Source organism: Triturus cristatus, chromosome 8 (assembly GCF_964204655.1).
Source record: "Triturus cristatus chromosome 8, aTriCri1.1, whole genome shotgun sequence".
Classification (NCBI taxonomy): domain Eukaryota; kingdom Metazoa; phylum Chordata; class Amphibia; order Caudata; family Salamandridae; genus Triturus; species Triturus cristatus.
The window spans coordinates 571,455,293-571,599,471 of NC_140591.1; the positions used below are offsets into that span (position 1 = coordinate 571,455,293).

The 144,179-nt window shown below is 45.7% G+C and overlaps 1 protein-coding gene across 2 annotated transcripts; it reads left to right on the forward strand.

The window, feature by feature from the left end:
• Positions 1–14,439: 14,439 nt before the first annotated feature.
• On the forward strand, positions 14,440–104,872 carry LOC146802432 (uncharacterized). 2 transcript variants are annotated; one of them, XM_085620428.1, is made up of 3 exons: positions 14,440–14,779; positions 102,103–102,162; positions 104,252–104,872. In XM_085620428.1, the coding sequence occupies exons 1-3, from the start codon at positions 14,659–14,661 to the stop codon at positions 104,743–104,745; spliced, it is 675 nt and encodes a 224-aa protein (XP_085476554.1). In that variant the 5' UTR covers positions 14,440–14,658; the 3' UTR covers positions 104,746–104,872. The 2 variants fall into 2 exon arrangements, with proteins under 2 accessions (XP_085476554.1, XP_085476555.1); XM_085620429.1 differs by lacking the exon at positions 14,440–14,779 and adding an exon at positions 15,111–15,337.
• The last annotated feature ends 39,307 nt before the right edge of the window (positions 104,873–144,179 follow it).

Genomic DNA, 144,179 nt, shown 5'->3' on the forward strand with positions numbered 1-144,179 from the left:
GGCTTTTATAGTGCATAAACTGAATGTAGGAAACGTCTCTCCTGCTATAGTAGTGCCTTTTTAGGTCTTGCGTAGCGTTGCAGCGCAATGCTCTGCGAGACCTCTTGTGCGCAAGAAGATTTCAGAAGGGGACTTGAAGCCCCATCCCTCAATTGCATTGGCTGGCGTCACCGTTTATGTAAAACGGTGGCCGCCGATTTAAAGTGAGGCTTTTTGGTTGCATCCCTTTGGCCTTTTCGTCCGGCCCATCGGACTGGATTGTCTGCTTCACGGCTGCCGTGAAGCAATTCCTTATCTTTATTGGGGCCATCTGTGGTTGTAATAGAGGCTTGTTTACTCCGGGCAGGCAACATGGAAGGGCGGAAACGCTGTATCTGTAAGGCGGCCTGGAGTGAGGAGCGCCGAGGAAATCGATGGCAGCCAGGAGGAGAAGTGGTTTTTAAAGATCTGGGCAGCATCTGGCATTCTGCAGATGAAAACATATGACTCACAAGCAGAAGAGATGACAAGACATTACCAAATTCGCGCCAAAACTCCCCGGGCACAGTGGCGTTTCCAGTCGCTCTGGAGATGTTTGCAGGAACCAGCTGCAGGTTCGGGTCTCATATTTCTTTACTATAAACCTAGAGCCAGCAACACCACGTCGATCCTTAAAGCATGGCCCCCGCACTTCACTGACTCTGCGTAAACACCAGCGAGAAATGTCTGTGATTGTCGAGCAGTTTTGAGTGTTGTACAACAGCACACGTTTAACACGACAGTTTGTTTAGATTATGGAATTGCAGAGAGTGTTATCTCACTGTTTCTGTTAGACAAAATGAATGCTTCTCCTTTAGAAATCTGCATGCCCGCAGCGCTTAGAAACTTCAGAGATGGGGTATGAAGAGCTATATAAAACTCATCTGATGTTTTTCGGCATGTGGTGCCGAGGCAGGAAGGTGGGACCTCTTCTACAAGGGAGCCTGGGTGTTTCGAACTGAAGACCTTGAGAATGACTGCATGGGCTTGCATTGGATAGGAACTGATCGAGGCAGTCAGTGGAGCTGCCCTGCGCTTGGTGTGATGTCATCACTTTCTGTCGGTTGGGGGCAGCTGCTCGGTTCAGAGGTTGTACAGCCGCATAGATGCTGTGATGGGTATGTGCCCTCTCGGTGACAATGGTACGTCTTCGATGCGATTCAATTAGTTGGTGAGATGCATGACAAGCTGTGGTGCATGGTGCCGACACGGATGCATGCCAAGAACCGTGATGACAATATGAAAAGTGGGCACCGAGAATCTAAGAGATGCTTCACCAGGGGTAGCAGGTTTACAATTGTGTGCACACCTTTCAGCCAAGTGTGCAAGGCCTGGTGTGCTCTCCTTGTGCCCCGAGAGCGGGCCATCGATAATAGAGTATAAACATGCACCAAAGGAAGCGGAAGTGACGAAGATGCTCGCACGAGACGCTGAATCACTCTATATAGTATAGAAGAAAAGTAAAAAAATGCTCACATGTGGGACTGCCCTGCAGGGTGTAACAGCCAATGTTTACTCCCACTCCTAGAGTATGGGGCAGTGTGACATAAGTGGGGACTTCCCTTACCCAGACAAAAGAGTGTAAGGTCTCTTTTATTTAAATATACAACAGCTGCTGAATTAATACAGATGAACTAGTCACAGTCACAGAGAAATCTAAAACTGCAATAATCAAAAAACAAAAATGTGACACATATTGGAAGAGAAATGAAGATATTTGTGACCGGTCTGAGGCATGCAGCATGTCCAGAAGCACCACGTGTGCTTTCACACTCACTAACATATATTAGTGATTATGAAAGAACACGTCGTCCTTTTAGGCTTGCTACATACCTTTTGGTAATCGAGTGCAGCAGACTGCGTGCCTTTTGAAAGTTTTCTGTTAATTGCAGCGCCGGACAGGCTAATACACGGGCTGCGATTAACATGAAAACTTGCAAAAAGGCACGCTATCTGCCACGCTAGATTAACAAAAGGTATGCAGCAAGCCCAAAAGCATGATGTTTGCTTTCACAATCACTAGTATCTCATAGTGATTATGAAAGCACTCGTATCACAATCACTAATATATATTAGTTACTAATATATATTAGTGATTGTAAAAGCACAGGTCGTGCTTTTAGGCTTGCTGTATGCCTTTTGTTAACAGCCAGCATGCCCTTTCTTAATACAGCGCAGCTGGGGGCAGATTGTCTGCTTTTGTTAAAGTATTCCTGATGATCGCAGCGCCCGTCTACAGGGCGCAGCGATCAACAGGATACTTGCCTCTAGGGGGATGGGTGTGCTGTGTGTGCGCACTTCAAAGCCACTGCGCGCTGGGAGTGAAAGACGTGCGCGCCCGCGCGCGCGCGCACGTTGCTGGGAACAGTGCTTACAACAATGGGGTAAGAAGCAGTCGAATTGAATATTTTCTCATTAATTTGGAGCTGTGGTCCCGACTAATCGATATGTCGATCCAACAGAGAACCGAGAGTGATCATAACCCTTTATTATTAACCCTACAGACAAAGGGGCTGGATATGCAGTCCGAGTTGATTGAGATAGTGACTGCAGATGTAATTCTGACAAATGATTTGCGAAGGGTAAAATGGGTAACATTAATGGAAAATGATAATACCCTAGAGCAGATGAAGTTAGCGGTGGAAAATACACTAACAGCCATCTCAAATCAAGATACCCAGGATGACATTGACACTGCGATTTCAAAGGCACACGAAGAGCTGTTTGCGAGGCTTAAATGTTTTTTTGTCAAGATTGAAAAAACAAGCAGTCGAGAAGCCCAAAATTCAGCTAGTTGGTACAAAAAGGACTGTAGAGTTGCGTATAAGCATCTGTCACAAGCCATAAGGGAAAAAACACTAGAGGCGGTTAAAATCGCACGGACCGCGTATAAAAAAGCCCAACATGTTGCCAAAAAGGAGTTTGATGAACAAAGATGGAACAATTTTTTTCAAGCAAGTTACAGGGAGAACATGCAGAAATGTTGGCAGATAATAAATTGGTGCAGTGGTGAAATTAGGCAAGCCCCGGTTAATAATGTAGCACCAGAACAGTGGGTTTCATATTTCCAGGCACAATTTGCTGCCACGCCTGATAGTCTTAATAATCATTTTGAAATAGTTCCTGACACCATGCTGACCTTTGGGATTGGGGAGGTCGAAACTGCCCTGGACGCAATCCCAAAGGGAAGGGCCCTCGGCCCGGACTGTATTCCGGCCGATCTAGTTAGACATGACAGAGCCAACTGGCTTAAATATATTCATACAATAGCTAATGCTATAGCCAGAGGGGCTCCTATTCCTGAATCCTGGTGTGGTGCTGAAATCATACCAATATACAAAAAAGAGGACCGCACTTGCCCAAGCAATTATAGGCCAATAAGTGTAATAAACACGATGCAAATGATCATGGCCAGGCTAGTGCTGAGCAGAATTAACACATAGATAGGTGAATATGATATTTTATCAACATTACAAGCTGGTTGTTGCACCCATGTTAGTACTATTGATCACGTTTTCAGGTTTATGCTGATTTACTAGAATATCGTAGTTATAGCAGGGGGAACAATATAAGCAGCTTTAATAGATTTAAAGTATGCGTTCAATTTAGTCCCCCGCAACAACCTATGGGAATCATTAAAGGAATCAGGAATGCCGTTAGAACTTCTCTCCTTAATTGTAAAATTGCATGAGTCAAACTATGCTCAGGTCCGCTGGGGATCACAGGGAACGGATCAGTTCCCAGTAAGTAAAGGGGTTTGACAAGGGTGCATCCTGGCTCCCACCCTTTTCTCTTTGTTTATTAATAGGGTTGTAAGTTATTTTTCTACATATTCAACAGATGCACCCACACTTGCCGGCTTGAAGGTACCTTTATTAATGTTCGCAGATGATACCCTATTTCTATCCAAGACACAAATAGGTCTGCAACGAGCCTTGGATGGATTTATAGACTTCTGCAATGACCATGAGTTAGTAGTTAATGTAGACAAAACGAAATTCATGGTCTTTCATAGACATAAAATAGTGAGAGGGAGAGTAGCCATGGGCAATGCTCTCCTGGAACAAACTGACACTTTTACATATCTGGGGTCACCCTGGGAAAGAGGATAAATTGGAAACCCCAGATAGAGATATTGGCCCTTAGCCATGCCCAACTTGCAGGTGTCCTAATAAAAGAGCACCGACTTTCACAAACAAAGCCGGTATGCCCTGGAATAACGATTTATAATGCTAAGATCAGGGCCTCAATATTATAGGGTGCTGAGCTCTGGGGCTTTGAAAATTTAACATCCTTAGCCAAAGCCCAGAATAAGTTCATGAGATCCCTAACAGGTCTCCCACAATCCACTCCTCTTAAACCCCTTTTTTTAAACTTCTGCTGCATTGCATTAGAGGAGGTAGCCCGATTTAGGCCTATAGCATATTGGATAAGGCTCTGGACTACACCGGAGCAGTTACCCTACGCTAATGCGGTAAAACATGTAAGAGATATCGATTAGTCATGTAAAATTAAATGGTTACAAAAGATCAAGTGTACGTTGGTCGATATGGGGCTTCGCCATCTGTGGGAGGATCCTGTAGGTAGTTTGTTTCCAACAAAAATGATTGTAAGGAAGCATACTGGAATATGGTTAACATCAAGTCTATGTCATCTATACAAAACACTTCCCTTACTGGTATCTTTCTGAAGCACAAGTTTGAAACAAGGTTTGAAGCATACTGGAACTTTATTACTAGATCATATGACAGGAAATTGTATCATCAATTTAGAGTAGGCTCATGCCCCATAAAATCTTTGACCTCAAAATGGCAAAATGTAATAGATATTAAATGTCCCTCTTGCCAAATGACAGATGAGTCTATTATGCACATATTGTTTGTATGCCCAGCATACAAGTGCCCCAGAGTTAAATGGCTAAAGCCAATTTGTTCTAGTCTTGGTACAAGATCAAGCAAAACCGCACTTCATATATTGAAAACAAATCTGCATGAAGATATAGTAATAGCAACGGATAAGTTTCTAAGCTGGATGTGGGATATTCGAAGGAAACGAATGTCAACCCTGCTTTTAATGATTTTTAAGTGTTTATATAGATTGTCATTTGGGGAGCTTTGTATCTGCACTAAATTTGCGTCTTTCTTGTACACTAGATCGGTGCCTATCAGTAGACAAGAATATGAAAAAATGTACACCTAAGGCTTGCAAAATCTATATTAGGGATTATAAGTGCAATATCATTAAATGCCAAACGTTTTTTAATTTTTTAACATTTTAAGAATTTTTAACTCAACTTTTTATTATTTGTAATATTACAGTATGTATTAGTGAAAATCAATGTGTTGTATTCGACTGTTTTATTCTGTCTTTATTGATTGTAAATTTCGAAATAAAGACTAATTTGATATATGTTACCTCCCTGTAGGAAATAAAAAGTAATGGAAGTAGGACATCCGACTTCCAACAGAGTTTCTCAAATAAACCCATAATCATACAATTTAGGGTTGTTCTACCCCATGAAACTCATACAGCTCTGGACAGTTACTCAGTAGAGACCATTCTTCCCCTTTAGGCTCCAGCTCGGCCCCCCTAACCATCAGATTCCCTCTGGCCTGTAGGGAGTTTTGAAGCTGATCTCCTATACTTCTTGCCCTTCCTCTTTGTAGGTTGTACCTGGGCCGCAAATTTCTACTTTGCGTCACAACAGAAACTCCACTGAAATGGAAAGGCTCACAGCTACCTTCTTAGGGCCAGAAACCCTCCTCACTCACGGGTCACTATTGGTATGGGTTACATTTCATCTCATTGCCATGACTGACTACCCTATGGAGGACATCTGTCATATACTGCTCTGAGGAAAACAGCCAGTCAGCCACTGTGGTCATGTTGGCTCCTGTATCCCTCAGAGCCTCTACCTTGGTCCTGTTGATGATTGGCCATCACCTATACTTCACCATGCTGGAAGGTAAGGCAGCCAGGGTATCAACATCCACCCCAGCAACAGAGACCAAGGTGGCTTAAGTCTAACAACTGGTTTCCACTGGGCAAACCTCCACCCACATTTCTATACTTCCAGTACTTTCGGACTCCCCACTATGGGAGTATAGGGTAGCCTTGCAACAGACTTAGTCTCCCTTTTTATGTCCTGGATTTTGACAGTCCAGGCACACCACATCCTTCACAGGATCAAAGGGATTACTCATATTGTACCCTCCCCACTCAGGTTTAGGAGAGGCACATGACTTTCCTTCCTAAGCAGGCTTTTGAGGCTGTTGTGAGAACTCTTTTTTTTTATCCTAGTAATTGCCTTTTTCCCTGGAGGGTGGTTAAATCTCCTTTCTTGGGATTAGCTCTTTGGGACTTTTAAGAAATCCTTGGGCACACCCATACGTCAGTTGCCTTACCAGGCTGCTTGGAGTCAGACAACTTGGAATCTATTAGATTTAGGTGTAACTCTGAATAACAATTACTCAAGATATGATTAGATTAGAAAGTCCATCATAAATAGTGACTGCATTGCCTTTCAGCCAGCCCTCAAGTGATTTAATTGAGACATCGACAAAGTCAACCTTAGATTATTGAGTGTTTGTGTGTATGTCCTGAACTTCTTCCAGTACTCTTCAGGTCTGAGACCAAACTTCTGCACCGGTCATCCTTCATGTGAGTGTAATAGCCAACGTGACCCTCTTCTGAAGCCCGTAGTGTAGCAGTTAGAGACCTGGCATTTTAGCGGGTCTATCCCCAGACTTCGTGCTGTTTGGCCTCCCATTTGTGACCCATTTTTCATTGGTTTTAGGACTCTGGGCACTTTACCACTGCCAATCAGTGCTAAAGTGCATATGCTCTCGAATGTAAATTGTGTTACGATTGGTTTTCCATGATTGATATATTTGATTTACAAGTAAGTCCCTAGTGCACTGCACTGTGTGTGCCCAGGGCCTGTAAATTAAATGCTACTAGTAGGCCTGCAGCACTGGTTGTGCCACCCACACAACTAGCCTTTTAACCCGTTTACCACGGGCGAAAATCTGCAGCGGTGCGGCGCCTTTGAAGAGTGGGCGGGGCCACGTCGGCCAACGGACGTGCGCAGCACTACGGGAGGTAGTGCTCGCGACGGCCGTTGGCCGACAGAAGCAGCAAACGGGTTAAAGGTGTCTCAGACCTGCCACTGCAGTGTCTGCATGTAGCTTTCACTGCCATGTCAACCTGGCAAGTGCACCCACTTGCCAGGCCCTAACCTTCCCTTTTCTTTCATATGTCACCGCTAAGGTGCGCCCAAGGTAGACCCATGAGCATAGTGCAGTGTATGTGTAAGGTAGGACATGTAGTAGTGTTTTACATGTCCGGATAGTGAAATACAGCATGTCGTTTTTTACTATTAAAAGTTTGTCTGTCCCATAGGTTAACATAGGAACTACCTTGTAACATCTTACAAGTCTATCTTTCCATTGGGACAAGCTAGAGAAATTGGTGTTTAGGCTCTCTGAACTCTGAATTTAATACCACATCTTTAGTAAAGGTAGTTTTTAAATTGTGTGCTTGAAAATGCAACTTTTAGAAAGAGTGCATTTTCTTACTTCACCATCATTTGTGCCTCTGCCTATTTGTGTATTTACTAGGGGTGGGTGGAATTTGCGAAATTAACTTTCGCAAATGATCGCGAAAATGTTTAAAATTATCGCAAACAAGCGGAAATATCGCAAAGATGCGGAAGTTTTTTTCCCGCATGTTCGCGAGATTTTCTGCATGGTTGCGGGTCGCCAACTTACCCATGGGGTTGCTTGCGGGCACGGCCATCTTGTTTTGAGTTGTCTCGCGGTGCATGATCGCGAGAAGAAAGACCTGATCGCGCGACGCATGATGTCACTGCGGGCGCGAACTGTCGCGAGACAGCGCAAATGGCTAAAAACAATACAACATCCCATGGAGAACGCGACCGGATCAAGAAAACTTGTCGGCGAACGCAGGGATTCAGTTAAGGCGATCGCGCACGAGAATGTATTATTTTACAGCGCGAGCAAGAAACAAATTATCGCCAAGCTGCGGAAACCGGAAATTTTGACATTTTCGCGCTCTCCGCGGAACGCGAAAATGTCAAATTATCGCAATTTCCGCGAACGGAACGAAATTTTCGCCCAGGCCTAGTATTTACTGTCTGGTTTTAGAGTGACAGGCTCTGGGGATGTGCTTACACAATACATAGTAACAAGGTGGGTTGAGGTGTGTCCTGCATTTTCTGGGTGACTCATAGCCTGGCTGAATAGACCTTTTCTGCATTTAGAGTCCCTTCAAAGTTCAACACTTTCCATAGTGTGCCTATGTCTGGAGTGGGAATATTAAAATATGACCCCTCCCCCAAAGTCCAAAACTTTCCCCAATGTGGTTAAGTTAAAGTAAGAGGCTTCGGCAAGGCACTTCTTGCAGCAGGAGAAGTAATTGCACTGCTGAGTGCCAAGGCAATCGGAGCAGAGTAGGTTCTCACAGTCACTGAGGCTAGTTAAGTAGTGCTCCAAGATGGCCCCTGGTGATCTGTGAGTCAGAACCACTCTGGAACAGTGGGGAACAATTGAAGTGGCTCAGGCTCTGGACAACAATTGGTGTGTGAGGCATCCCAGTGTGGGAGAGAAATAGGCTTGGATTGGCAGAGTGAGTAGCAGCTGAATACTTGATGAGCAGATTAGGCTTCAGAGTAGTGGTGATCTTTGAATGCAGCTTAGACCCTACACATGACTGGCAGGGAGGTGCGGATGAGGTGCTGGTTAACCTGCCTAACTGCCTTAAATTGAGCAGAGCAGTGGGAAAGAGAAAGAGGCTTGGCGCAGTGGAGCAGCAAAAGATGACCTACACACTGCCGGTGGAAATCGCTGGACCACTTGATTTGTGATACAACGAACAAATGATGGACGGAATGCTGACAATGCATACATTCTCCCCCAGTCAAGAGATCTGGGTTAAATCCATTGTTCTTTTGCCCACTACACCACCCCAGTTTAGACATGGCCATATGCAAATCAGTCTTGATCCTGTGCCTCATTGGAACAGTCCAGCCCGAACTGCCAAGCCATGTCTTCGCTGGACCAGAATCAAGCATCCTAGGACCGGTTTCTGGCTATCAGCCGTCATCAGCCAAGATAGCTTGACTCCAGTGGCGTAGTGAGCACGGGTCCCACGTCTGGGAATACCCATCCCACTTAGGGCGAAAAGCGTTACAACAAACAAATGATGGACGGAATGCTGACAATGCATACATTCTCCCCCAGTCAAGAGATCTGGGTTAAATCCATCGTTCTTTTGCCCACTACACCACCCCAGTTTAGACATGGCCATATGCAAATCAGTCTTGACCCTGTGCCTCATGGGAACACTCCAGCCCGAACTGCCAAGCCATGTCTTCCCTGGACCAGAATCAAGCATCCTAGGACCGGTTTCTGGCTATCAGCCGTCATCAGCCAGGATAGCTTGACTCCAGTGGCGTAGTGAGCACGGGTCCCACGTCTGGGAATACCCATCCCACTTAGGGCTAAAAGCGTTACAACAAACAAATGATGGACGGAATGCTGACAATGCATACATTCTCCCCCAGTCAAGAGATCTGGATTAAATCCATCGTTCTTTTGCCCACTACACCACCCCAGTTTAGACATGGCCATATGCAAATCAGTCTTGACCCTGTGCCTCATGGGAACAGTCCAGCCCGAACTGCCAAGCCATGTCTTCCCTGGACCAGAATCAAGCATCCTAGGACCGGTTTCTGGCTATCAGCCGTCATCAGCCAGGATAGCTTGACTCCAGTGGCGTAGTGAGCACGGGTCCCACGTCTGGGAATACCCATCCCACTTAGGGCGAAAAGCAATACAACAAACAAATGATGGACGGAATGCTGACAATGCATACATTCTCCCCCAGTCAAGAGATCTGGGTTAAATCCATCGTTCTTTTGCCCACTACACCACCCCAGTTTAGACATGGCCATATGCAAATCAGTCATGACCCTGTGCCTCATGGGAACAGTCCAGCCCGAACTGCCAAGCCATGTCTTCCCTGGACCAGAATCAAGCATCCTAGGACCGGTTTCTGGCTATCAGCCGTCATCAGCCAGGATAGCTTGACTCCAGTGGCGTAGTGAGCACGGGTCCCACGTCTGGGAATACCCATCCCACTTAGGGCGAAAAGCGTTACAACAAACAAATGATGGACGGAATGCTGACAATGCATACATTCTCCCCCAGTCAAGAGATCTGGGTTAAATCCATTGTTCTTTTGCCCACTACACCACCCCAGTTTAGACATGGCCATATGCAAATCAGTCTTGACCCTGTGCCTCATGGGAACAGTCCAGCCCGAACTGCCAAGCCATGTCTTCCCTGGACCAGAATCAAGCATCCTAGGACCGGTTTCTGGCTATCAGCCGTCATCAGCCAGGATAGCTTGACTCCAGTGGCATAGTGAGCACGGGTCCCACGTCTGGGAATACCCATCCCACTTAGGGCGAAAAGCGTTACAACAAACAAATGATGGACGGAATGCTGACAATGCATACATTCTCCCCCAGTCAAGAGATCTGGGATAAATCCATGGTTCTTTTGCCCACTACACCACCCCAGTTTAGACATGGCCATATGCAAATCAGTCTTGACCCTGTGCCTCATGGGAACAGTCCAGCCTGAACTGCTAAGCCATGGACCTCAGGTCTGTCGGGGGTTACAATGGTGTCATACCCCTTGAGGAACCTTCTGTAATAACCTATCAGACCCCGGAAAGCTCTGACCTCAGTCTGGGTTTTGGGAGGTTCCCAAGCCATGATTGTCGGGATCTTGAGCTGGAGAAGCAGCACATACCCTCCTCCAAATAGGTAGCCCACGTACACTACAGACACGAGATTGAAAGGACAGAGCGACGCCTATACCTGGAGCCATTTTCCCACAAAAGATCCTCTCTGGGGGGCACGCCACCCCACACAAACCCTGACTGGCGATTGAGCCCAGATAAAGTTTATGAACTAGTACCAGACACAGTTCCCAAATCATCTACAGGATTGACACCTTGTGAGCCTGAGCCAATTCGTTCCACACAAAGAGCTTCCACCAGGGCAACAGCACTGAAAAAATCTCCGGGATCGGGATTGACCCCGCTGTGAAGAGAAAGAGGGGGGCCCACAGAGCCCTAAACCTGCAAAATCGGCAACGATGAACAAAGGGGGGAACAACATTGACATAGATTCAAAAGTCCTAAGTAATGAGGAAATGCCGAATCCTGCCACTCCTCATTCCCCTTGTCCGGTCACGAATGAGGCTATGTGGTAGAGACTGGAAACCTTGGTCTCCACTATGTTAAATCCCATCACACTGAGATTGAGCAGGGTTGAAGAAAAAATAAATGGTCTGAATCTCAGGGTAAGTCTAATTTTTGTGCAATGGAGGCACTATTAGTTGGAACCAGGCCAAGGACACTGCCAAATGGAAAACCCCCGATCTCTCAAGAGATAAGCACATTAGCCCAAATCGCATAACAAACAAAACCAACAAGGATGAAGTCTGTACTCCAAAGTCTGGCACTCCCCATAGACATTAATTTGGCTATGAGCACGGATGAGCATAACATCATGATAGCCTATACATCCAGTGAGTTCGCCCAAACCTACACAAGCCCATTCTGTGCCAAAGATTAGAATAAAGCGGCTTATTAAATTAATCCATTAATAGATAACACCAATTGTGCAACAACCAGGCAGAGTAGAATAACATCAGGGAATGGTGGCATAGGAGTCAATAGAAAGTACGAAAGACCGGACCGTGGATTAACAAAGGCTGGAACTCAGACTTTACAATTGCCTCCTGTGGTTGCTCCCCTGGTGGTGGTACTGGGAAATGTGCCCATAGTGCGGGAGGGATAGGCAGATTCCACAGGCAAATTGATGACTAAAGCTATGCATTGGGAGGACCAAAAACTGAAGGGGGGATTCTGGACGGGGGCATACAAAGCCAATTGATTATGGCGAGAAGAGTTACCTGGATAGGGCCCACAAGGAAAGAAATTTGGGGAGATTGTGTGGTTTTAAATTTTAACAATGGCTTCATCGTCAGATCCCTTTTGGATAATTTGCGCAACGTCCTAGTTAGAAATCCCACGAATATTATCGTGTTACCACTGGGCTTTTTTATAGACCACCTTTCCAACAATTAACAGGGAGCTGCCCCCACCGTGTGGAGAGACAGACATGGGTGGCCCAAAGAGGTTTAACTAGGTTCACTGACTTAGGACTTGAAAACAGATTTGCCCCTCTCTCTTATTTAGAAGCTTGTGACTGACTGCAGATAGTACAACCAAATCATATAGAGAGCAGTGAAAGTCAGCCCACCCCAGCCCCTGATATTGTGATAGACCACAGTCAGTGCAACTAAATCATACAGAGAGTAGAGAGAGCCAGCCCATTCCGGCCTCTGCCGTTGAGGACAGCCCACGGTCATTAATAAGACAACAGGGGATGCAAAAAGTGTCTCCCCTCGGATGCTGCCAGAGAAGGCTGAAGTAAAGGGCTTGGAAATAAACTACTCATCTACCATTTAGGGAATTAGCAATCAGGTGGGCATCGACCCCCCGAATGGTGAGCCGGTAAGCTTGCTAATAGCTATTGCATCAGGGTACATTGCTGGTCTACAATCTAAGATTGCGTCTGCAGACTGGTCATTATTTATAGAGGGGCAAGATATTTGGACCTTTCAGGAAACATGGACACAGAATTCCATTTTTCGCCAAGGCTACCTGAATTTTGCAAAACCTGCCATTGCTAGACAAAAAGGGAGACCCTTTGGGGGGCCCACTATCTGGGCAAGGCAACATCCAGGTTACTGGGTTGAAGAGATAACAATGGATACCCCTGACATCTTGGCTATCAAACCACGCTCAAAACACGATCTAGATATATTAGTGATCAATGTATATGTGAGAGGGATGGCGGGCGGGAAACTCTCAAATACTTTCTCCCAATTAGACACCTTTATTGAGAATCATAGGGGGAAAACTATATGGTAATCGCAGATGATTTTAATTGTACTTTTGAGCCCCTACGTTACGAAGACGGTGGCCTCAGTAGCGTTGAGGACTCCTCCTGGGGCATCCCATTGTTAACATTACCCCCGATAAAAAAATTGACAGAGTCTGCACTCCAGCTAAAAAGCTTGTGTCTGGAGCGTGGTATTAGGGCTGTATATGAGAGGACACTATCGGACAGCGAGGGCCAGCATACTTACAACCAATGTTCCCTCTAATTTTTTTCCTCTGTGTGCTGCAGTGTAAGGTCTCTGTGTGCTGAAGCCAAAGCAATGTGCGTAAAGAACCGGACCGCATGTGGGGGTGCAGCGACCGGGCTATGACATGGGGATTCCTGCTTGATTGTGAGTAGTACGCTACTCCCGAACCCAAACAGGATTAGGAGGGAATTAGTATAGGGAAATATGAAATTAATTTGAGTGGTGGACAAAGCGCAAAGAGTCCGACACCTAAAAACACTGCCCCTGAGAATAATCTGGGCCAATCTCAGACTGGGAGAGTAAAATGCAAGCCAGGGAGAGGGGCTGAGAGCCCCCCTTGTTGTGGAGACATAACGTTGGTACAGACCTGGAGGAGGAATGGCCCAGTTCACACCTGGGAAGGTGGAGGCTCAGGTGCGCAACACCCATTGGACTCAAAGGGCTTCCGCCCCCCGTCATGTGTGGCATCCCGGGATGAGACAGCTTCCCGGGCACACACACAGCCGCACCTGAGCCCTTCACAGGTCTTTAAAAGACCATTTGCATGTTAATGAGGCCTCGCTGTTGTTTCACCCCTTCTAAGAGCCCCGGCAGCTCCACTCTGCCTATTGCTTAAAGATTCAGCCCCACCTGAAATTTTTTCTTAGCCCCCCCCCCCCCGAAATTTGGCTCTAGTTGCGCCTCTGCGGAGGCTTGAGCATACCTTCCACAATTCCCAGCTACTTGTGCCACGAGTAGTGCTGATAGATGTATCCCCTGCATTCTGGGATTTGTGGTCCTGGTTTTACAATACTACTAGTCCCAGAAAACTAAGTAAGCCCTGTACTGGATAAAAGTGGCAATAATTATTTACGATGTTTGTCTGCGCACAGTACTTTTGACATAATCAAAAGGAACACTATATATCAATAAAGAACGGGCTTTTATAGTGCATAAACTGAATGTAGGAAACGTCTCTCCTGCTATAGTAGTGCCTTTTTAGGTCTTGCGTAGCGTTGCAGCGCAATGCTCTGCGAGACCTCTTGTGCGCAAGAAGATTTCAGAAGGGGACTTGAAGCCCCATCCCTCAATTGCATTGGCTGGCGTCACCGTTTATGTAAAACGGTGGCCGCCGATTTAAAGTGAGGCTTTTTGGTTGCATCCCTTTGGCCTTTTCGTCCGGCCCATCGGACTTGATTGTCTGCTTCACGGCTGCCGTGAAGCAATTCCTTATCTTTATTGGGGCCATCTGTGGTTGTAATAGAGGCTTGTTTACTCCGGGCAGGCAACATGGAAGGGCGGAAACGCTGTATCTGTAAGGCGGCCTGGAGTGAGGAGCGCCGAGGAAATCGATGGCAGCCAGGAGGAGAAGTGGTTTTTAAAGATCTGGGCAGCATCTGGCATTCTGCAGATGAAAACATATGACTCACAAGCAGAAGAGATGACAAGACATTACCAAATTCGCGCCAAAACTCCCCGGGCACAGTGGCGTTTCCAGTCGCTCTGGAGATGTTTGCAGGAACCAGCTGCAGGTTCGGGTCTCATATTTCTTTACTATAAACCTAGAGCCAGCAACACCACGTCGATCCTTAAAGCATGGCCCCCGCACTTCACTGACTCTGCGTAAACACCAGCGAGAAATGTCTGTGATTGTCGAGCAGTTTTGAGTGTTGTACAACAGCACACGTTTAACACGACAGTTTGTTTAGATTATGGAATTGCAGAGAGTGTTATCTCACTGTTTCTGTTAGACAAAATGAATGCTTCTCCTTTAGAAATCTGCATGCCCGCAGCGCTTAGAAACTTCAGAGATGGAGCTATATAAAGCTCATCTGATGTTTTTCGGCATGTGGTGCCGAGGCAGGAAGGTGGGACCTCTTCTACAAGGGAGCCTGGGTGTTTCGAACTGAAGACCTTAAGAATGACTGCATGGGCTTGCATTGGATAGGAACTGATCGAGGCAGTCAGTGGAGCTGCCCTGCGCTTGGTGTGATGTCATCACTTTCTGTCGGTTGGGGGCAGCTGCTCGGTTCAGAGGTTGTACAGCCGCATAGATGCTGTGATGGGTATGTGCCCTCTCGGTGACAATGGTACGTCTTCGATGCGATTCAATTAGTTGGTGAGATGCATGACAAGCTGTGGTGCATGGTGCCGACACGGATGCATGCCAAGAACCGTGATGACAATATGAAAAGTGGGCACCGAGAATCTAAGAGATGCTTCACCAGGGGTAGCAGGTTTACAATTGTGTGCACACCTTTCAGCCAAGTGTGCAAGGCCTGGTGTGCTCTCCTTGTGCCCCGAGAGCGGGCCATCGATAATAGAGTATAAACATGCACCAAAGGAAGCGGAAGTGACGAAGATGCTCGCACGAGACGCTGAATCACTCTATATAGTATAGAAGAAAAGTAAAAAAATGCTCACATGTGGGACTGCCCTGAAGGGTGTAACAGCCAATGTTTACTCCCACTCCTAGAGTATGGGGCAGTGTGACATAAGTGGGGACTTCCCTTACCCAGACAAAAGAGTGTAAGGTCTCTTTTATTTAAATATACAACAGCTGCTGAATTAATACAGATGAACTAGTCACAGTCACAGAGAAATCTAAAACTGCAATAATCAAAAAACAAAAATGTGACACATATTGGAAGAGAAATGAAGATATTTGTGACCGGTCTGAGGCATGCAGCATGTCCAGAAGCACCACGTGTGCTTTCACACTCACTAACATATATTAGTGATTATGAAAGAACACGTCGTCCTTTTAGGCTTGCTACATACCTTTTGGTAATCGAGTGCAGCAGACTGCGTGCCTTTTGAAAGTTTTCTGTTAATTGCAGCGCCGGACAGGCTAATACAAGGGCTGCGATTAACATGAAAACTTGCAAAAAGGCACGCTATCTGCCACGCTAGATTAACAAAAGGTATGCAGCAAGCCCAAAAGCATGATGTTTGCTTTCACAATCACTAGTATCTCATAGTGATTATGAAAGCACTCGTATCACAATCACTAATATATATTAGTTACTAATATATATTAGTGATTGTAAAAGCACAGGTCGTGCTTTTAGGCTTGCTGTATGCCTTTTGTTAACAGCCAGCATGCCCTTTCTTAATACAGCGCAGCTGGGGGCAGATTGTCTGCTTTTGTTAAAGTATTCCTGATGATCGCAGAGCCCGTCTACAGGGCGCGGCGATCAACAGGATACTTGCCTCTAGGGGGATGGGTGTGCTGTGTGTGCGCACTTCAAAGCCACTGCGCGCTGGGAGTGAAAGACGTGCGCGCCCGCGCGCGCGCGCACGTTGCTGGGAACAGTGCTTACAACAATGGGGTAAGAAGCAGTCGAATTGAATATTTTCTCATTAATTTGGAGCTGTGGTCCCGACTAATCGATATGTCGATCCAACAGAGAACCGAGAGTGATCATAACCCTTTATTATTAACCCTACAGACAAAGGGGCTGGATATGCAGTCCGAGTTGATTGAGATAGTGACTGCAGATGTAATTCTGACAAATGATTTGCGAAGGGTAAAATGGGTAACATTAATGGAAAATGATAATACCCTAGAGCAGATGAAGTTAGCGGTGGAAAATACACTAACAGCCATCTCAAATCAAGATACCCAGGATGACATTGACACTGCGATTTCAAAGGCACACGAAGAGCTGTTTGCGAGGCTTAAATGTTTTTTTGTCAAGATTGAAAAAACAAGCAGTCGAGAAGCCCAAAATTCAGCTAGTTGGTACAAAAAGGACTGTAGAGTTGCGTATAAGCATCTGTCACAAGCCATAAGGGAAAAAACACTAGAGGCGGTTAAAATCGCACGGACCGCGTATAAAAAAGCCCAACATGTTGCCAAAAAGGAGTTTGATGAACAAAGATGGAACAATTTTTTTCAAGCAAGTTACAGGGAGAACATGCAGAAATTTTGGCAGATAATAAATTGGTGCAGTGGTGAAATTAGGCAAGCCCCGGTTAATAATGTAGCACCAGAACAGTTGGTTTCATATTTCCAGGCACAATTTGCTGCCACGCCTGATAGTCTTAATAATCATTTTGAAATAGTTCCTGACACCATGCTGACCTTTGGGATTGGGGAGGTCGAAACTGCCCTGGACGCAATCCCAAAGGGAAGGGCCCTCGGCCCGGACTGTATTCCGGCCGATCTAGTTAGACATGACAGAGCCAACTGGCTTAAATATATTCATACAATAGCTAATGCTATAGCCAGAGGGGCTCCTATTCCTGAATCCTGGTGTGGTGCTGAAATCATACCAATATACAAAAAAGAGGACCGCACTTGCCCAAGCAATTATAGGCCAATAAGTGTAATAAACACGATGCAAATGATCATGGCCAGGCTAGTGCTGAGCAGAATTAACACATAGATAGGTGAATATGATATTTTATCAACATTACAAGCTGGTTGTTGCACCCATGTTAGTACTATTGATCAAGTTTTCAGGTTTATGCTGATTTACTAGAATATCGTAGTTATAGCAGGGGGAACAATATAAGCAGCTTTAATAGATTTAAAGTATGCGTTCAATTTAGTCCCCCGCAACAACCTATGGGAATCATTAAAGGAATCAGGAATGCTGTTAGAACTTCTCTCCTTAATTGTAAAATTGCATGAGTCAAACTATGCTCAGGTCCGCTGGGGATCACAGGGAACGGATCAGTTCCCAGTAAGTAAAGGGGTTTGACAAGGGTGCATCCTGGCTCCCACCCTTTTCTCTTTGTTTATTAATAGGGTTGTAAGTTATTTTTCTACATATTCAACAGATGCACCCACACTTGCCGGCTTGAAGGTACCTTTATTAATGTTCGCAGATGATACCCTATTTCTATCCAAGACACAAATAGGTCTGCAACGAGCCTTGGATGGATTTATAGACTTCTGCAATGACTATGAGTTAGTAGTTAATGTAGACAAAACGAAATTCATGGTCTTACATAGACATAAAATAGTGAGAGGGAGAGTAGCCATGGGCAATGCTCTCCTGGAACAAACTGACACTTTTACATATCTGGGGTCACCCTGGGAAAGAGGATAAATTGGAAACCCCAGATAGAGATATTGGCCCTTAGCCATGCCCAACTTGCAGGTGTCCTAATAAAAGAGCACCGACTTTCACAAACAAAGCCGGTATGCCCTGGAATAACGATTTATAATGCTAAGATCAGGGCCTCAATATTATAGGGTGCTGAGCTCTGGGGCTTTGAAAATTTAACATCCTTAGCCAAAGCCCAGAATAAGTTCATGAGATCCCTAACAGGTCTCCCACAATCCACTCCTCTTAAACCCCTTTTTTTAAACTTCTGCTGCATTGCATTAGAGGAGGTAGCCCGATTTAGGCCTATAGCATATTGGATAAGGCTCTGGACTACACCGGAGCAGTTACCCTACGCTAATGCGGTAAAACATGTAAGAGATATCGATTAGTCATGTAAAATTAAATGGTTACAAAAGATCAAGTGTACGTTGGTCGATATGGGGCTTCGCCATCTGTGGGAGGATCCTGTAGGTAGTTTGTTTCCAACAAAAAAGATTGTAAGGAAGCATACTGGAATATGGTTAACATCAAGTCTATGTCATCTATACAAAACACTTCCCTTACTGGTATCTTTCTGAAGCACAAGTTTGAAACAAGGTTTGAAGCATACTGGAACTTTATTACTAGATCATATGACAGGAAATTGTATCATCAATTTAGAGTAGGCTCACGCCCCATAAAATCTTTGACCTCAAAATGGCAAAATGTAATAGATATTAAATGTCCCTCTTGCCAAACGACAGATGAGTCTATTATGCACATATTGTTTGTATGCCCAGCATACAAGTGCCCCAGAGTTAAATGGCTAAAGCCAATTTGTTCTAGTCTTGGTACAAGATCAAGCAAAACCGCACTTCATATATTGAAAACAAATCTGCATGAAGATATAGTAATAGCAACGGATAAGTTTCTAAGCTGGATGTGGGATATTCGAAGGAAACAAATGTCAACCCTGCTTTTAATGATTTTTAAGTGTTTATATAGATTGTCATTTGGGGAGCTTTGTATCTGCACTAAATTTGCGTCTTTCTTGTACACTAGATCGGTGCCTATCAGTAGACAAGAATATGAAAAAATGTACACCTAAGGCTTGCAAAATCTATATTAGGGATTATAAGTGCAATATCATTAAATGCCAAACGTTTTTTAATTTTTTAACATTTTAAGAATTTTTAACTCAACTTTTTATTATTTGTAATATTACAGTATGTATTAGTGAAAATCAATGTGTTGTATTCGACTGTTTTATTCTGTCTTTATTGATTGTAAATTTCGAAATAAAGACTAATTTGATATATGGTACCTCCCTGTAGGAAATAAAAAGTAATGGAAGTAGGACATCCGACTTCCAACAGAGTTTCTCAAATAAACCCATAATCATACAATTTAGGGTTGTTCTACCCCATGAAACTCATACAGCTCTGGACAGTTACTCAGTAGAGACCATTCTTCCCCTTTAGGCTCCAGCTCGGCCCCCCTAACCATCAGATTCCCTCTGGCCTGTAGGGAGTTTTGAAGCTGATCTCCTATACTTCTTGCCCTTCCTCTTTGTAGGTTGTACCTGGGCCGCAAATTTCTACTTTGCTTCACAACAGAAACTCCACTGAAATGGAAAGGCTCACAGCTACCTTCTTAGGGCCAGAAACCCTCCTCACTCACGGGTCACTATTGGTATGGGTTACATTTCATCTCATTGCCATGACTGACTACCCTATGGAGGACATCTGTCATATACTGCTCTGAGGAAAACAGCCAGTCAGCCACTGTGGTCATGTTGGCTCCTGTATCCCTCAGAGCCTCTACCTTGGTCCTGTTGATGATTGGCCATCACCTATACTTCACCATGCTGGAAGGTAAGGCAGCCAGGGTATCAACATCCACCCCAGCAACGGAGACCAAGGTGGCTTAAGTCTAACAACTGGTTTCCACTGGGCAAACCTCCACCCACATTTCTATACTTCCAGTACTTTCGGACTCCCCACTATGGGAGTATAGGGTAGCCTTGCAACAGACTTAGTCTCCCTTTTTATGTCCTGGATTTTGACAGTCCAGGCACACCACATCCTTCACAGGATCAAAGGGATTACTCATATTGTACCCTCCCCACTCAGGTTTAGGAGAGGCACATGACTTTCCTTCCTAAGCAGGCTTTTGAGGCTGTTGTGAGAACTCTTTTTTTTTATCCTAGTAATTGCCTTTTTCCCTGGAGGGTGGTTAAATCTCCTTTCTTGGGATTAGCTCTTTGGGACTTTTAAGAAATCCTTGGGCACACCCATACGTCAGTTGCCTTACCAGGCTGCTTGGAGTCAGACAACTTGGAATCTATTAGATTTAGGTGTAACTCTGAATAACAATTACTCAAGATATGATTAGATTAGAAAGTCCATCATAAATAGTGACTGCATTGCCTTTCAGCCAGCCCTCAAGTGATTTAATTGAGACATCGACAAAGTCAACCTTAGATTATTGAGTGTTTGTGTGTATGTCCTGAACTTCTTCCAGTACTCTTCAGGTCTGAGACCAAACTTCTGCACCGGTCATCCTTCATGTGAGTGTAATAGCCAACGTGACCCTCTTCTTCAGCCCGTAGTGTAGCAGTTAGAGACCTGGCATTTTAGCGGGTCTATCCCCAGACTTCGTGCTGTTTGGCCTCCCATTTGTGACCCATTTTTCATTGGTTTTAGGACTCTGGGCACTTTACCACTGCCAATCAGTGCTAAAGTGCATATGCTCTCGAATGTAAATTGTGTTACGATTGGTTTTCCATGATTGATATATTTGATTTACAAGTAAGTCCCTAGTGCACTGCACTGTGTGTGCCCAGGGCCTGTAAATTAAATGCTACTAGTAGGCCTGCAGCACTGGTTGTGCCACCCACACAACTAGCCTTTTAACCCGTTTACCACGGGCGAAAATCTGCAGCGGTGCGGCGCCTTTGAAGAGTGGGCGGGGCCACGTCGGCCAACGGACGTGCGCAGCACTACGGGAGGTAGTGCTCGCGACGGCCGTTGGCCGACAGAAGCAGCAAACGGGTTAAAGGTGTCTCAGACCTGCCACTGCAGTGTCTGCATGTAGCTTTCACTGCCATGTCAACCTGGCAAGTGCACCCACTTGCCAGGCCCTAACCTTCCCTTTTCTTTCATATGTCACCGCTAAGGTGCGCCCAAGGTAGACCCATGAGCATAGTGCAGTGTATGTGTAAGGTAGGACATGTAGTAGTGTTTTACATGTCCGGATAGTGAAATACAGCATGTCGTTTTTTACTATTAAAAGTTTGTCTGTCCCATAGGTTAACATAGGAACTACCTTGTAACATCTTACAAGTCTATCTTTCCATTGGGACAAGCTAGAGAAATTGGTGTTTAGGCTCTCTGAACTCTGAATTTAATACCACATCTTTAGTAAAGGTAGTTTTTAAAATGTGTGCTTGAAAATGCAACTTTTAGAAAGAGTGCATTTTCTTACTTCACCATCATTTGTGCCTCTGCCTATTTGTGTATTTACTAGGGGTGGGTGGAATTTGCGAAATTAACTTTCGCAAATGATCGCGAAAATGTTTAAAATTATCGCAAACAAGCGGAAATATCGCAAAGATGCGGAAGTTTTTTTCCCGCATGTTCGCGAGATTTTCTGCATGGTTGCGGGTCGCCAACTTACCCATGGGGTTGCTTGCGGGCACGGCCATCTTGTTTTGAGTTGTCTCGCGGTGCATGATCGCGAGAAGAAAGACCTGATCGCGCGACGCATGATGTCACTGCGGGCGCGAACTGTCGCGAGACAGCGCAAATGGCTAAAAACAATACAACATCCCATGGAGAACGCGACCGGATCAAGAAAACTTGTCGGCGAACGCAGGGATTCAGTTAAGGCGACCGCGCACGAGAATGTATTATTTTACAGCGCGAGCAAGAAACAAATTATCGCCAAGCTGCGGAAACCGGAAATTTTGACATTTTCGCGCTCTCCGCGGAACGCGAAAATGTCAAATTATCGCAATTTCCGCGAACGGAACGAAATTTTCGCCCAGACCTAGTATTTACTGTCTGGTTTTAGAGTGACAGGCTCTGGGGATGTGCTTACACAATACATAGTAACAAGGTGGGTTGAGGTGTGTCCTGCATTTTCTGGGTGACTCATAGCCTGGCTGAATAGACCTTTTCTGCATTTAGAGTCCCTTCAAAGTTCAACACTTTCCATAGTGTGCCTATGTCTGGAGTGGGAATATTAAAATATGACCCCTCCCCCAAAGTCCAAAACTTTCCCCAATGTGGTTAAGTTAAAGTAAGAGGCTTCGGCAAGGCACTTCTTGCAGCAGGAGAAGTAATTGCACTGCTGAGTGCCAAGGCAATCGGAGCAGAGTAGGTTCTCACAGTCACTGAGGCTAGTTAAGTAGTGCTCCAAGATGGCCCCTGGGGATCTGTGAGTCAGAACCACTCTGGAACAGTGGGGAACAATTGAAGTGGCTCAGGCTCTGGACAACAATTGGTGTGTGAGGCATCCCAGTGTGGGAGAGAAATAGGCTTGGATTGGCAGAGTGAGTAGCAGCTGAATACTTGATGAGCAGATTAGGCTTCAGAGTAGTGGTGATCTTTGAATGCAGCTTAGACCCTACACATGACTGGCAGGGAGGTGCGGATGAGGTGCTGGTTAACCTGCCTAACTGCCTTAAATTGAGCAGAGCAGTGGGAAAGAGAAAGAGGCTTGGCGCAGTGGAGCAGCAAAAGATGACCTACACACTGCCGGTGGAAATCGCTGGACCACTTGATTTGTGATACAACAAACAAATGATGGACGGAATGCTGACAATGCATACATTCTCCCCCAGTCAAGAGATCTGGGTTAAATCCATTGTTCTTTTGCCCACTACACCACCCCAGTTTAGACATGGCCATATGCAAATCAGTCTTGATCCTGTGCCTCATTGGAACAGTCCAGCCCGAACTGCCAAGCCATGTCTTCGCTGGACCAGAATCAAGCATCCTAGGACCGGTTTCTGGCTATCAGCCGTCATCAGCCAAGATAGCTTGACTCCAGTGGCGTAGTGAGCACGGGTCCCACGTCTGGGAATACCCATCCCACTTAGGGCGAAAAGCGTTACAACAAACAAATGATGGACGGAATGCTGACAATGCATACATTCTCCCCCAGTCAAGAGATCTGGGTTAAATCCATCGTTCTTTTGCCCACTACACCACCCCAGTTTAGACATGGCCATATGCAAATCAGTCTTGACCCTGTGCCTCATGGGAACAGTCCAGCCCGAACTGCCAAGCCATGTCTTCCCTGGACCAGAATCAAGCATCCTAGGACCGGTTTCTGGCTATCAGCCGTCATCAGCCAGGATAGCTTGACTCCAGTGGCGTAGTGAGCACGGGTCCCACGTCTGGGAATACCCATCCCACTTAGGGCGAAAAGCAATACAACAAACAAATGATGGACGGAATGCTGACAATGCATACATTCTCCCCCAGTCAAGAGATCTGGGTTAAATCCATCGTTCTTTTGCCCACTACACCACCCCAGTTTAGACATGGCCATATGCAAATCAGTCATGACCCTGTGCCTCATGGGAACAGTCCAGCCCGAACTGCCAAGCCATGTCTTCCCTGGACCAGAATCAAGCATCCTAGGACCGGTTTCTGGCTATCAGCCGTCATCAGCCAGGATAGCTTGACTCCAGTGGCGTAGTGAGCACGGGTCCCACGTCTGGGAATACCCATCCCACTTAGGGCGAAAAGCGTTACAACAAACAAATGATGGACGGAATGCTGACAATGCATACATTCTCCCCCAGTCAAGAGATCTGGGTTAAATCCATCGTTCTTTTGCCCACTACACCACCCCAGTTTAGACATGGCCATATGCAAATCAGTCTTGACCCTGTGCCTCATGGGAACAGTCCAGCCCGAACTGCCAAGCCATGTCTTCCCTGGACCAGAATCAAGCATCCTAGGACCGATTTCTGGCTATCAGCCGTCATCAGCCAGGATAGCTTGACTCCAGTGGCATAGTGAGCACGGGTCCCACGTCTGGTAATACCCATCCCACTTAGGGCGAAAAGCGTTACAACAAACAAATGATGGACGGAATGCTGACAATGCATACATTCTCCCCCAGTCAAAAGATCTGGGATAAATCCATGGTTCTTTTGCCCACTACACCACCCCAGTTTAGACATGGCCATATGCAAATCAGTCTTGACCCTGTGCCTCATGGGAACAGTCCAGCCTGAACTGCTAAGCCATGTCTTCCCTGGACCAGAATCAAGCATCCTAGGACCAGTTTCTGGCTATCAGCCGTCATCAGCCAGGAGAGCTTGACTCCAGTGGCGTAGTGAGCACGGGTCCCACGTCTGGGAATACCCATCCCACTTAGGGCGAAAAGCGTTACAACAAACAAATGATGGACGGAATGCTGACAATGCATACATTCTCCCCCAGTCAAGAGATCTGGGTTAAATCCATCGTTCTTTTGCCCACTACACCACCCCAGTTTAGACATGGCCATATGCAAATCAGTCTTGACCCTGTGCCTCATGGGAACAGTCCAGCCCGAACTGCCAAGCCATCCTGGCTGATGACGGCTGATAGCCAGAAACCGGTCCTAGGATGCTTGATTCCGGTCCAGGGAAGACATGGCTTGGCAGTTCGAGCTGGACTGTTTCCATGAGGCACAGGGTCAAGACTGGTTTGCATATGGCCATGTCTAAACTGGGGTGGCGTAGTGGGCAAAAGAACGCTGGATTTAACCCAGATCTCTTGACTGGGGGAGAATGTCTGCATTGTCAGCATTCCGTCCATCATTTGTTTGTTGTAACGCTTTTTGCCCTAAGTGGGATGGGTATTCCCAGACGTGGGACCCGTGCTCACTACGCCACTGGAGTCAAGCTATCCTGGCTGATGACGGCTGATAGCCAGAAACCGGTCCAGGGAAGACTTGGCTTGGCAGTTCGGGCTGGACTGTTCTCATGAGGCACAGGGTCAAGACTGATTTGCATATGGCCATGTCTAAACTGGGGTGGCGTAGTGGGCAAAAGAACGATGGATTTAACCCAGATCTCTTGACTGGGGGAGAATGTCTGCATTGTCAGCATTCCGTCCATCATTTGTTTATTGTAACGCTTTTCGCCCTAAGTGGGATGGGTATTCCCAGACGTGGGACCCGTGCTCACTACGCCACTGGAGTCAAGCTATCCTGGCTGATGATGGCTGATAGCCAGAAACCGGTCCTAGGATGCTTGATTCCGGTCCAGGGAAGACATGGCTTGACAGTTCGGGCTGGACTGTTCCCATGAGGCACAGGGTCAAGACTGATTTGCATATGGCCATGTCTAAACTGGGGTGGCGTAGTGGGCAAAAGAACAATGGATTTAACCCAGATCTCTTGACTGGGGGAGAATGTCTGCATTGTCAGCATTCCGTCCATCATTTGTTTGTTGTAACACTTTTCGCCCTAAGTGGGATGGGTATTCCCAGACGTGGGACCCGTGCTCACTACGCCACTGGAGTCAAGCTATCCTGGCTGATGACGGCTGATAGCCAGAAACCGGTCCTAGGATGCTTGATTCCGGTCCAGGGAAGACATGGCTTGGCAGTTCGGGCTGGACTGTTCCCATGAGGCACAGGGTCAAGACTGATTTGCATATGGCCATGTCTAAACTGGGGTGGCGTAGTGGGCAAAAGAACAATGGATTTAACCCAGATCTCTTGACTGGGGGAGAATGTCTGCATTGTCAGCATTCCGTCCATCATTTGTTTATTGTAACGCTTTTCGCCCTAAGTGGGATGGGTATTCCCAGACGTGGGACCCGTGCTCACTACGCCACTGGAGTCAAGCTATCCTGGCTGATGATGGCTGATAGCCAGAAACCGGTCCTAGGATGCTTGTTTCCGGTCCAGGGAAGACATGGCTTGGCAGTTCGGGCTGGACTGTTCCCATGAGGCACAGGGTCAAGACTGATTTGCATATGGCCATGTCTAAACTGGGGTGGCGTAGTGGGCAAAAGAACGATGGATTTAACCCAGATCTCTTGACTGGGGGAGAATGTCTGCATTGTCAGCATTCCGTCCATCATTTGTTTGTTGTAACGCTTTTCGCCCTAAGTGGGATGGGTATTCCCAGACGTGGGACCCGTGCTCACTACGCCACTGGAGTCAAGCTATCCTGGCTGATGACGGCTGATAGCCAGAAACTGGTCCTAGGATGCTTGATTCCGGTCCAGGGAAGACATGGCTTGGCAGTTCGGGCTGGACTGTTCCCATGAGGCCCAGGGTCAAGACTGATTTGCATATGGCCATGTCTAAACTGGGGTGGCGTAGTGGGCAAAAGAACGATGGATTTAACCCATATCTCTTGACTGGGGGAGAATGTCTGCATTGTCAGCATTCCGTCCATCATTTGTTTGCTGTAACGCTTTTCGCCCTAAGTGGGATGGGTATTCCCAGACGTGGGACCCGTGCTCACTACGCCACTGGAGTCAAGCTATCCTGGCTGATGACGGCTGATAGCCAGAAACCGGTCCTAGGATGCTTGATTCCGGTCCAGGGAAGACATGGCTTGGCAGTTCGGGCTGGACTGTTCCCATGAGGCACAGGGTCAAGACTGATTTGCATATGGCCATGTCTAAACTGGGGTGGCGTAGTGGGCAAAAGAACAATGGATTTAACCCAGATCTCTTGACTGGGGGAGAATGTCTGCATTGTCAGCATTCCGTCCATCATTTGTTTATTGTAACGCTTTTCGCCCTAAGTGGGATTGGTATTCCCAGACGTGGGACCCGTGCTCACTACGCCACTGGAGTCAAGCTATCCTGGCTGATGATGGCTGATAGCCAGAAACCGGTCCTAGGATGCTTGATTCCGGTCCAAGGAAGACATGGCTTGGCAGTTCGGGCTGGACTGTTCCCATGAGGCACAGGGTCAAGACTGATTTGCATATGGCCATGTCTAAACTGGGGTGGCGTAGTGGGCAAAAGAACGATGGATTTAACCCAGATCTCTTGACTGGGGGAGAATGTCTGCATTGTCAGCATTCCGTCCATCATTTGTTTGTTGTAACGCTTTTCGCCCTAAGTGGGATGGGTATTCCTAGACGTGGGACCCGTGCTCACTATGCCACTGGAGTCAAGCTATCCTGGCTGATGACGGCTGATAGCCAGAAACCGGTCCAAGGATGCTTGATTCCGGTCCAGGGAAGACATGGCTTGGCAGTTCGGGCTGGACTGTTCCCATGAGGCACAGGGTCAAGACTGATTTGCATATGGCCATGTCTAAACTGGGGTGGCGTAGTGGGCAAAAGAACAATGGATTTAACCCAGATCTCTTGACTGGGGGAGAATGTCTGCATTGTCAGCATTCCGTCCATCATTTGTTTGTAACGCTTTTCGCCCTAAGTGGGATGGGTATTCCCAGACGTGGGACCCGTGCTCACTACGCCACTGGAGTCAAGCTATCCTGGCTGATGATGGCTGATAGCCAGAAACCGGTCCTAGGATGCTTGATTCCGGTCCAGGGAAGACATGGCTTGGCAGTTCGGGCTGGACTGTTCCCATGAGGCACAGGGTCAAGACTGATTTGCATATGGCCATGTCTAAACTGGGGTGGCGTAGTGGGCAAAAGAACGATGGATTTAACCCAGATCTCTTGACTGGGGGATTATGTCTGCATTGTCAGCATTCCGTCCATAATTTGTTTGTTGTAACACTTGATTTGTGAAGCACAGCTGCAGACAAGGACCTAATAGTTTGTTACCCAAAGTTGAAGCTGTGGACTGGTAAACGGCCTGGGCAGGCTGAAAATACATTCATGACAAGGGTGCTCCAAAGAGATAATTTTAAATGTGAGATCTGCAAGAATGAGGAATGAAAGCACCATTGGTGATGCACCCAAGTGATTGACAGTAAGAGTATAGTGGATTACCCTTGCTGTATGCATTTGGGGGCGTTGTGTCCCTAATTGAGATGCGTATGTGGATATTTTGTGAACTGTTGTGTGAGTCTAGAGTGGGGGACTCTGTGGTTAGCAGGTCTGAGAGGTGCTTAAATGGAAATTCCACATGTGTTGTTTAGTGATGGGGATAACCGTTAAATTGAAAGGTGAATATCTGTGGACTGACCGTTCCTCTCCACTTTGAAAGGCAGGTGACATAATTTTGCTCATATTGGTAACCTGGTACTTGTTCCTGTTTCTTTAACTTCTACCCCTTACGTGGGTTATTTCTAACATTGCTCCACCTGCTTCTGCATTGCCAGAATGGCTGGCCCCCCTTTTCAACTACTATTCCCACAACTCTGGGTGCACTCTTATGTTTGGAGCTTAACTTTCACTGTCTGTCTTGTTGCTGCTCACTTTGGAATTAAGATACCACTGGTCACACTAATCGCCTATCTTTTTCTCTCTCCTCCGCATGGGTGCATGTTTATATGGTGTTTTCTATTCACATGGTGATAATTTTTCTCCTGACCTCTTTCTTTTTCTGCTGGGTTGATATCCATTTTGCGTATCTTAATTAGCCCACTTGTATAAGTTTTGCATCCTTGAAAAAGTCCGATGGACGAAACATGTGTTGGCTGCCTCATGATAGAAATGCTATGTTCTACATTCTGAAGACTTTTAATGAGTAAACAGATCAAAAGCAACTTGACCTGTTTGACTAGTGCCTGTTTACTTATCACTTCAGATAACATTTTCGAGTGCTTTGGTCCCTAATTTATAAGTATGATGAGCCTAGTCACCATAGGCATGAACGCTTTTCCTTGTTTTACTTACATAATTTGGAGAATCCACAGCGACAAATAAAGGAATGAGGGAGAGGAGAGGATGAATGGATAAGCTGGATAATATACTTGAGATCATTGGAGAGTCTCAGTAGGCTCTAGTTCATAAAATCGACACAGTGGCCACAGATATGAACTTAATTAGAGCAAACCAGATTATGACGTTCAAAAGAGCAACTAGAACTTTAAACTGAAGTTAAAAAACTGAGCACTGATGTGGATCTACAGCTAGCTAAATATGTGGAAGAACACTTATGCTGCAACAGTGCAAGGAAATTGGGAACGTCTGAAATTGTGGAGATCTAGAACATGGCTCAGTTTTTGGAACATTTGGCTCCTGTTATGCGTGGCCCATTTGATAGGTTTATCCCCAAACTCTTTGCCTTTTGCCTCTTATTTTTCTGACCCTTTTTTGGTTGGCAATAGGATTCTGGGCACTTTACCACTGCTGATCAGTGCTAAAGTGCATATGCTCTCTGTATAAATTGTGAATATGATTAGTTATCCATGATTGGCATGTTTGGTTTACTGGTAAGTCCCTAGTAAAGTGGACGGATGGTGTCAAATTTGTGCCACCCACACGAGTAGCCCTGTAAGTGTATCTCAGACCAACCAATGTAGTGTCTGCACACACAGTTGTAAACTGCCAGGTTGTCCTGCAAAGTGCACCCACTTTGCAGGCCCAAACCTTCCCTTACATGTAAGGTACTCTTGAGGTAGACACAAGGTACCCCCATGGGCAGTGTGAAATGTACTGGTGTGGGTGACATGTCCTGATAGTGAAATACTGTGTATTTCATTTTTCATTATTGAAAGGCTGTCTGTCCCATAGGCTAATATGAAAGTTACTTTCTAACATCTTACAAGCATAACTTTCCATAGGGACAAGATAGAGAAATGGAGTTTAGGCTCTCTGAACTCAGAATTTATTAACGCACCTTTTGGTGAAGGTGGCTTTTCAATTCTGTATTTGAAAATGCCACTTTTAGAAACTGTATACACAAAACAACATCAGGTAGTTGTGAGATGTAAACACATCTTTACTTATGCATGAGGTACATTTTACTCAAAGATCATGACCTCAAATTTGTTTTAGTAATAATTGAACACAAACGTTTTTTAAACTTTCTCATTTGGTGCGATAAAAGAAAGGACAAACCACATTCAACTCGATGGATATACAGTGAAAAATATTTGTAAAACGTGTGAAATATGGAAAGATGAATCAAATATACATTGTGATAATGCAAAATATATACATGTACTAGGCTAAAATTGCAGCTTCACCAATCCTCGATTTTACAAGACCACAACATTCCATTCACATAAATTGCTCTTAGTACTGGAATGTATAAAGGGTCCAAAGGTATCTAATATGGACTTCCAATAGTTTCTTTAGACAAATGAATTTATACGTCCATATTGAGACTGGTTGTACTAGGATCCCATATTGATACCTGTCTGCGCGTTTCTAACCCACACTTTCTTTGGGGGATCTCGTCAGGACAAGGGTTTGGTGAATTGTTAGGGGGCACGACAAAAGGTTTTGATTCCGACTAATCAATTGTCAAGGTTATTAGGGATTTGTACTCATACACAACATCAAAGGAGCAGGACAGGTTTTTCTGGATTGTTCATGTTGTTCTGTGAGTCTCTGTAATTATTATTTGTTTAGAAGTGGATTCTGGAGCCCAGTGTGATTCCTTTACGAAAGCTTGTTAGGGCTCCCTCTGGATCACATCGTCCTCCTGCCACATGGATAAACTTTTAGAAACTGGGCCTTTTCTTACTTTGCCATCATGTGTGCCTCTTACCGTTTGTGTATTTAGCGTCTGGTGTTGGAGTGACAATAGCTGGGGATGTGCATTCACTCTAAACAGTCACTATGGGTGGTTGAGGTGTGTCCTGCCTTGCCTGGGTGACTCATCGCTGGGCTGAATAGACATGGTCTGCATTTAGAGTGGTGGGAGGAGTTTGGCTTGCATCTGAACAGGCTCTGTCTCCTTTTCACAATGCTGTCTCTGCCCCCTGTGGTCATGCTGCACCAGGGAGCACAGGACTGGTTTTCACTGGGTTCAAAGACCCTTGCCACAAGGAGAACATTGACAAAATGGGAGATAAGTATTCAACCTAAAACCCAAGAATTTTTGATTACTTCAAGGATCAAGAGGACCCTGCCAAGAAGAAGAGCAGAAGTACCGTATGAGGAGCGCTGACTTGTCTGTGTGAGTGGTGGGTTGGCCTGCAGTTGTTGCTTCTGTCTCTGGTGGAGGAAAAGGACTGACTCTTTTTGCCCTGTTGTGGTACCCTGGTTGTGAAGAATCTCCAAGGTCTTGTGTGTGATGGCCTCCTGTTGGAAATCTCAGGGAAATCAAAGACTTCAATGAAAAAGATCCTTGTTGGATCTAAAAGTGACCTGCCTTGTGGGAGAGCTGAAGAGCTGCGTGAGGAGCGCTGCCCCTAATGTGTGCGGAGCGGGCTGGCCAGCAGTTGCTGCTCCTTTCTGAAGTAGGAGAAGGACTGGACTGTTCTTCACCCTTTGTATTTTACAGAAAAACACATGAGGAGTGCTGTTTCTGCTCCTTGGCTCTTGGATGTGCGTAATGCATGGAAGGCACTACTTGCAACTATAGGACCAGCACGTGGCTGGTCTCCTTGGTATCATGAGCTTCTAGCGCCAGTGGAGCACTGTGTACCGGGTGAAGGGCCAGTGTCCTGTGTGGTTTGGGAGGAGAACTTGTGTGCATCGCTCCAGTCGGCTGCCTGTCCTGACATTGAGAAAGGAGCCCCCTTTCCTCCAGCGGGGCAGCTGGTGAACGCGGTCCCCCTTCTGAAAAGGAGGACCACAATGTATGCTGGTGAGGGGAGAAGGGTCATGGCCCCATCTCCCTGTCTGGGACCCTGCAGTCAGCCGCCAGGCGAGGACCAGCCTCAGCGCAGCCCTGCAAGCCAAGTAGCTGGACTGGAGTCAGTGCCATGCCGAGGGAATCCCTCAAACTCAACCCTTTTCCACGTACCTCGGTGCTACGTGGCTGCAGCACCACTGAAGAACCCGCTGGGAGACCATGAGCCATGCTGGGGCTCATGTGGGAGAAGCGCTCGCAGGATTGAGGTTGATTCCACTGGTCCATCATCACCCTTGATAGGAGCAAGCCAGGCTTCCAAGTGTTGTCTGCCTGGCCCGTCCTGGGACCACTGTGGGTGCTGGCAGTCTCTGGCCCTCGTAGAGGTGAGGGGAGTCCCCGGGGAGATTACACCACTGCCCGCCCTGCCGTGGAGGGCGTGAAGCAGATGTTTGGTTTGTGGACATACAAGGGAGACCGAGCAGGGTCTACCCGAGGATCGCTGCAAAGAGGTTTCACTGGGGGCATTCTTGGTCACTGGTAGGCCCGCCGCATCCATGAGTAAGGTAAGGGTCAGTGGCCCTAATCTGCAAACCAGCACTAGTGCACCGGGATGATGTGTTCGTGAGTGATTAGCATAGAGGTGCCAATCCCAAGAGGGAGATACTGGCAGTTTTTTGTGCCCTGATTTACCCGTAGTAACTCACACCATTTGCCTGCTCCTGATACAACCAGTGTGCCACATTTTCATGTAGCTGGGGCAGCCTGCAGTGTGCAGACAAAGTGATCTTGGGCCTAATATGTTTTACATGGGGAATAAAGTGGCTTATGTTTTAGGACATGTGCAATGTACGAGTATTTATTTACCCAATTGCACTAAATGTAATGTTTATGAATATTGCCTTATGGCAAAGTGATTTATGTGAATGTAGTCAAATGTGTTTGGTGTATAATACAAAGGATATTTTTATATACCCTTGCGTGGAGTCTCATTTTGTGGTGTGCCAGTGTGTCACTGGTGAGTGTGTGTGTGTTGCACAAACACTTTACACATTGCCTCTTGGATAAGCCTGACTGCTCTGCCAAGCTATCAAGGGGTGAACAGGGGTTATCTTGGGTGTGTAACTCACTTATCCTGACTAGTTTGGTGGGTTCTGTCTGGATTAGGTGCATTACCTAGCCAACCATAAACCCTATTTCCAACAGCTTCAATGGGAGTGTCTCAGTTTTTTGGGTGGAGAGTGCCCACAGGGCCCCACCATGACAGCATCCCCATGTGGTTCCTACAAAACCCTTAGTAAACTGACTGCTGAATTATAAGGACAGAGATACAATTCTCAGGATGTCTAGAGAGGACAGACCTATAATTATGAACAATCATACAGTATTCCTGTTCACGTGCTATACAGGTACTATTGAGTCCAAAAAGCCAGCATTTATGATTGTTAAACGGGGCCTGAGACAACTTGAACTTCAAAAGGCACCTTCATTTCCGCCCACATTGAAATTTATAACCAACAATGCCACACAGTTTTTCACTGAGCCAGATGTGACTTGGGAATGGTTATTTAAACAGGCTGCCACAAATTGGAAACACTGGATAGAATCAGAGCACAGACAAATCGGGGACAGCGTCATGGCAGAGTGAACAGATGGGGTACTGCATTGAGGCCATCTCAAGATCAGCCAGTGGATGCGTAATTGCAGTTGCTGAAAGTGGCCAGTGGGTTGCCATTACTGTGGCTTCCCACTCTTGAGCTCTAAAGGTTATTTGGCTATTTCCAATCATGAAAGGCTGGACGGGCTGTAGCTGGATGGAACTCTACCTGTGGTGATTCCAATGACAGCAGATTACACAGTGACTTGACTGATTCTTAATTGGTGGTAATAAATGGGTACTGTTGGCGGTGATAATATGTTTATGAATCAGATTGCTTGATGGATGTGTGCTTGCTGAACATTGAAGTTTGGTTTAGTTCTATTTAGTTGGAACCGGGCCCCCACTTGTACAATACTAAAAATTTGTCACAACCCTCTAACAAGGAATCTTCATTTATCTACTGGAGAGATCATCATAGTAGGCTTTAATTTTCTTTAAGTTGTATAATGGTCATAGAGGTTTGGATACTAGGATCAGGATTGGGGAGAGGTGGGTGGTTAACCTTATTGGTTGCAAGAAAGATTGTTGTTTGCTACAGTTTTCCCAAAAATAAGTCTTGAACCTAATGAGTATTATATTACTCAGGATTGGCCATGTTATGAGGCAGCTGATTGGATTGCTTAAATTATATGGTCATAATGGAATTGCAATAACCTTGGCTTCTCTGAAATATGACCACACCTGACAGTATATGTAACTACTTAAAATTTAAGGGGGGTGGGTGGTTCCCAGAAGAGGCATACAGTTTATACATATATAAACTGTGGAATGAAGCTATTGCTTTCTTCCATGAATTTGATCGGGCTAAGGTAGCAGGGGCAATACTGGAAAAGGGATGCTGAAGTACATTGCACTCCTCCTATGCCAGGGAACTGGGTTATGTAGGTTACTAGGACCACCTTTGTAATGACAGAAATGGTCTCAAACCTACCAAAGAGGTTAATTTTACTTATTTACAGGTTAACTGGAAAGCTTATATGTTGAATGACAGTGTAAATTGAATATTGTCAAATTAGCTGTATAAACTAGAGAGCCCACAACATAGGGCAGGAATTTTTATAGTGTGGCCGATGTGGACTTGGATAGGTATATTCCCTCAATACCAGAGGGCAAATGTGGCACACCTGGCAAGTAAATTCTGTGGCTTGTTAGCAGCATCAGTGATTGGTTAGAGATTGGTGGATACCTGGAGAAGCTTGCACCCTGGGATTAGCGAAACCCATGTTAATCCAATATATATGTACATGTACATGCTTTGCAGACTAAAAATAGATGCATTTGTTTGAAATGCACAAAATTTGGTTTGTGTAATTGAGACAGAATATTTGAGCAAGACCCTCTCGGACAATTGTCTGCTTGGGAGCCACACTACTTGCACAATGTCCCTGGGTCCCTGTACATAGAATGTGTGTAAGCGTGTGTAATCTTCATTGGTGTTGGATGGGAAAGGCCCCCATAAGGCCCATGGTAGACATCCTTAATGTAGGGTGAATGAAGATGTACTTTGTTGTTGCTTGCTTTACTGCATACCAATGAAGCCTTGCAAAGTCATGCAGACATACTTAGCATTGCCACATTGGCATGATTTAGGTAGCTGCTCCACCAGAGCATCATGATTAGTGATACTCCATCAGCCCAGTTCACTTGAACATGTGGGCCACAGTGGTGTAGGCAGTGCTGACATGTGTGACTTGTAGGAAAAGTGTTGTGCACGTGCCATGCAGTATGGCACAATTATATAGGCCCACAGCAACTATGTACGCATTGTTTCTTTCAAACCAAGACTGATATGTCAACGTATTCCTACATAATTGCCTGCCATATGGTCTGATGTGTGCTTGAGGTGTACTTTTCAACCAGCAGGCCATTTTTTACCTTCTGGAAGTGCTCATTGATGCCAGAATGGCCGAAAATTAATGAGTCCTGAGCACTGCAAGAGTACTTTGCAAGCAGTTGATGAAGAGGCCCAGAAGGTCCACCATTGCCCGCACGCTCATGGTTTAGGTGCGCTTCCTTCTATGGTAGATGTGTGATGTAGCCGCTGAAGGCACAAGTTGCACATATGTGCAGTCCATTGCCCCCAACGCATGTGGGAATCTTGCAACGGCATAAAAGCCTTGCTTGTTGTCCTGTTGTTGCTACACTGTGTTAGGGAAGTAGAGGTACTGGGGTGTAAGGCTTATGATTGCATCCAGGACGGTGGGGAGAAATCTTGAAATGGATGCCTGGGATACTCCTGCCACTCTGGCTATGGTGGGTTAAAAAGTTCCAGACACCAGCATGTGTAGTACAGCCAGGAGCTTGGCCTGCAGAGGGATATTGGTGCAGCGCTGCAATGTTGTCTGCATCCTTGGCACAATCTGGTGTAGGAGGCGGACAATGAATCTCCTCCTGGGCCTGTAATGGGCAATGACCTTTTCCTCCCTGAGGTCAATGAGGGTTATCCTCTGGCGGTATGTCTTCTCCCTTATCCTACGCTGCCTCTGTGGTGCTACTGGTGGTGGTGGTCTCCTGGTGCTCCTAGTTGCAATAGCAGTAGATCCATGGCAAAGTTTAGCTTGCCAAATTGTTTTGGGTCTATTCTGTTTTTCTACCAATGTGCTAGCATAATTTTTTAGACCAGCCTTTCCTTATCGGTAAAAAATTGTTGCTAATGGGACCTATCGGCATTTTCTGAAAAAAGTAGCCGTATTTCCGAAAATTCTTTGACATATGGCTGAGTAAGTTTTGCAAGGGAAAGCCTACCTTGCATATCATTTTCAGAAAATGTAATTAGCAGAACTGGCGTTGAAAATAAGGCAAGCTAGCAGTGTAAAAGTGACGTTAAGGGGCTCTAGCTCACTTTTTAAATAATGCACTAAAAAACAGCATCAAAGAAATGACGCCGCGGCTGCCTTAACTCCATGTAAATATGCCCCTATATCTCTTTTTGGAAAGTCTAAAATCTCCAGCGAGGTGACGCTGCAAGGTGTATCCGAGGCTGGATACGCTTCTGAACATGAGCTACTGCGGAGAAGAATGAGGAAGGAAGAAGCCCAAAGTCATGCCGACTGGTGATACACTTTGGGCAGATATAAGGGCATGTAAGTTCTCAGAGAAATTTATGGCAGAAATTGTTTTAAGTTCCAAGGCATGGATATCGGCTTTCTGAGTACCTTTAGCCCCACTTCCAATGGTTCAGCACTGGGGAGGCACCACATGGAGGTTGGGTCCAGGTGTGGGTTCAAGATGGTTTGAGACTTTCCTGTCCCTGGTGATTTGATCAGGTGGCCACTCTGTGGGCACAGGGCAGGATTCAGGCAGCAGGACAATCCTCTAAAATACACATCAGGCCACAGGCAGCAGGGCAGTCCTTGGAGAGTGCAGGTGCAGAAGTGAACTGAAGAGTGGGTCGGAGGGTCTTATTTATATATCTGTTACCTCTTTTTAAGTGGAAGACTCCTCTAGAGAAATCCCCTCACAGAAGAGCCCCTCCATTGCGTGGTTGTTGGGAGGAACACACAAAGGTCAGCTGCCAACTACACCTAGTCATATAACCCAGACAACGGGCTGCAGGTGCCAAATGATTAGGACAAGAAAATGCTAACGTTCTAAAATTGGAATTGCCAAACTTTTAAATACAATGCACCCAGCCCTTTGAGAGTTTCAGGGCCTACCCTAGGAGTGACTTATATGAATTGAAAAGGAAGGTTTATGCCTGGCAAAAGGTTTATTTTTCCAGGTTGAAATAGCAGGTTAAACTGCACACAAAGGCTGCAAAGGCGGGATAGAGGCATGGTTAAAAAGGCTACTTATGTGGGTGGCACAATCAGTGCTGCAGGCCCACCAGGATCGTTTAATTTGCAGGCCCTTGTTACATGTCGTATCACTTTAATAGGGACTTATAAGTAAAGTAAATGTGCCAATTAGGTGTAGGTCAGTTTTACCATGCTTAAAGGAGAGAGCACACGCCTTTCAGCCCTGATCACCAGTGGTAATGTGTGCAGAGTCCTAAGGCCAACCAGAGCAAAACAGAAGGGGTGAAGGTAAAAGTTTTGGGGGTGACCCTGTTGAGAGGGTCAGGACAAACACCCTGGAGCTAAAATAAAATCTGTATATCAGTCAGTACACCTCCACATCCTTTCTGGTTCAGGAAAGAGTTGAAGATGCACCTCTACAAAGAACAGTACATCATGATGCAGTAACAGTCCACAAACCAGCCATCTCTCCAATCAATGTTGATTGAATCCTTGACTGAGACTCCTTACATGGATCTGCTCCTTTGACTAGGTTTATGCTATGCAAATTCCACATACATGCGTCTGTGGTTCCTGTTCTTTTACAATTTGTTTCTGGCATTCATCCCTGAGTTTGGCTGATGCCAGAAGAACTTGCAGGGATTAATCACATTAAATGTTTGCCATTGACATTATTTGCAGATTTTTATGCAAATATTGCTCCATATGGACTGGGTTGAGCAGAAAATGGTAGAGACATGTTCTCCTCCAAAAACCCTTTTCTCCTCAAACCAGTCTAATGCACCTATCTTTCAGAGAAATATTACTCTAAATACTGGAGAAATGTTGCGCATGGTGTGCATCATTTTGTTAAAACTATGGGCATGATTTATGAGCTTTGTGACAGTCTCTTGCTGCACTGCTCTGCGTGACAGGGAAAGGGCAGGAATGTGCCGTATTTAATGGAATAAGGGGCATTCCTGTCCTTTCCCATGCATTGGTGCACAATGGGCTGCCTAGCACCAACGCAGGCACCCTTTCACCATGGTGCAAGGGGGCCTGCATTTTATGCAGGATTGTTTCACCCTCCTCCAGAAAAGCAATCCTGGGAGGTATATTCCTCTTTCTCTGTGTGCTGAAGAATGCAGCACACAGAGAAAGAAGAAGAAACGAGGAGAAATAGAGCTATTTTTTCTCATTATACCCACCCTCTCCCCCACCGGGAATGTGTACGATTTTGACGTATCCCCAGGTTTACAAGTTTTCATAAATCTGGGGATGTGTCAAAATCCATAGCAGTTGCATGGGAACAACCACACAATGTCCATAGAATGCCTTCTCAAGGCAGAGTAACGCAATGAAGCGATTTGCATTGTGTTGCGTTACTCCACATTTTTTTAAGCCACTCAGAGCCATGCAAAGTGGCTTTGCATGCCTTTAAAAGTCTGACTTAATGTTTGTGTCTCTCTTGCACCATGCTGTGTGGTGCAAGAGCGATGCAGACCGTGTCATAAATAAGGCCCTATATGTATTTCGCAAAAAATGCATACATTTCACACACCCTTGTTTTGTTTCTGCTTTCTTTCATGAAAGTTACTCCACTTTCCCATCTGCAATCATTACATCTCATTCAGCTCACTTTTGTGTTTGCAGCTCTGTTTCTTTCCGGATGCCTCTTGCCTCTACTGTGGTCTATTCAGTGTTGCACAATTGCAGCTTTCTGTGCCCAATCTCTTATGATCTGTTTCAGTTTTTTACTGCCTCTGTGATGTGCGCCGACTGTTTTGGGTTATGACTCATGTCACAAATTCTACGCTGCCTGCTTTTGCCACTCCTTGCTATGTGATCCTATGTCTCTTTCCAGTTGATTTTCTTGTGGTGTTTCAGCTCCTTGTCCTCTGTGTGATGTTGTTACAAACTCTAGTTGGGTCATCATGTGCCTATCTCTTTCTCCACCCCATTTACTCTGAGGTCCTGCAGATTGGTCGTGGGTGCCTTTTATATGTTTCTCATGTTGCAACATATTATTGTTATTTGGGAGTTGTGCCTCCTATGCTGCATACCTCTCCTTATTATAACTCCAGTGATGTTCTTTGACATTTGGGCCGCCAATCGCAAAGAGACCGCATCCGTGAGGGGAACGGCCAGCTCTTCTATTATTCTGACAATTCTCTACACACCTTTGCCATGAGGGGATCAGCCGTCGCTGCAGTCCCGCGCCCAGAGGTGCGACAAACCCACACAGACTTCCCGCAGCGCAGGTCGTGCGCGGGCGTGCGCGGGCGTGCCCGGGCGAAGCCTGGGCCAAGGCCGGGCCTGTCTGTGGCCATCTGAGACCGGAGGAGGCCGGGCCTGGCCATCTCTCTGACATCCCCCATCATCCCTGATATCACTGTGGTGAGTAAAGCAAGGTGTGCTCCTGTGGATTTCATTTGTTATGGCCAAACGGTCTGCTATGCCGAGTTCACGTGCCTCCGCCTCTATAGACAGTATGCTGGAGAGAGTTTTTAACATCGTCAGTACTGAAATTGAGTTAACTGAGAGGCTTATGTCCCTGGGATTAACAACTCCTCAACTCACCCCCACAAACATGAACGGTGATTATACGAGCTCCCCATTGATGCTGAACTTGCCAATTGAACAGAACATACATTCACCAGCCTTGGGAAGCGGACCGGGTGATGAGGGCAACAAGGTTATTGGGGGTCCCAGGGAGGCTGTGGATCCTTTGTCATCGACTTGCTGTAAGGAAACTGGCGTAATGTGAATGTCTCCCTAAACCCAGAAATTGAAGGGGCAAAAAGAAAAAGGAAAACAAACAAGCCTGTCTGCCCAAAGAGGAAACAACCATCACGTCTAAAACCACAGCACACAGCAATAAGTACATGGATTCAAGGTCCAGCGGTCTCAGCTGACACAGTAACTGTTAGTACCCCTGCTGTCTTAATGCCTAGTGATATGTATAATCATTCAATTCATACCCAGACTGAATCTATACCAGCACTTTTTTAACAATTTGAAATTGCGAGAAACTGCAATTGATATTATTGTAGATACTATGTTTGAGCGCGTCAAGGAACTTGTGGATAAGAATTTCGTTACACTTTGGAAGCTCTTGGACCATCTAGAATCACTAATTAATAAGTCCAGTTCCCACAGCAATGTACCCAAGACATCATCACAACAGGGGGAGTCACATAAAACGAAGGCTCAGGGCAAACCAAATTCCAGCATGTCACAGCTAGGGGTGGGCGGAATTAGCAAAATTAACTTTCGCAAATTATCGCAAAAATGTTTAAAATTATCGCAAACAAGCGGAAATATCGCAAAGATGCGGAAGTTTTTTTCCGGCATGTTCGCGAGATTTTCTGCATGGTTGCGGGTCGGCAACTTACCCATGTGGTTGCTTGCGGGCACGGCCATCTTGTTTTGAGTTGTCTCGCGGTGCATGATCGCGAGAAGAAAGACGTGATCGCGCGACGCATGACGTCACTGCGGGCACGAACTGTCGCGAGACAGCGCAAATGGCTAAAAACAATACAACATCTCATGGAGAACGCGACCGGATCAAGAAAACTTGTTGGCGAACGCAGGGATTCAGGTAAGGCGATCGGGCGCGCGCGAGAATGTATTATTTTACAGCACGAGCAAGAAACAAATTATCGCCAAGCTGCGGAAACCGGAATTTTTGACATTTTCGCGCTCTCCGCGGAACGCGAAAATGTCAAATTATCGCAATTTCCGCGAACGGAATGAAATTTTCGCCAAGGCCTAGTCACAGCAAATTTTAACTGTCACACAGCCCCCTCTAACTGGCTCTTGTGACACCTGTCGCAAAGTCAAACAATGCATTTTTTCTGAGATTCCGATTCTCTCGGAAAAAATTTCAAATCCAGGTAATTCCAACACATTACATTCACCAAGCCAACCAGCTGACCACATACCCAGTACAGCCATTGTAAATAATGCTAACCTAGTACATAGTTCCCAGAGTACTGCCCCTGCTACCAGGAATAATGCTTGCGGGCCCGTCGACGTAAGAAAAGACGTTCTGAGCTTACCACCCAAGGCCTGTCCCTATGTCTTGGTCTTAGCAGGGGTGCCCCCATAGGGAAAGATCGGTCAGAGTCGTAGGAACAACTATGTAGTAAGAGTACTAATTGGTTGGCTAAACATAAAGGGTTCAGGGTGTCTAACATCAATGACATCTTGATGGTGCGTATGGTTGGCTGGGTCGGTCCCTCAAACAAGACCATAGAGGAATTGTGTTGTTATTAACTTTCGTAGACCGGCTCTTATAAAATCAATGTTAATGTCAAGAGAGCATAATAGTTCTTACCCACTGATGTTTGGTCATTGCCTCTAGGCTATTTTTACAAACCCAACGTTAGCCACAACATACCTGTTTTTTCTCCATTCTTGTCACAAAATAGGTTTTCTTCTCTTTCTTGGTTAGATACTCTAGATTGACTGCTTTTCACACCAACGCTCACTGATCCGGCCCCTATCACAATAGTACCTGTCCATCTGGTAAAGGATGTCTCTGGGCCACTTGACCAACATCTGCAGGTGGTAAGCTGGAACATTGCCGGCTTAGCCTCCAAAGTAGGAAATGAGGAGTGGGTTAAGATGGTAAATAAATTCAACATTTTAATGTTTCAGGAGACTTGGGCCACAAGGTAGTTATATCTCAAGGGTTTTCAATGTTTTAATGTTTGTGCACCTGCCCCTAAACCAGGGCAACCTTCTGGTGGCCTTTCTATTTGGGTTAACATCCTGTCTGGTGGCAGTGTCAAAACTATCCCTACAAATAGCCCACATTTCCAAGCCCTGATATATACACAGGGGTCTTCTATTTGTTTTATTAACTTTTATAATAATGACTTTTTAAGCGTACCTAACATAATTTTTGCAAATCTTTTTAATTTTGTCTCTGACATATATACTCTAATGGGGAATCACAACTTAGCCGGAATCTGTCTGGGCGGCGATTTTAATGTTAAGATCTCTGAGGCAATTAAATCGGACACTGTCCATGAACCGTATGTAAATTTGTGTAAAAAGGGGACTGAATTAGTGGATTTTTGTTCAAATAATGACCTATTAAATGTGATGGATATTGCAGCCATAAACCATCATGACATTTATCCAATACCTACCTATAGAGGTCGCGGTTGTGCTTCAATAATTGATTATGTTTTTATATCAGCCACACTTGAAGATATTTTAGTCAGAGCTGAGGTCATATCTGAGGTCATATCTGCTGTGTTTGTGGACCACAATCCAATTTTGGTTTTGCTCAGAACTGCCTTTAAAAATCTTACCTTGACCCGGAGAGAGGCTGCTGGGCTTCGTGGCGGGGCTCGGACGCTGCGAGGCTCCTGGAGGTCGTTGGAGCCCAGAACTACACTACCCAGAATCCCGAGCGGGCATTTCCGCCCGACATCGCGCCCGGAGGCGCAGAAATACCGCAAGGCTCCCTTGTGGAGCGGGGGCCGATTAAAAATCCTACCTTGACCCGGAGAGAGGCTGCTGGGCTTCGTGGCGGGGCTCGGACGCTGCGAGGCTCCTGGAGGTCGTTGGAGCCCAGAACTACACTACCCAGAATCCCGAGCGGGCATTTCCGCCCGACATCGCGCCCGGAGGCGCAGAAATACCTCAAGGCTCCCTTGTGGAGCGGGGGCCGATTAAAAATCCTACCTTGACCCGGAGAGAGGCTGCTGGGCTTCGTGGCGGGGCTCGGACGCTGCGAGGCTCCTGGAGGTCGTTGGAGCCCAGAACTACACTACCCAGAATCCCGAGCGGGCATTTCCGCCCGACATCGCGCCCGGAGGCGCAGAAATACCGCAAGGCTACCCCCGCGTCGCGGGACGCGCGCGGGCGGCGCCGGGCTGAGCCCGGGCAGAGGGCGGGCCGTCTGTGGCCGTCCGAGGACGTTGGAGGTCGGGTTGGGCCACCCCCCCAAATCCGAGTGCACTGATGACATCGTATTGACTGAGACCTGAGGTACTGTGCTACGTTAAAAGGCTTTTTCACAGTTTTGGTGGGGGCTTGTGACATTTACGCTCCATTACTATTAAGACTTCCATAAACTAGTGTGTGTTTCCTCTGTGTTTGTGGTAACTCCTCCGGCCGTGGATCGTGCACCATGGGTAAAAGGAAAGCTGTAGAAGGAGGATCCATGGCCAGTAGTAAAAAGGGTAAAAAACCGAAGAAAAGTATTCACTCTGCCATGAATTGCGTCCTGACAAGAATTGAGGGGATAGTTAATGATTGTGAGGATTCGCTAGTTGATGGGCAGGTGGAGGATCAGTTAACTAAAACACCTTCTAACTCAACTCGCACGATCCCATCTATGTTCCATACTCAGTGCTCGATTAAACAGCAAAGTATTATCTCACCCCCCGATACAATCACCTCTGACCCTCAAATATCATCTAAACAGACCGTGGGCACTATGAATGGTACAGAAGGAGATTTAGACACTCCTCATTGTGCCCCCCAATCCATCTTATGCTCTAACAGGTTTGCCCCCCTTGATCCTGATTTATTCCAAGTAACTAGCTCTGTCACAATACTTGCTGACGATTCCGAGGCCCCAGTTACACCTGATGCTTACTCCTTAGCGACTCTTTTGGAGAGAATCAAGAAATTAGAGGAGTTAGTGGGGGCCCTTACCAAGAGGGTCGAGAGTCTTAGTTTAGGTCAAGCACCCCCCACGATTTCTCCTCTACCTCTACCATCTTCCGGGGCAGTCCCCTGCAGGATGAAGCCTGTTCCCCCAAAGCCAATTCCTGCCAAAACTAATGCCGGTCATGTACAGGAGGGGGCTCATAATGCGGATATCACATCTAGAATAAACGGCCGGATTAACTCATATGCGGACATGACAAGATGCCCTGACCAAGCAATCACACCGAATGTTAAGACCTTTAACAGACGCCCCCCTCGTTTTTTTCCATCTCATAGACAGGGCAATAACAACCAATCACTCCACTCCCCAGCCAATTCGGCAAATTTCCAACCTGTGCATGCCAACTCCTCTGTCTTTATGACCCATGTTCCAAAATTGTCACCAAGGTCCACCTTTGAAAACAGTGTATCTCTTCATAACAAAGCCATACACTGGTTGAGACATGTTCGAGGGTGTAGATCAATCATTAGAGAGGACATCATAAGGGCAAAAAGGCTATCACGGGCGGATGCTTCTTCAGATTGTATCGAGATCGTGTTTGGGGACCCTGTCTTAGCAGAAAATGTATTACTCCTGGAGTTTAGGTCATCTCCTCCCGCTCTTTCTTCAATCCAGGTTCGTAGGTTCCCCGCATGGTCTGAACAGAGGGGGGGACAGGACTCAGGCTTAGGACAGGTGGATTGACTAACCAATCTCCACATGACTTCCCCTGCACATATTTCCACATCTCATTCCATTGGGGGGCTGGATTCGAACACTATCCCCATTTCCAACCAGTCCTCAAACGATTTGGGTGAAACAATTGATACTCTGGTAATCAATGAGGGATGCCAAGATAGTCAGGTGGTGGACTTGAGGACCCCCCTAACTCCTGCTCCCACGAGCGTTATCAATTTTTTATCATGGAACATTGCGGGGCTCGGGAAGAATCTCGCAGATCCTGTTTGGAGCGATTTCATCGACAAGTTTGATGTCATCCTCTTCCAGGAAACCTGGAGTTTGGTACCCCTGCATAGATCAGGGTTCATCACTCATTTTGTCCCCGCAATCAGATCCATAAGAGGACGTCCATCGGGGGGTCTCCTAATTTGGATTAACATCAACTTGAACTGGGCAATCAAGAGGCACGTAATTATATCTCACGACCTCCTCCATTTATCAATCAACGGGGTCGACGACCAACCCCCGCTTGAAATATTCAATATCTATGCTAGGGGGACCCCTGGAGCACGGGAAAGCCCTGCTGTATCGGCTCTTGAGGCCGAATTAACAGCATTCACTTTCAAGGTGGATGTCGTCGTTGCCGGGGACTTTAATTGCACTTTTGAGCCCCTGAGCAGCGACGACATCCTGGGCATTGGAGATGCCGACTCTAAGCAGGGCATACCCCAACTTACTCTTCCGCCAATAAAGAAATGGTCTAAGAGGGCTCTGCAACTTAATGCGCTAACATTGGAGTTCAATCTGAGGGCCACAAATGGGCGAACTTGCTCAGATGGCCAGGGAGCCCCTACTTTCACAAGGACTAGAGCTCCCTCGCGCATTGATTACATTCTGTTGGGCATCGAGCTTTGGCCAGATCTTATTGACATGGAAGTAATCAACAGGTGTGAGAGCGATCACAGCCCCCTGTTCATGAAGCTCAAGCGTGAGTCTGTTACTACTTCCATCGAGTATTCCAACAAACAGAGGCCTGGGGCAAGAGAGGTTGTCCCGACCAATTGTAATAGGCGTCTTAAGTGGCCAAGGGTGGTAAAACGCGAATTGGACCTGGGAAAAATAAAAAGGATAGTGGAAGAAGGTTCTATAGCCCTGGATATGCCCAGGGGCTGTCTTTCACAGGCCCCTTCTCCCCAACACTTCTTAGAGGTATATCATCAAACAGTGACAAGGGTGGGGAACTTTTTTGTGTTACAGGAAAAGGGGGACCATAAGTGCCCTCCCCCCAAAACAGAAAACCTTTGGTTCTCAAAGGCGTGCAGGGAAAAAAGACAGATTCTATCTGAAGCCATTAAACATAAGGTTCAACCGGCCATTGTTAAAGCCCGAAAAATTTATTACGAAACTATCAGGAAGGCAAAGAGACTGTGGGAGGAAAGCCATTGGCAGGATTTAAAGGCCGCAGCTTTACAAAAAGACTCAACTCCCTTCTGGAGTCTCATTAATGTCCGGTCCAAGGGAAGAGCTGACCCAATCCCCAATCATATAACGGGGAGTCAATGGTACCAGCACTTCTCTGATCTTTACTCTTTTGGGGAAAAAATGGCTCCAGAGAATCTGTCCCCGGTAATTGAGAACTTGGTACCCCTGGAGATAGAGGCCGCGTTTGGCCTATCAGAGGTCCTCTCTGCAATTAATATGATTGCCCCAGGAAAAGCAGCAGGACCTGATGGCCTCCCTGGCGACCTCTTGCTACACGACAAAGACCTATGGGCAGAATTTATTCTACGCATTTTAAATAACTTAGCTTTGGGATGCCCGGTTCCGGATTCTTGGAAGGGGGCGGAGGTGGTGGCCATTTATAAGAAAGGGGACAGGGGGGACCCTGCCAACTACAGACCGATTAGTTTAATCGATGTCCTACAAAAAGTGGTTGGCAGAGTCCTCCTTACTAGAATCAAGACCTGGATAGATGAGGAGGGTATCCTGAGCCATTTTCAAGCCGGTTTTAGGGAAGGGGTTGGCACCATTGACCAGGTCTTCAGATTCTGTACCATACATTGGAAATCTGTAATTATCGAAAAAGGCAGCCTGTATTTGGCTTTTATTGATTTAAAAACGGCCTTTGACCTGGTCCCACGATTACAGCTGTGGCAGGTCTTGTATGACTTGGGCATCCCCCCCCTAATCTTGGACCTCCTCAAACGCCTTCACGAAGGGAATTTTGCTAAAGTCCGTTGGGGGCATCAGGGACAGCTCACAGAGAGGATCACCGTCGAGAAAGGAGTACGCCAGGGCTGTGTTTTAGCCCCGACCCTGTTCTCTCTCTTTATAAATGGGGTGGCAGACCACTTGAGAGAGGACACGGTCGATGCACCAACCCTGTGCGGGGAAAAAACACCCACCCTGCTCTTTGCTGACGACACTCTGTTGATATCTAAAAGCCCTATGGGCCTACAAAGATTGCTCTCCCGCTTCTCCCATTTTTGTGACACCAGGGGCTTGAAAATAAACACCTCTAAAACCAAGCTAATGGCACTATCACCCTCTAGAAATTTTAGGAATAACATCAAGCTTAACGACACTATTCTTGAGCTAGTTGAGGCTTTTGATTACCTTGGAGTCAGGGTAAACAATAAGCTAAAATGGGCTCCCCATCTATCGAAAATGCTTCTTGCCCATAAGAGAGCCTCAGGGGCAATAGCGAAACACCAGAGACTCTCCTACACCAGGCCCATTGCCGCGGCAGTTAAGGTCTATGAGGGGAAGGCAATGCCAGCGGCCCTATACGGGGCAGAACTGTGGGGGTTCGAAAACCTAACAGAGCTGCTTAGATCTGAGAATAAGTTCTTCAGAGACTTATTGTCGCTCCCTCTGTCTACCCCACTAGTTCCTCTCCGCTATGATCTTGGCAGACAAAACTTTAGCAATGTAGCCAGGCTGCGCCCATTACTATACTGGGCAAGGCTCCGGAGAACCCCTGAACTTCTCCACTATGCATCTGCCCTCGACGAGCTAATAAAACTCGGAGCTGAGCGTAAGATCCCCTGGGTATCAAATTTGAAAAAGGAGCTCCAGAAGATAGGTCTGGAAGAGGCCTGGGAAACCCAGCTCCCCCCACCCAAACCTGTGATAAAGAAGGCTTACTGGGAATGGGTTACGATTAATACCCTAAGAAATCAGGGAGGTGAGCTAACTTTAAATTTCCTGGATGTGAAACCTGCACCCAGCATGGAACCCTTTCTGGACATTATTGAATCTCCTGAAGATAGGTCCCTTTATCTCAAGATGAGATATGGTACACTCCCACTCTTCGAGGTTCAATCTAGATGGAGCACGGCACCCGTAAGATCGAAAGGCTGTCCCGGTTGTGCCTCGCCCTTGGAGTCTATTGGTCATTTTCTGTTTGCATGCAAAGCATACCGGCAACCAAGAGCGAGATGGTTGACACCGGTTTGTAAAAATATGGGGACCAGGTCTGCCAGGGTGGCATTGCGTATCTTGATCTATGACACATCAGTCCCTAGTGTCATCTGTGGGACTGCTAAATACCTGGGCTGGGCCTGGAGGATCAGACGCAAGCTCCTTAAGGTGCAATAAATTTAAGTTATAAACTTATCCCTGTTGCCCATAAAGAATATCATTGCTAAAGGTACTGACAAATGGGGGTCTTTGTTTACACTGTACATGCATATTTATTGCTATCTTTTATTGCTTTTAATTGTACAAGGTTCAAAGCATATAGTTGTAGTGGGTTTTTAAAACTGTTTTTATATTTATTGTACCAAACTTTTATGATATGTTTTTAATATATCGAATAAAGTAACTACAACAACAAATAATTTTACTGCAGAACCAGGGGCCTGTAATCTATCACCCTCAACTGACAATCTAAGAATTATCTGGAAAGGTATCGACAATAGTAATGTGTTCTTAAACATGCTAACATCTTATCGATCACTTGTCGATACGCGTTTGTAGCCTACTGACCCTAATCCTGAGGCAGTTGCTGCTTTCGCCCATTTATGCGCAGGCATTAAACAAATGATCTCAAAACCTGCGTCCAATAATAACCATAATCCTAAGTGGTTCAATAGTGTTTGCTCACGGGCCAATAGAGAGCTTCGCGCTGCTCTGTCAGCTACATCCAGGGATGCTAACCTTATCAGATCAATGAGGAACCAATATAACAAAGTGGTTAAGCAGAGGAAAGAGGAGATCCTGAAAGAACAATGGGATACCTTGGCCTGTGCCGCAAGATTTAACAATACAAACAGATTTTGGGCAGCAGTTAAAAATATGAGAACTATGGGCCAGACTCTAACACCCCTAAGTTGTAATATAACTAGTGAAGCCTGGGTAGCCCATTTCTCAAAAATATACACAGCCTCTTCTCAGAATGAGGTCCACACATACCTTCAAGTTGCTACATGAGTCCAGATAGCGCTATCTGAAGTTGAGGATGGTATTGACCAAAGTTTAGGTACAAGGCCCCTGGCCCTGACGGGCTTCCCATCGACCTTATCAAGCATAAACCGGAGTTTTGGGCACCGCTTTTGCTCAATGTTTTTAACAACCTAACAAACTCCCAAATGCCCTGTACATGGTCGACTAGTATCATAGTCCCGATTTTTAAAAAGGTGATGTGTTTATAGCTAAGGGATCAAAAGTTACTAAAAACGCAGCTACACTTGCTGCCACTCAGTGAAAGTCCCTTCCAAAAGAATGATTGGTCACCTTTCTGTTGCTTGTCAAACTGGTACTAATGACGTGAACCCAGATAGTGTGAACGTGTAAAAATGACATTATAATGAGGTAATACTATCACAAAATGTGCCGCATCTACACACCCATAGTTTGCCTTTTCTTGCCACATGATTTGCCTTTCCTTACCAGTTAATTTAACCAACCCTCCCCGAGACATAATTCCAGTGGCCCTGGATACAATGAAGCGAAAGCATGAAAAACTTGCGTTTTGAATTTAAGACCAGAATTTGAAACGTGCAAACAATTCACCGCTTATGGTAGCATCAGGACCTGCTGGTTGACTCGTAGATGGAATGACAGGGTGCACGCATTTCCAATATCGGAGTACAGCTGACGACAAATTGAAGCAATGTGCAGTTCAGGCAGAAACTGTGCCCATAGTCATACCCAGAGGTTATGAGTACACCGAGTTGGAGAGATTACATGAAGGAGAAAAGAATAGAAGGAAAAGATTAAAAAAGAAAAAGAAAATTGGTTTCCAGAAAGAAAAGGCTAGTTGTCTTATCAAAGTTTAAAAAAACAAATAAGAGGCAAACAAAGCATGGGCTTTCATTTTTACTTGCCCAAAAGCATAAAGCCTGCGAGTAGAAAAGATACGATCAATGCACGTGTCTTTGAAGAATTGCATGACACTATTGATTTCCCTCAATAGCCACATGTGGGCATTTGCAGACTTTGAAAATCTGTGTTTCTGCAATCAGCAGAAAGTGATGGAGTCGGTAATTTCTTCAGGGTCGAAGTGACCCAGGTCTCGAGTCCCATTATCTGCTCACACACGCTATGAAAAGGTCAGATGTTATCTTTTTTAAGAAGTGCCTGATGTAAGTGCCTGCATTTCACCGAATATAGCTTTCTCGCTGTAACAAAACTAGTTAGCAACGTTTCGATTTCTTGTTCTTATTTTTATACCCTATATCAAAAAACTTTGCCACACGCATCTGGTTTAATAAGGTTGCCACTGTAACAATGAGATTGCAACCACACCTTCACATATGTTTATTAAAACACACATGGGGATTTGTTTATGCTTTTCTAAAATGACAAATTTATATATAGACATATAGATATATACACACACACACACACACACATACACGTGTTACCATCCTTGTGGGGACTATGTGTGAATACCTGCCTTGTGGGGACTAACCTTTCCGAATGTTTTTACAACAGACTAATAACAGAAAAATGTTAAGAAAAAATTCATGATACAGGATCCTGCTTCAAATTTGCAAATATATTGTTATTTAATCGTACGCACAGCACCATCCTTGTGGGGACTTGAACACGTGCTACCATCCTTGTGGGGACCTAGTCCGTAACACTATTTGTGATTGAATTCAGTCGAAGGCACATGGCTAAATGTTTATTTTATCAACAGTGTACACAAACGGCATTATAATCTATTCATAAATGAATTGCTGTATACATTAAAGACAGATTATGTTAATGTGCCAGAAAATATCATATAATGGTTAAAGAAAGAGACTTAAGCTGTATTTAACCTATTTATTAGTGCTTAAAATCTTAGGAGATAAGGGAACTAACACAAAGAAATTAACATATGGAACCAAGAAATATGGTCAAGTGGAACCCAAAGCTTGATTACCTGCTTACGTTTTTGCCAAAATAGATGTTCAGGTCCCCACAGAGATAGTGGGTGAAGATTGTGTTTAAGTCTCCATAGAAATAGTGTGTACATTCAAAGCTTAAATCCCATTATAAAGAGTGTGAACACAATGATGTCTACACAGAGATAGTGTGTTATCATAGCGGTGTTCAAGTCCCCACAGAGATAGTGTGTTATCATAGTGATGATCAAGTCCCCACAGAGATGGTGTGTTATTATAGTGATGTTGAAGTCCCCGCAAAGATAGTGTGTTATTACAGTGTTGGTCAAGTCCCTACAAAGATGGTGTGTTATTAAAGCCAAACCAAAGATAGCATTTAACCGCGAGGTTCATAATGCACTTAAGAGTATATGGTATGACGATATCTGGAAACAGTGGAAGGAAGTTGTTCCGACCACTGCAGACAGGCTCAGCTCATGCCAGAGCACCATCTCACATGGAACCAAGCACTCTGCCTTCAGGATTGTTAAGACCTGCCATAGGAGTGACTTATAGGTTACCAGGTGTCCCATTTAAGGTTAGGTATAGGTATACTACACCTAAGTAAGAGGTGGTTACACCAACTTACCCCAGCTGAGTGATCAGCCAGTTGTGTCAAATTTGTTAGGCCAAGCCTGGGGTGGCATAATACATGCTTCAGCCCCGGGCAGGCCTTAGATACACCAATGCCCTGGGTACCTAGTGTACACTGGTACAGGGGCTGACAGGGTGATCCACTTCCAATTGGTTATGCACCTAGGGTGCATAGTTTTAATTTAGTAGAGAGAACAGCAGGCTGGGGGTCTGATTGGCAGGCCCACAGCCTCAATATGTCAAAAACCAGTGAAGCAAAAAGCAAAAATTTGGGGTGACCATAGGATAGCAGACCCTACTCTCCTACACCAGGTCTCACAGAGATAGTATGGGATTATAGGGATGCCCAGATCCCTCCAGAGATAGTGTGTGATTATAGAGATGCCAGGCCCCCACAAAGACAGCTGTCTAATTATAGGGATGTCCAGGTACCAAAAAGATAGGAGATGAGTCTAAACTTGCTGAACAATCTTTGCTCATCAAAAGGCAAATCAAACAATTGCGAATGAACATCTCCTGAATAAAATGTCATCAGAGAATGTCTAGGCAAACTTACGGCACATCTTGTTGTATCTCGTCACATTTGCTCTGCGTTCAAAGACAGAGGTCAAATGTCAAGCTCTGTCTTCTGAGTGAGCTTGGTGTTTACTTTTCTTTTTCCGACATAAAAGTGAGAAGAATTATGTGACACTCTTGCTGGATACTAGATGTAAGAAAGGTTTTTTTCTAGCATACAACATTTAAAATAACTGTGCAAGTATTTCTGAATATTGTAAAATAGCAACATACAGGTGAAGCACATTTTTTGTTAACTCTGAAGTGTTTTGGAAACAAATTCTTTAATATGATCAAAACAAATCAATACACTAGGTGATGGAATTTCCACACAATATTGTTTGTGTACTGTATAGCTTTATTTGTAAAATGGTATCTCTGTGCAAATGTAATGGACATTTCAATTGAAAATGTGTTGTCTGTAATGGCAGTGTCCTACCATACCATGCATACTCCACTCTGCTCTTCACCATTCCATTTCAATGCACTCCACTTTACACCACTCCATGCCACTGCACTCTACTCCACTCTGCACCCCATCAATGTATGCCACTGCACTCCACCCAACTACACTCTATGCCACTTCACTCTACGCTTCTCTACTCTATTCTGCAGCACTCCACTCTATACAAATGAACTGTATGCCACTCTGCTCTACAACACTGCTCATTTCACCACTGCCCTCTACATCACTCCAATCTAGCTCACGCCAATCTACTCTGAACAACTCCACTCTATGCCACTCCACTCTACACCACTCTGCACCACTGCACATAATGCTAATAGACTTCATGCCAATGCATTTTACTCTGTAACACTCAACTCTTTGCCCTATTCATTCTACACCAATCTACTCCACTCTACGCAACTTCTCTTTTCTCTGAAACAATCTATTCTATGCCACTGCACTCTATTACTCTACTCCACTCCATGCCACTCTACCCAAAACCATTGCACTCTACACCACTGCACTAAATGCCAATGCACTCTATGCCAATGCATGCCACTCTGCACCACTGTACTCCATGCCACTGTACTTTACACCAATGCACTCTACACCACACTACACCACTGCACTCTACGACACTCTGCTCTGCACTACTGCACTCTATGCCAATGAACTCTATGACACTTTACTTTGCATGACAGCAATCTGCATCACTCCACTCTATGCCACTGCACTCTGCACCATTCCACTCTGCACCACTCTATGCGACTGCACTCTCTGCCACTCTACTCTACACCACTGCATTCTATGCCACTGCACTCTATGCCACTCTACTCAGCACACTGCACTCCGCACCACTGCTCTACTATGCACCACTGTAATTTACGCCACTGCATCCTATGACACAGCATTGCACGCCGCTGAATTGTATGCTGTCGCACTCTATGCCACTGCACTCTACCTAAACAACTCCACTCTACATCACTTCACTCTGCTCTGAAACACTTTACTCCACGCCACTGCACTATATGCAACTGCACTCTATGCCACCCAACGTCACTCTGTGCCACTACACTATATGGCACTTCACTTTACTCTGAAACAATCTAGTTTACGTCACTTTACTCTATGCCACTGCACTCTATATCACTCTATCCACTTGGCGCCACTGCACTCTGTCACTCTACTCAAAACAACTGCACTCTATGCCAATGCACTCTACTCTGCCCCATTGTACCCGTTGCCATTCTACTCTATGCCACTCTACACCACTGCACTCTGACACTCTACCCTGCACCACTCCACTCTGTCACTTCACTCTACTCTGAAACAATCTACTCTATGCCACTGCAATCTATGCCACTGCAATATATGTCATTTTATTCCACTCTGCGCCTTTCCTCTCTATGCCACTGCACTCTATGCCACTGCACTCTAAACCACTATTTGAACATGTGTCCATGTTGTCAAACACAGGCCCCTACAGTAGACGCATCAGTCCACTAAGTCACCAGACCTGGCCACTCCATTCTACTCCACTCTACGCTACTGCACTCTGCAGCACTTCACTCTATGCCACTGCACTCTATGCCACTGCACACTACAGCCCTGTATTCTATTGTGCGCCACTCTATGCCACTCTATTCTGCACCACTCTATGCCACTACGCTCTGCGACTCTATTCTAACCTGCACCACTGCACTCTACACCACTCTAATCTGCACCACTTCACCCTGCACTACTGCACTCTACAGTTCAACACTCTAATCTATGCCACTTCATTATACAACACTGTGTTGAATGCTGCTGAATTCCATGCCTCTGTACTCTATGCCACTGCACTCTATGCCGCTATACTCTGCAACACTCTATGCCAATGCATTCCACACCAGCTCACTCTACGCTACAATCCTCCAGTGAACGAGACTCTATGTGACTCCACTCCGCCGCTCCAATACATGACACTCTATGTCACAACACTCTTCTCCACTCTTCACCATTCGACTCTGACACTTCACTCTGCTCTCCTCTACACCACTAACTTTTAGCCATGCTGAACAGCAGCCACGCTGGTGTACAACATGGTTAAAACACATTGGCAAAACCAATGACTCTTGCATAGGCGAGGTCTATTGGCTTTGCCAATGCTTGGTTTGTGTTGTCTTTGTTTTCCCACATATGTCTCTCCATTTCAACCTTCCATCATCTCCTTGCCATGACTCATGTTTTTTTTTCTCCAGGGTTTGAATTGAACTAATCAGCGAAATGAAGTTCTGTTGCCTTTTTTAAATTTGTAGTTGCATATAGCACAATCTATACCCAAATGTATTTAAGTGCATTATTTGAGCCCCAATTACATTACACAAGGTCACGTTCACTTTTCAGGCACGGGAAGATTAGGTTATTTGCCCAGAATCAAGAGATGTTGAGCCGATGCCGAGATCTCTAACTCCACCTCCAATCTCCATATACTTTCCTTTCCCCTTATCCTGTTGCCATGTAATGTTTTGCATTTGCTGAAGCTCGGACATATAATTCAACGAATAGTGTTAAGGTGTATAAAGAATGAATCTATTGTATTAGTTTATTTTAAAACGAGATGCTGTTTGCACAAAATATATCTGCATTATCAGTAACGTTTTATTATAGAAACCATGATGTGATAGGGACTTGGAGAGTAGCAGAGCAGTTAAGAAGGGAGATAAAGGAACTGCGCAAAACTGAAAAATCTTTTTGCCTTGTGCAGAATTCACGAATAGAATCCATGTTTCCAGAAGCAAAAAAAAATAGCAATATAAACATTCCTGTCACAATTTATTAGGGTCCTCAAGTATTTTACAATTTAAAATCAGTTAGTGTAAAATAAAAATGATGCTAGCTAGCAGCAGCATGGCAGCATTTCACATGTAGCGAAAAAGGTCCTAGCCTGAGAAATATATTTTTTGTCATGAGACAGAAAATAGTCTTAGCATATATAAGAAGATGCACTTGATAACCTTATGTTGGACAGCTGCCTCCGAAGTATACGTTCCCACAATGGAAGGTTGAAAAGTTAGAGAGATGCGTGTAAAGTTCATTTTTCAGCTTGGGTGTTTATGTTGAGCCCATTGAATCCCCTCCCACACGACTACAGTCTGGGATGCAAGGTGCCCCGGGATGTCTTGCTGCTGTGCACGCCCTGGCTCAGGGTGTGAGATGGCCAGGTCCGAATGAAGCTGAGAGCGTCAAGTTTCCAGCCCATTGTTATGCTGAACCTGGGAGAGCGCCCACTCACACCTGATTCACGGCCATAGTCATGACAACGCAGGCAGACAGAAGAGGCTCTCGCCCCTGCATCAACCTGTCTGTGGGGGAGGGTTCCACAAAGGATGGGGCACTTCGGAAGGAGGGCGAGTTTAGCAACAGAGTACATCAGATTAACGCGCCTGTCCTGTCCTCCTCAATCATGATTCATACACATTGTGTGTTCTCTAGTCAGCAGAAAGGGCAGGGACAGGGGCACGGGAACTTTCATTTCCTGGTTCTTAAAAGCGTGCATTGGAGCTTTGATATTTTGACTTGGGAATCCAGTAGTAACTCTAAGGTGCTTTTAAGAATACTATGAAATTCAAATCGCTAAACTATATTCACACTCCTAGTAAATGTAATAAGTTTAATTTCGAATCTCATTTAGAATAATACTTTGTCTATAGGTATTAGTGAGAGGGAATTTTTGAAACGTGAACTAGTGTGTGCTTTTTCCGTATTATCAATTTTATAGGTCCAATGTTTATGAATATTTTTTTATTATGTGGTGTTGGCATTGGTTCTCAGCATTGTATTCATTGTTTTATTTTGTGCTTTCTGATACTTGTAGTTTTATTTTTACCCTGAGATATAGTACTACCAGCACCACAATGAGAAAAGCAGATGGGTCAAGTGCTGAATGAATAATAACTTGATAACTGTATGTATGTTTGTATGTATCTATGCATGTATGTATTTGTATGTATGTGTCTATGTGTGTATACATGTATGTATGTATGCAGGGCTTTAAGTGGCCCGGGTCTCACCGGGTCTGAGCACCGGCCCTATCGGGCTCTGTTTTGTGCCCTGGCACATGCGGTCCAATTTTTTCCCAGACTGCAGTGACAGCAGGCACATTGATGTGCTTGTGTTAAGTGTTGTAGAGGAAGGGAAATCCTTTAAAGAGAGTCATTTTCTCTCTGGATTTCCCTTCTCTTTTTGAAACTCAGGAGCAGCAACATTGTCGTGGTGTCACCAGGGCTTAGAGTGGAAGTTTTTTCAATATTATATACACACCATAGTTGCTGCTAATTTATCTTGTGCAATTAGCAACCACTGACAAAGCCAATAGTCCTGACTTTTAGGTATGATGTGACTTGTTGTATCATATATCTGGATGCAATGACAGGAACAGCAAAATACAAGTTGGGCAGCACACTGTGCTAAACACAGATTTTTAGCTTGCGTGTTTTAACTGGTAATAACTGGCGAACAACTAAGAGCTGTCTTCTGGGTCTATACCCACATCCAAAAGGTTATGAGGTAAAAGTGAGATTTGCAGATCGGACTCTTCTCCTAGCAACTTGTCTAATGACAAAGAGGCATCTCCCCCTTGCTGTCTTGTGGTAGAGGGGGGATATGGAGAGATGGGGAATGGTGGAGAGTGGAGGGCTCCACAGGGAAGAGCACTGTGGGTTACGGAAGAGGCCAGCAGCCATGGACTGGGATTGGGTACTAGAGTCCTTTAAAGCCCTGGACTTGTCTATTGTTTGATTGCCGCAACTTGTAACTCCCTGCAAGGTTACAACGCTGTTACCACATGAGGGGTATAGCCTATTGCTGAAATTGGTAGTGTCTGTGCACTGTTTGCAGGTGTACCGAAAGAGGACAGCCATGATAACTCTAACACATGACCTGGTTCCCCAAGATCTTATGGCATGTATAACTATGCTTGTTGTATTATCAAAAAATTTGTTTTCAAAGCAGCACATGCTCTCTTTTCTGATCTAATTCATGACGGAATCAGTAGGTGGGAAGGGGGGACGGAGTTTAGAAGTTCACCAATTTATGGGGTTTTAAGACAGACAATATTATCAAATGCTACTCATGACATGACACATTACTCAATGATTATGATGCCCTCTGTTAAACTACATATAGATGCAGTATAAGCAGTGGCGGCTCCTCGAGGGAGTGCTGCAGGGTGGTGGGCTGGGTGGGGGAGGGGCATGGTGGGGGGGTAGTAGACTCCGGCATACGGCCGAACGGGGTTAAGTACATAAATAAAACAATTTACATTGCGCACGCTGCAACGCCAACTCGGCGATGCAGCGCACGCAATGTAAATTGTTTTATTAATTTATTTACTTAACTCCGTTCGGCCGGATGCTTGAGTTTACTACCATCCACCCGGCCCCTCCCCCCCGCCCCGCAGCACTCCCTAGAGGAGTCGCCACTGAGTATAAGGTACAAGTACTGTACGATTGAACACTGTCCATTGATGAAGTAACCAAATGTACTGTATTGATTTCCAAAACCAATAAAGTTTGTTTTAAAGAAGGTTACCAGCTGTTATTGTCCATCTTTACTGTGAAATAGCTCGCCTAATATGGAGGTAATGTCATGTGTTGATAACAGCAGCTTTTATCATTACTCCCTCTAGCTAATAAACCTAGAACTGCAAACCTATGCTGTATTTTGCCTTACCGGGACACTGCATAGATTCCCAACAAGCAATGCTTAACAGTACACCTTGCATTAGGTCTAACCCATCTGTTCAGATTTTCAACTACAATTATCCAACATATAGCAATGATCCAACAATTTAATGTTGTATGTATAAATCTCACAGTTCTGTCCCTGCACCTGTGGTAAGTGTCTGTTCAGCAGGGATAAATTATGTGCAACACTTCAGGTGAGAGGCACATTCTATGTAAGACTTTAAATTATGTCAATTTGAATCTTGTATTTCCATATACAGAATAAACACATTGACACATCCAATGCCGCTCTCCTTTTGTAAGTTGTTCATTCATTCAATATCCAGTCTCTCTTATCAGTCATCTGTGTTTAGGCCTGACTTTTTGTAATGTTTTGTACAACATGGATATTGCATAGCCTCCCTGAAGAAAAGGCACCTGTTCTTCAAGAATTCTTGGAGTCGGAAGCTGAGCTAGGAACACCGTCCATATGAGCCATGCTGTTGTAATGAGACTGGAAAACATACAAAGTTACCTTTCTGAACTCTGAATCCTTCACACACCTACTCAAATTCAGTAAATGTCCCATTTCAAACACATGGCCCATTACTTCACATCCAGCCTCTATCTTTCTGTTAACAGATGACCACACTCATAAAACATATAAAGTACAGAAGTCACCATACTGATGACACAGATAACCCTTAGCTACTCTGTTAACATACTAAGTCCATCGTTATTTTGCCCATATCATGCCACCTCATTTGGGACCCAGACATATGCTAATCAGTCGTGACTCTGTTCCAGTGGGAAAAGTGCAGCTCAAACACAAGCAACCCTGAGCCCCTGTGCCAATGCCTGCATTCTGGAGGGCATGCTCACATCAGGGACCCTTGCTGCAGATCCCAAAGCAATTCCATTTCCCCCCCCCCTTCTCACTTAAATGGATTACTACGGGGACCAGATCTGTGTAATCGCACTCTTTAACATGATCCCCGGTTTGAAATGTAATGTAGATCCAATCCAGGTATCACAGCCAAGTTATATCTGGATGCAGGCGATTCTACTTAATGTGGAGTGCAGTGTTGCAGGGCCTCCATTTCTGTCCTTATCTGTCACTGCTTTTGCCTAATGGTATAAACATGATTACCGAAAGCAACTCCAAGATTGAAAAGGAAATAATCTTACCTGAGTGAGCTACACTAGTTTGAAACTGGGAAAATTGGGAGCTCTGACCTAGGCCTCCAATATAGGTCCAACTCGATCAAAAAATCACAGTTGTCTTTGTACTTTTTGATGCTATATTGCCACTGAAATCTTTGAACTTGCATATTTACGATCCTACCCTGGTTCTCGAGCTCCCACCGCTATGACTCAGCTGCCCTCTACGCACTAAACCCTGAAAGAAACAACGGCCAGCTGTTAACGTTCTCCTGCCGACACTGCCGCCACACCTTCACCCATCTCCGGGCCCTGAAAGCTACCACCAACCCACCGGTAACCATCGCACACAAACCCCTGAGCTGCATCCTCCTCAATGTATGCTCCCTGCACAGACAAGCAGTTGAAATCTGGGACCTCCTCGACACCCTGTCACTAGACGTCACCTTCCTCACAGAAACCTTGACCAACGCCACCTCCGCACCAAACATCGCAACCGCCATCCCCAACAAATACAAGATTCAGAGGAAGGACTGCCTCAACCACCTGGGAGGAGGACTCAACATCGTACACAAGAACTCCGTCCGTCTCACCACAGCCAGCTAAGAAAGTGTGTGAAAGTAACGATGTTCACATTCAAAGAGGGATAGCATGTCAGTTCTGCCAAGTACCATGCATCAGGCGGTAGACTTCTGCATTTTAATGTGGTGTTCACATCACCACACTAAAATAGGTTAGTCATGCATTTTTATAGCGCTTCGCTGACACCAACAGCACTGTGTGAGCCTTACCATGAGAGGTGCTGCATTAGCAGCGGCGCAAGTGCGCATCTGGAAGAATGAACACTTTCTGCTGTCTGAGAATGATGCTGCATAGACTGTACTCTGAGTATATTGGCAAATTTGATGGCCATGGCAGCTACATCACTGATGGTGATACTGCAGCCTGGGGGCTGCATTGATCAAGCTACCATTCAGGCAGCCGGGTTGCTCTAGGTATCATTTGCCCCATCACAGCCCCATGTCACCACATTAAAAATACAACATTGTATTGGAGTAATTGAGGCGACGGGCAGGAGCTTTGCTTCTCCTTGTTGCATTGCTCAGTGTCCCTCTGGTCCACGTGGGGTAGTGTGAGTCAGCCTCAGAGCTGGTGATGACGTAGTTTAGGAGGCTGGCATGCCTCACTTGCACCAGGCAGGATGTTTTTAAGAACTGTTCTGTCGCGCCTCCAGGAAGACATCGTGTGATTCCAGACAAGGCTCTGAATCAGATCAACTTGTCACGGTGAGTGCTGTCTTTAAAGGTAAAGCTCAGTCCAACTAACCATTCCACGGTTAGGTCACTCACCGCAACGTCTACTTCTGGGAACATCTGCCTGATCTGTCCCCAGTCAAAGCACTGAGGTCTCCGGGCTGCTCGACTGACTGGAGCACTGTACTGTCTGAGCAGCCCTGAGCAGAGCAGCGGTCAACAGCATTTGTTCCCTACAGCTTACTGTACAAAACCCTTCCTCCTCTTTCCTTTTCTGTCAGAGAGTCAGATGGCGCCATTTCATGCTCAAATTAAAATACCAATAGAAAGAGTATGTGCATACACGCAGAGACTTTTTAAGGCATAAGGCATAGGCAAAGTGGGCCCTGGCCAAGGGCCCCAGCCTTTCAGGGGGCCCCCCCTCCTTGATATAGCCACCGTTGTTCTGCAGTGTTGCCATGATGACCTTGGTAAATTTTAGATTGTTTTAAACACTGTTTTCCTTTAATTTCATTTTAATGTGGGCAATGTGTGTTATTACAGTCATATTTCAGGGAAATGTTTGTTTCTCAACAATAGCTATATCCATAAAAAATCTTTTAGATCAAAACAGGGCCAAAACTGGGAGTTACAAAGACTATTTGCAATAATATTAGTGAGCTGGCGCTGTACATTCTAATATTGAAAACAGGTCACCATCCTTGAATATCAAATGTAAACACACATGGAATATGGACCAGTGAGCCTGTGCACTTTGAGTGACCTGGTCAACGAGAGCAGAAAAGAGCTGAAATTAGATCATGATCCCAAAGCTGTTCCTAACGGGGGCCCCCAAATTACATTTTGCTCAGGGCCCCCGAAATCTTTAAGATGTCCCTGTGTGCGTGCACTTGGAGTGTGATGGAAAACATAGGACAGGAAGAAGTGAGTAAGTGCAATCACTCTCTGTACTCTGGGCTCTTGTTGGGCTTCAGTGTGCCGATTATTGCCCAATCTGTAGTCCACTGGATTAATCACTGCTTCTATTCTACTAATGAAATTGAAAGGTGGACTTCGAGGCGCTGTGTGGCTTCTTGCATTTATGTGGTGCTCGCACTGTGCAGTCGAGGTAGTTAACAGGTTCGCATCAGACGTTGCTTTCTCGCCAATTAACATTAAATAAACAGCTTCAAGTAAAATGGTAATTTTGAAGAAATAAGTATATAGGTGCAGAGTTAAAATATTGTTGTAAAGGGAAGGCGTGGATGATTCCATCACTGAAATTGTATACTTAGAACACCACATCCCAGCTAACAAACTACTAGAACAGCGTCAGCCCAAGGCAGAATTTTTCCAGCAGTGTTGCCGGTTACAGGCGGGGCAGGCACTACAGAGTTCAGTGATTTTTGTGTTTACAGAGAGATCACATAATATGGTACTGTTGAAAATAAAAAAAGAGATGGTTTGCAAATCTAAGTTGCAATAAGGCTTTCCATAGTCAAACATGGTCTGGCAAATTTCAAATGATGTAATTTGTCTGTGCTTCTGAAAGCAACTGCAATGGTCAGAACAGGTGTAATCTCATGTAGGGTGCGACTGGAGTGTGGTTACACAATTGTTTTACAGCATGATCAGCTTTCAAAGCTGCAGTAGAATAGTGCCTTTCCATTTCAATATAGTGGTTGATAATAATGTACAAGTCTCCTTACAGAGTGTGTGACTGTAATGCTGTTTTAGTATCAGAGACATACTGTGGTGCTGATTCACAAAGGTAAACTTACACTTGTTTACGATTTTTTGAATGTCCCATGGAATTTTAAGAGTAGTATCTTTATGACTGGGGAGTCTCTGCACTTGGGGCAGAGACTCCACTCATAAAAAGGTAGGGAGTCTTACAAATAGCGCTCATAAAATTGCTTTGTGAATTGCGAAATATCATAAACTTACACAAATGTTTAAGTTTACCTTTGTGAATCAGGCCCTGTGTGATTATGGGAATGTTCAAGACCTTCCACAGAATATGTGCGAAGTTAATCATATTCAAGTCCCCACAAAGACAGTGTGTGAATATAATAGTCAAATCTCCCCACAGATAGTGTGTGGTTAGTGATCAGTTTGAGTCGCAACTGAGACAGCGTTTGGTTATTAGGATGTTCAAGCTGCCACAAAGATAGTATGTGTTTATTATGATGTTCAAATACCCCCAGAGATAGTATGCAACTATGTTATGTTATAACCATTTATATTGCGCACTACTACCCGTAGGTGTCTAGGCGCACTGCGGACCACATACTGCAGAGAAGGATTAGTTTTTAAAAAGCCAGGTTTTAAGATGTAGTAGTGTTCAAGTCCCAACAGTGATAGTGTTTAAATAATCTTCATGTTCTTACACAGATAGCATGTAAAGGTAGGATTGTTCACATCCAAACAGGCATTACAGACACGTTTAACCCTGCACATACATAGCGTTATTATAGTGATGTTCAAGTTTCAAAAAGATTGCGTGTGAAGTAAATGATGTTCAGGTCCCCACACAGATAGTGCACGATTATAGGACTGTTCTAGAATTCACACAGATTATGTGTGAAATTGATCTTGTTCAAGTCCCCACAAAGATTGTGTGTGAATATGATGTTGAAATCTCCCCATAAAAATTGTGTGACTATTAACATGTTCAAGTCCCCACAAAGATAGTGTGTGGTTACAGGGATGCTAAAGTCCCAACAGTGATAGTGTGTGGTTACTGGGATGTTTAAGCTGCCACAAATAGAGTGTATGGGGCCGATTCATAGAACTAACTTAAGACAAAATCCTAAACTTACTACTTTTGGTATTCACAGAATTTAGGATTTTGTCTTAAGTTTGTCTTAAGACAGACTTAAGACAGACTTAAGACAGACTTAAGACAGACTTAAGACAGACTTAAGACAGACTTAAGACAGACTTAAGACAGACTTAAGACAGACTTAAGACAGACTTAAGACAGACTTAAGACAGGCTTAAGACAAAATCCTAACTTCTGTGAATACCAACAGTAGTAAGTTTAGGATTTTGTCTTAAGTTAGTTCTGTGAATCGGGCCCTGAGTTTATTAGGATTTTCAAGTCCTCACAAACATAGTGTGTAGTTACAGGGATGCTCAAGTCCCCGCAGTGATAGTGTGTGGTTACTGAGATGTTCAAGCTGCCACAAAGATAGTGTGTTTTTCAGGCTGTTGATGTCCCCACAAAGATAGTGTGCAAAGATAATAATGTTCAAGGGCCTGATCTAGATTTCAGTGACAAATATCCCACCTGCCGAAATATAAATCCCATAGGATATTATGGAATTTATATTTTGGTGGACAGAATACTTGTCACTGTTTTGACAGAATAACCCATCTACCGAAATCTAGATCAGGCCCTAAGTCCCTGCAATTGTAGTGTTTAAATATAATCTTTAAGTCCCCACACAGATGGTGTGTGAAGGTAATGATGTTCACATTTAAACAGAGATAGTATATGATTATAGACATGTTCCAATCTGCATATACATAGTGTGTGATTATAGGGATGTTCAAGTTCTCCCAAGATTGTGTGTGTTTTTAGGTGCAATAAAGGCCTCACAGAGATGGTGTGAGAAGGTAATGATGATCAAGTTCCCACAAAGATAGAGCATAAAGATGATGTTCAACTCTTCACAAGTATAGTGTGTGTAGATAATGATGTTTAAGTCCCCAAAGAAATGAAGCGATTACAGGAAAGTTCAAGACCTCACAACGATTGTATGTGAAGGTGATCATGTTCAAGCCACCACAAAGATAGTGGTTGATGATCATGTTCAAGTCTCCACAAAGCTAGTGTGTGATTAAAATGCTGTTCTAATATCACAGAGATACTGTGGTCCTGATTCACAAAGGTAAAATGAATTTTTTGCAATTCGCAAAGGCATTTTATGAGTAGTATCTTTATGACTGATGCGTCTCTGCAATCGGGGCAGAGACTCCACACATAAAAAGTTATAGAGTCGTTAAAATATCGCTCATGAAATTGATTTGTGAATTGCAAAATGTCATAAACGTACACAAATATTTAAGTTCACCTTTGTGAATCAGGCCCCTTGTGATAATGGTAATTTTCAAGTCCTTTCACAGATAGTGTGTGAAGTTGATCATATTCAAGTCCCCACAAACATAGTGTGTGAATATATTGGTCAAATATCCCTACAGATAGTGTGTGGTTAGTGATGAGTTTGAGTCCCCACAGAGACAGCACGTGGTTATTAGGATGTTCAAGCTGCCACAAAGATAGTGTGTGTTTATTATGATGTTCAAGTACCCCTCGAGATAGTGTGCAACTATAGTAGTGTTCACGTCCCAACAGTGATAGTGTTTAAATAATATTCATGTCCGTACACAGATAGTATATAAAAGTAAGATTGTTCACATTCAAACAGGGATTATTGGCATGGTCAACCCTGCACATACATAGCGTTATTATAGTGATGTTCAAGTTTCAAAAAGATTGCGTGTGTAGTAAATGATGTTCAGGTCCCCACACAGTGCATAATTGTAGGACTGTTCTAGAACTCACACAGATTGTGTGTGAAATTAATCTTGTTCAAGTCCCCACAAAGATAGTGTGTGAATATGATGTTGAAATCTCCCCATAAAAAGTGCGTGACTATTAACATGTTCAAGTCCCCACAAAGATAGTGTGTGGTTACAGGGATGCTAAAGTCCCAACAGTGATAGTGTGTGGTTACTGGGATGTTTAAGCTGCCACAAATAGAGTGTATGTTTATTAGGATTTTCAAGTCCTCACAAACATAGTGTGTAGTTACAGGGATGCTCAAGTCCCCGCAGTGATAGTGTGTGGTTACTGAGACGTTCAAGCTGCCACAAAGATAGAGTGTGTTTATCAGGCTGTTCATGTCCCCACAAAGATAGTGTGCAAAGATAATAATGTTCAAGGGCCTGATCTAGATTTCGGCAGAAGAATTACTCTGTCAACATCAGTGACAAATATCCCACCTGCCGAAATATAAATCCCATAGGATATTATGGGATTTATATTTTGGTGGACAGAATACTTGTCACTGTTTTGACAGAATAACCCATCTACCGAAATCTAGATCAGGCCCTAAGTCCCTGCAATTGTAGTGTTTAAATATAATCTTTAAGTCCCCACACAGATAGTGTGTGAAGGTAATGATGTTCACATTTAAACAGAGATAGTATATGATTATAGACATGTTCCAATCTGCATATACATAGTGTGTGATTATAGGGATGTTCAAGTTCTCCCAAGATTGTGTGTGTTTTTAGGTGCAATAAAGGCCTCACAGAGATGGTGTGAGAAGGTAATGATGATCAAGTTCCCACAAAGATAGAGCATAAAGACGATGTTCAACTCTTCACAAGTATAGTGTGTGTAGATAATGATGTTTAAGTCCCCAAAGAAATGAAGCGATTACAGGAAAGTTCAAGACCTCACAACGATTGTATGTGAAGGTGATCATGTTCAAGCCACCACAAAGATGGTGGTTGATGATCATGTTCAAGTCTCCACAAAGCTAGTGTGTGATAAAAATGCTGTTCTAATATCACAGAGATACTGTGGTCCTGATTCACAAAGGTAAAATGAATTTTTTGCAATTCGCAAAGGCATTTTATGAGTAGTATCTTTATGACTGATGCGTCTCTGCAATCAGGGCAGAGACTCCACACATAAAAAGATATAGAGTCGTAAAAATATCGCTCGTGAAATTGATTTGTGAATTGCAAAATGTCATAAACGTACACAAATATTTAAGTTCACCTTTGTGAATCAGGCCCCGTGTGATAATGGTAATTTTCAAGTCCTTTCACAGATAGTGTGTGAAGTTGATCATATTCAAGTCCCCACAAACATAGTGTGTGAATATATTGGTCAAATATCCCTACAGATAGTGTGTGGTTAGTGATGAGTTTGAGTCCCCACAGAGACAGCATGTGGTTATTAGGATGTTCAAGCTGCCACAAAGATAGTGTGTGTTTATTATGATGTTCAAGTACCCCTAGAGATAGTGTGCAACTATAGTAGTGTTCAAGTCCCAACAGTGATAGTGTTTAAATAATATTCATGTCCTTACACAGATAGTATATAAAAGTAAGATTGTTCACATTCAAACAGGGATTATAGGCATGGTCAACCCTGCACATACATAGCGTTATTATAGTGATGTTCAAGTTTCAAAAAGATTGCGTGTGTAGTAAATGATGTTCAGGTCCCCACACAAATAGTGCATGATTGTAGGACTGTTCTAGAACTCACACAGATTGTGTGATTATTAACATGTTCAAGTCCCCACAAAGATAGTGTGTAGTTACAGGGATGCTCAAGTCCCAACTGTGATAGTGTGTGGTTACTGGGATGTTTAAGCTCCCACAAAGAGAGTGTATGTTTATTAGGATTTTCAAGTCCCCACAAAGATAGCGTGTGGTTACAGGGATGCTCAAGTCACAGCAGTGATAGTGTATGGTTAATGGGATGTTCAAGCTACCACAAAGATAGTGTGTGTTTATTAGGGTGTTCAAGTCCCCACAAAGATAGTGTGCAAAGATAATAGTGTTTAAGGGCCTGATTTAGATTTCAGTGGAAGGGTTACTCTGTCACAACAGTGACAGGTATCGCGTCCGCCAAAATATAAATCCCATAGGATATTATGAGATTTATATTTTAGTGGACGGGATACCCATCACTGTTGAGATGGAGTAACCGTCTGCTGAAATCTAAATCAGGCCCTAAGTCCGTATAGTGGTAGAGTTTAAATATGATCTTTAAGTCTCCTCACAGATAGTGTGAGAAGGTAATGATGTTCACATTTAAAAAGGAATACTATCTGAATATAGGCATGTTTAAATCTGCATATAAATAGTGTTTGATTATAGGGATGTTCAAGTTTTCCAAAGATTGTGTGTGTCTTTAGGTATGATCAAGACCTCAATTAGATGGTGTGAGAAGATAATGATTGATCAAGTTCCCACAAAGATAGAGCATGAAGATGATGTTCAAGGCTCCACAAAGACACTGTGTGTAGATAATGATGTTTAAGTCCCCAAAGAAATGAAACGATTACAGGAAAGTTCAAGACCTCACAGCCTTTGTGTGTGTGAAGGTAATCAAGTCACCACAAATATAGTGGTTGATGATCATGCTAAAGTCTTCACAAAAATGCTGTTCTAGTGTCACGGAGACACTGTGGTCCTGATTCATAAAGGTAAACTTTTGTTTAAGCTTACAAATTTTTGCAATCCACAAAGGCATTTTACGAGTAGTATCTTTATGGCTGCAGAGCCTCTAAACCCGTGGCAGAGACTCCGCATACACAGAAGTGTAAGTTTACCTGTGAACCAGGAAATTTGTGATTATGGGAATGTTCAAGACCTCCCACAGATTGTGTGTGAAGTTAATCATGTTCAAGTCCCCACAAAGATAGTGTGTGAAAATAATAGTCAAATCTCCCCACAGACATAGTAGGTGGTTGCTGGGGTGTTCAAGCAGCCACAAAGATAGTGTGTGTTAATTATAATGTTCAAGTCCCCTCAGAGATAGTGTGCAACCATTGTAGTCTTCAAGTCCCTACAGTGACAGTTTTTAAAGATGATCATCATGTCCATACACAGATAGCATGTGAACGTACAATTGTTCACGTTCAAACATGCATTATAGGCATGTTCAACCCTGCACATACTTAGGGCCTCATTACGATGTTGGTCAGAAACTACACCGCCCGACTCCTTGTCGGATTCGGTTCTGACTGACTTGTGGCCGGTGGTTCTTGCCTGACCAATAACGATGCTTCCAAACACCGTTCGGAAGGACTCCCATTGACTTCAATAGGAGCCTCTGTTCCGACCGATAACACAGGCTCCTATTGGAAAAATGGGTAGCTGCAGAAAACCTTGCTCCCTGTTGTTGGCTCCCCATGGTGCCTGCCACACTGTGCATGGTTACACAAGGGGGGTCCCCTAGATATTCCCCTGAGCCCAAACCAGAGGACTCAGGATGAAGGGGGGCCTTCTAGGGGCCCCATAGTCAGTTTCCAACAGCCTTTTCGTGTCAGACAGACCAAGTCAGAAAGGCTGTTGGAATCCGACATCATAATCAGGCAGGCAGAAATGCTGACAGTTGAGCTGTACGAATCAGTTCCGATTTGGAATTCACCTTCCGACCGTGAGCATCATAATCGGTCAGTCGGAATTGTTTCTGACTGAGTCGGGCGGATGGGTTCCAACACGGTCTAGGGGAATCCAACTGCCGGCCAGATGCTTTCCGAACGACCTCATAATGAAGATTATAGGAATGTTCAAGTCTTAAAAAGATTGTGTGTGAAGTAAATGATGTTCAGGTACCCACCGAGATAGTGTGATTATAGGAATGTTTAAGATCTCAAAGAGATTGCGTGTGAAGGCAGTCATGTTCGAGTCACCTCAACAATTGTGTGTGAAGAATATGATGTTCAAGTGCCCACACAAATAGTGTGTGATGATAGGACTTTTCAAGAGCTCACACAGAATGTGTGTGTAATTAATCTTATTCAAGTCCCCACAAAGATAGTGTGTGAATTTAATGTTAAAATCTCCCCATAAATAATGTGTGGTTACTAACATGTTCAAGTCCCAACAGAGATACTGTGTAGTTATTGGGATGTTCAGCCACTCTTGAGAAGTCTTCCCTGGCTGGCTGCAAATCCACAAACACACCTGTTGTGGATGATCACAGTTCAGTGGGCAGTCTAAGACTCTTCTTACTCAAGTTACATGCTTAAAGAGTCTGGAAGGCATGCCATGCTGAAGGGAGCAGTGTACCTGTTTTGAATTAACCCAGAATGCCTATGTGGGCATGAAATAACTTGAAGTACAAGTTAGTGAATAAACTGGAGCTAGCACAGCTCAGAAACAGGGGTGTCGTGTTGCTTCAGCAGCTACAGGGGGGCTATAGTTCTTTGTGTTCCTATTCTGTCTTCACCTGGGCGGACAAAATGTCGTAATTAATGCAATAAAGGAATACTGCCTCAATAGAAAAGCAAACAGGAAAAAGGAAGAACAAAACATGGGTAAAGAGAAAAAGGAAAGAAAGAAGGAATATTTAAAGGAAGGATGGGTGAAAGAAAGGAAGATGGGTGTATGAGTAGGTGGGTGGGTGGACGGATGAGTGGGTGCAAGGATGCATGAAATGAATGGATAGTTGGATGTACAGGTGAAAGGATGGCAGAGAAAATGGCTGGATGGATGAGAGAGGGAATGAATAGGTGGATGAACATGTGAAAGGGTGGCAGAGGTAAGACTTGGATAGATGGCAGAGTAAAGCTGGATAGAAAGGTGAAATGATGGCAGAGTAAAGGTATTGCTGTATGTATGAATGAATTAATGAATGGATATGTGGATGGGCGGGTAGAAGGATGTCAGATTAAAGTGATGGATGAGTGGATGAAATGAGTTGATATATGGCAGACTGGATGAATGAGTAAATGGATGACAGAGTAGATGGATTGCTGAATGGATGGCAAAGTGGATGGATGGCAGAGTGGATGGATGGCTAGATGGAAGGCTGAGTGGGTAGATAAATGACACAGTGGATGGATGGATGATGATGGATGGCTGAGTGGATGGTGGGTGGAAGAGAGGATAAATGGAAGAGTGAATGATGGATGCTAGATTGGATAACAGATGGATGGCAAGGTGGATGATGGATGAATGGCAGAATGGAGAGAGGGATGACAGAGTGGGTGGAAGGATGGATGGATGCATGGCAGAGTGGATGAATGACAAAGTGGATGGATGGATGGCAGGGTGGATAGACGGATGGCTTGATGGATGTAATGGTGAAGAATGAATGACGGATGAAAGAATAAATGACTGATACAATGTAAAGGTGAAAAAGTGGATATCAACAGATAGGGTGAAATGATGCCTGGATGGAAGAGACAAGGGAGCTCTTCTAGGGCGGATTGGGCTCACTTACTTGGTGCCATCAGAGCTTTAGTTCAAAATCGGGGAGTATGTTCATTTTCTGGCGACTTTCTTGTTCAGAAACATGGAGCTGTGGTGCCACCCTGTGATCTAAATACATTAAACATGGGACAGTGCTATATAAACATTTGTAATATTCCATTGCACTCCCTTGGGCAAATAGTAAAAATAGTACAGCACCATATTTTCAAAGAGTTGCATGGCAATGATGCCTTTTTGTGTGATTCTAAGCATTGCACGACAGTGCTAAGCCAAGCTAGTAGTGTCTTTTGTGAATTTTATATACGATGAAGCTCTCCAGTACAAACTTCTACACACAATGTCAAGAGGCTAAGGGTAAGCTGTGTCCAGTGGATAATTTTGAAGAAATTACGTCAGGAAATATCCTAGGCTTTTCCATATACCCATTGCTTGCTCCTGGTTTCATTTGGTGGTATAACTTCATGCAAAGGCAGGACACATTAGTTAAGTAGATCTGGCTTTGTGTGGATTATAGTTGTCTTTGAACTGTTCCCACCCTGATAGTGGGTTGTGCACCATAGAGCAGAGAATTTGGTGCTGCACTCACATCAACGTTTGACACAAAAAGCATTTTGTGTGGCAAAGTTGAATTCCCCTAATTGCCACACGAGTACATGATCAAAATGTGAGTAAATCATGGCTGTATTTATATAATATACTGTCTCCAGCTTAGCCACTAACTTAAGACTATTTCCATGCTAGGGTATGAGCTGTAGGTAATGTAGTGCAATTACATTCCAAAACAGACACACATCTACTGTTTTCTGCTATGGCTCTTTCTTCTTAGATGTATACCAATAGTTTTCTAAGCTTACCCAAAATATTAAGTGTAGTGCCTCATTTTAAAAAGTACTGCCCTCCTTAAATGACAGTCTAATTACAGCAACATTCATGCTTCAATTCCAATACACGTATGGTAGATTCCTTGCTAAAGGTAGGTCTTCAAAACTTATAAACACTCTTAATAGTCTGCAGTTAAGCGAATCCCACAATCTCTGCTCCCAACTGCTGACCAATATGATCATAAACAACATATTAGGCCAAAGGAATATTTCACTTCTAAACAAGACATTTTTCAACCCCTAAGTGTGATATACTGGTCCATTCTTTATGCACTCTGTCTGCGGTGAAAGCCCTTCTTCTCTTGGGTGGAGTATGAGGCTCTCCAGGATTGAGTCGTTTTTATACAGAATAAGTGTATAGTCATAGTAGGGGCTTTGAGTAGTAGCTAAAATATTTCAGCTGTGTACAGCAAATATGTGCTCCAAACATTTTGATATTGATGTATGTTATGCCATGAGCAAATGTTTTTAATCGGTGAGGCCTTTTAGATGCTTCATTCTCTGCCTAGTTGCTTTCAAGGTCTTAGGTCAGGCACAGCCCATTCTGCTTCTCTTTCAAAGGTGTGCTCTTACCAGCAGGGCCCATCTCCCACTATGGGAGTGGAATCAACTTGAGGATGTTCAGGTGTACCGGCCTATTCACTTGTTAATGGGAAATTTGTTATGTGCGAGGGTCATTGCCCTGATGACCTGACTGAGTTTCTTCTCCAGGCAGATATTAACTTTCCCAATTGAAGGACGTCTAGTACTGATGTGGGACAGGCTGCAGCTACCTCATGGCAGATCTTGAGACCTGAGCAGTAGTCTATCTCATCCTTGCCTATGGCTGTGGTAGCATTAGTAGACTTGACCCACACAAAAGTTCTCATGGTGAAGCAACAGAAGCCACTTCTCACATACTTCTGTAAATGCCTCATTCCCACTAGTGATGTGCTTGGGTCACTCCACTTTGAAGCACTTTACATGTGCACCAGTTAAGTCGCGTACAATTTCTTTAGGCACGGGGTGATTAAGTGGTTTGACCAGAATCACACAATGTCAAGCCAACATCAAGAATTGAGTTCCAAGTTTGTAGCTCTAGCATAACGCCACATCCTTTTCACACTTCCGGCTTGAAGACCTTCTCACTAATAAGGTAGGTGGTTGAGCACAGCCTATGCTACTGCAGTATGTTGTAGTTAAACTGGTAGGATCTTGGAAGGCAAACTATATTTAAATACACAGGAAGGGCAAATTGAAGTGGACACCAACATGAGGTGGCCAATTTTTACAGCAGAACTTTGCACCTTAGCTGAAGCACTAAGTCCAAACTGTAATACGTGTGGGTGCCAATGCAGTAGTAAGGGCACTGTGAGCCCTAATGCAATATAGAGATTTGGTCGCCCATTCACCTCCCCTTTTTCGTCTTTTAAAACATAGCCACTAATTAAGGTGAACCAGGACCCTGTGCCTCTGCACCTACTTCACTAAGGTTGATATATATCAAAGTCGGCATTTTATAATTGAATAAGGCCAAGGAGGCTCTGACAACTTTATATACTGTGATCAGTAGTGGCAGCGTCAGTGATTTTTCTTTTCCCCACCCCCTCCATTGATAGTGTTGACCCCTCACATGCCCTCACCCTCTTGCCAGCAATAAAAATAAGTGTCATGATGTGGTCTGTTTTGGCTGCATCATATTGCTTTTTAAAACTTTTAATTTCAATTTCATCCATGCAGCAGAGCAGGAACGCTGCTGTACAACAGGGCAAAAAAACTCTGTCAAAGCCAGTAGCTGTCTCATAGGTGACACCTGTTGGCTTTGCCAATGCTTGTTATATGACTGTTCTTCACTTATCTATGGGAATGACGCTGCTTTAATTTGTAAAGCATTGGGAAAAGTTTGGAAATTAAGCAATACAAAGGATTTACATGTGATGTCATCTTACGGCAATATTTGAAAATATTTTCTACGAACGTCAATAATGTTCTAAGAACATGCTTTTTCTGTTAAAATTAAACTTACCCATGGTGTGGGCATGACATTACTGCAGTTCGGCATTTAAGAGAGCATAGCTGTTAGCTAGATGAGTGAGTGCCTAGAGTTGCATTGTGCTATCATCATAAGAACGTATTCCAAAGTGCATATTAATATGTAATCAAATTTGTAAAAAACGATCAGATCAGTTTATATTCTATCATGTTTTAATGCACCATCATTCTTTAATCGCAGATAAGGATCAAATGGCAATAGTGACGTAATCTGGGATTCAAAACGTCCCCAAATTGCTTTTAGCAATGTTTATAAAACCACTAACAATTTTTAAACTCAAATATTCTGAATTTAAAATGTTCATGTAAATAAAGTTTCTCTTTATTAAATGGGGAAAATGTTACTTTGCAGTAAAAATATTTTTTAACACAGGGTTTTGCAGCTTTTCCTTTGAAATATCTGTGCTTTCTGCTGCTAACTTGTGTTCCTGGTGAACAAAGTGTGTTTAAATGCAAAGTGTGTTTAAGACTGCAGTACCGCCTCCTGTCTACAGGGGCAGAGCTGAGCAAAAATATAAACACACTTTATGAAACACAGGTCCCCACAAGGCAATTTTTTTAAAAGTTGTAAAAATTGACACAGATGTTCCTGAAGCCATTTTTTATCATTTAAAGGACATTGCCTTGTGGGGACTTGGGTTCAGGTCCCCACAGTGCAATCAAGTCCCCACAGCGTGAGTGTGTTATCACACCCAAGTCCCCACAAGGATAGTAACACAAACCCACCCACACACACTCGCACACACACACGGACCATTAGCCAAACTGGATGATTTTTTCATATCCTAGTGATCTGAATATAGCGGAGAGAGGAGATCAATGCCATTATTACCAGCTAGGAAGAATATGATGATATATTTGCCCCCACATGGTAAATACCATAATCCCAGAGCAAGGTCTTTATTTACAACATGTGCCAAATACCAAGGAATCCAAGTCCTATACTTGAAAATGAATGAAAACATGAATCTGTATGTCACCGAATTCCGTATTTTTGTTTCATTTTTGAAGGATTTTTCCCTTTATAAATTTCAGGGGAAAACTGCAAGGATAATTATAACACAACTGGTAATTCCGATCCCTGTGTAAACATGCGTTCGCAGATGTATCAGAATTGATTTGGGAACTTGAAATTAGAGCCCAGACAAAAGATTTAAAACGTGTTCGCCATTACAAGTGTGTCAGATTAGGTGGGGTACTTACCACAAGTGGTATATACCACTACTCCAGCGCATAGTGTTTACAAGGGGCCTAATTATGGGTGGCTTGTTACAATCCCTCCCATGTGAAAACCCCTGCTTATGGACAGGACAGAATTATGAGTTTCATTTTTTTAATTAGTTATCCGATGCATTAAATAACCCCACATTTATTACATTGTGGCGGGTCAAACCTGCCGAATATAACACAGGAAATCATACTGTAATTACTGTATCATGAAGATTTTGGTGTGTTAAGCACCAAAATTGTTATTCCAGAAAAACTTATAATATGTGTTATTTATTGCGCCCTTTAAATAACTTACCCCATGATATTGTTATTTATCAGGGGCAATAAGCAAAACCTCTACTGATAGTCAGGTTGTAAGTGTGGTAAATACACCCCGTTCCCACTTTTCAACTGGAAAAATTAGGCAGAAAATTTGCAATCATTTTTTAGCACCTCTAGGGCCTCATTTACAATATTTTGATGCATGGCAGAACAGCAATCATTCCTGCTGCGCCACCATGCATCCAAAGAAAAGGACCATAATCTACAAGATACAGCAAATTCCTGTAATTTTCCCCTGCACTGGTGACAATGGGCTGTCCTGCGCCAACGCAGGAACCCTTGTTCCATTGTGTAAGGACGTCTGCTTTGTAGGGTGATTGTTTTTACGGAGGAAGGGATGCTTTCCTGCACACAAACAATCATGAGTGGTGTCTTCCTCTTTCTATGTGTGCTGCACACATAGAAAAAGGACCAATGAGGAGAAATATATGCATTTCTCCTCATTGCGCCTCCTTTACATCTCCCCTTGGGAGGCGTAGGAATCTGATGGATTCCCAGGTTTAAGAAATCTTGTAAATCTTGGGATGCTTCAGGTTTCCTGGATGTTGTATGGGAACACCCACAGCAACACCCATGGAACGCCCATTTCATGCGAAGTAATGCGTGAAAGGGGGCCATAATTACAAACTCACGTAAAGCCATGTAGGGTGACTTTAAATGGCCTTGTAAATGCATTCTGTGCCACCCGTGCGTCCAAAGAATTGATGCACAGGCGGCGCAAGGAGCTTGTAAATAAGCCCTCCAATTTCTCATATGTTGACTTTTTTGTCCTAGACTTTTTTTCCATTGACCTGCTGGAAAACTGTGAGGGTGAATAATTATTGCACATTTGGTAATTCCCCCCTGCGTTTTCCACAGGGATCCAATTTTAGCCCTTAACTCATACCTCAAAAAGGCGAGAAGGGTAGAAAGAATGAACAGCATGTAACGAAGAAAGGGTATTGTTAGCTCTGACTGGCTTTGATAGTGGGAAAAAAAAAACCTGCCTGCCGAACTATTACTGGGAATACACTGACACCGTGTGGCCATTTTGTAGATAGCATTCGTTTGATTGCACCGACTACAATAGTATGAGATGTATAGCCGAGACTTGTGAATCGTTTTGAATTTAAAAGAGAACACAATTCGGTAGTTATTTTGCTATTTAAAATATAATAGGATAAAATAACACAGGAATATGTGCCCAATGTATGCACTTCTGACTGCCCCCCCCCCCCTTCCTCTCCTTCCATTTCGCCCCTTTCCTCTTTCCTAAAATACAGTTTATTTTTTAAATAAAAATGTCGACTGCATTGAGGCAGCATTACAACATTTTTAACCAGCTTTGTTCTCTCCTTGTTCTCTCCTTGGCGAAAGACCTTCCCCCTAATAACACTGTGAATCCCAAATGTTGATTCACGCCTGCAAAAAAAGCTGTTTTGCGCATGTAAACTAAACTTACAGCAACAACCCCACCAGACCGACTTATTAACCCATACATTCACTCTTAGCTCCTACATGTTGACCCGCTGAAAACCCTAATCTAGACTTAAATATACTAATCCAACTGTCCGATTCTCTCGCTGTCCTTCCGATTCCTTCAGGCCCTTTTTGCTTATTTTCTATTCTTGTTCAATTCATTAGCCTGCCTATGACAAGGCACGGGTTTGGGCTTTCGCCTGCCTGTGGCAAGGCACAGGTTTTTGGGCTTTTTATCGTGCTTGATTTCCTCCACAGTCTAAAGTACAATCATATTGAAAGCTTCCTTGGATAGTCCAGAATATTGAACAGTAGTGCTTTGAAAAATGTTGGAGGCCAAGATGTGCAAAGTTATGGTCAGCACAAAATTAAGCCGCACCGCTTGAAACTCTGTCCTGCGTTTTATCTGGTTGGAAATGAAAAGAGTGAACATTGACGTCCTATAAAATTTGAAGAGTTGCATGTTGTCCCAGAAACCCTTCTACAATGCTATTGCTTTACCTCATGCAAATAGGGCCCTGAATTAAGAATACTGGGTCTCATTTATGGGTGGGTTGTCATAGGGTAGTGCAGCAGGGCTTGCTGCTGCGCTTCCCTATGTCCTTTCCCCCAGCGCCAGCGCACAATGGGCTGTGGGGCACCAACGCAGGCACCTTTACACCAAGGGCCTCATTTATGAAAAGTGACGCATCACTGCGTGAAAACAGTGATGCGTCACTTTTCAATGCGCCCTCCCTGCGACTCCAATGATGCGTCATATTTACAGTATGACGCATCATGTCGCAAGGAGTCACAGATACGTCAGTATTTCTGACGTATCTGTAGGCGCAAAAGTGACGCATTGCTGGAGTGTGTCACAAAAGTGACGCAACTCCAGCAATGTATCCTTTCACATGGGGTAAGCCCCATGTGAAAGGGCCTGCGTCAGTCTTACGCCTGCTGTGAGGCAGGCGCAAGATATTGACGCATTTGCATCCTAGAAGTGGCGCAGTGAAATCTTGTAGATTTCACTGCGTCACTTCTACGATGCTTACTTACGTGGGAATGCCCACCCTGCATACATTATACCTGACACAGGTATAATGTAGAGCAGGGGTTTACAAAGTGACGCATCTAGGTAGATGCGTCACTTTGAAAATATGGCGCATCATGGCGCATGTTTTACTCCACTGGTGCGTCACAAAAAGTGACGCACCGGTGGCGCAAAAGTGACGCAGGGGCTCATAAATGAGCCCCCATGTCTTTACGTGGCCTTGTAAATATGCCAGTGACACATTGCACCACCGGAACATCCAAACAGTGATGTTCCGGCAGCGCAATAGTGCCAGTAGGGCCTCATAAATGAGGATCCCTCTGTCTAGGTCCTGCACCAAAGTCCACCCCAGCTAGCCAGCCCCATGCACGCAACCAACCCTCCCACGAATGCCCAAACCACACTTGCTTCTCATTTTAAAAGGAATACTGTACCGATGGGGTAGAAGCTTGTGCATCGCCACCCGGAGAAAATGCTGTGGTATTGTGCAGAAGAGCCATGCTGGGTCCCTCCCACACGATTTCCATGGTTCCTGCAGGTCAAATGTATTTTTTTAACATCTGCGGAAGGTCCATTTGGGACATTTTCTGTAGAGTTGTGGCTGACCAGTAAGACCACTTGGCCCACGAAACTGGAACCTAGACAGATCTGGTGGCCGCAATAATAGCATGCTTAAATCCATCGGACACACAACTAAACTGTAAATTGATCAAATTTCTTTGAGTTTTTGCACAGGCACACACAAGTTCGTTATTAGGACTTGTAGGAGAGTAGGGTCTGCAATCCTATGATCACCCAGATTTTTTGCTTTTGCTTCATTGGTTTACGACTTTCCCCGGCTGTGGGCCTGCCAATCAGACCCACAGCCTAGCTGTTCTCTCTCGAAATTATCACACATGTACATTAGGTGCATCCACTAATTGGAACTGGGCCGCCTTGTCAGTCCCTGTCTCAGCATACCACAGGTATCCAGGGCATCGGTGTACCCAGGGCCTACCAGGGGCTGAAGCATGTATTATGCCACCCCTGGAATGGCCGCCCCAAATCTGACACAACTGGCTGCACGACAGCTGGGGCCACGTGGTGTAATCACCCGTTGCTGTAGGTGTAGTATTCCTACACCTAAACCCTAAAATGGACACATGGATTCCTATCAGTCACTCCTATAGCAGGCCTTATCAATCCTGAAGGCAGAGTGCAGGGAATCATGTGGGACGGTGCTCTGGCGCGAGCTGAGCCCGTCGACGGCTTGCGGAACCAAGTCCTAATAGCCGTTCCATGGTGACGCGGGCCAACTACTTTTAATGCATTATAATCCTGGCGGTTATTTGCTAACTTTGGCCTCACATCACCTACACATGTCGAGTAAGGTGTCATACGAAGGGAATACAAACCCCTCGCCAGTCCTGGTGACGGGGTTAGCATTCCCCCCTTTTAGAGGGACACGACATGGAAGTAACCTTGAACCCCGGTTAAAGTTGACTCAAGCCTCAGCATCACAAAATGGATGCTGCCACCAGACACAAGTCTGACCTCCTGCTGCTGGGGGACCTTCCAGCAAAGGGAGCTTGGACAAAGGGTTTCCTGTCGAGGGCGGTGTTAGCACCATCCCAGACAGGGTTTGTGTATCCCAGGTAGGCAGGGCTGAAAGGAAGGTGATTGCCAGTGGCACCCCGGTGCTCACTGTGCATAGCCCGGCTCAAACCAGTTTCGGGGGCACACCAGCCCCTGAGCTGGCGCGAAGCCGGACAAAGGATAGGGGTGTAACCACCCCCCTCCTGGCTCCACCCATAGGTAGAACCTAGTCACGGGCCAGCCCCTTTTCTTAGAATAAAGGTAGGAGCGAGTCCCCTTCCCAAATTGGATAATCAGATAATCGGATAACTCCGAATCACGAACCACTTTCCACGAAAGGAACTCTTGACTATTTCTGAAGACTCTCCCTTGTGGCTAAGGAGTAGCCACCCTGCACCAGCAGGCACCACCTAAGCGCTTGCGGTTTGCTGTAAGTATCTCCTACGGATCAAGACTGCCCAGCTCGACGAGACCCGAGTACCCTGCCATCTCTGACCTTTTACCTACCTCATCAGCCCAGCTGAGAGTCGTAGGTGTGACGAGACCTGCGGGACCGGCTATCTTCAGAACCTGCACGACGCTTATCTAGCACGCCCACCGAGGGACCCTCGAGTGAGTGCACCTAGGGTTGAGAAGCCCTAACCCTGAACAGCTCCAGCATCGAAGTCTGCCTCCCCAGCATCCCCGAGATCTGCGTGGGGGCCCTTCCGCCCCTTGCTGTTCACCGCGTTGTTCGACCACTTGCCGACCGGCTTGTGGCCCTCTTCACGACGCACCACGATTGTTTCATCACTAGTCTGGTTGCTCCAGACTGGCTCTTGCTCCCCTTCAACAGAGGAGTTCCACGGACCCTCCTGGTCCGCTCCCGACGCCATCTTGACTCCCCCGCTTGGGTTGCCACTGCCAAGATCCGCTGCCCCTGCCTGGGCCCAGCATCATCGACAGCAGACACCTTCGTGGGACAGCTCGCCCTCCATCCTGGTCGCCACCGCGCCTCCCGGTCCGAGGAACAGCCGAGTCCGACGTCATCCACTCACCTGGTCGAGGTGACTTCAACCGGTACCCTCCTGGTACCCACACGATCGCTGGCTAGCGGTTGAGAACTGAGTCCCCTCTGCTTTCAGGTTTTCTTTATCACCGATCCAGGCTTGGATCTCGCTGAATATCGACACTGGTCGCCTGCCAGCAACTCTTCTTTCAGGCTCCTGAGACTACAACGAGGACTTCCGACATCTTGCCGAACCTTCTACAGCCGCAGCCTCTGGGCTAGGTAACACGAGCATTTCGGTGCTCCATCGCAGGTTCGCTCTACAAGTGTCCAGTTCCTTTTTCGTTTAAGTCCCACTGATCGGATCACTCTGGAATCGGTAACTGTAGACTTTCTAACCTCTCCCCTTCCACTGTTAGTGTAATGGTTTCGTGCCCCTCGGGCATTTGTGTAAATTGTGCAACCAGAAGTATTTTCCTAAGAGTTTTGTAGTGTGCTTAGCTCCCTGACTCATAAAGAGCCAGGGTAGTCTTGTTATAAATAAATATCCTTTTATTTTCATAACAACTTGTGTGGTGTCCTTTCGCTTGGTGTTCAAGGGGTATATGTGATGGTAAACAGCTAGCTTAACACGCCCTCTAGAGTTTAGCCTAAAGACTGCTCGTATCCACGCTACTAGGATAGCTGGTCTAAAAGGTTGACTTACAACCAATCATCAATAAGGGTCGTTTGGAATGATACACAGTGATCACTAGAATAGTGAGCACTACATATCAGGCCAACTTCTCACATTGGTGAGCAGCGGTTGGGATTTGAGCTTGCTGTTGTTTTACCACACACGTATCCTAAGAATATCGCAGTGAAAGATCACATAAGTACCCAGGTACATATAACTTAACTTAGAATACTCCGAGTTCTACTGAACCGGCTGTTGTAGTGTAACAGGGCTTAGCACACCCTGACTACAACTCTTAGCAAGGGATCAGTAGGTAAACCCATAGTGTAGGTAGGTGCAACACTTACACCTCACTAGAAAAGCATGTCGATCCACGGAGAGTCTTCGCAGACTCCCTTAGTGGTCAGTGACCCTCCACAGGTCGTGTCACGATATGCAACTCTTAGCTTCAAGGAGATGCGACAACTGTGTGCCTCCAGGAAGCTAAACCAGGGTTCTAACCCTACCATCGCAATTCTGATAGGTCTCTTAGAGGCGTACGATGCTAGGAGGTCCTCTAACCCAGGTCCCCCCAGTGCAGATGGGAACATGCCTCCCTTAGAGGGAACCCTCGGTGACCCAGACCTCGACCTCCACACAGAGGAGGAGGACGAGGACGAGTTATCGGGAGACGAGGCAGACAAAGGTCCAGTGGTAGTCGGCAGGCTTACAAGGACCAACTTAAGCAGGCATGAGAACGGAACTGGGGGAGCCCCGGGCCCACGCTCAAGCAGGCTTAACCTTGGGAACGGACGAGCTAGGTCTCTCTCCAGAGGCTCTGGCAGATCGGTTCATACACATGTCTCTCAGGCACCTTCTCAGAGAGGAATGACTTCCCCTCAGAGGAGGGAGCATGAAGCGAAGATGCGGGAGGTCAATCTGAGGATCGAGCGGGAAGAACTTGCCCTCGCCAAAGAAAGACTTGCCTTAGCCCGAGAGCAGAAATTAAGTGGGTTAGATCCCACTGGTGGCAGCATTCTCAATAGAGAGAAAGACAGGGGTATAGACACTAGACACCTGAGTAAAATAGTGCCCCCCTTTAAACAAGGGGACGACATCCACAAGTGGATAACTGCCTTGGAGAGGGCCTGCACTGTCCAGTGCGTCCCCCCAAGTCAGTGGGCAGCTATACTGTGGCTTTCCTTTGAAGGTAAAGGAAGGGACAAGCTCCTCACTACAAGAGCTGAGGATGCTAACAACTACCAAGTCCTGAAGAACACACTGATTGATGGGTTCGGCTTAACCACGGAACAGTACCGGGTGCTGTTCCGGGACACCCAGAAAATTCAGTCTCAGGATTGGGCTGACTTTGTCGATTGTGCCACTAAGGCTTTGGAAGGCTGGTTGCTGGGTAGCAAGGTTACTGATTACACAGGATTGTACAATCTTATCATGCGAGAACAGATTTTAAACAACTGTCAGAACCAATTGTTGCATCAGCACCTTGTCGACTCGGATCTGACCTCTCCCCAAGAATTGGGAAAGAAGGCGGACAGATGGGTCAGAACAAGGGTCAAGCAGAACCAGAATCAGAACCAGGGTGGTCAGAAGAAAGCAGACCAAAAGGGTAACAAGAACGAACAAAATGACCAGAAGTCTTCGACAGGTCCCCAACAAACCAAGGAGGGTGGGGGTCAGGCTTCACAGAAGAAGAAGACTCAAGAAGGCCAGTCAAAAAGGTGGTGCCAATACTGTAAAAGTAAGACTCACTGGTTTAGTGAGTGCACCAAGAAAGGAGGGCAAACTCCTACCACTGCAGCCCCTAAGGCACCTGCGCCCCCTAGTACAGTCAGCAGTGGTAGTGCGCCTCCCAAGGCATTAGTGGGGTTAACCTTGGGAACCGAGGGGAGTGACGAATTAGTCGGCACGCTCTCAGGCCGTCCTTGTCTGTACCGGGGATATGGATATGTCCCCCGATGCCAGTCCCAATACTTTGGGCAAATACAGACAGACACCTTTGATAAATGGAAGAGTGGCTCAGGCCTACAGGGACACGTGTGCCAGTGTCACCATGGTGACGCCTAACTTCGTGGACCCTGGACAGATCATGCTAGGTACTAGTTACCTACTGACCAATGCCAGCAACGTCACTACCAATCACAGTATGGCAGTTGTTGATTTCTCCTGGGGAGGGGTAAGTGGCCCGAAAAAGGTTGTGGTTAGTTCAGACCTCCCCGTAGAATGTCTGTTGGGCAATGATTTGGAAACGTCACAATGGTCAGAAGTGGAGCAGAGGACTCACATGGAGATGTTAGGCTTGCCAGCACATGTCCTTGCTGTGACCAGGTCACAGGCCAAAAGATGCCCCACTGAACAGGTGCTGGATCCTGGAAGAACGGACCAGACACCTTCCAAGAAAAGGAGCAGTAAGGGTAAGGCTTCGCCTTCCCCCTTGCCCCAGGTCGTGGATCAAGTCTCCGAGGAGGCTGACCTTAAAGAACTGAGGGAAACTGAGCCGCAAGAGCTTGAACCTGGTCAGGTTGAGTCTCTGGGCTCAGGGGGACCCTCCAGGGAAGACCTGGGGAAGGCACAGTTAGACTGCCCCTCACTTGAACCCCTCAGACAGCAGGCCGCTGCTGAGGCTGCAGGGAACGCCACAGGTACCCACAAAGTGTACTGGGACGATGGACTCCTGTACTCCGAGGCAAGAGACCCCAAACCTGGTGCGACCAGGAGGCTGGTCATCCCCTTGTCTCTGAGAGGTTTCCTTCTCACCTTGGCCCACGAGATTCCCCTTGCAGGTCACTTAGGCCAGAATAAGACTTGGGACAGAATTGTTCCACACTTTCACTGGCCCCACATGTCCGAAGATACGAAGGAGTTTTGCCGCTCCTGTGTCACTTGCCAAGCCAGTGGTAAGTCAGGTGGCACGACAAAGGCCCCCCTCATACCACTACCAGTGGTGGGGGTACCCTTTGAACGAGTGGGGATCGACATTGTCAGACCAATGGAACCCCAGACAGCATCAGGGCACAAGTTTATACTGGTGGTGGTGGACCACGCCACCAGGTATCCTGAAGCTATTCCCCTTAGGACCACTACAGCACCTGTGGTGGCACGGGCCCTACTTGGAGTGTTCTCCAGAGTGGGCTTCCCTAAGGAGGTCGTCTCAGACAGAGGTGCAAACTTCATGTCGGGATATCTGACTGCTATGTGGAAGGAATGTGGTGTCAACTACAAGTTCACCACACCCTATCACCCACAATGCAATGGGCTTGTTGAGAGATTCAACAGGACCCTAAAAGGGATGATTCACGGACTACCTGAAAAGCTTCGGCGGAGATGGGATGTCCTGATACCCTGCCTCTTGTTCGCCTACAGAGAGGTCCCGCAGAAGGGGGTTGGCTACAGCCCTTTTGAGCTTCTGTTCGGACATCCTGTAAGGGGACCCCTTTGTTTGGTAAAGGAAGGATGGGAGAGACCTCTCAGAAAGCCGGCATCAAACATTGTGGACTATGTGCTCGGTCTCCGCTCGCGGATGGCGGAGTACATGGAAAAGGCGTCTAAAAACCTGGAGGCGAGCCAAGAATTACAGAGAGCTTGGCACGACCAAAAGGCTGTCCTGACTGTGTACCAGCCTGGACAGAAGGTGTGGGTGCTGGAGCCAGTGGCCCCAGCAGCACTCAAAGACAAATGGTCTGGGCCCCACACGATCATTGAGCAAAAGGGAGAGGTCACCTACCTGGTAGACCTGGGAACTCCCCGGAGCCCCCACAGGGTGCTCCATGTAAACAGGCTCAAGGCATATGTCGACAGGGAGGGCATGGGCTTGCTCATGGCCACAGATGAGGGACAGGAGGAGGAGAGTGACCCTCTCCCAGACCTGCTCTCTCAGAACCCTGACGATGGATCAGTAGATGGTGTTGTCTTTTGTGGCAGCCTCTCTGGACATCAACAAGAGGATTGTAAACAGGTTCTTCAATCCTTTCGACATATGTTCTCTCTGACACCCAGTCAGACCAAGTGGTGTACCCACGAGGTCGACACTGGGGACAGTCTGCCCGTAAAGAGTAAAATCTATCGGCAACCTGATCATGTCAGAGACTGCATCAAGACAGAGGTGCAGAAAATGTTGGAGCTGGGAGTCATTGAACCCTCGGACAGCCCCTGGGCTAGTCCCGTAGTGCTCGTGCCGAAACCTCACACCCAGGGCGGTAAGAAAGAGATGAGGTTTTGCGTGGACTACAGAGGTCTCAATGCGGTCACTAAGACTGACGCCCACCCGATACCAAGAGCAGACGAACTTATCGACCGGTTGGCCTCGGCCAACTACTTAAGTACGTTTGACCTGACAGCTGGGTATTGGCAAATCAGGTTAGCTGAGGAGGCCAAGCCCAAAACCGCATTTTCTACCCCGGGTGGGCATTATCAGTTCGTGGTAATGCCCTTTGGTTTGAAAAATGCACCTGCCACCTTCCAAAGGCTGGTGAATCGAGTTCTCACTGGGTTGGACGACTTCTGTGCGGCGTATCTGGACGATATCGCTGTCTTTAGCTCCACCTGGGAGGATCACCTGGTCCACCTGAGGAAAGTGTTAGAGGCCCTGCAGAAGGCAGGCCTCACTATCAAGGCCACCAAGTGCCAGATAGGGCAGACACAGGTTGTATACCTGGGCCACCTTGTAGGTGGAGGCCAGGTTCAACCATTGGAGAGCAAAATACAGGCCATCCAGGACTGGGCTCCTCCAACCACCCAGACTCAGGTTCGAGCTTTCTTGGGCCTGACTGGTTATTACCGGAAATTTGTCAGAAATTATGGATCCATTGTGACCCCGCTAAACGACCTGACAAGTAAAAAGATGCCAAAAAAAGTTCAGTGGACAGCAAGCTGTCAGAAGGCATTCGATGACCTGAAGCAGGCCATGTGCACAGCACCTATCCTAAAGAGTCCAGACTACTCCAAACCATTCATTGTCCAAACAGACGCTTCGGAGCTGGGTGTGGGAGCTGTTCTATCGCAACTGAATTTTGATGGTCATGACCAGCCCATAGCTTTTATTAGCAGGAGGCTGACCCCCAGAGAGAAGAATTGGTCAGCTATTGAGAGGGAGGCCTTTGCTGTGGTTTGGGCCCTGAAGAAGTTGAGGCCATACTTGTTTGGCACTCACTTCAAGATTCAGACCGACCATAAGCCCCTCTTGTGGCTAAATCAAATGAAGGGTGAAAACCCCAAACTACTTAGGTGGTCCATTTCCCTACAGGGGATGGACTTCACAGTGGAGCATAGACCTGGCACTGATCATGGCAATGCAGATGGGCTCTCCAGGTATTTCCACTTAGAGCAAGAAGACTCACCTGGTCAAGGTTAGCTTATTGTCCCAAAGTTTGGGGGGGGTCATGTAGGAGAGTAGGGTCTGCAATCCTATGATCACCCAGATTTTTTGCTTTTGCTTCATTGGTTTACGACTTTCCCCGGCTGTGGGCCTGCCAATCAGACCCACAGCCTAGCTGTTCTCTCTCGAAATTATCACACATGTACATTAGGTGCATCCACTAATTGGAACTGGGCCGCCTTGTCAGTCCCTGTCTCAGCATACCACAGGTATCCAGGGCATCGGTGTACCCAGGGCCTACCAGGGGCTGAAGCATGTATTATGCCACCCCTGGAATGGCCGCCCCAAATCTGACACAACTGGCTGCACGACAGCTGGGGCCACGTGGTGTAATCACCCGTTGCTGTAGGTGTAGTATTCCTACACCTAAACCCTAAAATGGACACATGGATTCCTATCAGTCACTCCTATAGCAGGCCTTATCAATCCTGAAGGCAGAGTGCAGGGAATCATGTGGGACGGTGCTCTGGCGCGAGCTGAGCCCGTCGACGGCTTGCGGAACCAAGTCCTAATAGCCGTTCCATGGTGACGCGGGCCAACTACTTTTAATGCATTATAATCCTGGCGGTTATTTGCTAACTTTGGCCTCACATCACCTACACATGTCGAGTAAGGTGTCATACGAAGGGAATACAAACCCCTCGCCAGTCCTGGTGACGGGGTTAGCATTCCCCCCTTTTAGAGGGACACGACATGGAAGTAACCTTGAACCCCGGTTAAAGTTGACTCAAGCCTCAGCATCACAAAATGGATGCTGCCACCAGACACAAGTCTGACCTCCTGCTGCTGGGGGACCTTCCAGCAAAGGGAGCTTGGACAAAGGGTTTCCTGTCGAGGGCGGTGTTAGCACCATCCCAGACAGGGTTTGTGTATCCCAGGTAAGCAGGGCTGAAAGGAAGGTGATTGCCAGTGGCACCCCGGTGCTCACTGTGCATAGCCCGGCTCAAACCAGTTTCGGGGGCACACCAGCCCCTGAGCTGGCGCGAAGCCGGACAAAGGATAGGGGTGTAACCACCCCCCTCCTGGCTCCACCCATAGGTAGAACCTAGTCACGGGCCAGCCCCTTTTCTTAGAATAAAGGTAGGAGCGAGTCCCCTTCCCAAATTGGATAATCAGATAATCGGATAACTCCGAATCACGAACCACTTTCCACGAAAGGAACTCTTGACTATTTCTGAAGACTCTCCCTTGTGGCTAAGGAGTAGCCACCCTGCACCAGCAGGCACCACCTAAGCGCTTGCGGTTTGCTGTAAGTCTCTCCTACGGATCAAGACTGCCCAGCTCGACGAGACCCGAGTACCCTGCCATCTCTGACCTTTTACCTACCTCATCAGCCCAGCTGAGAGTCGTAGGTGTGACGAGACCTGCGGGACCGGCTATCTTCAGAACCTGCACGACGCTTATCTAGCACGCCCACCGAGGGACCCTCGAGTGAGTGCACCTAGGGTTGAGAAGCCCTAACCCTGAACAGCTCCAGCATCGAAGTCTGCCTCCCCAGCATCCCCGAGATCTGCGTGGGGGCCCTTCCGCCCCTTGCTGTTCACCGCGTTGTTCGACCACTTGCCGACCGGCTTGTGGCCCTCTTCACGACGCACCACGATTGTTTCATCACTAGTCTGGTTGCTCCAGACTGGCTCTTGCTCCCCTTCAACAGAGGAGTTCCACGGACCCTCCTGGTCCGCTCCCGATGCCATCTTGACTCCCCCGCTTGGGTTGCCACTGCCAAGATCCGCTGCCCCTGCCTGGGCCCAGCATCATCGACAGCAGACACCTTCGTGGGACAGCTCGCCCTCCATCCTGGTCGCCACCGCGCCTCCCGGTCCGAGGAACAGCCGAGTCCGACGTCATCCACTCACCTGGTCGAGGTGACTTCAACCGGTACCCTCCTGGTACCTACACGATCGCTGGCTAGCGGTTGAGAACTGAGTCCCCTCTGCTTTCAGGTTTTCTTTATCACCGATCCAGGCTTGGATCTCGCTGAATATCGACACTGGTCGCCTGCCAGCAACTCTTCTTTCAGGCTCCTGAGACTACAACGAGGACTTCCGACATCTTGCCGAACCTTCTACAGCCGCAGCCTCTGGGCTAGGTAACACGAGCATTTCGGTGCTCCATCGCAGGTTCGCTCTACAAGTGTCCAGTTCCTTTTTCGTTTAAGTCCCACTGATCGGATCACTCCGGAATCGGTAACTTTAGACTTTCTAACCTCTCCCCTTCCACTGTTAGTGTAATGGTTTCGTGCCCCTCGGGCATTTGTGTAAATTGTGCAACCAGAAGTATTTTCCTAAGAGTTTTGTAGTGTGCTTAGCTCCCTGACTCATAAAGAGCCAGGGTAGTCTTGTTATAAATAAATATCCTTTTATTTTCATAACAACTTGTGTGGTGTCCTTACGCTTGGTGTTCAAGGGGTATATGTGATGGTAAACAGCTGGCTTAACACGCCCTCTAGAGTTTAGCCTAAAGACTGCTCGTATCCACGCTACTAGGATAGCTGGTCTAAAAGGTTGACTTACAACCAATCATCAATAAGGGTCGTTTGGAATGATACACAGTGATCACTAGAATAGTGAGCACTACATATCAGGCCAACTTCTCACAGGACTGACCTCAGAAAAGGGACAATAATGTGGTGAAATATTTGTTAAACAATGATATTCTACGATTTTCTAATTTTTTTATTGATGAAAAGTGACTTTTCTCTTTTTAATGTTTTAACTTCTATTTTAATACGTGTTTATATTGTTAAGGTTTTAATTGACCAAACAATAAAAATGTACTTACTTAGGGGATATTATCAAGGACGGAGTTAAAAATTATCACTGGTTTAGCGGCAGAAAACTGCTGCTAAAGCGGCAATAATGGGCTTGATATTATACCCTTGAGAATTCCAATAGAAGTCCATGTTCTGGTGTGAAAATGGGCTTCTATTGGAATTCTCCAGGGCATATTATCAAGCCCACCATCACCGCTTTAGCGGCAGTTTTCTGCCGCTAAACCAGCGATAATTTTAACGCTGTCCTTGCTAATATGCCCCAAACTTACTTACTTACTGGTAGTACTGAAATGGCCACTTGGGTGAGTAATCAAAAATTAACATGCCAGAAGGCTTTTTAATTTCTGGTATCCAACGGTGCAGATATGATTCGCTTTTTAATCCCATTCATGCTGAGCCCAATCAGCCCTAATTTCTCGAAAAAGGTTGAAAGAATTCAACCAATCGCAAAAAGCATTTTAATGCAATTGTAGCTTTTACAAAATGTGTTGCATTTCCATTTGTCTGTTTTTTCTTTATTAGGAAATAAAGGGGCATGTTATCAAGGGCAATATCGCCACTTTAGAGGGACTTTTTGCTGCTAAAGCGGCAATATTATTATCGCCCTATTAGCAAGCTTTCACTAACAGCTGTTAGCGACAGTTCACTGACAATAGCGCCCGTTTTCTTGCCGCTTTGCATGTCAGCGATATTTATCGCTAATGACATGCAAAGTAAGCGTTCCTCACTAACAGTAAAGGGAAACAGACGCAAAGACAAGTTCTCCCTATTATCTATGCCCGCGTTGCGTCCAGAAAAGTAGCGCTAACCGCGATTACCGCTGTAAGCTAACGTCTGCAAAAAAAACAGACTTAGCTGTGCATATCATGGGTGGTGGATTCTATGGCTGAATCCACATCTCCCTATTATCAAGCTTTCCCCTATCGCTGCAGGAATATCACTGGATTTCCCACGATATTCCCGCATATTTTGATCGCCTCGGTGATACGCGTTGTTGATAACGTGCTAACCGGGCGATAATCCCAGAGACAGATGGAGATATATATTAAAGAGTTAAGCGCGCTTTGCCATATTTATCGCCATCTGTTGCTGATATGGACCAGTTTTCTATGGGAATTAATATGGGAAAACAATGTTTTGGGGACCCCCCATGTTTCTTGGCTCCTGCTTGATGGATAATCGCCAAACTTTACATGAAGGAGGCGAGGTGGATGAACTTTTTTAATGTAATCTGCTATTGGTTCATTTCTTTTGCATCCCATCTTGGCACATCTCTAGTTTAGGTAAAAGGTATATAATCTATCGAGCTGACCTTACATGAATGACAGTATGTTGTGATATATTGGGCAGATTAAGTATTCTCTGTGAATAATTTAAATTTCTAAAATTTTAGTTTTATATTTTATAAATCATTCTTTTCTCTTATTTTGTTATGTATATATATTTTTGTTGACTTCTGAGAGAAAAAGTGAAAATGCGTGGTATATCTATTAACACATTCATAAATATACTTAGAAATAAAAAAAGATTTTGGCCAAGTTTCATGAACTTAGCATCATTTAAAAATATTGCTGGTCTAACTCTACAAAGTTGTCTGTTACAAAAATAGGTGTAATGTATCTTCTCTGACCTAATTTCAACTCAGTGGCCGCACATTGTACATGTAGAATGTTGTGCATACCTTGCTTAATAAGTTAAGTTGCACTGTCTTGCCCCAACTACCAAGACACCTGCATTAACTGCTAAATAAACATCGTGGTCTCGGGATAAAAGTTCGGGGCATAATATCAAGCCTTTTATCGCCGCGTTAGCGGCACTTTCTTGCCGCTAACGCATTTTTTATTTATTGCCGATGCTGTCATACAAGGAACAGCCCTCGACTGGATCAGATCATTCCTCCCCGGAAGAAGTCAAAGGATCAGACTGCCAGCCTTCCTCTCCGATCCCACGTAAATCACCTGCGGAGTCCCACAGAGTTTATCTCTAAGCCCGACCCTCTTCAACATCTACATGGCACTCTTGATGCCATCGTCCGACAACACGGCCTCAACATCGTATCCTACGCTGATGACACCAAGCTCATCCTATCCCTCACCAAAGACCCCACCAACCCCAGACTCAACTTCCAGAAAGGAATGCAGGATGTTGCAGTCTGGATGACCAACAGCTGCCTGAAGCTCAACGGCCAGAAGACAGGAGTCCTTGTCCTTGGAACCATACCTTCAGCATGGGACAACACCTGTTGGCCTTCGCCCTCGTAAGTCCACCTACCCCCTCGGACCACGCCAGAAACATCATCATCATACTCGACCCATTCCTCACCATGAAGAGACAGGTCTATGCCGTCACCTCCAGCTGCTTCAACACCCTCTGCAAGACCTTTAAATGGATACCCCCAGAGCCAAGGAAGTCAGTCACCCATGCACTCATCAACAGCAGACTGGACTATGGAAACGCAGTCTATGCTGCCATTTACAAGTTCCTACTCCGCAAACTACCGAAATTTCAGGACACGGCCACCAGACTCGTCCTCGGCATCCCCCGGCACTAACACATCAGCCAACACCTACGTAGACTCCATTGTCTCCCTGTGGTGAAAGAGTCACCTTCAGAATCATCACTCACGCCTACAAATGCCTACACAACAACGTAACCAAATACCTCAACGACAGAATCAACTTCCACGAACACAAATGAGACATCCGATCTTCCAACCTCCCAGTGCATCCACAGAACCAGAGCAGGCGGAAGATCCTTCTCCCACACTGCAACCAATACCTGGAACGAGCTACCGGCAGACAACAGAGGAGCCCCCTCCCTGAACACCTTCAGGGAGACCCTCAAGACCTGGCTCTTTGGCTAACAGATCTGCGGCCCCCCACCCTTCAGTGCCTTGAGACCCTCACGGGTGAATGGCATGCTTACAATTCCCCTGAGTGATTGATTGATTGAGTTATCATCATGTGATGATTGTTCCTCTTCTTCACTGCTTGAGGTGGTGTGGCAACGCTCTTCCAACATAGCGGTAGAGCTGCCACTGCCGCCACTCCACCCCACCCCTCCTGCGCTATGCGTCCCACCTTCTCCCTACCTGGACATTGACCCTGTGGCGCAATCCACTGCACTCTCTCCAAATCTGTGACTCAGCCAGCAGGAGCCTGAGCCAGGTGTGCTTTCACTGGGCTGGGTGCAGCAGTCACCGCGTAGTCCACTGGTGGACCACTCAATGCAGTTGATGCAGCAGGGGTCCCTTAGGCATGTAGTTGCAGCTCTCAGACCACACAAGTTCATCGTAGCACAGGGGCCTCACCCTCCAGAGCATCCAGCCAGCCCAACATCATCCGTCCTGTGATGCCGAGAGACGGCACCCACCATTGGTAATCCCCTCCGTGCACCTTGGTGTAGTGGTGGATCACAGTATGCAAAGCGGACCTCACTACGTTGGTGTGCAGGATCACCTCTACCATTGACTGCACCAAGGTGAGCAAGGCGGGCTTCTCACACAGGTCAGCAACGTGTCTCCATGCGACCTGCAAGACTTCACCACCAGGTACAGGCGATCGTCGCACATCAATGTCTCCCACCTCGGCTCATCAACTCCACAGGTACTCCACATCCCCCTCCAGGCCACAGACGCAGGTCCAGCGATCGATCCAGGAACCGGACGCAGGTCCAGCGAGGGATCCAGGAAACAGACGCAGGTCCAGCGAGGGATCCAGGAACCAGACGCAGCTCCAGCAAGGGATCCAGGCACCAGATGCAGGTCCAGCGAGGAATCCAGGAACCAGACGCAGGTCCAGCGAGGGATCCAGGAACCAAATGCAGGTCCAGTGAGGGATCCAGGAACCAGACACAGGTCCAGCAAGGGATCCAGGAACCAGACGCAGGTCCAGCAAGGGATCCAGGAACCAGACACAGGTCCAGCGAGGGATTCTGGAACCAGACGCAGGTCCTGCGTGGGAACCAGGATTTCATCAACCGGGATGTTGGGTGGCTTGAGGGGGTTGTTAATGTGTGCTGCACTATGCCCTGGCTGCTCAAATCTGAATTTTTCCTTTTTTTGTGTGAATCTTTTATATTGGCAGTGTACAGATGGCCTAAGTCCAAACTTGCGGGTTTGTGTACCTTTTTCTATCGCTACGGTCTTATCGCTGGAATCCACCCGCTATCGCCGGTTTCATTAACGCTATCACGCTAATGTTAGCAGCTGTTTTCACCACTGATCCCTGAAGCTATCGCCTGTTAGCAAAACGTTGCTAATACGTCTCTAACAGGGAGATAACTTGCGGGGATCGATGGCGATAGGAAAACTAGCTCTAACCTAGATTAGCGATAGTTATCACCATTTCTTGGTAATATGCCTCTCCATCTTTTCCTACGTCTCGTTTCTACAAATAGGCCTCAACCTTTTAATGGTGTTACAATCGCTTGTAAACTGAATTTCCAAGTAGTGTTGTCATCTGGTGTTCAGTACCACACTATTTCTTCTTGAAGAAGAGCAAATGAGAATAATCTATTAAAAATAAATTTAAATTTTACATAAAATTTTACTCACAAATGTTTGGGGTAGGCTTGACCAAAAACAAATTCTGATTATCTGAGCACGTCATTAAGCATCAATATCCACTAAAAGTTAATATCGCCTGTTTACGTGGAGACCGCATTCTTATTTTTGCTGGATGTGAAATAAAAAGCCTAGTGGCATTTATTAGCAAATATAAATCAATCTCAATCTTTAAGGAGCATTTTTATGAGCCCTGTAGTATTGCTCCTGCACCACACAATGCGGTGAAAGCGCAAACCAACTCAAAAATCAGATTTATGAAGCCATGCACAGCAACTTTGTGTGGCTTTGAGTGGCTTCATAAATCTGGAGCAACACAACGCAGTGAAAATCTCAGCATTGCATTGCTCGCCCTTGGAAGGCGTTCCTTGGGAGTTGCGTAGGTGTTCCCTCACAACTCCCATGGCTTTTGATGCATTCCTAGATTTTCCAGGGGAGGCGTAAAAGCGGAAAAAGATATTGATTTCTACTTGTTGCTTTCTCTTTCTATGTGTGCTGCATTCAACATTTCCCAACGGGAGCATGCATTACATCTGTAAACCAGCCGTAATACATGCTCCTATAAGGAAAATGGGAGGTGTTTTTCATCCCTGCCCCCATTGCAGGCACCTTAAGGTACCTGCGACGGGGTGCAGGGATCAAAGGCGGGCACCATAGGTGCCCCCTGGGCACCCAACCGCAGGCGGCACACACAATGGGGCCACAGGCCGGCAAGGAAACCGTGCATCATAATCCCAAGGGTGGAAAGGCCTGCCCTTTGGGATTACGAGCTATTTCCGACTGGCAGACGGTCTCCTTGCACCCGTCAGAAGCCACCCGGAATGATCGTCCGGTTTCATTTCCGGGCGGCTGCCTCATAATCAGCCAGTTGGAATTGAAACCAATTACTGTTACAAATCATCTCACTGAAGACTTCACTTTAATACTGTTAATACAATATTTGAAAATAGGATCGATAACCTTTGCCAATATAAGTAGATAGTGTTGCAGAACTGTCAGTGGCAGTCCATCTGGTCCCTGTGCCTCTGTTTATGTTTGTTAGACAGAGGAGCTGTGAACAGATGTTATGTGATCAACAGAAAACGTTCTTTAAGAACCACCAATGTGAGAAGGGCTCCGACTTGGCCCACATGTTGCTCTTCCTCCTACAGCATTAATCTAATAAACACGTACATACACAAGTTATTATCAGGATATTTCTTGTCAGAAAAAAAAAATACAAAGTTCATTTAAGGGTTCTTCAAAGAATGTAAATACTCTTTTGCTAAAGCAGCATTAGTAAAAAATCTTGATCTTTCTTTATAAGTCACTTTAAGTTTTGCAGGGTTCATGATGTAGGCCTGCGCACCCTCTTTTTGGAATGAATCCACCAATTGTCGCAATTGCCAGCGAATATCCATTGTGTATTTTGAATAGTCAGGTACCGTGAAAAAAGTATATCCTTCTGCCATGGATTTGCTGTTTAGTCGAGTTTGCAGGTAAACATCTTCTCTGGCTCGAAAGCTATTGAAGGCGACAAGGATTGGCCTCGGTCTAGATCTTATGCTTTGCCCGGGTCGAGACTGAACATTAAAAGGGAATCTGTGAGCCCTTTCAATTTCTCGGTCCCAATCCCATTTATTTAAGCCAGGAAAAGCTTTCTGAAACAGATCCACCACAAACTTCCGTGGATCTTGCCCTTCGTCACCTTCCGAAATCTGCATTACCCTTAGGTTGTTGCGTCGAGATCGGTTTTCCAAGTCAGCCATTCGCCAGACCACATCATCTCTGTTGCTACTCAAGATCTCGGTAGTTTTTTTTTGCTTGAACATATCATCTTCAATATTGGATATACGTGTTTCGACTTCTGTAAATCGTTCGCCAAAATCGGATTGTGCTTTCACAAGCCTCCTAATCGAGCCTTGTAGCTTCCGACAGGAGTTTTGTATCTTTTGACTGTCTAGTGCGGTCTTGTCCATGTGGCTCAGAATTGTTTGATAAATTGTGGTGAGAGTGATGTCCACCATTTGGGTTTCTTGAAAATCGGTGGTGCCAACAGCTAAAGGTGTATCACGGCCTCTTACTGTGATGGGGGTATCCTCTTCCCCAAGCTCGCCGCTAGCGTTCACCTCATCTTCAAAAGACTCGCGTTCCCCCTCAAAAGACATCTGACTCGTACACTGTGTGACCAAGTCCTCGCATGAGGATGCTGAGTTCTCTGAGACGGAATAAAAATCTCCGGATTCAGCCTCTAGTGGCATAAGCCTAAATTCATTGCATGTTAATGAATAGACTGCCTCACAATGTGTATGCATTGTTTATAATACCATTCCTCAATAGCCACCAGCTAGTATCTTTTCTTTGTTAAATATATCTGTTTGTTTATTTTTTAATGGCATCATGGCAGATCAAACAAGAGAAATCCCTAGCTTTATAACAGTCCCACATATACTAAACAGCAACTCAGTATAGAATGCCAATGCGGTTATCACACTACATGAGACACAATGATAAATTATTACATGTACTGTTTTTTAGCAGTCCAGTAGGAGGCTCAGTCTAAATTCCCCCCAAAACATCTGCAAATGCCTTATGGAGGACAACCAACGCTTCTACAGATATCTGTGGGTAATTTCCTTCTACACCAAGAAATGTTTCTCAGATCAAAACCAAAAGCATCTATCACAGTTGGAAACATGAAATTCTTTCTAAGATCACATTTCTGCCATTCTACAGTTTAACAATGATGAAAGTTGAGAAAATGTATTGCAGCACTGCTGGTATATATTTTATGAAAGTTAAGAGAAGTATGCAAAATATGCTTTGGCATTTGGAGTGAAAACAAATTGTGAGCCAGAAAATACAAAAGTTGCCCAATACTTGTTTGATGTACTTTCCTTACAGCTTCCATTAAAACACAGCTAATGTTGCCGTGCAGCTCATGTTGCTCTGACCCACGTCCATTTTCACACTTCACGCGCAACCTTTTCTGCTCACACCATTCTCCTGTGTCTAAAAAGTATGCAAAACAGTGTAAGTGAGAGTAAACAATCATACATAATAAATTAAACCCAATATTTGGGATTATGTTGCACAGCGAAACATTCACATTTCCCTTCGCATTTTGGAAGAACAGGTTTCAAATCTAAGCTTACTTCTTTTAGAAACAGCGGCACACACAACTGAGGGCATATGTACAAGGAGTTAACGCAGCGTTAGCGGCAATTTTCAGCTGCTAATGCGGCTATATTTGTATCGCTGTATTCACAAGCTGTCGCTAACAGCCGTTAGTTACAGATTTCAGGCGAAACCTTCCATTTTCACCATCGCCACTTATGTTAGCGATAACTATTGCTAATGAGATGCAAGGTAGGCATTCTCGTGCCAAAACGGACGTTAATCCGACTTCGCGATATTTAGAATAATCGCCCAGACCCGCGATACATTCAGAAAAGAGCTGCTAAAGGCCGTTAGCGACTGGGACTTAAGACCAGAAAAAAGGTGGTCTTAAAAATGGTGATAAAGAAAAGTACATAAGAAAGACTAGCCCAGAGCCTACTTTGAAGACCCACTGATGCCATGGAGGTACTAGTCATGCAGTTTGGAGCACCAAGAAGACCACAACAACCACTGCCACCGTCCCCAGGACAACCACGGAGGCACCGCCGAAGAAGAAAGCGGGTCCATTGCCCACACCTCAGCCTCACAGACCTAACGCCAGAGGATGTGATCGCCCACTACAGGCTCAAAAGGTCATCCATCCTCCGCATCCGGACCCAGAAATGCCCCAGGCTGAAGGCACCAACAGAGTGGAGAACCAACATTCCTACACAGACAAAGCTGCTGGCAGTGCTGCACATGTTGGCCTCTGGTACCTTCCAACCAACAACTGCCAGAGTTGGGGGAGTCTCACAGTCAGCCCTATCACGGTTTCTCCCAACTGTCTTGGATGGCATCATCAGCCTGACACCCCAGCACCTATAATTCCCCAACACTGTGCAGGAACAGCTTGAGACCAAGCAAGGCTTTTCTGCCATTGCTGGCTTTCCCCTTGTGTTGGGGGCAATTAACTGCACACATGTCCTACTTGTGCCCCCTGCAGACACTGCACACATATACCGCAACAGGAAGCACACACATTCCATCAATGTGCAGGCAATTGTGGACCACCAGGGCTTGTTCACCAATGCCATAGCCAAGTTACCAAGGAGTGTGCATGATTCCTACAGCTTCCACCAGTTCATCATGAACCAGTGGTTTCAGGATAGCACATATGGAAATGCACTGATTTTTGGTAAGTACTAACTGAACACACCTCAAGTCCACAATCATGGGACTCACAAATGTGAGAATGCACATGTAGCAAATTTCATACAACATGTCTAGTAACATGTCCACCTACCATACACAACAACCCAAGTGACTACGGTTACTGGGGTTAGCCTTGTAGACAAACTATCCCCAAAGGCACAGCCCCTCCACCACATATTTGCAAGTGCTAAGAGAGGTGGGAACTAAGTAGGTGCGATGGAGGGTCTGGACCTATGAGGAAAGTATGAATACAAGACCGAGTCTGGCGGCAGTGTCCTGTATAGTCTGGAGCTTGCAGAGCACAGACTTATCTATGCGGGCATATAGGACATTTCCGTACTCCAGTCTGATGGTAATGACTGCATGGGTGATTGTCTTTCTTGACTCGGGGGTATCCATTTGAAGGTCAGATGAAGGATGCACAGGGTGTCGAAGCAGCTGGAGCCCATGACGTAGACCTGTTGGTTCATGGAGAGAGAGGAGTCGAGTACAATGCCTAGGTACCTGGGTTTGTTGTTGGGGGGACTGCCGAAGGCAGTGGCCCACCAGGTGTTGCCACATGCTGATGGGGTGGTTATGAGGATGAGGGCTTATGTATCCTTCACACTGAGTTCCAGGCAGCTGTTGATCATCCATGTCGCAACTTCCTGCAACCCTTCCTGGAAGCCCAGTCTGGTGGGTGTGGGCACCTTGGTGAAGGAGAGTATGAGCTGGGTGTCCTTGTGGGTGATGAAGTCTTTTGGGTGTCTTGATGTTGCTCCAGTTCTTCTCCAGGTATCTGCAGATGCATCTGGCATCTTGGAGGTCGGTGGTGACTGAGGCAGCTTTTCTTGCATGCTGTATGTTGGAGTTGCAGACCGGGGCAAGTTTGTATGCACAGTTGGAGATCCATGTGTGGAACTCCCTGGCAGTGCCGTCGGTTTTGGCTGCAGTGGTGTGGGTGTTGCCATTGATGGTGGAGTGGAGCTGCTCCTCGGTGACTCAGCTCTAGTTCCTTTGTGTGGCACAGACTGTGGGATTGAGTGGCTTGGGTTTCTCGATGAGGAAGTGTACGCAGTGGTGGTCACTCCATGCGGCTTGAGTGTTGTGGATGAAGTGGACACGGTTTCCACATGTGAAGATGGGGCCGAGGGTGTGTCTTGCCTTGTGGGTCAGTGTGGTGAAGAGATGGGTCAGTCTGATGTTTGTGAGCTTTGGCCAGAGGGTACTGGAGTTGGAGTTGTTGTGGTTTGTGAAGTGGAAGCTCAGGTCGGAAATGAGTACGTAGTTCATGGAGTAGATGGCGTGGTGTGTGATGATGTTGATGGTATGGGTGAAGCGGGCCCATCCCATGGGGGCTATGCAGGCAAGGGTGCAGCTGAGTGTTGCTTTGTGGCTGGTCTGGATCTGGACGTGCAGGTGTTGGGCAGTGGTGAAGGTCTGGCAGCAGCGGCACCAGAAGAACTGGATGTGAGTTGTGTCTGGTGTGGCCTATCGTCAGTTGTAGGTTCTCCTGGCATTGACTTTGAGGAGGGTGGGTGAGTCGTAGCGCTAGACGGTAGGAGATCCAGTGTCCCTGCTGCTGTTTGCGTTTGGCTCGAGGACGGGAGCAGGCAGGATTGCCTTTGGCATGCCGTTGGAGTGCCAGTGATGCAACCGCGCTGCGCCCACAACAAAATAGGCTGGGGGGAGGGACAAGCAGATGTGAGGCAATGTAATTTGCATTGATGCTGGTCAATTCTCTGAAGCTACACATGGCTACCCTGAATTCCAAAGTAGCACAAATCACACACCACAAAATATAAACACTGCAAACACAGCATGCACAACAACTTATGAACACATCTCTCCATTACTAGTTTCAGGTGATCAAGGATATGCACTCTCCCCATGGCTGAAAACACCCCTCAGAACCACAAACACCCAGGCCCAGAGGCAGTATAATTTGGTCCTTGGACGCACCAGGGCCATTGTGTAGCACACTTTTGGCGTGCTAAAGTCACGTTTCCGGTGCCTTGACATCACAGGTGGCAGACTGTTGTACAGCCCAGAAATAGTGTGCAAGATAATAATAGCACAATATATTTGTATGCACCAATGCCCTATGGATCCAAGTGCCAGATGCACCAGACGATGCTGAGGATGATGAAGAAGATGAGGCCTGTGCTCCACACCCCACACTTTCTGCTGCAGGAACTGCCCAAAGGAACTGAATCATACACAACTTCTTTACCTGAGCACATCACAATGTGACAGTGCTTTGTGAAAGGTATGAGCAAAATGCACCTAAGCACAGTTTTTGCAATAAAACAACACAACACACATACCTTCTGTGCATGTTTATCCACTGCATAAGTACATCTCTCTGACAAGTGAAAGTCAAACATTTGGCTGTAAGTGTTGCACAATTGTAATTTTGAGGGTGGGTATGTCTTTCGTGGTCATGGATGCTTTTTAGGGTGTCATTTGAGGTCAGAAATGCTTTTCAGGGTGTCATTTGGGGTCAGAAATGATTTTTAGGGTGTCATTTGGGGTAAAATATGTTTTTCAGGGAGTTATTTGGGGTCAGATATGGATATAAGGGTGTCATTTGGGGTCAGATATGCTTTTCAGGGTGTTCATTAGAGTGTCATTTGGGGTCTGGGATGAAATTACATCTAATACTGTTTATCTGTTTAACAACTTGCACGTAGCGATGTTTTCTTCATAATCACGATGGAAAATCTATCGCTACACACATTGAACAGCACAACATAGTACCCCTAAGCCAAGTACCATGCAGAAACTCACAGCAAAGTCAAAAAACAGGCCGCAAACACACAGGAAGTGATTTCTGCATGCTTCTAGCTTCATGTTGGAGTGCTGTGCACTTTCGCTTTCTCTTTTGAGCACATTGATGGTGATTGTGGAGAGTGCTGGAGGTGTTTGGTGTTGTGTGCTGCAGATTTTTGATTGAGAGAGTATTGCTGTGTCAATAGTGTCTCCGTGAAGTGCTGTGAACTTGTTTTTAAGTGTTTTTTACGTCTTGTCCTCAATCTTGTCGGGTGTTTGTCTACGGGGTAGTTTAAATAATTACTAGTTGTTGGGGCATATAGTGTTTTTTTCCTAGCAGTGGGTTTAGGTGTGTGCTGGGAGATGGTGGGTGTGGGTAGGGATGGAAGGAAGGATGTCAGAGGGGGCATTGGGGGGCTTCCTCAGGCTGGTCAAATTTTACCTGCCCTTGATGGTGGAGAGTAGGGGGTAGTATCCTTTCTGGATATCCTGTCCATGAACAGAAGGTCAGGTGGGAGCGCGTGAGAGCACAGATGCTGCGTGTCTTTGGTGTGGACAGGACTGTCAGCCAATGGAAGCACTGGTGGCAGGATTGCGTGGGCTGTGAGAGTGACGTGTTGGACGACCTGGGAGTCATCATTGGCCTATAGTGTGGCAATTTCAAACTCATAAATGACATATGAACACTCATCCGAAAAGCCAAAAATGCAGTGTGTGACACAATGGTGTATATGTGCACAAATGTGGCGGAGTGAGGCATTAGACGTCATGCCTTCACGCCTAACGTTGTCATATCAGAAACACAATGTTGCACCATATGTAAAAGCATAGTGTGCAGGCTTGCGTTTCCCCCTGCGCTGCCACAACACTTAGCACTGTAGTCCCAATGCTAGCACCCTTGCACCATAGAGCGGGCAGGGCAAATATTGTATGGGTGACTGTACATAAAAATCCAAGGCATTGTTTTTTGGACATGTGTGCTGCACAAAAAGAACAGTAATAATGCATTCCTCCTTGTTTTGCAAAATTAGGTACACTGCCCTTGTACATAGGATTTGTATTACAATGGATGAGATAGGATCAATTGTTTTATTGAAATAAGACATATCTAGAGTGCCATACACCATCAACAGTTGTGACACAGCCTTGTGCGATCTGCAGCGATGCTATCATCCACAGAGCATGTAGAACATCGTGTTGGGTGGAGAAATGGGACCTTGGGAATGTGTCACATAAGTAGTATGTGCAAATTTGTCAGCAACATTGTCTTGTTGGTCTAACTCAGCATTCTCAGGTCTTGTGGGAATGACAGGCAAAGTAGACACAATCATGTAGGCAACATGGACTGCAACAGTACAGTCACAGAACATTGTCAGTGATGGTGATGAATTGTATGATGAATAGGACACATGTGATTTTACGACTGATACCAACACACATTTCTTTTCATGTCTCACAGCTGGCAGACAACTCATCAAACAGGGGGATATCAACACCTTCAAGGACCCAGACGCCACTGGTGAGTTCAGCCATTAAACATTGACATTGTGAGATGTGATGAATGTGTGGGTGAAATCTTTGACGCTGTAGTATGTAGTATGGGTGTGCATCACATGTACCTTGCCTCCAGTGTGATGATGTTATGTGGAAGTGTGAAGTGTGTACAAATCAGTAAGTGAAGATGGAGCACTGCATTTGTCTTCCAGATGTAACTTTGCACATCCCTAGTCAGTGATACCCATGCAAGTGATATCTATGGGTTCTGTCACTACAGCACATGCATGTGGATTACAGAGCATACAGATAGGAGAGGTCACATGTGAGTGGTGATGCTGATAAGTATGACCAGACTTGCAATGCATGTACATCCTTGACAGAGATGACTGTGCAAGTGGGCCAATCATGCACAAGGAGAAAGTGGTTTCAGGCCATGCGTGGTCAGGCACAGGTCTGCACAGTACTATTGTAGATATGCTGCATACAAGCTTCACAGAAGTAGCAGGGTGTAGCTTTAAGCCAAAGATATCAATGGCACGTTCCACAAACACCTAGCATAGATGGCCCTATGTATCTCATTGGCATGTTTTGCCACTGCAATGATATTGCCAAAATGTCTCGTAGAGAGGGGCAAATGTACAAATGTACAAGCCCCTCTCACCGAATTTGTGACATTACTCCGCATGCATTTACCCTGCATGCTTTTTTACTTTGCAGTTATTTCTGCGCAATGTCTTTTACAATGCAGGCCTCTATAAAGCTATTTGTTAAAACGCATTCCCCATTATAACACAATTACGATTATGACTCCAGGGGGGCGTTACTTTGGGGAATGGATTGTAACAGTTTGCATTGTAAAGCCCTGCATTGTAAATTGTCAGCGGAGTAAGAATTGCGGATAAAAGACATGTAGATTTATGAAATTTGAGTAAACTACGTTTCCCCATCTCACCAGCACAGCATCACCTATTGTGAAGTTGTGGTGGAGGGAGGGCCTGCGCCTCATGTAGAAGTCAGTGTTTAGCCAGCTAACATGTTTCCATGTGTGCTGCTTGATGCAGCACAAATATAAGTGTAAGTAGGGCTCTTCCAGGATTGCTCGTGTGCAAGAAGGGTAACCTTCCTACACATAAACAAGCCTCCCCTGCACACAGACACCCTTGTACTCTTGTGCAAGGGTGCCTGTGTTGATGAACTTCACATCATTGTTGGGGAACACACAGGGCTGCCCCTGATTATTGTACATATGATGCAGCACTGTGTTACAGAAGAGGATGAGCGAGGCGCCACACCCGGAAGGCTAATGCCTCCCTCCTCCAATTCCTAGTACATGTCGCCCTCAGTCAGAGTATGTCTAAGCCGCAGAATGTGCAGACATTTGCCTCTTCCGTGCTGCACAGAGAACACGGAGAAGGCAAATCTCCGCACACTCCGCAGCGGAGCGGAGTTGGTCAACCCCCGCCTCCACCCCCCCTAGTAACCATTCATTATAAATAACATAAAAGTAAATAAAAACAACTTACCTGGACTGCGATGTCCCTGGGCTGCCCTCCTTCTCTTCCACGCCATCTATGTGAAAACTGTGCATGCGCTCGTGCCCACGCATGCGCATTTCTTAAGAAAGGCATGGGCGCACGTGCATGCACAGTTTTTGCAGGGACAGCAAGAAAGAGGAGGACGGCAGCCCAGGGACGTCGCAGTCCAGGTAAGTGTTTTTTTTAACTTTTATGTTATTTATAATTAATGATTAATAAGAGGGGTTGAGGCGGGTGGCAGAGAGGAGCGGAGTTTACTATCAACTACGTGGCATTCCACGTAGCCCTGCTACACACTACGCCCGGGGTTATGTCACAGCACCATCATTTGACACTGACAGTCTCATTTGGTTGTGACACTACAGGTCACATGCCATGCACTTTCATGTCAGTCTCCCCAGCATGTTGTTACAGCTCCTGGATTCAACATTTCATTGTCCAGGTCCCTTTATAACTTCACAATGTTACGTTAGAGTGTCGACTCCCATGTTTCACTGACCTTGTGTTTCTGAGTTAAATGAAGAACATTGACATAGTCATCAGGACTTACATTTTGTCATTGCTCTTATTTGACAGACAACATGTCACCAGAGGAGTCCCATGCCTTCCAGGTGAGGAAAGACCGGTACCTCCATATCCGCATGGTCTCAAAGGGATATCGCAACATGGCACGGATGTACCAAGAAGACCGGGCAGCTGGGAGTTGGAAGTCAGTGCCTGAAGTAATGAACCACGTTAGGCAGAGTGTCACACAGGCCATCACTGGCCCCTCTGGTGACAGGTGTGACTCCCGGCATGGACAGGCAGCAACACATCCCACTTCAACATCACACACACAAGGGACAATGCCATCTGCACCAGCAGATCCGGTGGTGCCGTACACTGTGCCAGACCGGCGCACAGTCATGGACAACAATGCTTTGCTGGCAGAAGTTTGTCAGGAAATGGGCAGAGCATACCAGGCACCTGCAGGACCTAAAGGCAGCCCTGGGTCTCCCATACTGACCGAACATTTTGAGCCCCATCCCCCTCTTCTCTTTTCCCCAATGTTATTTTTTGTTCTTAGTTAGTGTTAGTTAAGTATTTCCAGTGTTAGGTAGTGTAGCTGTAGTGTAGGTATAGTTAATGATAGCTTTTAAGCTAGTTTTAGATATTTATTTTTCTATAGTATTTGGGGATAAGTTTCCTTATCCTTTGGGTGGGGATTGATGGCTTTGTTGTTATATCCAAAAATATAATTAAAAAAATATATAATTGTGTAGGATAACTGTGTAGTTAGTTTATGTATAGCTTAGATGTCTTTGTCCAGTCTCATGATGTGCTTTATGGGTGGGAGGGGGTTGATGTCTTAGATATGTTGTTGCATGTTTAGGAATGCTTTTAGTAGATAGTTTAGGTTATCATTCACTTTGTTCAAGTTAGTTCAGATTAGGTTAGCTGTTGTAGTAATTAGTGTTTCTTTAGGGTAATTTAGTTGTTACTTTCATAACAAATGGTTACTACTTTAGAATTCTGGTTGCACGTATGTCAGGGTTGATTTGGTGGAGTGTTGCTTTTTACCTTGTGTAGGAGAGTAGGGTCTGCAATCCTATGATCACCCAGATTTTTTGCTTTTGCTTCATTGGTTTACGACTTTCTCCGGCTGTGGGCCTGCCAATCAGACCCACAGCCTAGCTGTTCTCTCTCGAAATTAACACACATGTACGTTAGGTGCATCCACTAATTGGAACTGGGCCACCTTGTCAGTCCCTGTCTCAGCATACCACAGGTATCCAGGGCATCGGTGTACCCAGGGCCTACCAGGGGCTGAAGCATGTATTATGCCACCCCTGGAATGGCCGCCCAAATCTGACACAACTGGCTGCACGACAGCTGGGGCCACGTGGTGTAATCACCCGTTGCTGTAGGTGTAGTATTCCTACACCTAAACCCTAAAATGGACACATGGATTCCTATCAGTCACTCCTATAGCAGGCCTTATCAATCCTGAAGGCAGAGTGCAGGGAATCATGTGGGACGGTGCTCTGGCGCGAGCTGAGCCCGTCGACGGCTTGCGGAACCAAGTCCTAATAGCCGTTCCATGGTGACGCGGGCCAACTACTTTTAATGCATTATAATCCTTGCGGTTATTTGCTAACTTTGGCATCGCATCACCTATACATGTCGAGTAAGGTGTCATACGAATGGGAATACGAACCCCTCGCCAGTCCTGGTGACGGGGTTAGCATTCCCCCCTTTTAGAGGGACACGACATGGAAGTAACCTTGAACCCCGGTTAAAGTTGACTCAAGCCTCAGCATCACAAAATGGATGCTGCCACCAGACACAAGTCTGACCTCCTGCTGCTGGGGGACCTTCCAGCAAGGGGAGCTTGGACAAAGGGTTTCCTGTCGAGGGCGGTGTTAGCACCGTCCCAGACAGGGTTTGTGTATCCCAGGTAGGCAGGGCTGAAAGGAAGGTGACTGCAAGTGGCACCCCGGTGCTCACTGTGCATAGCCCGGCTCAAACCAGTTTTGGGGGCACACCAGCCCCTGAGCTGGCGCGAAGCCGGACAAAGGATAGGGGTGTAACCACCCCCCCTCCTGGCTCCACCCATAGGTAGAACCTAGTCACGGGCCAGCCCCTTTTCTTAGAATAAAGGTAGGAGCGAGTCCCCTTCCCAAATTGGATAATCGGATAATCAGATAATCGGATAACTCCGAATCACGAACTACTTTCCACGAAAGGAACTCTTGACGATTTCTGAAGACTCTCCCTTGTGGCTAAGGAGTAGCCACCCTGCACCAGCAGGCACCATCTAAGCGCTTGCGGTTTGCTGTAAGTCTCTCCTACGGATCAAGACTGCCCAGCTCGACGAGACCCGAGTTCCCTGCCATCTCTGACCTTTTACCTCCCTCATCAGCTCAGCTGAGAGTCGTAGGTGTGACGAGACCTGCGGGACCGGCTATCTTCAGAACCTGCACGACGCTTATCTAGCACGCCACCGAGGGACCCTCGAGTGAGTGCACCTAGGGTTTGAGAAGCCCTAAACCCTGAGCAGCTCCAGCATCGAAGTCTGCCTCCCCAGCATCCCCGAGATCTGCGTGGGGGCCCTTCCGCTCCTTGTTGTTCACCGCGTTGTTCGACCACTTGCCGACCGGCTTGTGGCCCTCTTCACGACGCACCACGATTGTTTCATCACTAGTCTGGTTGCTCCAGACTGGCTCTTGCTCCCCTTCAACAGAGGAGTACCACGGACCCTCCTGGTCCACTCCCGACGCCATCTTGACTCCCCCGCTTGGGTGGCCACTGCCAAGATCCGCTGCCCCTTCCTGGGCCCAGCATCATCGACAGCAGACACCTTCGTGGGACAGCTCGCCCTCCATCCTGGTCGCCGCCGCGCCTCCTGGTCCGAGGAACAGCCGAGTCCGACGTCACCCACTCACCTGGTCGAGGTGACTTCAGCCGGTACCCTCCTGGTACCCACACGATCGCTGGCTAGCGGTTGAGAACTGAGTCCCCTCTGCTTTCAGGTTTTCCTTCACCACCGATCCAGGCTTGGATCGCTCTGAACATCGTCACTGGTCGCCTGCCAGCAACTTCTTCTTTCAGGCTCCTGAGACTACACGAGGACTCCCGACATCTTGACGAACTTCACGCAGCCGCAGCCTCCGGGCTAGGTAACTCGAGCATCTCGGTGCTCCATCGCAGGTTCGCTCTACAAGTGTCCAGTTCCTTTTTCGTTTAGTCCCACTGATCGGATCACTCCGGAATCAGTATCTCCAGACTCTAACCATTCGCATTTCACTGTTAGTGTAGATGGTTTCTCGTGCCCCTCGGGCATTTGTGTAAATTGTGCAACTGAAGTATTTTCCTAAGAGTTTTGTAGTGTGCTTAGCTCCCTGACTCATAAAGAGCCAGGGTAGTCTTGTTATAAATAAATATCCTTTTATTTTCATAACAACTTGTGTGGTGTCCTTTCACTTGGTGTTCAAGGGGTATATGTGATGGTAAACAGCTGGCTTAACACGCCCTCTAGAGTTTAGCCTAAAGACTGCTCGTATCCACGCTACTAGGATAGCTGGTCTAAAAGGTTGACTTACAACCAATCATCAATAAGGGTCGTTTGGAATGATACACAGTGATCACTAGAATAGTGAGCACTACATATCAGGCCAACTTCTCACATTGGTGAGCAGCGGTTGGGATTTGAGCTTGCTGTTGTTTTACCACACACGTATCCTAAGAATATCGCAGTGAAAGATCACATAAGTACCCAGGTACATATAACTTAACTTAGAATACTCCGAGTTCTACTGAACCGGCTGTTGTAGTGTAACAGGGCTTAGCACACCCTGACTACAACTCTTAGCAAGGGATCAGTAGGTAAACCCATAGTGTAGGTAGGTGCAACACTTACACCTCACTAGAAAAGCATGTCGGTCCACGGAGAGTCTGCAGGGACTCCCCTAGTGGTCAGTGACCATCCACAGGTCGTGTCACGGTATGCAACTCTTAGCTTCAAGGAGATGAGACAACTGTGTGCCTCCAGGAAGCTAAACCAGGGTTCTACCCCTACCATCGCAATACTGATAGGTCTCTTAGAGGCGTACGATGCTAGGAGGTCCTCTAACCCAGGTCCCCCCAGTACAGATGGGAACATGCCTCCCTTAGAGGGAACCCTCGGTGACCCAGACCTCGACCTCCACACAGAGGAGGAGGACGAGGACGAGTTATCGGGAGACGAGGCAGACAAAGGTCCAGCGGTAGTCGGCAGGCTTACAAGGACCAACTTAAGCAGGCATGAGAATGGAACTGGGGGAGCCCCGGGCCCACGCTCAAGCAGGCTTAACCTTGGGAACGGACGAGCTAGGTCTCTCTCCAGAGGCTCTGGCAGATCGGTTCATACACATGTCTCTCAGGCACCTTCTCAGAGAGGAATGACTTCCCCTCAGAGGAGGGAGCATGAAGCGAAGATGCGGGAGGTCAATCTGAGGATCGAGCGGGAAGAACTTGCCCTCGCCAAAGAAAGACTTGCCTTAGCCCGAGAGCAGAAATTAAGTGGGTTAGATCCCACTGGTGGCAGCATTCTCAATAGAGAGAAAGACAGGGGTATAGACACTAGACACCTGAGTAAAATCGTGCCCCCCTTTAAACAAGGGGACGACATCCACAAGTGGATAACTGCCTTGGAGAGGGCCTGCACTGTCCAGTGCGTCCCCCCAAGTCAGTGGGCAGCTATACTGTGGCTTTCCTTTGAAGGTAAAGGAAGGGACAAGCTCCTCACTACAAGAGCTGAGGATGCTAACAACTACCAAGTCCTGAAGAACACACTGATTGATGGGTTCGGCTTAACCACGGAACAGTACCGGGTGCTGTTCCGGGACACCCAGAAAATTCAGTCTCAGGATTGGGCTGACTTTGTCGATTGTGCCACTAAGGCTTTGGAAGGCTGGTTGCTGGGTAGCAAGGTTACTGATTACACAGGATTGTACAATCTTATCATGCGAGAACAGATTTTAAACAACTGTCAGAACCAATTGTTGCATCAGCACCTTGTCGACTCGGATCTGACCTCTCCCCAAGAATTGGGAAAGAAGGCGGACAGATGGGTCAGAACAAGGGTCAAGCAGAACCAGACTCAGAACCAGGGTGGTCAGAAGAAAGCAGACCAAAAGGGTAACAAGAACGAACAAAATGACCAGAAGTCTTCGACAGGTCCCCAACAAACCAAAGAGGGTGGGGGTCAGGCTTCACAGAAGAAGAAGACTCAAGGAGGCCAGTCAAAAAGGTGGTGCCAATACTGTAAAAGTAAGACTCACTGGTTTAGTGAGTGCACCAAGAAAGGAGGGCAAACTCCTACCACTGCAGCCCCTAAGGCACCTGCGCCCCCTAGTACAGTCAGCAGTGGTAGTGCGCCTCCCAAGGCATTAGTTGGGTTAACCTTGGGAACCGAGGGGAGTGACGACTTAGTCGGCACGCTCACTCAGGCCGTCCTTGTCTGTACAGGGGATATGGATATGTCCCCTGATGCCAGTCCCAATACTTTGGGCAAATACAGGCAGACACCTTTGATAAATGGAAGAGTGGCTCAGGCCTACAGGGACACGTGTGCCAGTGTCACCATGGTGACGCCTAACTTCGTGGACCCTGGACAGATCATGCTAGGTACCAGTTACCTAGTGACCAATGCCAGCAACGTCACTACCAATCACGGTATGGCAGTTGTTGATTTCTCCTGGGGAGGGGTAAGTGGCCCGAAAAAGGTTGTGGTTAGTTCAGACCTCCCCGTAGAATGTCTGTTGGGCAATGATTTGGAAACGTCACAATGGTCAGAAGTGGAGCAGAGGACTCACATGGAAATGTTAGGTTTGCCAGCACATGTCCTTGCTGTGACCAGGTCACAGGCCAAAAGATGCCCCACTGAACAGGTGCTGGATCCTGGAAGAACGGACCAGACACCTTCCAAGAAAAGGAGCAGTAAGGGTAAGGCTTCGCCTTCCCCCTTGCCCCAGGTCGTGGATCAAGTCTCCGAGGAGGCTGACCTTAAAGAACTGAGGGAAACTGAGCCGCAAGAGCTTGAACCTGGTCAGGTTGAGTTTCTGGGCTCAGGGGGACCCTCCAGGGAAGACCTGGGGAAGGCACAGTTAGACTGCCCCTCACTTGAACCCCTCAGACAGCAGGCCGCTGCTGAGGCTGCAGGGAACGCCACAGGTACCCACAAAGTGTACTGGGACGATGGACTCCTGTACTCCGAGGCAAGAGACCCCAAACCTGGTGCGACCAGGAGGTTGGTCATCCCCTTGTCTCTGAGAGGTTTCCTTCTCACCTTGGCCCACGAGATTCCCCTTGCAGGTCACTTAGGCCAGAATAAGACTTGGGACAGAATTGTTCCACACTTTCACTGGCCCCACATGTCCGAAGATACGAAGGAGTTTTGCCGCTCCTGTGTCACTTGCCAAGCCAGTGGTAAGTCAGGTGGCACGACAAAGGCCCCCCTCATACCACTACCAGTGGTGGGGGTACCCTTTGAACGAGTGGGGATCGACATTGTCGGACCAATGGAACCCCAGACAGCATCAGGGCACAAGTTTATACTGGTGGTGGTGGACCACGCCACCAGGTATCCTGAAGCTATTCCCCTTAGGACCACTACGGCACCTGTGGTGGCACGGGCCCTACTTGGAGTGTTCTCCAGAGTGGGCTTCCCTAAGGAGGTCGTCTCAGACAGAGGTGCAAACTTCATGTCGGGATATCTGACTGCTATGTGGAAGGAATGTGGTGTCAACTACAAGTTCACCACACCCTATCACCCACAATGCAATGGGCTTGTTGAGAGGTTCAACAGGACCCTAAAAGGGATGATTCACGGGCTGCCTGAAAAGCTTCGGCGGAGATGGGATGTCCTGATACCCTGCCTCTTGTTCGCCTACAGAGAGGTCCCGCAGAAGGGGGTTGGCTACAGCCCTTTCGAGCTTCTGTTCGGACATCCTGTAAGGGGACCCCTTTGTTTGGTAAAGGAAGGATGGGATTGACCTCTCAGAAAGCCGGCATCAAACATTGTGGACTATGTGCTCGGTCTCCGCTCGCGGATGGCGGAGTACATGGAAAAGGCGTCTAAAAACCTTGAGGCGAGCCAAGAATTACAGAAAGCTTGGCACGACCAAAAGGCTGTCCTGACTGTGTACCAGCCTGGACAGAAGGTGTGGGTGCTGGAGCCAGTGGCCCCAGCAGCACTCAAAGACAAATGGTCTGGGCCCCACACGATCATTGAGCAAAAGGGAGAGGTCACCTACCTGGTAGACCTGGGAACTCCCCGGAGCCCCCACAGGGTGCTCCACGTAAACAGGCTCAAGGCATATGTCGACAGGGAGGGCATGGGCTTGCTCATGGCCACAGATGAGGGACAGGAGGAGGAGAGTGACCCTCTCCCAGACCTGCTCTCTCAGAACCCTGACGATGGATCAGTAGATGGTGTTGTCTTTTGTGGCAGCCTCTCTGGACATCAACAAGAGGATTGTAAACAGGTTCTTCAATCCTTTCGACATATGTTCTCTCTGACACCCAGTCAGACCAAGTGGTGTACCCACGAGGTCGACACTGGGGACAGTCTGCCCGTAAAGAGTAAAATCTATCGGCAACCTGATCATGTCAGAGACTGCATCAAGACAGAGGTGCAGAAAATGTTGGAGCTGGGAGTCATTGAACCCTCGGACAGCCCCTGGGCTAGTCCCGTAGTGCTCGTGCCGAAACCTCACACCCAGGGCGGTAAGAAAGAGATGAGGTTTTGCGTGGACTACAGAGGTCTCAATGCGGTCACTAAGACCGACGCCCACCCGATACCAAGAGCAGACGAACTTATCGACCGGTTGGCCTCGGCCAACTACTTAAGTACGTTTGACCTGACAGCTGGGTATTGGCAAATCAGGTTAGCTGAGGAGGCCAAGCCCAAAACAGCATTTTCTACCCCGGGTGGGCATTATCAGTTCGTGGTAATGCCCTTTGGTTTGAAAAATGCACCTGCCACCTTCCAAAGGCTGGTGAATCGAGTTCTCACTGGGTTGGACGACTTCTGTGCGGCGTATCTGGACGATATCGCTGTCTTTAGCTCCACCTGGGAGGATCACCTGGTCCACCTGAGGAAAGTGTTAGAGGCCCTGCAGAAGGCAGGCCTCACTATCAAGGCCACCAAGTGCCAGATAGGGCAGACACAGGTTGTATACCTGGGCCACCTTGTAGGTGGAGGCCAGGTTCAACCATTGGAGAGCAAAATACAGGCCATCCAGGACTGGGCTCCTCCAACCACCCAGACTCAGGTTCGAGCTTTCTTGGGCCTGACTGGTTATTACCGGAAATTTGTCAGAAATTATGGATCCATTGTGACCCCGCTAAACGACCTGACAAGTAAAAAGATGCCAAAAAAAGTTCAGTGGACAGCAAGCTGTCAGAAGGCATTCGATGACCTAAAGCAGGCCATGTGCACAGCACCTATCCTAAAGAGTCCAGACTACTCCAAACCATTCATTGTCCAAACAGACGCTTCGGAGCTGGGTGTGGGGGCTGTTCTATCGCAACTGAATTTTGATGGTCATGACCAGCCCATAGCTTTTATTAGCAGGAGGCTGACCCCCAGAGAGAAGAATTGGTCAGCTATCGAGAGGGAGGCCTTTGCTGTGGTTTGGGCCCTGAAGAAGTTGAGGCCATACTTGTTTGGCACTCACTTCAAGATTCAGACCGACCATAAGCCCCTCTTGTGGCTAAATCAAATGAAGGGTGAAAACCCCAAACTACTTAGGTGGTCCATTTCCCTACAGGGGATGGACTTCACAGTGGAGCATAGACCTGGCACTGATCATGGCAATGCAGATGGGCTCTCCAGGTATTTCCACTTAGAGCAAGAAGACTCACCTGGTCAAGGTTAGCTTATTGTCCCAAAGTTTGGGGGGGGGTCATGTAGGAGAGTAGGGTCTGCAATCCTATGATCACCCAGATTTTTTGCTTTTGCTTCATTGGTTTACGACTTTCTCCGGCTGTGGGCCTGCCAATCAGACCCACAGCCTAGCTGTTCTCTCTCGAAATTAACACACATGTACGTTAGGTGCATCCACTAATTGGAACTGGGCCACCTTGTCAGTACCTGTCTCAGCATACCACAGGTATCCAGGGCATCGGTGTACCCAGGGCCTACCAGGGGCTGAAGCATGTATTATGCCACCCCTGGAATGGCCGCCCAAATCTGACACAACTGGCTGCACGACAGCTGGGGCCACGTGGTGTAATCACCCGTTGCTGTAGGTGTAGTATTCCTACACCTAAACCCTAAAATGGACACATGGATTCCTATCAGTCACTCCTATAGCAGGCCTTATCAATCCTGAAGGCAGAGTGCAGGGAATCATGTGGGACGGTGCTCTGGCGCGAGCTGAGCCCGTCGACGGCTTGCGGAACCAAGTCCTAATAGCCGTTCCATGGTGACGCGGGCCAACTACTTTTAATGCATTATAATCCTTGCGGTTATTTGCTAACTTTGGCATCGCATCACCTATACATGTCGAGTAAGGTGTCATACGAATGGGAATACGAACCCCTCGCCAGTCCTGGTGACGGGGTTAGCATTCCCCCCTTTTAGAGGGACACGACATGGAAGTAACCTTGAACCCCGGTTAAAGTTGACTCAAGCCTCAGCATCACAAAATGGATGCTGCCACCAGACACAAGTCTGACCTCCTGCTGCTGGGGGACCTTCCAGCAAGGGGAGCTTGGACAAAGGGTTTCCTGTCGAGGGCGGTGTTAGCACCGTCCCAGACAGGGTTTGTGTATCCCAGGTAGGCAGGGCTGAAAGGAAGGTGACTGCAAGTGGCACCCCGGTGCTCACTGTGCATAGCCCGGCTCAAACCAGTTTTGGGGGCACACCAGCCCCTGAGCTGGCGCGAAGCCGGACAAAGGATAGGGGTGTAACCACCCCCCCTCCTGGCTCCACCCATAGGTAGAACCTAGTCACGGGCCAGCCCCTTTTCTTAGAATAAAGGTAGGAGCGAGTCCCCTTCCCAAATTGGATAATCGGATAATCAGATAATCGGATAACTCCGAATCACGAACTACTTTCCACGAAAGGAACTCTTGACTATTTCTGAAGACTCTCCCTTGTGGCTAAGGAGTAGCCACCCTGCACCAGCAGGCACCATCTAAGCGCTTGCGGTTTGCTGTAAGTCTCTCCTACGGATCAAGACTGCCCAGCTCGACGAGACCCGAGTTCCCTGCCATCTCTGACCTTTTACCTCCCTCATCAGCTCAGCTGAGAGTCGTAGGTGTGACGAGACCTGCGGGACCGGCTATCTTCAGAACCTGCACGACGCTTATCTAGCACGCCACCGAGGGACCCTCGAGTGAGTGCACCTAGGGTTTGAGAAGCCCTAAACCCTGAGCAGCTCCAGCATCGAAGTCTGCCTCCCCAGCATCCCCGAGATCTGCGTGGGGGCCCTTCCGCTCCTTGTTGTTCACCGCGTTGTTCGACCACTTGCCGACCGGCTTGTGGCCCTCTTCACGACGCACCACGATTGTTTCATCACTAGTCTGGTTGCTCCAGACTGGCTCTTGCTCCCCTTCAACAGAGGAGTACAACGGACCCTCCTGGTCCACTCCCGACGCCATCTTGACTCCCCCGCTTGGGTGGCCACTGCCAAGATCCGCTGCCCCTTCCTGGGCCCAGCATCATCGACAGCAGACACCTTCGTGGGACAGCTCGCCCTCCATCCTGGTCGCCGCCGCGCCTCCTGGTCCGAGGAACAGCCGAGTCCGACGTCACCCACTCACCTGGTCGAGGTGACTTCAGCCGGTACCCTCCTGGTACCCACACGATCGCTGGCTAGCGGTTGAGAACTGAGTCCCCTCTGCTTTCAGGTTTTCCTTCACCACCGATCCAGGCTTGGATCGCTCTGAACATCGTCACTGGTCGCCTGCCAGCAACTTCTTCTTTCAGGCTCCTGAGACTACACGAGGACTCCCGACATCTTGACGAACTTCACGCAGCCGCAGCCTCCGGGCTAGGTAACTCGAGCATCTCGGTGCTCCATCGCAGGTTCGCTCTACAAGTGTCCAGTTCCTTTTTCGTTTAGTCCCACTGATCGGATCACTCCGGAATCAGTATCTCCAGACTCTAACCATTCGCATTTCACTGTTAGTGTAGATGGTTTCTCGTGCCCCTCGGGCATTTGTGTAAATTGTGCAACTGAAGTATTTTCCTAAGAGTTTTGTAGTGTGCTTAGCTCCCTGACTCATAAAGAGCCAGGGTAGTCTTGTTATAAATAAATATCCTTTTATTTTCATAACAACTTGTGTGGTGTCCTTTCCCTTGGTGTTCAAGGGGTATATGTGATGGTAAACAGCTGGCTTAACACGCCCTCTAGAGTTTAGCCTAAAGACTGCTCGTATCCACGCTACTAGGATAGCTGGTCTAAAAGGTTGACTTACAACCAATCATCAATAAGGGTCGTTTGGAATGATACACAGTGATCACTAGAATAGTGAGCACTACATATCAGGCCAACTTCTCACACCTTGTATGCGATTTATTCTATCACAGGACAATCATTTGAATGTGTACGTGTGGTTATGACATGCTACTTAGCTGGACGGATAGTGTCGGTACACCTTAGCTATGAGCACAGTAAACTTGCATGGATAACATGGTGGCAAGTAGGACTTACGGCCTAATCTAGGGACACTCTTTTATGAAGTTTGACAACTTAAGTGTTACTCACGGAGTTGGACAGCATATTGTTGTCCATTTACAACACAATGTAGGGACATGGGCTTGAGCAGATATTGACATTGCAACTCTTATCCATCATGAAAATGGATGTATGCGCTGGGTACCACAGATTCCATCCACCCCCTGCATATCACATGGGCCTGGCGCAGAGTCCATCTACCATGCCCAGACATTGGCACACTTGCTGCATAGTGCAAGTGTGTCAGCATCATTTGAATTGGATGCTCCTGTGCATGGAGGCTCAACCTCCTGCCCATGCAGAATGTTGTCATTTTGCGGATCAAATGTGCACAGCATATGGCAGAACAATGGTCCCAATTCACAAAAGTGATCTGAGACAAAATCCTAACTTTGCAACTTTCGGTATTCACAAAAGGCATTTGGGAGTAGTAAAGTTAGGAATACTGTTAACAAGCAGACTGCATGACGATGCTCATTCTGACTGTTTAGGAGGAGATGCCTATTAGATGCCGGATGGTGATTATTTGTACAACATCACAGATGTGACGTTGTAGTTGAACATTATCATCTTAGAGTTTACAGCTATGCCAAATGTGAATGGCCAATTTCTATACACAAGCAGCACCAGTTGTATCCTCTGTTCAGTAGTGGAAGTGATGCAGTTTGTACCACATTGTAGTCAATGTTGATTAGATTTATATGTCTGTGCACTGCATTGTGGGAGAGTCACCCCTGCATCTTTGGTGTTACTGGCCCTTATCCCTTTCAGCCAGTGTGCCTTCCACTTGTGTGCATTTACAATGGATGAGATGTTGCAAGCTGGAGTAAATATGGGTCTTGATCAGAGTTGGGACACTTGGGCATTGTTTGGCAGCAGATGTCTTCTTTACATCAGGGATTATAGGGTACACAAGGAAGTGTCAGAGTGTGACCTGCTCCTTTAAGGATGAACTCCACACTCAGCCACTTCAATGACCTGCACAATGTTAAAATGTTTAGGGTGCAGGCATGCAATTCATCATGCACTGTCACTTGCCTTGTCAGTGTGGCTCACAGACAGTCAGCTTTGCTGGGTAGTGCACATGTGCATGGGTTTGGTGCGAGAATGGTTATGTGTGAGGAGGTACTCCTTTAGGCAGATTGTCAATGATGGGCTAATTGCTGTTTCTATGTGTGCTGCACAATGCAGTACACATGTACATCCAAGTAGCTTTAGCTCTTGTGATTTCTCTTGTGTGCATGTGGTCAGTCATGTTTTTCCTTGCATACATTGCTTACTGCCCTCCTGTTGGATTCTGTTGGCTTACCCATTTTGAGTATGGTGTAGCGTGAGTTTCTATTGTTTTTGCAGGCTGAACTTACAGTGACAGGTTTTTAGAAAATAAGGGGACCCCAATATGTGAACCTGGGGTAGTAGAATATTTTTAAAGAAGAATGGTTCAGGGGTGGCCTCAAAGGTCCAAAGAGAAAAAGGTGACCTGGAGCGGGGCACTGTTGTTTGAATGAAATTAATTTTCAGAATGCACTTACAGTGACGACACCCATTCCCCTCAATGTTGGCCCCTCGTGTGGTGTTAAATTGGGCCTAGATTTGATGGACGTGGATTTCAAAAGGCGTATTAGTCGTGCTCAGGCCCTATCACGCCCCTCTCCCATCAGATGCAAATGGCAGGCTGATTTGTGTTTGTGTATTTACCACGCAGATGGTCACATGGATGATACATTGTGCCCTGGTTCAGATTATTAAATGCCGGGGTTTGCGTGTGGATGATAACATACATGACTGCATATTTGGTCACTGACACAGTAGACTTACCAAACAGACAGGTTTACATGCACATCATGGTGTAATGGGCAACTCACACCAGGACTGATGTGGAATGCGGTTTTCTGTATGGCACATGTGTACACTTGAGAGGGGAGGAGCGCATTTTGACCTAAGGGGTTATGGTGCCATTTAGCTACTTGTCATTATTTGGTGCTACTTTGTAATTCTTGCTTGTTGTCATACTTAGGTTGCAATACTTCTTTACAGGGACATTGTAGTTCTGTGATTATGGCACACAGACAAGTCACATTTTACATATTTGGGTGACACATTCCTGATATGCATATCCCCCCTGCTCATACTATGACATCACATTTGGACTCAAGTCTGCTGAATGTGTGCATTGTGGGATAGGCACCTTTTCGACAAATAGCTACATGATCACTTTGTTGTGACAATGCATGTGTTCATTTTATGCAGACTCACTAGATGCTTTCTCACTTGGTGTACACAGGACTGCATCTCCTGAACAAGCAAGGGGGCACATTGACTGGAGATGCAGTAGGATGTCAAAATGCCCCCCTTGCCGCAACACCACACATATACAATTTGCCTGCACAAGGCTGCATCTTTCTGATGCCAAAATGAGGATGCACTGTGAATGTGACTGATCATGTGCATGATTAGGCATGCTACCACCAATGTCAGCACACATGCACCATTGAGCCTGTGTGTCTGAGTTGCATGCAAGATTGTGTATGTGCAGTAAGGTCCCCCTTGGTGCACATGCACATTCTTGCATATGTCTCAGACACACGGGCACATGCATATTCAAGGTGTTGAGGCAAGCGGGGCCATTTTGACACCCTGCCACATCTCCAGTCATTGTGCCCCTATTTCATGTTGCCCTTATTTTGTGTGCTCTGATGTGAATCTTGGACTATATTTGGGTTACTTTTCTGTGCACATTTCCAAGTCTGTGTCCCCACCAATATGTGTCTTGCAATGTATTGGTTGAGTAGGGTGATATGTGTCTATGCCACCAGGGACTAGGGTATCCGGGACATGATCTGTAGTCATTGTGGGTGTGCACTGAGAGATATTTAATTGGGCATGAGTGCCATTGGGCCCATCCACCCGCGTCCCCCCAGTCCCTGATTGTTACTCACCGTGTTGCTGATGTATCTGGTCCTGTTCAGCAGTATCCTGTCCCGGAACTCCAACCACCGTATCCTGATGACAGTAGACACCTGTTCCACCAACACATCCATCTCTTCCTGTGGCCCTGGACTCCCACCTCCAGTCTGTGTTGCTGCTTTGAGATTGGCGGCAAGTTTTGCCTTGGTCTTGCACTTAGCATCATGCCAGCACTTTTTGTAGTCATCCACTGTCCTCCTCACCTCTCTGACAGCATTCACCTTGGCTGCAATGGGCTGCCATAGTGCATTTATTCCCAATGACAATGTGGAGCTGGCAAAAAGCTGTTGTTGTTTTTCTGTCGCCTCCGCAATTAGACCTGGTTTTCCTGCTGACTGAACTGGGTCTTCCTCTTCCTCTTCTCCTTGCCCTTCCCCATGGTCTCTGCCTGGTCCTCCTGGGTGTTTGGGAGGTTGTTATTTGCTTCAGTACTGGGTCCAGCTTCCTCCATGGTTCTTCTATTTTTTTTTTGTTTGGGCTACAAAGCGGACGATTTATAGTGGTTATTCCGGCCTAACATGAAAAAAAGTGGTCTCACGCTAATTAGTGTGCAGTTTCTGGCTGCTAATTGGCCGATTGCCACATTTTCCACGTTAGCGTCAGGATTTTTATGGCCGTGCCACTGTTCTTAACGCGGGAAACTTCACCTCGGAAGAGAAACTATCGCCATTTAGCGGCGTGTTGTACATACGCCGCTAACGCGGCGATAGTTTTCCACGGTACAAGGCAATAAAAAAACTGCCGCTAGCTAGCGTTAGCAATACTTATTGCCAATTCTTGTACATATGCCCCACACTTTCCTGACTCTTATGTCACTTGTCTCATAACATACAGGGGTATATTTACAAGCCCCTATTGCCAAGGGAACGCTACTTTTTTGTGACGTCCCCGTGGCGATAGGTGCCTTGCCTTATGTACAAGTCAGCGTTAAGCCACGTAACGTGGCTCAACGCTGCCTTTTACATAAGGCACCCTTTCACACTATGTTTAGTTTGAAAGGGGTGTGCAGTGGGTGTCATGGTGGGTGTTCCACCGTAACACCCATTGTATTTGACGCTGCCCCTATGTACAAGGGTTGCATACATAGGAGGCAGCGCCAAAATTAAGACCAGGAAAACCCTGGTAATTTGGCGAAACGAGGAGAAATGCATTATTTCTCCTCGTTTTTGCTTTTTCCATGTGTGCTGCCTTGTGCAGCATACATGGAAAAAACAAAATGTCATGGTGTGTTTATGTACCGGAAGGTGTCCCTTCCTGTACATAAACAAACCTTTTTAAAAAATGCCATTTTGTAACTTTCATGTGTGCTGCATGAAGCAGCATACATGGAAGTTACAAAATGCCATTTTAGGATTGTTTATATGCAGGAAGGGACACCTTACCAAACCTTCCCTGCACACAGACACCCGTGCACTCCATTGCAAGGGTGCCTGCGTTGGCGCAAAGTTGTTAAACTTAGTGCTATCGCACAGGGAAACGGAAGGCTGCACCACATTCTTGTAAATGTGGTGCAGCCTTGGGTTTCTGGAAGCTAACGACACGCTCCGCCACTTCATTGAACATATCCCCCACAATATTAAAATTTACCATTGCTAGTGACATTTATCTTCATCCTCATCCCAAATATTCTTCATAATAGATACATAAGAAACATTGAATTTAGAATAATTTTCCAAGATATTCTTACACAGAAATGCCCATTCAGAAGTACGACCTGCTAGGTCTCATGAACCTTCCCCCTACTATGCATAAGCCAGTCATATCTAGACTGGTGCAGAGACAGAAATCAAGTAAAACATTTCGAGTCATTGATATTGTGGGTCAGGAATATCGACAGCAAGAATTTCAGAGGCAGGCAGCAGCGAGGGTTAGAAGCACAAAGGAGGCACAGAGAATGGCGCAGAAGGAAAAAGGCACAAAAGAAGAAATAAAACAAGAGAACAGTAGAGAAATACAAAAAATACAGGAAACAGAAGACAGAAAATACTCACCACTGGACCACTAGGGATGAGGCGCAGGTGGGAGCTCATGTACTCTTAGTTGAATTAGCTCTCTCATTGAGTCAGGCCAATTAGGATTACACTTTGACTGCCGATATCAAGGGTGCAGTCATGTCGCAAAACTCCTTACGTCCGTGGGGAGTTGGTCAATGGTACAGACCTTGTGTTTTTTTACCTATGGTCCCAATCAAGCTGACTGTAACTTATCTGCATGGTTTAGCAGTCAGCTATTTCACAAAGAGGGCTGCTGATAACACATTTGTATTTTTCAACCCCTTGCACTGTTAATACACCTCCGTTAGACACCACAACCTCTGTGATTTACAGATTTAGGAAAGTAGATCTTTTAATCTTTGAAATTGTGGGTTCTTGGGAACCTGTGCTTGCTTCTTTTAAATCTTGTAGTGCATGCTTTGCCTACATTTCTGCAATATTTAGGATATAATAGTGTTCCCTTACATTAATAACATCATCTTTAGTAGGGGTCCTTACAAAGCAAGCATTAGAGTAACAACATTACCACTTGGTAGTTTCTGGGCTTGTACTTTCTTCACTGTAAGTGTATCCCAGGTGAGAGAGACATAGTTTCCCATTCTGTGATGTGATGTATCTTAATCTTTCTATCATTATGTCTAAAAAAAGATCAATATTATTAAGTATTGGATGTTCAAAAATGTATATTGCCACATCTTGTTCTTCATTTTGTATGTTACGCTTACATAGGCATTCTTGCTGGAAATTACAGTTTTTATTTTTAGGCTGCCCATTGGAGACTTTGCTATGGTGCAATGGTATGTCCTTTCCTGTTGGAGAATAATAAAATGCCTTACCTTTTATTTTAAATGTCTGTTTGTTGGTAGTTAGTGGGGGGCTGTGTAAGTGTATTTAGATTATTTTTAGATTATTTTCTGTTTAGTCAATGTTTTACATGTATATACTTAATCAAATACCTTTTTTATTAAGTATATGCAGCCATGAAATTTCTTTTGTTTGTCTCTAGATTAGTAGTTTTTCCACTCTGTAGCAATTTGTTTGCAGCATCTATAATGAAAAATATAGAGGCGGTTGAGTATTAGGGGCATATTTACATTGAAGTGACGGAGCTCGGCGTTAGCCTTCTTGTCTCAACGCCGCGCTCCGCCACTTCAGAAACACAGGGCTGCACCATATTTACAATAATACGGTGCAGCCCTGCATTTACCCCTGCACTGGCGCTAAATTTAGCTGCCTAGTGCCAATGCAGGCACCCTTGCACCATAGTGTTAGGATGTCTGCATTGCAGGGGAAAATTGATATGCGCAGAAAGGTGTCCCTTCCTGCACATAAACAATCTTTAAATGGTGTTTTGTAATGTCTATGCATGCTGCTTAATGCAGCACACAACATAGAAGTTGCAAAGCGTCATTGTTTTAAAATGATTGTTTAGGTGCAGGTAGGGAAACCTTCCTGCACAGAAACAGTCAATGGTATTTTGCAATTTCTATGTGTGATTCACAATGCAGTTTCTATGTGTGCTGCACAATGCAGCACACATGGAAACATCAAAAAACAAGGAGAAATTAAACATTTCCCTTTGTTGCGCCAGGTTTAGATCAGGTTTTCCATGGTCTTAGTTTGGGGCAGCCCCATCTTTACGCCACCCTCATAAATATGGGGCAGAGTCAAAATCAATGGGTGTTGCAGTGGAACGCCCACCACAACACCCATTACCCTCTCCTTTCATGCTAAGTATAGCGTTAAAGAGTGCCTTATTTACAAGGCAGCATTAAGCTACGTCAAGTGGCTTAACGCTGCCTTGTAAATAAGGCGAAGACCCTATTGCCACCATAGCATCGTGAAAATTGATGCTGTGGTGATGATGGGGGCTTGTAAAGATGCTCCTTAGTTCATTATTTGTTCCTTTACTCTTAAGAAAACAATTAAGTTATAAGTTAGTTTAAATAAATATTTTACTCACTTTGGCAGGTAGTTGTATACTTTTTTCACTCCTGTTCTGTGGACCTGTCTGAAAAATCCAGCAGAGTATGATCTTCTTGCAGCATTCCTAGTTTTGTGAGTAGTAAGTAGTTATATTTTCTGTGTCTATTGTACTTTTAATTCAATTAATTGTATAATGTTATTGGCTTATTTTGTTTGAGGCTTAATTCATTTGGTTAGTGTTCTTTTAGTGTGAAGTTTTTTTTTTAGTTATTTCCTTATTTCAATCAATCAATCAAATGGGATTTATAAACCTGCAAGGGTATCCAGACATTTTGATGCACACTAATGAATGTTTATTTTATAATGTTGGTGCTGTAATCAAAGAAATCCAGTTGTCCAGGTGTAGATTAGGCAAGATGGTTTATGAAGTAGTTATGATGAAGAGCTATAGTAAAGAGCCCCACCAGAAGCAGCCTTCCTGCAGCTCAGCCCATTCTCTAACTGACTCTCACAGAAATCCAACATTCCACTGTATCACCACGCACCAACATTCAGCACCACACTCAAATTGGCTGAGCACCAGGGATAACACATCTCCCTTCTTTACAGGGAACATGAACACAATGCAATTGTCCAATGAATAATTTGCATTTGTGGAAAGATACATGCACGGAAACAACAGGTGGGCCAATTGTGCAATGAATAATTTGCATTCACGAAAAGATACATGCATGGAAATACCAGGTGGACCAATCGCAAACATCTGATGATGACCAGATGACATGCATGTCAACATCAAACGAAATGATAGTAAAAGACAATGTAATAATTGTCCTGAATGTCAACATATAATATGTAATGATGGTAAATGAAAATGTCCACAAATGTACTCACATGAATGAATAAAGCAAAGAATAAAGCAATGTAACCACGTCCTTATGAAATGCATAAAAACTCCACCTAACCCACATCTTCTCCCTTTCCAACAACAAAAACAAATCACACACTCTACCACACCACAATTCACCTACTAATCCCTGATGCCACAAACATACTAGCTGGCCAGGCTGACAAGAAAGACAACAGACAGGGAACCAACCACCTAAGGTGCCGTAGAGACCTACTCAAAGCTCAAAATCCATCTTAAACTCCACAGTCCTCCCAACTGTTATAACTAAGAAATGAGTGACTTAATCCACGAGCAGTCATCTGAAGCACAATAGTCATCCTAACTGTAATACCTATGAAATGAGTGACTTAATCTATGCGCAGTCATCCCAAACACAACAGTCATCCTAACTGTAAAACCCAAGAAATGATTGACTTAATCCATGAGCAGCCATTTCAAACACAACAGACATCCTAACTGCAATCCCTATAAAATTAGTGACTTAATCGATGAGCAGGCATCTCAAACACAACCGTCATCCTATGTGCAATATATACGAAATGAGTGACTTAATTTATGAGCAGTCATTTCAAACACAACAGTCATTCTAACTGTAATACCTACCAGATGAGTGACTTAATCAACGCACAATCGTCTTGATACAACAACTCTTGATACGGCCACAAAACACTTATATATGTGGGTGATTCCCCTATAATCATGCCACAACCACACAATGGGGATAAAAATGACACATACATTACACAAGGTGGGTAGGGGGTCTCAGGGATGTTTAAAGACCTGCGCAGTCACAATCCCCAGTCCAATACACTACAAACAAACACATCTGTGGGTCTAGTACACTCCCCCTAAAGAGGGTGGGGGGAAGAGGTCAGAAGCAACTACAGTACAAACAGATAATGTTATGTGTTTATGGAAAAAGAGTCCTATTTAAGAGGATGGAATCCCATCACCCACCAAGGTGGCATGCTTCATCATTTGGAACCACCTCTTAGTTGCAAGGCCTAGTGCAGCAAAGGGCTGCAACCCCCTTACTGTAAGGGAGGAGCTCACGGATGTTTTCAAATGGGTCAATTGGTCTGATTTCCTAAGATCTGTGAAGCATGAAGTGTGTTCATGTAGGTGGGTGTTTGCAGTGCGAGAAAAAATGATATATAAAGTGATGTTAAAATTGACTACCAAACAAAAAAATAACTTTAATAGTTTGGTGTCAATTGTGTAAATTGTGAAAAACAGTGCAAACGCGCCCCGAAAGAATTGTCAAGCGTGCTGTTCTAAATGGAGGGTCTACATGTCTCAGCCATTATGATCGACCTTCGATCTTGGCCTTCCTCAGGACCTAGATGGTGATGCTACTGCAAATATATGTGTACAAAATAATTTTTGAAACTTGAAACTAAGTATAGACACCTGTGGTCTCCTTTACGAAGAATCTACAGGATTTAGTCTTGTCACCTGTAAAAAGAAAAACATAGTGATATACTACCCCATTCTAGCACAAATATTACCTTACTTATACTAAAAAATTATGCTCTGACAATAGGAAGTTTATCACCGTTAATGCTCCTATCATTTTATTAATTGGACATTCAAATGCACATTTATTTCTTATATGTAAGGGTAGACTCCTCATCACTTCTGGCAACAGCTCAGGGTGTGAGGCACCACTCTGTTTAAAAGAAAAAGCTGCAATCATGGATTTTGTAGATAAACCATAAGTACAGTGTCACATATGTTTAAAAACAATTCAAAAAGTTCTTACATCGATTGGCCAGCATAAATATACTATTTGTAGTAACTGAGCTATAACCACCAAGCATTTAAAGAAATACCCGGTCCAAATTACAGCCCCAATTCTGATGATATTGTGCAGTGTGTTATTGTGCCAACTAGTATAATGCACATATTAAGTGTGGCAATGCTATAGAAAGAGGTACAGACAAAGGATGTACTCAACTCTGTAGAATGGTACTCATGTATTAAGGCAGGTCCCTTTACGTGGATTTGTATAGAACTGCCTAGCGAGTAAACACAATCTGGCAAAAGGCTAGAATCAAGAACCTGAACATGTTGACATCTAGCTAGAATAGTGTTCATATGCTGAAGCGGACCTCTAACACATGAACGAGACCTAACATGAGGCTGGAAGAGAATATACACGGCAGTGTATTGAAGAAGAGGAAAATAGTCCTCACTGTTTATAGTCATAGACAACAAGGGCATTTCAGTGACAAAAGATCGTATTTCCACTGACCTCTCCATCGGTACCCCGGACTGTCTTCTGGTTGTCACAAGCGGTAACTGACTGGAGAGGACTCACACTTTATATTTCCTACATAATTGGATAATTGGATGCTGCTGCGTATCTTTAAGAAGAACTATTGTTGCTGATGTTGCGCGTCATCACCACGCTTCGGAAAGTGTACGGATTCATGGGATTTGTAGTCTCGGTAGCCATTATTCGTTATCGGCTAAACACTACAATAGTATTCCCTGACTTACGAGGAACTATTGTCGTATATGTTACGCGTTCTCACTTGGGAGTTGTAGTTCCGGTGCAATTTCTCAATGTCGAAAGAGCGCTACATGATGTGCCACGATGAAGGGATCATTCGGTATATCTGTGACATGTGGTATATTTAAACAAAGCAGAGTAAAATAAGGGCAAAATTACTGAAGCTCGTAATCTTACGCAGTCGTGCCCAGGCTGTGAATTCAAATTGAATACTAAATCATGAAAAAAAATGTACTACTTGTGAATCAAGGTACCATATAACATGCAAGTATGTTTAATTCAGGCGAATGCGATTAGAGTCCATCTTAGTGCATATTGTTATGAAATCATATGTGGAATACCAAAACAGATGAGGATCATGAGAGTTGTAGTTTTGTTAACTATACTGTCACACGCGCCTATGGGCACTTGAGAAGTATTGTATCTCTACAATCCTAACCTTTGACAACCAAATATATCCACCGTATGTCCTAGTCGGATGATATTAGTATGTGAATAAATGTGGTTGTAATTGATGTTATATCACTAATATACTGACTATTGACAACAACTCATATCCACCATATGCCCTAGCCGGATGGTATTGGTGTTTGGATAAATGAAGATGCTGTCAATGAAATAGTGTGAAAGTAAAAGAGCAATTGCAATACATCTGTTACGCCTGTACGCATTTAGATTGAGTTATTGCAAGCCACTTTTCAGCGGTTGGAAAAGTTACACATGGGATCTATCATAAAACTTAGCATTGCTAACTATCCTGAGTAAGATGGATCCACACTCCAGCAAGAAATGGGTGACCAAACCCAGTAATGCAAAAAGGGTACAGAGTTCCTCTAAAGGAGACTAAAAGAAGAGGGAGAGAGAAGAAAGATGTATGTTCATGTGTCAAGGGAATCACGTTGGCCTGGCTGTAAGTGAAGCAGGTCGAAACAAAGGGGGGGAGTCCCTTGTTGGAACTAGGGCTCTCACACACCCAGCAAGCTAGGTGTCATGCTTCATCATATGAGCCTGCCCCTCGTCAGGTCGGCGCTGCAATACCCGATGGGCACCCAATATTGGGGCTCTTTGGCGTGGATTTTTTGTTCCTGCCGGTGGGTGCAGTGGGGGTAAGGGGCCCTAATATGTGTAGATGTAAGTGATGAGTGACGTGAGTGTAAAATAGGTACTGTTTGTCCACAAGCAAACTTTTATTATAGTGGTAAACAGCCTAAATAAAAAATTGATTGAGGCGGGTATTGGAACTAGAAGTTACGACACTAGTTGTACATGCCCTGCTCTCAATGAGATCTACATGTTTCGTGCCATAGTAGCCATAAAGGTCAGGGCACTTCTTCAGGATCAGTGTTAGAACTATCTACAATGAGTGGGTACGTGAAGAATCTACATACCTAACAGGCTTCAGCAAGATAACCTAAACCGCTAACAATGAGGTCTTGCAGCAGTGACCGGCGGACGCGTGAGGACTCCAATTTGGGTCCAGCGTGTTAAAACGCTAAGGCTCTTCAACCTACCCCTGCCACCGGACCTGGGATGACCAAACCCAGTCACATACCATACATAAACTCTGAAGCAAACAATACATAGCAGTCATCCTTCAATAAAACTTCTCTCAACCAAAAGCACGAAATGGGTGACTTAAAACAATCATCCCACAAACACACGACTATTGCAGATATGGGTGGCTTACCCCAAACAGTCAGCCTTAAAAATGAAGCCACATGTGAATAAGCAAGATAATGGATAACATACAACCACACAGTCACCCCTCACACAACATAAGTAGTATTAAAGAATACATGCAGCAAGCACACCAAAAACTGCAAAAACTCACATAGGCTGCACTCTTAAATGATTCTGAGCATGACATATGACTTTAGCTTAACTGGTAAAAGGCACAAACTTAACCGCATTGTTGAGATATCATCCCACAAAATATACATATATTAGTACCACTCAAAACCACACATGCCTCCCAAGACTGGATAATGCCTTAGGTTAATATATGGCAAGTTCACAGTAAGTGCAAAGCACATTTCCGTCTCCAAGACCCACATGTTTGGGCTGCACTACAGATTGTTCTGTTCTCTGCAGTTACTATAGCCCTCAAATGCAGCACTCCCAACTAAACACAGGGAATTCCCTAACAGATGGCTGCAGCAAGAGCTCCAGAGTGTTTAGACCCCCCAGCAAAGAGAGTTGATGAATGCACAGATCCCTCCAACTTCCATCTGATGTTGTTCACAAAGAACCTCCATACCTTTCTTGTACTTTCTTTCAAAAGAAAAGGAAGACCAATGGTACCCACTACAAGTCTGCTTCATGGCTGAGACATAGAGAATCATTGCCAGAACACACAGTCAAGAAAAAAAAAAGTTTCAAACTGCTACCTCCAAGTATCATTGTAAAATGTTATGCCATCACACCGTAACGGTCAATGAAGGTAAACGCTTAGTAAATAAAGATGGCGGTACGGTAGAATGTCCCATGCCAGCTGGCTCCAGGCACCTCCATGCTGCAAAACATCACGTTTCTGGGCACCAGCTGAGATCATGCCAAATTCTTATTCACAAGCTCCGGACCTCTGAGCTCACGCCAGCCACGCTCCAACCAGGGCCACAGTGAAAAACTGCCGCTCGAGCAGAACCTTGCAATGAGTTGATTTAAAAATATTCCAAACTGCAATGGTGCACACACCTCACAGAAGTGCACATATTACTGAAATTACCTTCACAATTAGTTCCTCACATTGTAGAAAACACATGCTAACACATGCTAACAGCACTGCTGATTTAATACTTGTGTCCTCACAACACTGCCAGTCCACTTGCAATGACCGCGCAGCCAAATCTTTTTGCACCCTGCTGGCAGAGTCACATACATAGATGCCTATACAAATGCCCTCAAACTACTTAGCCACATTTCAGGTGACTACAGGCATCACAAAATGTTGCCATCTTCTGTCTCCTCGAAATAAAATTAGATTGCACGCTGCTGGTCCCGCTCAAATCACAGCAGGTTCACTCCATTCAAGTCAATAATGGTTTATATAGTTAAAGCATACCCTGGTTGGGGTCGAACGACCCCAACCAGGGTCGAACGATCTTAAGGTCGCTGGTAGGGCTCAGGGCTGCAGGACTATCTGTTTCACTCTGTGCTCTTAGTTTCCTTTAAGGTCTTTCCTTCTGTAGTTTCTTCAGGCTCTAATTTCTTGTAGTTTTAGTTTCCATAGTTTCTTCTTTCATTCAGTTTATACACATAGGTTCTTCTTTAAAATCGTCACCAAAAATGTTGTAATCAAAAGAGTCCAGTAGTCCAGGTGTCGATTCGGTAAGATGGTTTATTAGGTAGTTATGATGAAGAGGGATTGTAAAGAGCCGCACCAGGAGCAGCCTTCCTGCTGCTCAGCCCATTCTCCAACTGACTCTCACAGACATCCAACATTCCACTGTATCACCACGCACCAACGCTCCACACCACAATCACACTTGCTGAATAGCGAGTATAACAGCTGGCTATATCTCTTAGTTTAAATTGAATGCATTATTTATTTGAATATTACAAATCCATGCTTATAACCTTTCAGTTTTGATGATTTCTGCAAAATTATAATTTTAATTCCATTTTGATATTTTGAAAAGCATATTTTTTAGTTATTTATTTTTATTTTAGTAATGCGAGATTGCTTTAATGTACTTAGAATATGTACATAGTTACTTTTATTTTATTAAATGAAGTGTTGTTATTTTATGGTTTTGTATTAAAATTGTTGATTTTTACCAATATTAAAGTTTTTGTTTTAATATTTATTACTATTTATATGTTTATTTAGATTGTATTATATTTTTCTTTTCAATATTTTTGATATCAAAATAAGTGGAAATAGATATTTTTTACAACAATATTTTGGTTATCGATAATTGTGTTTTGGTTCATTGAGTATGGCAAGACAATATTTATGTAAATTATATTTATTTTCCAGTATTATAGTAAATCTATATTTTGTAGATTGATAGAAAGCAGTGATCTCATTTTGGGGTTTGGATTTTGTCTGAATTCGTAAATGCTATTAGGTCAAATCATCTTTCAGTGGGTGCCACTTGGACTCATTTCTCCTTTAATAAATCTGTCCAAATATGTGTACAGAATTTCACTGTGATATTATCAGAAGTACATAGGTGGAATTGTGCAATACATCAAGGAAGGTCAGCCTCTGAAACACAGCTCTGGGACAAACCAAGAGACTTGAAACATGGGCCCAAACCAACCCTTATGTCCACTTGCATAGGGCAATAAGAACTCTGTTTTGTAATGCATGTTTGAAGAATGCTGAGGCAATATAAGGCATACTCCTTGCTCTTGATTGCTCGAGCATAAAAAATCTCTGCAAGTTTTTCTGTACAAGATTTTCTTCAGTTAACTTTGAATCAAACTGTTCTACAGATAGAATGTGTGAAGGGCTTGGATATGTTGCATACGGAAAATGTAATGACTTGGACAGATGGCAGAGTTTTACCAGGTGAAGTTTTATTGTGAGAAGTTGGCCTGGCATATGCTGTTCCTAGTTATAGGGACACCTTGCACCAGTCCAATTCGACTCCTATTGATGATAGGTTTAAGACAACCTTTAAAGAAAGCTATCCTAGTGGTAGCTGTGGAGAGCAGCCTTCAGGCTAAGTCTTGAAGGAGTGTTAAGCTTATTGTTTTACCATAATAACCTCTTGAATAACCAAATGAAAGAGTAGCCCACACAGGTATATATATAAAATATATGTATTTATTCTAGACAGAATTCCACAGTCACTTTATGTGGCTAGTGGCAAAGTTACAATTCAAACAAGCATTTATAAACACAATAAATGGCACAGAAATCAATGGGCCCCAGGGGGGGACCAAACCATATACTAAAATAGTGGTATAAGAACCACGACAATTCTACAGGCAATGCCTAGGGCATTCAGGATCGCTTGCCCCTTCAGAATCCACCCACAGTTAAGAGGAAGGGGACCCACGGGAGACGCGTGCAGTGCAAAGAGCTGCTAACGGGATCGCAATGTTAGCCTATGGAGAATGTCGCGGTTGAATATTTAAAGTTTAAGGACACTTCTAGCAACAGTACAAAGTTAAGGTTTGAGACTTAAGGCTTTGGAGAGCCCACCACCACTGGAGTACCGAAGTACCACTGTTACCTGCCCCAGGGAAGCCGGGTGCATAGGTCGATTCTGGTGTCAGGTCGCGGGCTGATTTTCTATGGAAAAGTAGTCCAAACTGCTGCTAGCTGAAAGCGTCGTTGAAGTCGTGAAGGTTAAAGTTGAAGAGAAGATAAAGATGAACCTGAAAGCAGAGGGGACAGAGTCTGGGTCACAGCAAAGTGACCAGGGAGCTCACAGCAAGGAGCTCGTGGAAGTCGGGTGCTTCAGGTGTAGAAGGTACAGCTGGGCTCTGCAGTCACGGGCTCCGGGAGGCTTCAAGGAAGGCCAGCTTCTGGAGGGCAACTGTCCCACGTCCGCTGAGGGTCGCTGCGGTGTTAGTGTCCCGATTGGATCCACTAAGCATTGGCAACCGCAACCCACGCAAGATGAACAAAGCAGCTGCTGGTGCAGACCCACGAGGTCTGAGTTTGCTCACCTTTGCAGGGAGCGTAGAGCAGGCCTGGAGCAACCAGGGGAACTCTTGGAAAGGTAGGTTTTCCTCCGTCAGGGCCCACAAGTCGAGAGACAAGGGACCGCGGAGGGCAGCAAAATGGAGTGCGTAAAAGGGCTCCCACGGGCCACCGGAGCGGACTAGGGAGCTGAGCTTTGGCACGGATGCTGCTTGAAGGTCAGCTCAGAAATGGGCCAAAGCACAACTTCCCCACTGGTCGGGGTCGTGTGCTATGCAAGAGGTGGCCGGGGTCTCGGGGTATGCAGGGATCTCGGCACCCACGTGGTCCACGGTGCTCAGACTTGCTGGGCACGCTCACAGGACTCTGAGATGCACTGGAGACCCACCTCAAGGTTGATGGAAGGCGTCGAAGTTCATGAGAGCAGCGAAGTTCCAACCGGGTATCTTGCAGTCTTTTAGGTGCCTGCCAAGCAGGGGGATAACTCCTTTATCCCAAGGGAGATTTCTTCAGTCAGCTGGGCAGCAGCTCGTCGAAGGTCAGTTCTGTGAAGTTCTGGACGAATCTAAGGCTCTAGGGCAAAGTTATTCCCATATATCCCCAAGATTAGGGGATGGTCTAAAAGAGAGCCTACCAATCAGAGTAGAGGCGGGAAAGGGTGGCTACACCCACTCCCCTTTGTGTGTTTCCCACCTGGGCGAGGGGCAGGATGCCCCTGAACCGGTTCCAGGCGGTGTATGCAGAATTGGGGCTCTGCAGCTGCCTACGTGCAACTCTGAAAGGACATTTGGTGCACCCACCCTGTTCCAATCCACATATCCTGTCTGGGAAGGTGCTGGCACCTCCCTGCCACAGGAGCCCTATTGTCCAGATGGCGAGGCTGGGGTTTTCCCCAGCAACAGCCAGCCAGAGTCGTGTAGGTGGCGGACAGTAGCCATTTTGTGGTACATGTGCACTTTTAAATTGGTGTCTAAATTCTACCGCTTTTCCCATATCACCCTCCTAGCAAGGGGGAATCGTGCCCCCATGCCCATGGCTGGACTGGGGGTATGATTCCTTCATGTTTGACACCAAACACGATATGGTTCTGTGTAGCCATTCTCAAGTTATCTAGATGACGCGATTCACTTATAATGCGGTTTAGAGTATATGGTATGGCTACACTACAAACAACCCAGTAACGGTTTTACGAGGGTTGCAGAGAGGTCCTACTCACGTAGGGGTCCCCCCTCACACATACCTCAGCACCCAGCCCTGTAGGATTACCAGGGCCTGCCATAGGGGTGACCTATGAGAGTATATGTGTTGTAATGGTGTGGGATATAGGGTACCTACATCCCTGTAAGGGGTGCTAGCACCACCTTACCCAGACTACAGTAGTGGTCTGGTGGTGTCAGTTTGGGTGGCTGTCCCAGGGTGGCACAATAAGTGCTGCAGCCCTGGTAGGCCTACTGGGGGACCCATGCCCTGGGTACCTAGGGTACCATCTACAAGGGACTGGTAGGGCATGCCCAGCATCCAATTGGGTTTGTACCTAGAGTACTTTACATCAGTTTTAGGGAGAAAGCAGATAGGCTGGGGTCCTGGATAGCAGGATCCCAGCCAGACTAGTCAAAAACCACTTAAATACCAGGCAAAAAGTTGGGGGCAACCATTAGTCAGATTCCACTCTCCTACAGTTATAGTTAGCATGATGTTTTTCCTCTGTACCGAATGATTACAAGTTTCAAGACTAGAATGGGGAATAGTGTGTGGGTCCCAGAATTACCTGACTTTTGCCCCAGGATTTTTACAATTCCAGGTCCTCTTCTACTCTTTTAGCAGGTGGAATATGCAAGCAGACTTGCAAGTGATAATATTATGAAAAATTCTACTACTGGTAAACATTGTAACCATGCAGTCAGTAATTCTACACAAACCTTTGGAATTGCCAACCTACACACATACAAATTGACAGGTATGTATACAAACTAATGCAAAGAAACATGTAAAACTACTATTACAATGCAGTTGAACATGCTTTAAAAATAAGATGGCCTCTGAGTCATTTCGAAATATTGTGGAGGATGAAAACATATCAGATTCAGATCTGAACATACTGTTAGTGTGGTGGAATTGGCATCCCCAGTATTACTGTTATTTAATATTTGACATTTAATCCTCTCTTCAATATTAGAAGGCAGTCTTACATATCTATACATTCAGTTCACTCTCTGCATAGAAATACAAGTTCAATCATGTGCATGACGTACCTGGATTAACTATGAGGTGGAGAGAAACTGGATAAAGATTAAAACATAAGAGAAAAAAAAATAAGTTGAACAAGAGAGTCAATACATTTGAAACACTATGAATGACATTAAATGAAACCAAAACACTTCAGATAAAAAAGTACATTTTATGCTGGAAATAAAGGTAAGAACCAAAATGTTATTGGGCTCCAATCACAAAAGAGAAGAATGGAGGACGACTGTTGGACTTGGCCCTTTTTGCAGGGTCATCCCTGAACTGTGTGCCTTCCTCCTAGCCTTTTTCTGACATGGTGCTGGTGGTTTTAGGACTATGGGCACCTTAGCCCTGCTGTTCAGTGTAAAGTGTATGTGCTCTCTGTGATAAACATTGTAAGATTGGTCTACACCTGTTTGGTATATTTATTTTACCTGTCAGTCCCTGGTAAAGTGGTATCTCAGATACCCAGGGCTGGTAAGTTAAATGCTACTGGTGGGCTTGCAGCGCTGATTGCGACACCCACCAAAGTAGCCCTGCAAACCTGTGTCAGGCCCCTGCCATTGCAGGGCCTGTGCGTGCAGTGTTACTGTCACTGTGACATGGTACCTAAAGTGTGTGCCATGGCTCTGACCCCCCTTTTACTTCATGTCAGTCACCCCTAAGGTAGGTCCTAGCTAGCCCTATGGGCAGGGTGCATTGTAAGTGAAAGGTAGGACATGCACCTTAAGTGTGTGTCATGTCCTGGTAGTGACAAAGCGCCATTTTGGTTTCTCACTGCTGTGAGTCTGCCCTCTCATAGGAATGCATTGGGGATTTCCTGATGAGTGTTTCAGTGGTAATTCCTGAAGTGAGAGGAGCAGTGTTGTCAAGTTTGGTATGTTTGGAATAATGATAATAAATGCTATGCAATGGTGAGCACAGATTTATTATCACTATTTTAGAAATGCCACTTTTAGAAGTTGGCATTTCTGTGTGCTATGCGTCTGCCTGCCTGATGTGGATTGCATGTCTGGCTTTGGAGTGACAGGGGCTGGTGAGGTGTGTGTGGCTCCAGAGAGGGCAGGGTGAGTCAGCACTAGGCTGAATAAGAAATCTGCATTTGGAGTAGTGGTAGGAGTAGTCCTCTGAATAGGTCTGTGCCTGCCTAGGTGAATGCTGGCTCCGCCCCCAAGTTGTGTGTCTGATGACAGAGCCCCAACCTGACAAACAAAGTGCTCCACACCCCCAAGAACCAGTTCAGGCTGGTTCCCCCAAGCCCTGTGCCAATGGCAGACAAAGGAAAAGGTTGTATAAATATTGGGGCTGTGACCCCAGGTAGTGGTGCGCTTTTTGTGCTTCATGGTGACTTGTTGCTGATGGGCCCCAGGAGGAACTGCCATGAGGGACTCGCTCCATGCTGGAGGGCCCTGTGAGCTGGCCTGCCTAGCCCAGCCTTTCCCCCTTGAACTTTTAGGGGATTAGCACCTCATGAGCACTATAGCAATATTTCAGGAGAGGCGCGTGTGTCCTGCAGCTCTGGGCTGCAACATGCTCCGAGGGAATCCTGTCGTGAAGGATTCCCCCCTGCGCTGCTGGGAGTAGGAGTGGGAGCCCACACCACAATTGCATTGCCTTTGGCAGGAACCCATACTGCATTTGGTTTCCTGAGGAGTGGTAGCCTACCCCGCATTTCCATCAAATTTTGGCTTGAGCCTACCCCACATTGTGGTGGTCACGATTGGAGCAGGAGCCCACCCCGCATTTGCATGCTGCTCCTGCAGTTGTGTGCTACTGAGGGGCCACCGGTTCATGAGCAGTGACCTGGAGAAGAGAGCGGCGTTCAGAAGTCAGGCAAGCTGCCTGATTGTAGGCGTGGCCGGAGATCAGGAAGCTGATGAGGCAGCCTATTCCAGCGCGGTCGGAGGTGCGGCAGCGTGACACAGCCACCAGGCAGCCTATTCCAGCGCAGCCGGGGGTAAAGCAGCGCGACGTGGCCACCACGTCCACAGTGACCGAAGGAAGGCGGGGACCCCGGGTGCCAGTGGGAGCCCTGCGTACTGCCAGGTAGAATCAGAGCCATGCGGCTCCATTGAGGCCTCCCCCAGCTGGTGGAGAGAGAGGCGAAACCCCGCAAACAGACCGGAGGAGTCAAGAGGAGCCCCGGTGAGTGGGGCTTCAATTTGCGCATTGTTGGTGCCATTTGAGGGCACCAGGAGAAGTCCCAGAGGGGCGCTCCCAAGGCACAGAGGGGCCAAAGCAAATTTCCTCAGCTGTGCCGCAGTCAGGTCCTGGGTCTGCAGTTGGTGGGCGGGGAGGGTGTTCCACATCTTGGTGGCGAGGTGGGAGAATGATCTGCCGCCGGTGGTCATTTGGTGGATGCGTGGGATGGTGACGAGTGCGAGGTCAGCGGAGCGAAGCTGGTGGTTCGGGATGTAGAAGGATAGTCATTTGTTATGGTATGCTGGTCCGGTGTTGTGGAGTGCTTTGTGGGCGTGGGTGAGGAGCTTGGAGGTGATCCTCTTGTTGACCATGAGCCAGTGCAGGTCTCTCAGGTGTGTGGTGATGTGGCTATGGCGAGGGAGTCCGAGGATGAGGTGTGCGCAGGCGTTTTGTATGTGTTGGAGTCTCTTCTGGAGTGTGGCCGTGGTTCCTGCATAGAGGGCGTTGCCGTAATCCAGCCTGCTGCTGACGAGTGCTTGGGTGACCATCCTTCTGGTTTCAGTGGGGATCCATCTGTAGATCTTTCGGAGCATGCGGAGGGTGTTGAAGCAGGAGGAGGAAACGGCGTTGACTTTCCGGGTCATAGAGATCGTGGAGTCCAGAATGAAACCCAGGTCGTGTGCGTGGTTGGTGGGTGTTGAGGCAGCTCCTAGTGTGGCTGGCCACCAGGAGTCATCCCATGCAGAAGGGGTGGGTCCGAAGATGCATTTACCCCTGCACTGGCGCAAAATTTAGCTGCCTAGTGCCAATGCAGGCACCCTTGCACCATAGTGTTAGGATGTCTGCATTGCAGGGGAAAATTGATATGCGCAGAAAGGTGTCCCTTCCTGCACATAAACAATCTTTAAATGGTGTTTTGTAATGTCTATGCATGCTGCTTAATGCAGCACACAACATAGAAGTTGCAAAGCGTCATTGTTTTAAAATGATTGTTTAGGTGCAGGTAGGGAAACCTTCCTGCACAGAAACAGTCAATGGTATTTTGCAATTTCTATGTGTGATTCACAATGCAGTTTCTATGTGTGCTGCACAATGCAGCACACATGGAAACATCAAAAAACAAGGAGAAATTAAACATTTCCCTTTGTTGCGCCAGATTTAGATCAGGTTTTCCATGGTCTTAGTTTGGGGCAGCCCCATCTTTACGCCACCCTCATAAATATGGGGCAGAGTCAAAATCAATGGGTGTTGCAGTGGAACGCCCACCACAACACCCATTACCCTCTCCTTTCATGCTAAGTATAGCGTTAAAGAGTGCCTTATTTACAAGGCAGCATTAAGCTACATCAAGTGGCTTAACGCTGCCTTGTAAATAAGGCGAAGACCCTATTGCCACCATAGCATCGTGAAAATTGATGCTGTGGTGATGATGGGGGCTTGTAAAGATGCTCCTTAGTTCATTATTTGTTCCTTTACTCTTAAGAAAACAATTAAGTTATAAGTTAGTTTAAATAAATATTTTACTCACTTTGGCAGGTAGTTGTATACTTTTTTCACTCCTGTTCTGTGGACCTGTCTGAAAAATCCAGCAGAGTATGATCTTCTTGCAGCATTCCTAGTTTTGTGAGTAGTAAGTAGTTATATTTTATGTGTCTATTGTACTTTTAATTCAATTAATTGTATAATGTTATTGGCTTATTTTGTTTGAGGCTTAATTCATTTGGTTAGTGTTCTTTTAGTGTGAAGTTTTTTTTTAGTTATTTCCTTATTTCAATCAATCAATCAAATGGGATTTATAAACCTGCAAGGGTATCCAGACATTTTGATGCACACTAATGAATGTTTATTTTATAATGTTGGTGCTGTAATCAAAGAAATCCAGTTGTCCAGGTGTAGATTAGGCAAGATGGTTTATGAAGTAGTTATGATGAAGAGCTATAGTAAAGAGCCCCACCAGAAGCAGCCTTCCTGCAGCTCAGCCCATTCTCTAACTGACTCTCACAGAAATCCAACATTCCACTGTATCACCACGCACCAACAGTCAGCACCACACTCAAATTGGCTGAGCACCAGGGATAACACATCTCCCTTCTTTACAGGGAACATGAACACAATGCAATTGTCTAATGAATAATTTGCATTTGTTGAAAGATACATGCACGGAAACAACAGGTGGGCCAATTGTGCAATGAATAATTTGCATTCACGAAAAGATACATGCATGGAAATACCAGGTGGACCAATCGCAAACATCTGATGATGACCAGATGACATGCATGTCAACATCAAACGAAATGATAGTAAAAGACAATGTAATAATTGTCCTGAATGTCAACATATAATATGTAATGATGGTAAATGAAAATGTCCACAAATGTACTCACATGAATGAATAAAGCAAAGAATAAAGCAATGTAACCACGTCCTTATGAAATGGATAAAAACTCCACCTAACCCACATCTTCTCCCTTTCCAACAACAAAAACAAATCACACACTCTACCACACCACAATTCACCTACTAATCCCTGATGCCACAAACATACTAGCTGGCCAGGCTGACAAGAAAGACAACAGACAGGGAACCAACCACCTAAGGTGCCGTAGAGACCTACTCAAAGCTCAAAATCCATCTTAAACTCCACAGTCCTCCCAACTGTTATAACTAAGAAATGAGTGACTTAATCCACGAGCAGTCATCTAAAGCACAATAGTCATCCTAACTGTAATACCTATGAAATGAGTGACTTAATCTATGCGCAGTCATCCCAAACACAACAGTCATCCTAACTGTAAAACCCAAGAAATGATTGACTTAATCCATGAGCAGCCATTTCAAACACAACAGACATCCTAACTGCAATCCCTATAAAATTAGTGACTTAATCGATGAGCAGGCATCTCAAACACAACCGTCATCCTATGTGCAATATATACGAAATGAGTGACTTAATTTATGAGCAGTCATTTCAAACACAACAGTCATTCTAACTGTAATACCTACCAGATGAGTGACTTAATCAACGCACAATCGTCTTGATACAACAACTCTTGATACGGCCACAAAACACTTATATATGTGGGTGATTCCCCTATAATCATGCCACAACCACACAATGGGGATAAAAATGACACATACATTACACAAGGTGGGTAGGGGGTCTCAGGGATGTTTAAAGACCTGCGCGGTCACAATCCCCAGTCCAATACACTACAAACAAACACATCTGTGGGTCTAGTACACTCCCCCTAAAGAGGGTGGGGGGAAGAGGTCAGAAGCAACTACAGTACAAACAGATAATGTTATGTGTTTATGGAAAAAGAGTCCTATTTAAGAGGATGGAATCCCATCACCCACCAAGGTGGCATGCTTCATCATTTGGAACCTCCTCTTAGTTGCAAGGCCTAGTGCAGCAAAGGGCTGCAACCCCCTTACTGTAAGGGAGGAGCTCACGGATGTTTTCAAATGGGTCAATTGGTCTGATTTCCTAAGATCTGTGAAGCATGAAGTGTGTTCATGTAGGTGGGTGTTTGCAGTGCGAGAAAAAATGATATATAAAGTGATGTTAAAATTGACTACCAAACAAAAAAATAACTTTAATAGTTTGGTGTCAATTGTGTAAATTGTGAAAAACAGTGCAAACGCGCCCCGAAAGAATTGTCAAGCGTGCTGTTCTAAATGGAGGGTCTACATGTCTCAGCCATTATGATCGACCTTCGATCTTGGCCTTCCTCAGGACCTAGATGGTGATGCTACTGCAAATATATGTGTACAAAATAATTTTTGAAACTTGAAACTAAGTATAGACACCTGTGGTCTCCTTTACGAAGAATCTACAGGATTTAGTCTTGTCACCTGTAAAAAGAAAAACATAGTGATATACTACCCCATTCTAGCACAAATATTACCTTACTTATACTAAAAAAGTATGCTCTGACAATAGGAAGTTTATCACCGTTAATGCTCCTATCATTTTATTAATTGGACATTCAAATGCACATTTATTTCTTATATGTAAGGGTAGACTCCTCATCACTTCTGGCAACAGCTCAGGGCGTGAGGCACCACTCTGTTTAAAAGAAAAAGCTGCAATCATGGATTTTGTAGATAAACCATAAGTACAGTGTCACATATGTTTAAAAACAATTCAAAAAGTTCTTACATCGATTGGCCAGCATAAATATACTATTTGTAGTAACTGAGCTATAACCACCAAGCATTTAAAGAAATACCCGGTCCAAATTACAGCCCCAATTCTGATGATATTGTGCAGTGTGTTATTGTGCCAACTAGTATAATGCACATATTAAGTGTGGCAATGCTATAGAAAGAGGTACAGACAAAGGATGTACTCAACTCTGTAGAATGGTACTCATGTATTAAGGCAGGTCCCTTTACGTGGATTCGTATAGAACTGCCTAGCGAGTAAACACAATCTGGCAAAAGGCTAGAATCAAGAACCTGAACATGTTGACATCTAGCTAGAATAGTGTTCATATGCTGAAGCGGACCTCTAACACATGAACGAGACCTAACATGAGGCTGGAAGAGAATATACACGGCAGTGTATTGAAGAAGAGGAAAATAGTCCTCACTGTTTATAGTCATAGACAACAAGGGCATTTCAGTGACAAAAGATCGTATTTCCACTGACCTCTCCATCGGTACCCCGGACTGTCTTCTGGTTGTCACAAGCGGTAACTGACTGGAGAGGACTCACACTTTATATTTCCTACATAATTGGATAATTGGATGCTGCTGCGTATCTTTAAGAAGAACTATTGTTGCTGATGTTGCGCGTCATCACCACGCTTCGGAAAGTGTACGGATTCATGGGATTTGTAGTCTCGGTAGCCATTATTCGTTATCGGCTAAACACTACAATAGTATGCCCTGACTTACGAGGAACTATTGTCGTATATGTTACGCGTCCTCACTTGGGAGTTGTAGTTCCGGTGCAATTTCTCAATGTCGAAAGAGCGCTACATGATGTGCCACGATGAAGGGATCATTCGGTATATCTGTGACATGTGGTATATTTAAACAAAGCAGAGTAAAATAAGGGCAAAATTACTGAAGCTCGTAATCTTACGCAGTCGTGCCCAGGCTGTGAATTCAAATTGAATACTAAATCATGAAAAAAAATGTACTACTTGTGAATCAAGGTACCATATAACATGCAAGTATGTTTAATTCAGGCCAATGCGATTAGAGTCCATCTTAGTGCATATTGTTATGAAATCATATGTGGAATACCAAAACAGATGAGGATCATGAGAGTTGTAGTTTTGTTAACTATACTGTCACACGCGCCTATGGGCACTTGAGAAGTATTGTATCTCTACAATCCTAACCTTTGACAACCAAATATATCCACCGTATGTCCTAGTCGGATGATATTAGTATGTGAATAAATGTGGTTGTAATTGATGTTATATTACTAATATACTGACTATTGACAACAACTCATATCCACCATATGCCCTAGCCGGATGGTATTGGTGTTTGGATAAATGAAGATGCTGTCAATGAAATAGTGTGAAAGTAAAAGAGCAATTGCAATACATCTGTTGCGCCTGTACGCATTTAGATTGAGTTATTGCAAGCCACTTTTCAGCGGTTGGAAAAGTTACACATGGGATCTATCATAAAACTTAGCATTGCTAACTATCCTGAGTAAGATGGATCCACACTCCAGCAAGAAATGGGTGACCAAACCCAGTAATGCAAAAAGGGTACAGAATTCCTCTAAAGGAGACTAAAAGAAGAGGGAGAGAGAAGAAAGATGTATGTTCATGTGTCAAGGGAATCACGTTGGCCTGGCTGTAAGTGAAGCAGGTCGAAACAAAGGGGGGTAGTCCCTTGTTGGAACTAGGGCTCTCACACACCCAGCAAGCTAGGTGTCATGCTTCATCATATGAGCCTGCCCCTCGTCAGGTCGGCGCTGCAATACCCGATGGGCACCCAATATTGGGGCTCTTTGGCGTGGATTTTTTGTTCCTGCCGGTGGGTGCAGTGGGGGTAAGGGGCCCTAATATGTGTAGATGTAAGTGATGAGTGACGTGAGTGTAAAATAGGTACTGTTTGTCCACAAGCAAACTTTTATTATAGTGGTAAACAGCCTAAATAAAAAATTGATTGCGGCGGGTATTGGACCTAGAAGTTACGACACTAGTTGTACATGCCCTGCTCTCAATGAGATCTACATGTTTCGTGCCATAGTAGCCATAAAGGTCAGGGCACTTCTTCAGGATCAGTGTTAGAACTATCTACAATGAGTGGGTACGTGAAGAATCTACATACCTAACAGGCTTCAGCAAGATAACCTAAACCGCTAACAATGAGGTCTTGCAGCAGTGACCGGCGGACGCGTGAGGACTCCAATTTGGGTCCAGCGTGTTAAAACGCTAAGGCTCTTCAACCTACCCCTGCCGCCGGACCTGGGATGACCAAACCCAGTCACATACCATACATAAACTCTGAAGCAAACAATAAATAGCAGTCATCCTTCAATAAAACTTCTCTCAACCAAAAGCACGAAATGGGTGACTAAAAACAATCATCCCACAAACACACGACTATTGCAGATATGGGTGGCTTACCCCAAACAGTCAGCCTTAAAAATGAAGCCACATGTGAATAAGCAAGATAATGGATAACATACTACCACACAGTCACCCCTCACACAACATAAGTAGTATTAAAGAATACATGCAGCAAGCACACCAAAAACTGCAAAAACTCACATAGGCTGCACTCTTAAATGATTCTGAGCATGACATATGACTTTAGCTTAACTGGTAAAAGGCACAAACTTAACCGCATTGTTGAGATATCATCCCACAAAATATACATATATTAGTACCACTCAAAACCACACATGCCTCCCAAGACTGGATAATGCCTTAGGTTAATATATGGCAAGATCACAGTAAGTGCAAAGCACATTTCCGTCTCCAAGACCCACATGTTTGGGCTGCACTACAGATTGTTCTGTTCTCTGCAGTTACTATAGCCCTCCAATGCAGCACTCCCAACTAAACACAGGGAATTCCCTAACAGATGGCTGCAGCAAGAGCTACAGAGTGTTTAGACCCCCCAGCAAAGACAGTTGATGAATGCACAGATCCCTCCAACTTCCATCTGATGTTGTTCACAAAGAACCTCTATACCTTTCTTGTACTTTCTTTCAAAAGAAAAGGAAGACCGATGGTACCCACTACAAGTCTGCTTCATGGCTGAGACATAGAGAATCATTGCCAGAACACACAGTCAAGAAAAAAAAAAGTTTCAAACTGCTACCTCCAAGTATCATTGTAAAATGTTATGCCATCACACCGTAACAGTCAATGAAGGTAAACGCTTAGTAAATAAAGATGGCGGTACGGTAGAATGTCCCATGCCAGCTGGCTCCAGGCACCTCCATGCTGCAAAACATCACGTTTCTGGGCACCAGCTGAGATCATGCCAAATTCTTATTCACAAGCTCCCGACCTCTGATCTCACGCCAGCCACGCTCCAACCAGGGCCACAGTGAAAAACTGCCGCTCGAGCAGAACCTTGCAATGAGTTGATTTAAAAATATTCCAAACTGCAATGGTGCACACACCTCACAGAAGTGCACATATTACTGAAATTACCTTAAAAAATTCAACCAGACAGGGTGCCAACGTCTCTCCTGAGTGAACAGATCAAAAGCTGCACAATTAGTTCCTCACATTGTAGAAAACACATGCTAACACATGCTAACAGCACTGCTGATTTACTACTTGTGTCCTCACAACACTGCCAGTCCACTTGCAATGACCGCGCAGCCAAATCTTTTTGCACCCTGCTGGCAGAGTCACATACATAGATGCCTATACAAATGCCCTCAAACTACTTAGCCACATTTCAGGTGACTACAGGCATCACAAAATGTTGCCATCTTCTGTCTCCTCGAAATAAAATTAGATAGCACGCTGCTGGTCCCGCTCAAATCACAGCAGGTTCACGCCATTCAAGTCAATAATGGTT

What these genes read in the sequence shown, in the direction of transcription:
- LOC146802432 (XM_085620428.1), top strand. Translation starts at nt 14,659, where the DNA reads ATGAAAACATATGACTCACAAGCAGAAGAGATGACAAGACATTACCAA. An exon ending in TTTGCAGGAACCAGCTGCAG is followed by an intron (nt 14,780 to 102,102) that starts GTTCGGGTCTCA and finishes CATGTCTCACAG; the next exon opens with CTGGCAGACAACTCATCAAA. An exon ending in CAAGGACCCAGACGCCACTG is followed by an intron (nt 102,163 to 104,251) that starts GTGAGTTCAGCC and finishes CTTATTTGACAG; the next exon opens with ACAACATGTCACCAGAGGAG.